The sequence below is a fragment of the Anopheles coustani genome, chromosome 2, assembly GCF_943734705.1.
Source record: "Anopheles coustani chromosome 2, idAnoCousDA_361_x.2, whole genome shotgun sequence".
Lineage (NCBI taxonomy): Eukaryota > Metazoa > Arthropoda > Insecta > Diptera > Culicidae > Anopheles > Anopheles coustani.
Genome location: NC_071289.1, coordinates 66228559 through 66372737, shown reverse-complemented (window position 1 = coordinate 66372737; position 144179 = coordinate 66228559). Strand labels below are relative to the sequence as shown.

Genomic DNA, 144179 nt, shown 5'->3' with positions numbered 1-144179 from the left:
CTTTTTAAATGAAGCTATCATCGAAGAGTGATGAAGATTGTTGAAAGTGATTCAATTTTCGTGGAGCTTCAAATTAGTTTGAAATGGTTTTCGTTATTTCTCATCGCAAGGCAGTTGTTTTTACATTCAAAACATCAAACACCATTTACATGTTCGTTCTGATTTATATATTATTTATATTTTATTATTGAATGGTGTTCGTATTCCTCTACTTTCAGGTCATAAGTGTCATATCATTCTCTTTACAAATAAGGCAATTTTTACAACGCATTACATCTGTCGCATTGGCGAACAGCGAGAGGATATCGATAAATTTGCCGTGGAACAATGTTCAGCACTTTGGAAAGATAATGGTACACGAAAAAGCAACATTACATTACGCATATTATTTCCTGCCTTATCGATTTCGTTGCGAAAAATTGCAATCCGCAGACCAACTCATCCCACAAAAAAGGGCCCAGCTCGTGGTCACTTCCAGGACGAACGAAAATCGCACCGAGTCGGGCCCCGCGGACCCCATTTCGTCGTAATCAATTTTCTTTCCCGCGCCCGGGCACTGCGGAAACATTTTTCAACCTTCCGAAACACTCCACAGGAAACGGGTGGGGAGGGCGGGAAAAAACGGCATAATTGTTACGATCATACGGCACACAATGTTGCGACCGGGGCGCAAACCACCAGGCCAGCCGGGAGGCCGCGTCAGCCTCCACCGCAGAAAATCAATAACTCAAAAGTGAAATAAGAAGGTCCGGCCTACGAAACCCCGGTGGCTACGCAATGGATGATAAATTTCATCACCCAATCCCGGGTCATACCGCCACCCGCCCACCCACCAACCCAGCCCAGGTCACCATCCTGTCCGGCACGGTCGGCCAAACCTCGGCTGGCAGGGGCTTGGTTCTTTCTTGAGCGCCCCGGAGAACCGCAACGAACCTTCCCGGCGTTTTTGCCGATTCGGTTGGCTCGTAAAATTTTATTACATTATTAATGGCACTTTATCGTCGTTTTGCATTGACCGAACGGTGTGGCGGGGAAGCGGGGCACGGCACGGGTGGCGTGTAATGAAATTTCGATCCAATCACACAAAAACCACGAAATTACATCTGCATTCTACAGCGGGCGAAATGCGAGTGTGGCAAGAAAAGGCAGAACTCAACCACATCCAAAATTATTATTATTATTACTATTTTTCAACCTTCGCCCAACGCCCGACGGAGGGCAGAAGGGTGCGGAAAATCGAATGACCCTAACGAGCCGGCGGCACATTCTCGAGGCGGGCCATTCTTCTTGTCGCGTATGTGCAGAGATGACTGCACTTGTGTGTTGCACTTTGCAAAAAAGGTACTACCCTTCTTAGTGAGGTGGGGTCTTGGGGTAGGTTCAAAGGGTCGGATCGAGAAAACTGTCGCGAATGTGGGCGAGGGACGGGCGAGCGCGCGTGCAATATGAGCGATTGCGAAAGATTCGACGCCTGAGTTCGAAACATAATAATTTTCGCGCGCCCCATTCGAGCGTGTCCATGCATGCTTATTTGTGCTGCTGGCTGCCCGAGGTCACTCCCTTCTTCATCGGACTTGGCCAGAAAGTTTCCCTTTTCCCATCCAATCGGTTCCTTCGGTTAGGTGGCAAAACCGTACCGACACGTAGCCGTGTTTCCCCCTTCACCTAGAAAGACCCCCCCCCCCTCCTTCTCCCCCTTTCCGACCGAGCCGTATATTGTAGACCCTACACCCGGGATCCCCGGCCCGATCCGGTAGACAATTTTCAAGCCACCGGCACGAGCCGCAGGCTGGACGAATTTAAATTACAGACTTAGTGCAGATTTATGCTACAATGTCAATGAATAATTATTATGCAATACATGCAAAGCGCACGAACCGGTCTTATGTTCTGCCAGCACGAACCGATAGAGTATGGGCGACGGGGGGCAAAGGAACGGAAAGAAACGAAAAAACACTTTAAAGGAAATAGAGCCCGCCCGAGAGGTCCGTGAAGTGAGTGAGTCGAGTAGAACGGTTGAAAGTTTCTCTAAAGGCCCCTTGCGTCGACCGAAGGTCCTCCAATCGCTAACCGGAAATGGCATGTGAATTTGCAATTTAACCTTGAAGCATGCCTGGCATCGGTTCGTTGGGAGTAATGTTACTAACCAGTGTGAGAAGGATACTGTACCACAAGTGTTGAAGGTGTGATAGCTTTACTGAACCAGACCTTTTGCTATCAAAGTTTTTTGAGGCCAATTTTGCTTATAAGTTCTTCATGATTGAACATAAACTAAAATCGTCTACAACCGATATGAAATACCCTTTGTTTTAAATAGTAATTTTTCATTTAAATTACTCAGCGTACAGTATTTACTTCATTCTGTTCTGATGTTGAATCACTTCTACCGTTGAAGCATTTTTGATCTGATGTTGCTAACAATTCTGAACCCAGCATTACTTTGATTTTTAAATCTAGGGAAAATAAATTCATCCTTCAGTTTTTATGATATACTAATACGTATTGCTTAGTAAATTATCACTTCAAACTAACGTCAGTTACTAAATAATTTTTACCTTAGTTTGTGCTTACCTATATTTATTAATTTTGTACTCTAATTGAGTCCTGTTGGTTTATGTTCGTTCGCTGGTTCATAACGCTGTTCTCTACTGACGTACTCTAAAACAAATTAACCTTTTTATTTCATTTACTTACTCTCATTATTGCACTATCAATGTGACTTATGAATGCCAATGCCTTAATCCAGTAATTATGTTCTTTTCCCACTCTTTTAAATAAACCTACGTTAAACCAAATCTCACGAAAAAAAAAACCAAGTGCCCCCCGTCGTGGTGTTAAGAATTCTCCGCATTTTGTTTTTAATTCCATCGAGTTTCAATTAAATTATGAAATCCAATCACGCAGCACGCATATAATTAAAGCGATTTCCCTGCAACAGTTTGAGAAAATCGTAATTATCGTTATATATAACGTGTTTTTTGTTCGTTGCTTGCTGCTCCGGTACGCTCCGTTTACAGAACGGAATCCGCACCGTTGCATTTCCGGCTGCTGTTGCATGTTTTGAGTACGCATACATGCGTATTGGGTACCTCCTTCCATTTCCACTCGTAGCAGGTTGGTAGGAACTGAGGTGTAGTAAAAAATACACGAGGCAAGAACGCAACGGCAGCAGCGTTCTGTGGTTCACTAATGTGCCGCACTATTTGCGTACGGCTTCTTGACGTTAGATTGCTCGAAGCGATACATACATTAATGAAAAAAAAAAACTAACGGCGGAAGGTGAACCATGAAGGATTTTTTCGATCATGTATATTTTAGTTTTTCCCTTTGTTTCCTTCCGTTGTGTGCCAGCCCGCCCGGTTCCAACCATAATGCCCTTCGTGGCAAATGGCGTCAATATTAACGACCTTTTCTGTTGGTGCCGTTTAGCCCTAGCGGATCATTCCATAGGAGAAGTTTTTATTTTATTTTTAATCCGCATGGATTACGGTACCATTCCCATTTCATCAATCGGTGGCGTCGAGTGTCCTATCGGCATGTACCATTTTTAATATCATACCCCACGCAGCCCTCTCGATCACCGATGATGATCCTGTCGAGAGCCTAAATACTTTCGGACGCTAAAATAAAACCAAAATTAAATCATGCAACTGCAACGGCCAATCAAAATGGCCACCCCATCAACACCCCCTCGTTTTCTTCCGGCCCATCCTTGAGTTCCCCGTGTTCAGAACCACAATCACTCTACAACCTCCCCTCCCCGTACCCGGTACCGGTGGTGATCAATTTTCGTTTTACAAATATGCAAATGTGAAACACACCGGGAGTTCAATGGACGGGTGGAGCGGGCGCGCAATTTCAATGCCGTACCGCAAATCACTACTAAAATCCGTCTAGCGCAAACGTGCCATCAGCAAACCGTTGGAGCAATTGAAAAGGGCGGCTTTTCCGCTCACCGGGGCCGTCAAGTGGCCGCACCGGCTCTGATTCACCCGGCTTCCCGACGAGTGTACCGTGTATAGGACAGGCTTGTAATTACAGGGCTTTTGTAGCGGCCGAAGGTGAAGCGAGGTGCAAAATTTCCATTTCCCAGCGCACTTGCGCTAGTACAACCCCATGCCAGACCAACGTGTGTGTGTGCGTTTGTACGTGTTGCACAGTGGCGTTTTTATTTTCCACTAAAACAACACACCGCATAAAAGCTCCAACCCGGTGGACAATTCATTCTACACGAAGGGCCGACCGGGGATGGATGGAAATAACGAAATAAAAGGAAAAACCACAAACACGACTGTTTTTCAGGCGAACGCCCATCTTTTTTTTTACTCTCCCCAAAGACTCATCCCGAATGGGTTGGGAGGGGGATGTTTCGCGGAAAAGCGTGAATGCATTTTAATGGCAATTTGTTTTCTCTTGGATGGTTCGTTTTTTTACAACGTTGCAGCTCATGCAGCAAGGGGGGGAAGGGACAACGATGGAGGGCGCCGCGGGCTCAACGGAAAATTGATGATATGCGTAATTGAACGACCTGCGTCCGTCCGTCTGTCGATGATGGACTGAAATGGACCACCGCACCCCGGGTGACAGACGGACTAACTGACCTGACTGGTGCAGCTTCGGATGCCTTTTGGATGGAGAGCGGCAACGGGGGAGTGATAGGGGGGTCCCAGTGGTGAGTTCTCCCCGGGGGCATTTACAATGCAGTGCCATAAATCCCACTTCACCGAAGCATGCAATGCCGTCGCCATGGGGATGCATATTGCGTTTTGGCACTGCACAATTTCTATCCATCATAAAATTGGCTCATTAATGGTAAAACAGATTTTAATTATAAAAAGTTTGATTCAGAAAGCAGGATGAAACCATTTTAAAGTACAATAAAGCATCGATGGAGTTAATGTTTGTTTTAAACCTATTCTGTCAACATCAGGGTTTGTAACTATTGTAACTTACTAATTGACATATCCTGTAATCAATGTAATCATTCCAAAAACATACACAAAACTGAAATTATCTACTTGAGCTATTTTCCCAGCTTAGAAGCGAAGAAAAACTAGCATTTCTAGCAACATATAATCGAATAGTAATAAGCAATAGATATTTCAATTGAAGTTACTGATGAGTTGACGCGTTTTATCGATAATCTTTGAGTGTTATTTGACCCTTTTTATTAGCGAAAAATACACAACAGTTCTTAAAACTTTAGCTTTTTATACTCTAGCAGAGTTTTTACCGATCACTCTTTATCTTCAATCAGACAGAATAACATTTGTGTTGGATACCAACCATAGGCTGAGCCCGGCTTCGTCAACAAATGACACTTTGCCAGCGAAATAAACCGGAGCTAGCGCAAAAGTTAATGTCAAATATCCATGTTTCCTAAGATTACATTACCTACTCAAGACTTAACAGACGTAGTACAAACATAACTAATGTACATTTTCGGGAAACCTGCACTACAAAATGAGTGAGTCTGCAAAACAAAATGAATTGAAGCGTATGAGTAAAAAACAAAACATACTAATACATACTATAAACTAATTTCGAACTAAGGCTGGTGTCAGTTTTATGTTGTACGAAATTTTATCGGATATTAGATCTTTCAATGTTTCTGTAATTTTTCGAATTATAAGAAAATTTAATGAATTTTCTGAATTTTTCTAGTTGAAAGGCACGATTCCGATTCGCCTATAAAAACCTGATGCTGTACAGCACTGACGCCAGCCTAATTTCTGACGTCGTAAATCCAGGTCAACGAAAACCAGCCTGTAAATAAGTTTGTTATTTTGATGAATGTTTCAAAAAGTGTTTTAACATATCACAACGCAACTTGGAAATTATTTTAGTTATGACATAGTGTGCACAAGTTATAGCAGGAGCCACTAAGCACACTGGTGAACTAATTGTATTAATTATTTTATTTTTGAGCAGCACAATTTATCAAACATATCCCGGAGTGGTTTTTATTCACAGTTTCATACTGTCCAACCTTCCTCTTAAAGCTCCACGCGTTTTTCCATGTTCGAAGGTGCAACAGTAACGTTCCCTCGTCTGCTTTTGATCCTTCGGACATATTTCCTTTTTGCACGAAACATTCCATCACGGCCTGCACCTTCAATGGCACCCAGTGGGAGCCCAAGACTGGCCACATAACCACAGGAAATCAATTTGTTACTTTCTTCTGCTTACTTTCAGCTGCGTTTGTGCATCCCCCCCCCCCCCCTTCCTCCGCCAAACCATGCCGACTTTGCGAAGCAGCCTAAAGTTTAAGGACACACCGAGATTTTCAAAGTCTAGCATCCTGTGCTAACGACACCCAGCTCAATCACCTCCGGTTGAGATTTGTCCGGAATCTTTTGTTTCTCCTGGGCGTATCTTTTCCGGCGCGACCGAGGACGGCCATCGATGACGATGATGACGGAGTGGAGCTCTCTCTCTCTCTCTCTCTTGCTTCTCAATCGTCCAAAGCGTGTGTCCTAGCTCTTTGCGGCGGCATGTGTTTGCTTGCGCGCATATTCCTCCCCGGTACTGCCCTGTGCATGATAGATGATGGAAAAGTTACCGACCAAAAGTATTCCTCCACTTTTCACCGCAAAAGGAAAGGGGTGTTTTTTTGTGTCCCAAGTGTATGTTTCGGGTGGCTAAAGTGGAAAGAAAAAGGGCTTTTCCAACTGGAACCCATCCATCCTCACGTCATGGGCTGGAAAGGGCTTGAAACGAAGCAAAAAAAAAACACAGCGTAAACCTCAACATACCGACTTCACACTCGCATCGCACCCGAATGCAAATGAAATGGAAAAACGAAATATTCTAAAGTTTTTCTCAGATAACTTTTCCCCCAAAGCGTACATTGCTTTGAGAAATGCGAAGGATGTGAATGAAGAGAAGCCAGATGGAGATCTCCGGAAGCGGAAGTGGGTCTTCCTTCGACCGGACTTGCACTCCGTTGTGGTTTTGTTTTTCTCGCCCACCCAACCGGGGGGCGAAATTCTTAAGGGTTCTGGCCCGATTGTTCCTTTCCTCGGCGTGTGGGGGAAAAACTTCGCCATCCATTCCTCCGGTGACCATCGATGACAAATCATCCGCAAAGCGAACGCTCGCACTAACGACTCCAACCGGCAAACACTCCACTTTTGCACACAACTGCAGCTGCACCATGGTCGGACGGAGCAAAAGTGAAGCCATTTGGTGTGCAAATATTTTCCGGACAGGTAGTTGCTCGCATACCGGGCATGAAAATTGCACAAACCGGGATCAGATTGGGGAACGGACGATGCTGGCGCGGGCGCAAAGTTAGTTGGTTTGCATTTTTATTATTCCTTTGAAAATGTTTCCCTACCCACTCCCCGCTTTTCCGAGCCATCAACCAACGTTGGCCGTTTCCAATCGTTGCAATGTTTCGGTTTGTATTCTGTTGCACCTGATTCAACCAGGTTTTCCAGCAACCCATGATGATGATGATGCTGGCGCTGAAACTAAATGTTGTTGCTGGGAAGTAAAAACTATTCTCGGCACCCTCGGTTCCCTATTTGGATGTACTTTCTATTTGTTAAAAGTTTGATCACACACTAAATATTTACTCCCCGAGAAAGGCGAGTTTTTCACGAGCTGAGCTTTTCGGGCAACATTTTTTTACTTTTTTTGCTTCGGTATGATCTCTGCTAAACACTTTCCGTTCAAACAATAAGCACACAGGGGGAGTGTGGAGTGAAAATAATTGAAAATTGAAGCCAACTTTCCCGTTGCTAGCTGCGGTATGTGAACAAAAGCACTGAGGGGCCTGTTTGCGTATCCAATGCAATCCTGTTGTGCAGGACGAACGAAATGGAGTTGCATGAATTTGTCTGAAATGTTGGTCTGAAATGGTAGCACATATAAAAGTTTATGCTGTTTTGTTTGGGCGTTCAAGTAAACTTACACATCCGGGTTTCATTTCAAACTCGAACGGATAGTTTATTGTTTGAATTCGGTTGATTTAGTTTTTTGTTTTAAGCGTTGCAATATTTTTTACATTATTGCAAATTTGGTTCAAACTGTAAGAATACAAACAACCTAAAATAATAGAATAAATTGTATCGAGTGTTCTGATTGTTATTTTAAGAAATAAATTTGTCTTTCGAGTCGAGGGTTCAAAATAACATGAAAACATAGCAGACAAAACGTTATTCAAATGTAATTTACTGCTTCCCAAATCAGTACAGGTAAGAGTTCAACTGAAATTTAACAAATGATATAACCTACAAAAATGCTTTGAATGTAATCAATTTCGCCAGAAAAACACTTTGCTTGCATCCCCATTCCCTTTCAATGCTTTACCAAATCAAATTGCACTTGCACCGGTTGCATGCTGCAGGTATCCGAGCCGGTTCGTTTCGTTTGCTGCAAATTGATTAACCTAAAAAGCAGTCCCAAATCGAATCGATTCGAATTCATCACGGCCCAGATCGCCGAGCGTTTCAATCATCCCTGTTTTATTTTTGTGCCACTCTCATCCTTTCAAATGAAAAGTCCTCCCACTCCTAAGTTCTCTCCCGGTTGATAGGGGGGAGCTGTGGGGGGGGGGGGGGGGTTCGTATCGCTGGCAAACTGCCCCGCAACCTCCCTGACGATGGGTTCGTTTGGGCTAATCCTTTCGTTCATGGTATCGCCGCCTCGCTTAATAGTTATGCTAATTTAATTTATACTGTATAATTGCATTTCGTTGTCCACACGTTCGTCCAGTGTCGAAGGTGGAGGCTCCCGTGTATATCTCAACGCAACAGGACGATCTGGTGGCAAGTGGAACAGGAAAGCGCAGCGCAATAACGTAAAAAATAAACACGGAAAAACAGTACACCCATATGCTAATTCAAATCAACACTATAGGGGTTTAATTTTCACGCACCTCAAACAATCCCCATCGTCGTCGTCGTCGTCGTCGTTGATGATGATGATGACTTGGACATCGGTGCCGGCCCGCACCGTGTACGGCACGCATTTATGTGGCGTTATGTAGCGCCACAGTCACGGGGCAGGCCAAAGGGGACACCGACGGATCGCGTTTCCTTCGAACAATGGCCAACGAACACCCAACAGCAGCAGCAGCAGCAGCATGTCAATCTAATAAATTCTATTAAAACTGCACTTTCCATTTGCTCGCCCGGCAAAAGCGCAACTCCCTTGCCCCAGGTTTGGGGAGGGGCGAAGAGGGTCCAGCATTTTCCCTCCCTTCACCGGGGCGAGGCGAGTTCCCTTTCATGGGGCCCGGTGATGAAAATTGATGCATCATGCAGTGGATTCGGAATGGTGAATTTAAATTTATTAACGTATCACGGGGGAGGTGTGCGCACGTGTGTTACCTCTGGCATTTGGTACGTTTTACAACTTCCCAACCGGCCGGAGAGAGAGAGAGAGAGAGGGGTGAGGAAGGACGGGTTCGAACCCACACACAATGGACACTTCTGTTGACCATTTCGTCGTTCGGATTGGAGCTTGTCACTGTGTTCTCTTTTTTTTGTTCCTTTTTCTGGAACATGGAAAGAGTGAACCATCACACTGGACACGGGAATGGGGTCAACATAAACGATTGCTAAATGGAGTATGTTTCAAGGGGAGGTAATTAGAAGCTAGTGGCCATTCCAAAAAAACATGGCCGCAATACATTCGAGCGAGAGAATTGATGATGGAAGAGCTAACGATCGTGGAGTATTTTTCCTATATTAGATCAAACTCAATACGCTCGCTGATTCCGGTGGGGCTACATAATGGGTCGGCGATGCGTGTGGCCAGTGTCAAGTTTATTGAAATGGAACCTTTTTGCGCTCGTGCTGGGGGAAGCTACGAAAAAATAAAATAAACCCAAATTCAATACTTCACACGCACCAGAGCAGGAGCGTTACCGGGCGGGCGCAACCGGGTGGATGAATTGTATTTCATGCCGATAGCGATCAGGAAAGGGGAACCCGAAAGGTACGACGATGGCAAAGGTGTGCGATTATGCTTTTCTATTCAAAACATTTCACGGCACACACGCACCACACAAACGGCATAAAACATGAAGCGGTGCAGCACGGTTTCGCGTCCAACGTTTGATGCGAGTCCGCGTTCGGGCGAGAGGGATTATGAAGAGGCGGACAAAATTATCCATCTTCAACCTTGCCGGGGCAGGTTGGGTTTTGTTTTTCGTTTTTTGGTTAATGTTTTGTTATGGGTCGACCAGGTAAAGTTACAATAAAATATGCAAATTGTTTCGTTCCGTCCAGATTGGATGCTATACGGCCATTTGTTTGGTGCTCCTTTCATTATGCGCCGTAACCGCTGATGGATGTTTCTTCGGTTTCGTTTTTCATAATATGTTTCTTTTTCGAAGATGGCTTTGTAAATTCTTTTCATGGACGCACACGTTCGGTAATGCGAATTTGTACATTTTGTATAATGTTACTTGTTAACTAAATTACCTTTTCTCGCACTCCTGCAATTATCTATTGATCACTAATTTGATTTTATTAATCAAACAAACTGAATTATGTTTAACAATATGATGATGATGAGTCCCACCGCTTACCCCTACATAGGTTTGAGAGGGACGAAAGTATCTTGCGATATTGAATATAAATCATCAAACGAGAGGGGGCATTGGGGCATTACTCTCCAGAACAATCGCATCCATCTCTGCTCCATTCATACAACGGTCGCCATCAATTGCACAAAGAGGTACATCTTAGATTTCCCAACTAGCAAAAGGGGACCACTTTCCGGAGTAGGGCAGGTATTTTCGCACAGTTTTGGTTAACACCGCCAGCTATCAATGGTTGATAGTGTGGTGAAACCCACCAGTACTACTTAAGGGACCTGATCTTGTTCCTTGCGTACAACGGTCCCGAGCAATCACCTCGAAAGGCAAATCGCCGAGTCCCCCAAGGTTAACGAGGCACCACCTTCCGGAGTGTAAAAGGGTATTTCTGCTCTGTTTGTAGTTCACACCGCCAATTACCATTGGTTGATAATGTGGTGCCACTATCAAGAACAGAAAGGGACCCAACTACAGCGAGATGTGTAGATACTACTAGTTCTTTTCGTACAGCCATGTCCACCAATTGTCCTCATTCACGCGCGCGTGTCTCAAAACTATGTAGACTCATTCATTCTATTAAGTTAAATTAAATAATAAAAATAAAAAGTCCCTGTTCATTTTTTTACTCATCATCACCATAGTCAAAGACCGTGTTGACAAATGCAATACTACGGGGCTCAAAAACTACAACATTTACTAAATACATTACAAGCACAGTGTCAGACCACCTGCTTCACGTATACGGCGCATAGGCGTTTGAACTCCCTTAGATTTCGCGCTTGTTTAATCTCTCTCGGCATCCTGTTGTACCATTGTACTCCTTTAAAAAACAACGAATTTCGGGCGTTTCCAGACAGATAGCTGGGAAGTCTCGGCTCACCGGCACTACGAGTGTTATACCGATGCACGTCAGACCCAACCACTATCCTTTCCCCCAAATACGTTGGTACCAGGCCTTTCAAAATTTTGTACACAAAGACTGCAGTTTGGAACACTATCCGCTGCTTGACCGACATCCACTGTAAGACGTCGAGCATAACAACCGAAGGAGTATACCAGCCGCAACACAAAATCATTCGCATGACTCTGTTTTGCAACCTCTGCAGTCTCTGTAACTGTGTTTGATTGCCGAGAAATAAAATTGATGCACAGAAATCAAAGTGCGGTGCTATTAACGATTTGTAGAGCTGAACTTTTCCGAAAAAATTCAGATTGTTGCCCAATCTACTAATCACACCACACTTTTTTGCCACTTTTGAGGTGACATTGTCAATATGAGGCCCAAAAGACAGTTTTTCGTCTAATATAACTCCCAGATATTTTATCTGGGAGACTCTGTCGATTGGTTCCTGATTGATGACAATAGCTGATTGGTCAGTAATTTGTCTCGAAGACAATACCATGAATTTGGTCTTCTTGATGTTTAAGGCCAATTTCTTGTATTTTAACCAACCATCTAAGGCATCTAAATCGACATTCAAAAGCTCCTTGGTCTGTTTTAAATCTTTCCGCGAGACAAACAAGACTGTATCGTCCGCAAAAAGATTGATTTCACATGACTGTAAAACCTTTTTCATGTCGTTTATATACATAATAAACAACACTGGACCAAGAACACTTCCTTGTGGAACCCCAAGGGTGTTTTCGACAGGGTTTGAACAACAGTTCATGAAAATTGTTCGTTGCGTTCTTCCACTGAGATAAGATGCGAACCATTCGAACTCAACTCCATCGATACCGAACCTTTTGATTGTTTCCAATAACAAAGGTCGCGATATCGTTTCAAACGCCCGTTTCAAATCCAAGAACACTGCAACAATCGGTTGTTTTCGCTCCATTAACTCCTTCCACTTAGCTAATAAAAGGTTCAGCGCAGATTCACAAGAATGTCCTTCTCTATAGCCCGACTGTTCCTCCACCAGCAAGTTATTCCTGTCAAGATACTGGACAAGTTGTTGTTTGACAACAAGTTCCAACACCTTTTCAAGTATATGAAGCATGTTAATCGGACGAAACTCCTCCGCATTGGTGGCTCCTGACACTTTAGGAATTGGCACTACTAGAGACTCCCTCCACGAGTCAGGGAAAATTCCCTCCTCCAATGATTGGTTGATCAGTGAAAGAAGGACCCCCCCAACTACATGGAAACAGTCACGCAGTACCTGAGCATTCACTTTGCTAATTCCAGCCTTGTTCTCTAAGCTAAAACAAATCGATTTGAGCTTTTCAATCGATATTGGTTCGAACTTGAATTGTTGTCTTGGGTTACTATTTGGTCTCAATGCCAAAGGTTCAGCCACGGAAGGAATACTTTGATGAATAGAGTTGACACTATCAACAAAAAAAGTGTTAAATCTTTCAGCAATTGTGTTTTCCTCAAAAATGGCGCATCCTTCAAATGTTACACTTAAACCAGGCTTATCCTCTGGCTTCAGCATAGACTTGAGGATTTTCCACAGTTCCCTGCTATTACCTTGGTGGTCCCTAATCTGGTTGCTAAAAAACTGTTGCCTTGTTTCTTTCAGACGCTGTGTATATTCATTCCTCAAAGCGGTGTATTCCCACCACTGTTGAGAAATGTTTGTCCTTAAGAACTTGGCATAGGCACAGTCCCTTCTGCTCTTAAGCCTTGCTAGATCTGTGTTATACCACTTGTTTGAATCCCTACAGGCAATAGTTCGGTCCACTGTGAAGGCTTTCATGGCATTTTCCAGAGTATCCCACAATATTTTAGCCGTTTCGTTAAAACCAGAAATTGTACTCTGCAAACCCTCTCTAACGAAATTGCAAAGAGATGGTTTGGAGTATCCGGTCAAACAAGAAATACGTTTTTGGACTATGTTGGAATGCTCATTACGAAGGCTCAACCCTAGAGTCTCGTGGTCAGTTATCTTGAGAGCCGACACCGTAGCAACTGACAAAGACTCGAAATTGCAATATACATGATCAATCAGGGTTCTACTCAGCCTCGTGATGCGAGTCGGCTGGTTAACCAGTTGTTTCAAGTTGACTGCTTCCATTGCTCTTTTTAAGGGAACCGACTTTTCAGTGTTCAACCAATCGATATTAAAGTCACCAACCACAATATTACGTTTATTGAAATCGATGAATCTGTCCAGCCACCCCTCCAAAACACCCACGAACCCAGAGTCACTAGAACTAGGTGAATGATAAACAACTCCATAGTTCGCCGCTGTCACACCGCGAGCAACCGCAATACCCAAAAACCAGTTGCCCTCTTTCATTTCATTTAATAAAACTTTGAAAACAACCGAATCTCTGGCATATATTGCAACTCCTCCAGTATGTCGCGAGTTAGACAAACAAGATTCGACACGGTATCCTGGTATGTGAAACTGATCAAAAGCTTCCACTTCCGTGATATGTGTCTCGGCAACTAGAACCATCAATGGTTTAACTTTTTCTACTGTCGTACGCAACATTGCATAGTTGGTTGGCAGCCCAGCAATATTAATATACAATATTTCATACTGCCGAACAATATCCCAACCGTCTTGCTATTGCGTAGACTTCTTTTTTTTGTTCAACTCCTTCTGGAACATTGGACACACACTACTATTTGCAGCATGGTTCGTGTCGAAGTTGTTGGTGCTCACATTATTAGCCCGTTCGCAGTTGACACACTTAAAAACAACAGACTTACAAGTTGCTGTTTTATGTTTGTCACCGCATTTTGAACAGGCCAACTCATTTTTACAGTCATTGGTTATATGTCCAAACTTTGCACACTTGAAGCAACGCAAAATCCTGACCGCTCGATGTATACGGCACGAATCGAATCCAACCTTAACCAGGTTCCGTCCCTCAAGACACCGAGCTGAGTCCTCATCAATGAAATCAATATGACATCGTGCTGCCAAAATCAGAATTAATGGATACTCAAACTTTGAGCTTCAAACCGAAACCCAATTTACCGTGTTCACTTACCAAACGTTCGCAACCCAATTTCAAATGTTAAAAACTCTATAATGTCTCTGCAAGTTAGTGTTAAACATTTCATATCATGCAAAAGACAAAGTAGCTCAAAAATGGTTGACATATTAAAGGAGCGTTATTGCCAAAGTGCAGGACAATGTTAAAACTGTTAATACGAAAATTTTAACTAAATAAATGTGCAATAAATTAACCGGCGGACAATTTTCGTTCAAACTAAAATTGAATTTAAATAATCCAGAAATTCCTAATGATTTTCACAACGCATGTATTGTCCTGTTTAGGAATTGAAATCACATTTAGTTCCTCAAAGATATCAATTTAAATTCAGAAATGTTGTATTTGAAGCGAATTGAATTGAAGCGATTTGAAAACTCCTCACCTAACTTCTTCGAGTGTGCAAGCGCATATTCTATTAATTTCGGATTGTTGCTGTTTGGAAAACATTCAATTGAAATGCTTCATCGGACTGCTTCCGGAATTCCGACTCCAACCGGGAAGGCTAATTTCCCCCCCTCGTACCACTTTGTAACGCTCCAAAGCTCAACCTGAGGGTCATACTTGCCGGTGCTTTGCCGTCAAACAATAATGGCCAACTCGACTCTTGATGCTCCGGTTTCCCGTTTGCTTTTCAGCGCGGGTGGCAAACTTTTCCAGCAGCAGCAGCAGCAGCAAGAGCATCATACATAAACAACGCCGCAACAAAACAGCCAAACTTTCATCCGACCACGTTCCATCCCGTCGGTGGACCATTGGTTCGCTTTAGGTTTTTCGGCGACGGGGACCGGGGAGCAGGGCGTGGTGGACAATATTCTCGATCCTCCAGCGGGTACGATGGTAATAAAAGCAACAATTTAACACTAAATTATTGTGCCGTTTTTCGGCGAAACTTTTACGCCACGCTATTTTGGAAACCATTGCGTTCCCTCGACCCCTTCGACGAACAGGACATTCCTCCCAGTGCCCCACCGTTTCTATATGTCTTTGTATGTGTGTTTGTGTTGTGGAGTGGCATACACGAACTCTCGTCCTCGTTCTAGGTTCGGTTCATGCACATTCTAGTTTCCCAGAGTTCCTAGTAACATCCCGCCGCCTTCGATGACATTTTTCTCACTCCTCGTGCACTTCAACCGTTCATTCACACGGGGGGAAAGTGTCGGTAGCGAGGGGTAGGCGTGGGAGAGTGAGTTTGTTTTAATTACTATTTTTCCTTCCCGGTGCCCGGTGACTCGCTCATGTCACTCTTGGAGCGGAAGTTTTTCTCCAGCGTGCCATCTCTCGTCGAGTTTCGGGCGAGCCCTCGCTACTTTTCCGGATCATTTCCTTTATTATGGTGTCTTGTTTTCGGAGGCCGTTTCCCTATTTTTAAGGATGTGCCGTTCTGGGACCACTGTCACTTTAACCTCCGTCCTTTGGTTGGACACAGTTTGGTCCGTTTGGCCGCTGAAATTGAATCCCGGTCGCACCCGTGGGCACGTTGGTTCTGGAAATTCCAGAAAAGATTAGACGACACTTTAAGATACATTGCAGTAAAAGTTTGGACAAATTTTATCAACATCAACAGCCTCTTTAGCTGGCACGTGTATGTTTTCGAATCAAATGGTCACCATTCCATGATATCCCTGCCACGATGGATCCTCTCTTTCACTTTCCCGTATCGGTTGATGTCTGCCGATCAGGATCACATATTGATAAAACATTTCGGCGACATGACCGGGGCACGGAAAAAGTTCTCCGAGACACTTTTTCACACTGTTGGTCAAGTTTTCGGGCGAAAGTTGTACACATTAGGATACTTTTCGCTCCATCAATATAGAAACGAGGACCTTCCTCCAAGACACACACACACACTCTCAGTTCACCACTTTGGGAGCGTGAGGTGATTACACCAACCCCGGTGTTGACATCGTTCGTTCGTGTCGTCCCCATGGCCGATGATGCTGATAATGATGATGATCATGATGGTGATGATAGTCCTCCGGCGGGAATCGCTCGTTTTTCCACCCCCAGAGCGTTGATGATTTTAGTGGACTGGGTCGGATATCCCCCGGTCTCGTGTTGAGTTGTGGGTGTGCTCGATAATTTCGATTGGAAAAGTTTGCGGATAATTTTCCTTAATTGTAATTATCCATGTTGTCACTTTTTCGCGCAGAATTCGATTCGTCCTGGTTAGTGGATATACTTTTTGTTGCAAGTTCAAGGCATTCATGTGCTAGATTGGTATTTAGCTTGAGAATGACATTAAACAGCTTCAAAGCATTTTGATACATTTTCTAAAAAATTGAGTTATAAAAAAGCTACTAATTGTCTTTGCCCTGAAAAAACGGGTAAAGTAAACTGTATAATCTTTTTTAGTTGTGATTACCTTTGCTTAATTTATAAAGTTTATTGAAAAAGAACCTCAAATGTAAGTGATTGTTAACATTTACATTTTGTCTGATTTTCTTGTCATTCTTGATCAATACACTTTAAACAAAATTCTTAAATGATTGTAAGAAAAAAACAATTTCATCTCGTCGCCGACATAAAACGTGGCGTCTGAGAAAAGATTGTCCTGGAATTGTCTACCCTGAAGATGGGTTCAAGATAAAAACCCGCGACCCAAATGTGGCTGCAGCACAATGAACTTCATTTAATTCATCAGTGCAACATTTGTAAAAAACACGCTGTGGCCTAACACGAAGCTCGTAGCGAAATAGAAATGCACTTAAACTAAGAACCTGTGCTGCGGTGATTTCGGCGTGAGTTTTCGTTAAATTTTCGTTTCGATTTGTCTTTTCCTCCAGCCATTTGTGGGAAGCAAAAATCGAAGAAGAGCCAAAAAAATCCAATCAGTGTCCAAACATTTCGCCCCACGTGCCCGAAAAGGCTTCTTCGGTCGGTGCACTTTCCAAACAGCATCACACTTTTCGATATTTGTTGGAAAATGTGAAAAATGTTTAAATGGTGACTCGTCTACCCACGAAAATTGGAATTCCTCCCACACTCGCCGCCCCTCGGCGATCAAAGACACCGAAATCACACAAGCGAACACTAATTAGTCTTCTAGGGCCTTGTTAAAGGTACCCTTTAATTTTCACACTGCTTCACAAACCGGTGCAGCTCCCTTTGCGCTTGGTCCTTTCAGTCTGGTGGTGACGGTATCCTTTTGAATTTTGTCTTTCATTCGTACGTTTAGCATTCTACCCTCTTCCAAATAATGGGAACATTCGTTAACAAAATTAAAGGGCGGGTGGGATATCAAACGATAGGCAAGACGATGGTCTGAAATTAAGCAGACTAATGACACGGCTCCATAAATGTTTATTGGATGCTACTTGTGTGGCTGTAAGAAGCTGAGCGCTGATTTTTGCTCCCTCCAAAGATCGCTAGACTGGGCGGTTTGGGTTGCAAATTAGTTTTCCGTCGAATCTCTGACCTGCTGATACGATTATCAGTTAAATTAGAATATATTGGATGAATGAAATTTTTAGGTGAAAATTTCCAAACTTTTCTGTTGACATTTGGTGCATTTGAAGCTCGATCTTGAACGATCTAAACTAATTCATCTGTTGGTATGATTTGTTTTTGGCAGGTAAGAATGATCATTTCAAAAGGCAAAATATTGCCTCCAACATCATGATCATTCCAAAATGATGAAAGGATCATTGCCTTTTCCAAGTTTAACTTACAATTTTCTTTCGTTCTACCACATTTCGTTTTGTTTCTTTTCGTCCTTAACCTACTTAAATGTAAATATTCCATGTTAGCAGATTCACGAGCTTATTAAAAAATATGTTTTTATTCATCGAAAATAAAATTATTCATCGAGCCCGATCGAAGTTTTGCCGTGGCGCTGGCAACTCCGCGATCATTTGTCATTTTCTATTGGTGTCGCAACCCCCTCCCTCATTTCCCACCCGAAACGGTAATGCCGAACCGAGCGTAACGGTCGAGTCCATCCACGCAGCAAGCGATGGTACACGGCGTACTCGATCGTTTTTTCACCTACCGGATGCCATCCTTCACCTTACCATCTTCATCATCATCATCATCATCATCACCACCACTGGGTTGGTGGCGGTCGACGAACTTACCTCCCAAAGTGATTGTGCGTTTTTGTTTTTTGTACTGATGTTGCGATTTTCACGCACCTCGTTTACAAACAAACCATGCATTCGTGCGTGAGGTCGTTGAAACGAATTAAATGGAAACAGGAAAAAAACAACACATAGTAACTGGTCAAAAATGTGATGATTTAATTGTAGATAAATTCAACCGAAGCCTGTCATAGATTTATGATTGCTGAGACTTTTCGTGTTCCGTGATAAACCTCCCCGGACGATGGAGTCGTGTGCTATGGCCTGGCGGCGGGAAGGTGATGGGGAGGGGAGGGAGGACGCACAAAGCCACACAAATCATCGGTCACGAGTCGAGCAGAAAGTAGTAGGGCTCGCGTGGCGACGGCTCCCAAAACGGTGCGTAATGTATGCTGCGTATTCGGTGGAGGCCGCGCGGCCGGAAAATACCGTGCGGCTAATCTGTGGAACCAACGGCGAAGTAGAACTGCTGGACGGCCGCCGAGGCGCTGCGTTAGGGAAGATTTATTTGCAGAAATGTAAGATTTCAACGCTTTATTGCATATCTAAGCAGCCACCCGGATGGCCGGATTCGAAGGCGATGAGTTCGGGAGGATCATCGGAGGTGGCGTGGCGCATTTCATTACCCGGACGGAACACGTCAGTCCGGACAGCGGAACTCATTTTATGGCAGTTCAATTCTCTATGCGGAATGGGAAACATAACGTTGGAAGCTAATGCTGAAATTGTGATTGGCTTTTGCTCCATGCTGAAGAAATTTTTAAAAATAATTTAGAATTAAAACTCCACCAAGGTCAGAGCTATTTCAATGTTAAAAAATCCAGTCTTAGTATTTGGGAAAATGAAACAATATATTTTTATTTAAAAAAATAATAAGTGATATTGAAAATATCAAAGCATACTAGACTCATTAATGCCTTAAAATATTCATCGAAATATTTTTTTTTATAAATTTAATTACAACCTGTTGAAATTGTCCATATGTTCATTTTCGCAACATGCCATCCTTATTTTTGCACTTTCCCTGCCCGCGAAAAACATCTCTTTCGGATCCATCTGCTTTCAATTAATTTTAATGAGACCCCCAAATTGGGACGAACAAGTTCTACTTAACGAACGTTCTAAATAAGTGCATCCACCGGGTGAAAGATTCTTTTCAGCGCAAACCGGAACGTGCCACAGCATAGATTTGTTCACCCACGTTTGGACCATCAGTTTAGCTCACAGGTCCCTTCCATTCGTACGCTGACCCCTACGCCCACCAACTTCGGCTCACTGGAGGTCGACACATTCGGACGATAAGTCTGCTCCACTCACCAACAGCGACGACCAGCGCGATTCAAGGGCGCATCAATTAATTAAAATAAACACACGCGGTCAACATCGTACACACGGAGAAGCATGCGAAGCATAAGGTGCCCTGAAGAGATCGACTTCCATGCGCCATTTGGATTCGCTTTAACATCTTACCCAGGCTCGAAAATCACTCCACTGCCTTTGTGTTTTTAATCTTTCTTAATAATAATCGTCGAGGTAGATCACCATGAGAAGATCGTTCGTGGGTGTGCGATCGAAATTAGTGAACGAACGTTTATGCATGTGGTGCTTATGCTTTAAAATTTTCATCCAACAACGACCTAAACGGGGATGAGTTTCAACGCATCATCCGGCCATTGTCTGAAGGTAGCAGGAGCATGTTTTTGGCAGCAAATTTAAAGCACACGGTATGGATTAGCCGTGGATGATATGTTATGGGAAAAGTAAACGAATTTCGTTCTTATTCTATGCTGCCTCGGATAAGGGTTTGAAAATGCCTTTCCATGAAATCTTCAACTACTGTGTCTAGCACTAATAACAGTTTCCGTGGTGTAGTGGTTATCACATCCGCCTAACACGCGGAAGGCCCCCGGTTCGAAACCGGGCGGAAACAAACTTTTTTTTTCATAAAGCAATGACAACAAAATTTACTTCCATAAAAAAAGATCAAACCGGTTTTGTTATGCTACCCGAGAACCACTTAATCGCATATCGTCCCACCAAAACCATCGACAAGTAAACCGATCTTGATCGCGACAAAAGTTAATGGTTTCCCATAGATAAGCCATAAATCAATTAAGTGATTGGGATATTTTCCTTTCGTCCTACAAAGTGATGCCTTTGTGATACCATTTCTTTTTATCTGGCTTTCACTTTGTTTGCATTAATCATTCACATTCAATTTCCTCTTCCCATGCCACGGTTCCATTTCATCAAATGATACAACTGATAATGGTATTCGGACGAATCGAAGCCTTATCATTCTCTTGATTCGTCCATCGAACAATACACATTACACCGATCGACTGACCTGGCGTTTTTTTTCCCAATTGTAACTGGAGCGTGGAAATTCTGCAGGGACGATCCCAAACCCAAGAGTTGTTGTTTTCCCAACCAGACATGATTTTCCAGCCCAGCAATTATCGGAACTTGCGTGCCGCTTATTGTTTTCCCCAATAATGTAGCGCCTTTGTTTTGATCAACTCGATCAACAATCAGTCAGAATCGATAATTAAAATACACCCTACAACCAATACCCGGCCCGGCGGACTGACAATGATATTTCGAGGGATGGAAAATAAATCGAAACCATAAGAACTATGGACTTACGCGCTTTTGTTCTCAATCAATTGTTCACCTCGGGGAAGGACGAATGCCGTTCAAGCATCCTGAATTATGTGTTGGTTTTGCCAATGTTTCCTATCATTCGAATGATGTTTCTTTTCTTTTCTGGAGAACTAACTTTGTCGGTTTCAATGTGTTTTCAGAAGGACCAAACATTGCAATGCAAACACTGCTTGAGTAAATTTGCTTTTTACTGCTTGAGAAAACCTGCACCAGAAATGCGTTTTTTCTAAAACAGATAGGTGAAGATTAGTATTTTGTGAATTTATTTGATAGTTACTAAACAACGAACAAAACATTAAAACTTATTAAAACAAGTAAATATTTCGGTTTCAAATTCAACAAACATTTCTTTCAAATGTCTATCCCATTTCTTGTGATATTTCCCTTACAATATACTCTTGACCCAAATTGGACTATTTTTTGCAAATAAACTGCACTTTCAATTTCATTTTTATTATTATCATTATTCGCTTAACAGAAACAAACAAAATTCATCAAACTGTACATAAATTGAAAAGTAAATGGACATATTGACTTTCATCTTTGTAATGTACAAACTAATCAAACATTGCTGCTCAGTTACTGCTCCTCACGGGTTCTTCCACATGGGTATGTGTGTCCCCAGCCTAAACTCACCTAACCTTGTTTCGAAACTGTAACTGATTTTTTGTTTTGTTTTCCTTTTGTCTCTTCTACCATGCGCGCGCACCATATGCTCGCATCTAACCATAGGTTCATGCTTATTTATGTTCCGTTTTTGGACAATTGCTTTGTAACAGCTTCTTAATACTATGCACTACCAATAAAGACCACCCTCGGCCGCTCGTCCGTTCGTCCCTGGATAAATGTATGTATGTGTGTACGTGTGTGTGTGTAGTTTTTTTTATCTCCACCTTTTGTTTCGGTTTGTTTGTTACTGATGTGAGCCACATACAGTGTTTTGTCGTTAATTTTACATTCTCTCAGAGGGCATTTCGTTTCGTTCGCCAAACAACTGTTTCCATTGCTTAAAAATTCCTTTCGTTTTGTTATATATTTACACTTAATGGGCATAACCTAGCACATCGAAGGAGAACGTAGAGTGCACCAAAAACTCATACAGGATAATGATGGTAGTATTCGTTTCAATCATTGTCATCTTCTCTCTACTATCGGATTAATCACTTTGCTCCCGATAATAATAGTTGGTTCGAGAGGAAAGCATCAGAGTAACCCAAGAAGAAATGTGTTTGAAATTGTCTTCATACGCGAATGTGCCCACTTACTCGGATGCCATCAATTATTGATGGAAACCGAGTCCTCCTTTGTGGCTTAATTTTAACTTATTACATTGCTCTTTCTACATACTGGTAAGTTTCTTTATTTTTTCTTTCTCCATTTTCTTCTTGAGTTTGATTATTTTCCTCCATTTCATGTTTCTAATTTGTGTTTCTGTGTGTTTGGGATTGTTTTTTCTTCTATTCCACCGAACATTGGTGCATACGCTTGCTTTGTTTTCCTGCATATACATTCAACTTTTTTGTGTTTTTTTACAGAATATTCACAGTATTTCCACGTCCATATTCCTTCTCATTGTTGATTAAGTTATTTTGTTGCTGTTTAGTTTTTCTTTTGCAGTTTGTGTACTGTGGGCCCCCGGTTGCGGTTTATGTGGTTGTGTCAAACAGTTCGTTTACTTAATTTGATTTGATGCCGGCCATACCGCCGGTTTCGTTTGTTGAAAATGTTTTCGCTATTCATTAATCGCTCGTATCGGATTGCATTGCATCCGGTATGCTTAAACGCACTGCACGGCTCGGAGTACCAACGAAACTCCCCATCGTTCAAATCCCCCTGTCAAAACTTAGATGATCTACAAATTTGAAGCAGTTCAAATAAAAATGTAAATGTTTAGTAGATGTAGCACCTTCCGCTTTCGTTTACGGATCTTACTCCGCATTTTTTTTGTTTCGTTTTGTTTTTAGTTCTACCGTAAACCTGGTTTTTTCATTTTTACAATTAGCTCCATTAATAAGTGTGATGGTTTTTACCTGCCTGACTGCATTAAAAAGCTTCCCCGAAATCGTTCAACTTGTAACAATGAGACTATATCGCCAATTAGGAGTTTACTTCTGCCATTGGTTAATGCTTCTGCTCGTGCCCGTTTTGGCCATTTTCGTTCAATGTTTTGCCTCCTTCTAACGAGACATTTGCTGATCCCGACTAGCTAAAAACCGTTCTGTTAGTATTGAAACCTCATCGACGATGTTTTTCCCTCACCTGAACAGTATGTGCGTTAGTTTAAGCTTTGTTAATTGTTTCACTTTCATTGCGACCCTCGCTTGTGGCTTGTGATGTGTAGTTTTTCTCTTGTTCCAGCATCTTTAATCTTTCTTGCTCTTAGTTTTGTAAATTTCATGTTCTTTCATGTGTATGTGTGTTTATGCGGGTGTTTTTTTTACTTTTTTTGGTATTTGTCATAAGGTTTGCTCCTTTGCGATCCACTTTTGTTTGTTTGTTTCCCATTTATATTCACCTTCAAAATAATTGCACACTTTAGCAATTGATGCTGCTGCTTTTACGTTCTGGATGTGTTAATGTTTCTAATTTTTTCGCACCTTTTCACCTTTCCTCCACATTGACGCCAGCTGGACAAAATTTATAGCACCCAGTTATCAAACAGTTCTCTAAAAAACGAACCCACCCACCCAATGTGCCCAATGTGACACATCCTCGGACCCGCCTGGTGATCCTTGCAAAAACACAGAAAACAAACAACATCCGAGCAAAAGGGTAACAACAGTTCGATTCTAATGCTCAGAATTTTAGCTACAAAATGTACAAATGTTTATTCTATGCCCACACTCTTGTCACTCTAGCGGTGACCCGGTTCCCTACCGCACTTCTGTTGAGAGGAGGCTTTCGAACGGCACGGTTCTATTTGGCTGATTAATATGCTTCTCTCCATCGTTAATCGAAGGCGTTCCATCTCTTGACCACCGACGACAGTTCATGCCAAGCGCAGAGCTCGTCTCGTCAACTTATGTTCGTAGGCCCTTCTAACTAACAGACGAATGCACAATGTTGCTTTGATTTTTATGTTTGCTCATGTTATCTCTTGTGTTGTAAATATTCACTCTAGGTTCTCATTTTAATTTTGGTTTTCCATTTCATTACTCATGTTCAGCTTCCTTTTATGCGTTTTTGTTTTTTTGGTAATTTATGTGTTCACTTCGGTGTTTAAGTTTCGACCTAGTTTGCGATTCTCAGTTTGCCTTTTCAGAATGCTTTATTTATGGATATTGTTAAATGCTGCAACAGGGTCAGTTGTACCCATCATCCATCTTGCGTTGATTCCTATAATAGATTAGTCCCTTTCATTTAAATACGTTTTTCTTTCGAAAACGCTACATCTTAAACAATCACATCACTACATGCTTGAATAATCACGATGATAATAATGGTTATATAATAATAATAATAATAATAATAATAATAATAATGATAATTATAATAATAATAGTAATATTATTATTAATTACTATACGCCAAGTGTGTTTGCTGCTGTACTTTTCATTTCTTATGATTTCTTAACGGTTTTTCAATCTACTATTAATTCTTTTGTTTTCCTTGCTTTGTATTCTGTATTGTAAATATATAAATAGACATTCAGTGATTTGTGTTGCTTTACTTCGATTAAATTGTTCGTGATTTTGTTTTAAAAGTTTTGCTTTAATGTTGGCTATGCATTGTCATCTGGTCATTGCTTCATTTGAATGTACTCCTCAAGATGAAAGAAAATAAAGGCTACGGGAAGTTGCTCCCATAGCCTTCCTTAGATGGCCCGTTCACCCGTGGGCGGTGGTGTGAGGGACACTAATGTTAAGATTCCAATACATGTTAGCCAGCAAATTTAATGTACCGTTTCACTCATTCGCTCAATTGTCATTTTTACTACTGCACGCACACAAGTCACGAGTTAACATTTTGTATACTTTATAACTTACACACTAAGGTAGAGTTTCCTATTGTTTACCCCTTAAAAATGAACGAAAGGTTTCACTACACATTGAAAGCGATGGTTACGAATATGTTATGCGGTCTCAACTGTTTTAGGTTAGCTTGCTTCATTTCGTTTTGCTTTGCGTTTGTTAATGTTAGTAGTTTCTATGATAGCCCTGCGTAAAGAAGTGGAGCATGCTTATATTAGTATGAAAGTACGGAAATTTCAGCAAATTAAAAACCAAACACCTTAAAGGAACGTCTGAACAATAAGGTCTAAGAAAAAAATCCGTCGAATGATATCTGGCTCCTAATATTGTCAGTAGTAGAACCCATTATTGCCGCTAAGAAGATGGTTTTACTGTTTCATAAAAAATCTACCATTGCACGAAAACGTTTATGTCAGTGTGTGAAAGTTGAAGGCTTTGTATGTTTTTAGTTCTTGTTAAAATATTGATTTCTCCAGACAGTACAACCTCAGAACAACAAATGAAAAAGTACACAACATTCGTTTCCTAAATTGTACAAAATGCATCCATTATCATCAATTGGTATTTGTTTGGCAGTTTTCCTTACTTTTGCTTAATAAGATTGGATGAAAATTGTCCCAGATGTCCTGTGTGTTTTCTTTGTGATGTTTTTGATACTTCTATTGAGCTTAGAGGAAAATATCTAAAGTACAGGAAGTCTGTGGTTTTTGCAGCCCAAGTCATTCGGTTACACAAAAATTACCAAAATAGCAAAGCAAAACAGCACCTTCTCGTGAAGAAATCGTTAAAACCCATTCCAACAACTAACTCAGACCTGCGTACGTATTGCATGTAATTACACGTTTGTCTCAAAGTTGGTCAATAAAAACTATAATAAACAAATAGACTATTTCACAGCCTGTTTAGATACCTGAATATTGTATTCATTTGTTTTTTCCCTTCATTTATCGCTCCTTTCCGTTGTCTTCCTTTCCAGGCGAGAGTGGACTACGGACTTTTGTTCTGTGTGTCGGATTTCCTACGCTATATTATATTTTGCCACCGTAGCAAATCTTTCATATGCTAAAATAACCATTCAATCTTCCTGCTCTACCGTCTCCCAAACGAATTACTGCACCAAAGCGCGAATCGATTGTTGTCAACTTGTTTGATTAGTTGATGGTAGTTTTGTTACCATTCTATTTGTTTATTTTTTTTCTTTTTTTATGTTCGTTATTGTGGATTGAGCCCTCGTTTCTTTATAAGCTCAATTAAAAAACAACAAACCTCGCACATGCCGTTTAGATAAGGGATGTTGAACTAAGATTTTAAAATACCACAAAGAAGAGAATGGGTATGAACGTGTACAAAAACAAAAACCCTTTAGTTTTCCATGAGATCATTCAATGTTTGTTTGTGCATATGAGAATCAGTTTAATGACTGGTAAAACTGGAGCCTTAATACCTTATTAGAAACGTTCGTTAGGAGCTTTTTTTAATGGAAACAATTATTGGATTATTTTAAAACTTTCAAATTGATCCCGTAAAACAGCAAACCACTACGCAGGATATGTCTGTAACGCTAGCACGGTTACTTATACGGTTTGCTTCCTGACCCAACGCCCAACAAGGTGTATTTGAGGGAAAGTATTGTAATGGCAGATTTCGAACAAACAGTACTACGTTTGGCAGCGGTGCACATACAAGTCTCGATTCGATGTATCGATTACTGGAGCCTACAACGTAACCCCACGGTTGTCTAATGTAGCGGTAAGTTTTATGTTCAGTCTTTCACCCCTTGAAACAACCGATTCTGGCTTCACGTATGCTCAAGCGCGCCGGGAGAAGGAAAAAATGCCTTCGTTGTAGGTTTTGGTTTTTCGCAGCTTTTGTTGCAAAGGGTTTTGTAAAATTTCAAGCAGTTTGGATCAGTGTGGTTTACGTTTCCGGCTTCAACTGTCGCCCTTCGCAGTGGTGCAAGATTCGCCACGATCTAGCATTAATGTTAGCCAAGAAAATAACTACTACTAACACCGACACTAACACGATTGTATTTCAAATGGTAGATGCTATGGTATTACGATTCGTATAGGATACAGTTACGCCTAGTTGTGTATTTTGTTTTTAAAATTTAGGATTACTTTTACGCTGCCCTTGAAGCGGGTGGCAAGTGCTACCGAACGGCAGCACCCCAAAAAAACAAAACCAATGTGTTCACATTCGTCCTCTAAACGATGCTCGTCCAAAACCGAAAACCCGATCCCTTTCCCCTCTAACGTGGTTCCTTTCCTCGGCCCAATAAAGCACACTCTTCCCAGTACAGGGAAACCACAATCAAATAGGACTCGGAATCGACAAAGGGTAAACGGGAACCAACCTCCTTGAGCTCTGCACGCTTTCTGTGCGTATTGCCGTGCGATTTGGTGATTATTAGTTTGCGTTTGCATGAATGACGGTTTAACGGTTCACAACCGGTCAAAATACGATCCTAACGACTGGGTATCGATAACAAGTGCCAAGTCCTAAACAAACGGGCACAGGCAATTACGCTGGCATCTACATAATCACTCATTGTCCTTTCGCGGAACTTCAGGCTTAATCTTGTTCCCGTTACGTACGCTCTCCCTTTGTTAAAATTTTAAATCCTTTGCATTTGCTTTCGACATGTGATGCTCTGACATTCTGCACGGAGACTGCAAGAACAGTTTCACTACCAAACTTACTGTCCCTTTCTGTAACTAGGAGATTGTTCAGATTAATGATTGTTACATGATTGCCAGAAAGCAAATTTAGTTTGCTTCACCTTTAGTGTATCGTCTCTACCGCTCGAATGATGCATTCGGTGAGAAAACCCATGCTTTTTAAAATACATTCCGTTTTGCGAATATAATTTTAGCATGTTCTTTCCACTCGACGCACACTTTAGTTAGATTTTGCGACTGTACTTATGGTTGTATGGATTGCTGTAGTTTTCATTGGTTTACGATCGGTCCTCTACTTTGATGTTGCTTTATCTTTCTAATAAAAATAAACCAGGGAGGAAAATGTTTAATCACTTTGTTGCCGTTGTTTCTGTTTTGCTTGTTTCTGGTTAGTCTTCGGTGAGCGTTTCGCAAAATAGGTTCGTTTGATTTATCACTGCGACGGTACGGTAGACAACTATTAGTGAACTGTTATGTAGTAGTAGTTGAGTCAGTTTGTTTTCCACTATCCCTCCTTCTTAGGACGCTAAATCTATTGACAGAAATGTTTGCTTTTTTTTCCCGGCCGACAGTCGAACGATAACTTCATCGAACACGAAAATTAAACCCTTTTTTTTATCCCGTTTTGTTTCACTTTGTCGTTTTGTTTGCTTTAAAGTATGGTTTTTCGTTTCGTTAGTTTTGACGTTGTTAAAAATGAACCTAAACTATTTTGCTTTTGTTTCCTTTAACCACAAAGTGTTTTTTGCTATTTTTCTGCAATATTAATTTTTTCCTGAGATTTGTAATTTGTTTCATTTTGTGTTTTTTGTTTTTTGTTACAGTAAAACCGTTTCATTTCAGTTTGCGTTAAATTGTTTGAACCTTTCTGTAGATGCTCTTGGTTGGTTTTTGTGTTTTGTGTGTTGCATTCGTGCTTGGTTGTTTGGCTTCTCTCTAGTTTCCGTCGTGCCGCCATAAACGTTACCATTTAGTCCGGCGGTTTTACGTTTTTCTTTAGCCACTGACGAATGCCCCCAAATTCACTGGTTTCTACCCATCCGTTTAATCCTTTAATTGATGATCAGAGTTGTGTGAGTCTGTTTCCGTATTAGTATTTTTTCCTTAGTTTAGGTTCGTTGCTTGTACAACAAGCTTTGTTACGGTTTCGTTTCGTATGAAAGTTGTACAAAAATAGTTAAAAAGCGTGCATTTGAGTAGGTCTATTTTGTTTGGCCTGATTCGCCCCAACGGATCCCTGATATTGCATTAGGATGTGAAATCAAGTTTTCCCAACGAAGCAAATTCAACGAGAGAAGAAGAAGAAAATCAAGCACAACTACACTAAATACCAGCCCGGGGGAGAATAAACCTAAACCAACAATCTTCCTCACAACATGCACTTCGTTGCAGCCTATACTTTAGACAATTAGTACTCAAGAGGAGAACAATTTAAGTTACACCAGTGAACTGTTCAATATTTTCCTGATTTCCGTTTCCTTAGCTAGCAAGATTGTAAGAAATACACTTGTAATATTTCACTCGCTTGTGTCTTCCACATCAACCCCGCATAATGCTTACGTTAGTCACTACACATTGGTAATCGTAATAATCACAATCATTTAATGAGATATCAGCTAGGCTAGAATGTACACACATAGTTGCATGTGATGATTATAATTGCAGTTTGTGTATCCTACAAAACAAATTGAAAAATAAAGACCATTTGCAAAACAACTTCTGTACGATGAACCAGAAAGTACAAAATCTAAGCATTTGTATTTTACATCCAACTCCAAGTCGTGTGATTGTGATAGAGGGGAGAGATAATGTTGTGAACGAGAGAAAATCAAAGTTCCAAATAGTGGGAATATTCCAGCAAAGCTCTGATTTAACGAAAATAAGAAATAATGAAGAGCTCATAGCGCCAGCACTAAAAGAGACTTTGGTAAGTTGGGATTATTCAAAGATGTGTAATTTTCCATGGGCAATAGTATTTTGAATATGGTAGACTAACAATGTTCTCTTCTTAATTAATAACCAAAATGGGGTTCCCAAAGTAATATGTTATGGTTTTTACATTTCGAATTGTGTTAATTTTAAATATTCGTCGTATTCGTCTGGGGTGAATGGCGCGAAAGGGTAACATTAATAGAACATTTCACCTACATCTCTTGTATGAGCGTACGTGAGGGATTCGTCGGGTGTACTTGTTTGCGTGTGGGTTTGTATGATTCGTTTCCATTTTGTTGCTTCCTTTTGCTTAGAAATATCCTTACGGAAGGGTGCATCTAAGACATTTGAGGGGTATGAGCTAGGGGTAGTTTGGTTGTTCCGTTTTATTTGTTTCTACTCTTTAATTTTAAACCACCAATATACTCTCTTTTGCGGTTTGTTTCCACAATCCCTTCTTCTCTCTCTTTCTCTCTCTTTTTTATCGTTCACTCATCTCATTACACTACCTTAGAACGCTATTTACTAAACTTTACACAATATTTTATTCCCCGCCCGGCTATTCCTCCCGCTTTTCTTTGCGCTTTCCACAGTGTATGCTTACAGTATGCTTGCCAGGTTTTCCTTAATCCATTACTTAAATCACATATTCAGCTTATTTTCTTTATTTTCATATCTACAATGTTTCGTCCTCGACCGCCTTACCTTTTCGAGCTGCTAGCTCGAAAGTTTTTCAATGTGAAGGTTTGTTTGTGTGTATGTGTGAGTGTGTGTCTTAGAGTGTCTGTACGCATGTATTGATTTTAAAGATTGTAATTCCTTTTAAATTAAATTAGTAGACATATCGAGTAATTCAACAAAAGTGTGTATTTTTAATAGATTCTTATTGTTGAAACTGATCATGAAACTCGCGTTTAAAAACTGCCCTGTGATAATGCTTTTCGGAAGGTGTACTAAAAGGAAGGAAACAAGCAAGAAAGCAAACAAAATAGAAGTAACTAAATTTGAAAAGTAAAACTCAAAACAATCGTCTGGCCAGTGTTTAATTTTTTCAACTGAAAGGGTTTTGATTCGAAGATCAAAATAAAACGAACCGCAAAATGCGTTAACACAATAAAAAAAATTTAACAAATAGGGCTTCAAATTCTAGTTCTCTTAGTTTTGTATCCATTTTTACTTCGCTTGGGAAAGAAACAATCTAGTTATGCTAAATCATACCAGTTTGCGGTTCATTTCCGTACTCACTTTTGAAGCGAGTTCTTTAAATTGTGTGTTTTTCCTTTAAAAGATATCAAAAGTAAATGACCGATTTTGAGCCAAAGTATGGGTGACGGATGGAAAAATATTTCAACTTGAAATAGATCCAGCATCTGTATATATCCGGATTAAAAAAAAGAAATTACACACACACACACAAGGATCAAGAAGCACTATGTTCGATAAGATGAACGATGTGGAAAACCAAATCCAATGGAGGGACCGTGAAAAAACGAAGCCCACACTCTCTTTCCCTCCCGGGGGGCCATCTGGCAGATTGGCTCAATGGAAAGTGAAATAGACGAAGGTAAACGGTCGCGTTTGGCGAATGAAAGGCTGAAAACCAGACGGAAATCGAGTGAAAACCATTGTACAGTTACAAATTTCCCCCCTCCCGAAAAGGGAACGGATAGAGATCTGGTTCTCTTCGGTGGAGAAAGACGCCCCGTGAACCGGGATCGGAATAATAAACCGTTCCGGGTAGAGCTACGAATTTTCAATATCCTGCCATTTTCGGGGGGAAAACAGGAATCGTGCATATCCTTAACATAGCTTTTCGGAAGGCTGAATTTCGATTATGTCGAGCAGAACCAGCACAAAACCCCACCCACCGCCAATGCCAATGGGAAGGAAAATCCTCAAAACGATTCCGTCCCCGAGCAAGGGATACCGGAATTCACAACCATCGATGGCCGGGTTCAGATATCCCAATGTAGGTAAGGAGGCAGATAACGCAAAAAGAAACGAGAAAAACGAATGATGTACCAGAAATCTTCAGACCATGCTCTCTCCATTTCCGTGCATCCCACGCAGGTTGGGCGCGTGATGGAAATTTAATAAAAACACCTCGTTTACCAGCACTTCTGCACGGAGAGGGAACTCATTCTTCTCGACCCATCACTACCGACCGTCGTGGTCGGATGTTGTACATTAGATTAATCAAATTTCTTTACCCTTCATTACGAGGTGGTAAAGGACGGGAGCGGGAACTCGTGCTGGGAAAATATTTCCAGACGTTCCAGTGCCGTCCGTCAACCTTTTTAGCAAATCGGGCCGAAAACACCGGACGAGCAGTCCGACACAAAATTTATTGTAAGCATGCCAACGAGCGCCAGCCGGGGTCTCTCCTGGTGGACTCCCTAGCCGGGTTGAAAGTAAACCAAAAGTAATGAAGTTCATTCCGTGCCCCGATTCTGGTAGATTGAAAACGAGAAGTTTTAAGAAACGTACCGTAGCAAATGTACAAAGACCAAAATAAATACAATTTTAGAAGCCGAGTCCAACCAAATTCCATCTGGACGGGAAGAAAATTATTTACAGGATCTGCGTTTTCTTGCAACTTTTATTATAATTCTACCATTTTCGTATGATCAAGGAATGAACAACAACGAGTACGTGAGAAATTGAAATTGGAACCCTCAAAAGAACTCCATCGTTAGACAATACTTCCACCTTCTAAATCGTTCCATAGGAAAAAAAAACTCTTGTGAAAAACTGCACGTCCAATTAAATAAAATCCATATCCTGCCCTTTATCTGAAAAAAATCAGCGAAACGAAAAACCCATCGCAGAGGAAAAACCAAAATTCCAAAACGAACCAAACAATCAACCTGAACTGAACCGAATTAGATTTGTATATCACTACACATAGCGAACATTCCCGCTTTTGTTTCCCGCTTTAGTTTCTCTCCTTTTACCTTCCTTCTTTTCTGGACTCTCCTGTCTCGCTCTCTGTATTTGTATTTTCTTTCTTGATGTCTTATGTATTCCTTTAAGCTCTAAGTCGCTTTTGTATTTTTTTTTTAACTTGTGTTGTGTTTTTATTTTAACTTGTTTCATTACTTACTAGTTTCTTACTCCTGTTCCACTGCATCTAACTTCCTTTGCTGGTTTCGTTTTTCCTTCTTCAATTTTCTGGTTGCTTTTTACTGTTTTTTTATTTTCTTTTCACCCCACCTACTATCGAGTGCTGACTGTTTCCCTCGCTATATCTATCTATCTTTAGTTATATTCTTACCGTACTTTATTTTATCCATACACAAACTCATACAGTCAGTACCGCGTGCACGCACTTTTCGCAATCACTCTCACTCTGTTTTGTTTTCTTCTCTCGCTCGTTCACTCTGTCGCACACTTTCCTTTTCCTTATGAGTAAATGTATATATATATATTTATATAGATTTGATTCACACACACGCTCCTTCACTTGATAAAGCACTTAATTTTCTTAATGTTTCTCCAACGTTTTCCTTTCAATTTCCATTGCCATTTTGGCTCTCGCCTTTCGCTTTTGTTTCTAGTTCCCGAAAACACCCTATCCTGTCGCTCTTTCTTTTTGTTGTTTTGTCGTTTCGTCCCCATTTGCTTCTTATGATTTCGGCAAACATGAACTACGACATTTGTTTTCCCATCCCCCATTTCTGTTGAGGATTGCGGGGATTTGGAGACGATTTGTGTCTATTGGTTTGACAAAAAAAGGGAGTGGTGATGGTAGTGGGAGGTTGGTTTCGCTCACCGTTTCTTGCACCGTAATTAGACGCGGAACTCGATGTAGTGCGGGTCGGTCAGGAAGATACTGTTGTCGCTGGTGATGAACTCCAGGTGCGAGCCGCTGGACGAGGACGCCGTCTCCATCGCCTCGAAGCCGAGCCCTTCCATGGCGGGCGTACTGAGCATGCCGTCCAGGATGGGCAGGCTGTCGTCCGTTTTGCTGTTGTAGTCCATGTTGCAGTCCAGCACGACCGACCCGGAAGCGAACCCGTCCACCGGCGACGGCTGACAGTTGGCGAACACCGAAGCTGGCGATCCGACCAGGCACTGCTGTTGCATCAGGTGCTGCTCGACCTGCTGCTGTTGCTGCTGGTGATGTTGCTGATGGCCCTGGGGGAGCTGTCGGAGGCTGCTGGCGTGCAGGGGCTGCTGGTTGGTCGAGTACTGGAACGGCTGCAGGAGCTGGTGGCATTGCTGGCCGTTGGTGATTTCGTTAAAGCTCGCCAGTGTACCATGCTGTTGCTGCTGCTGCTGGTGGTGCTGACTGTGTTGCTGCACCTGCATCTGTTGCTGCTGCTGTTGCTGTTGGGCTGATTGCTGCTGCTGCTGTTGCTGACTCTGGTCGGTTAGCGTAAAGTGCCCATTGTATGACGTCATCTCGTCAAAGCAGGACGTTGCAGCACCGGCTCCGTTGGACACCCCAGTCGAAACACCCAGATCCAGTGATTCATCTATTCGGTTAATACCGGACACCGCGTCAAGGCAGCTATCCCCATCGAGGATGCCCCCGAATCGGTCACTCTGGCAGTCGTCGTCATCGTAGTACTTTTCCGACTTCACGCAATCTCCATCGGTGTCCGAGTAGCAGATGGACTGCTGAGGGGACAGTTGATGCTGCTGCTGGCACTCGAACAGCTTGTCCTCGGAGGTGAGTTGGTGGTGCTGCTGCTGCTGGAGGTTATTGTTGTTGATCTGAAGACTGTTGTTGTTATTGTTGTTGTGATTGCTTTGAGGGTGATGGGTCTGGTGTTGCGGGAGCGGACTGTTGCAGGTCGCGGACACATGCCCGAGCCGAATGCCGTCATTCGGGCTGCTGGTGGAGGTGGTGTTGTTGCTATTGTTACTGGCGGCCGAGCCGTCGGTCAGCCCGCCGGCACCGTTCGCGAACAGGAACGCCTTTCCGTCGTGGTCGAAGTCCTTGCTGTCGTCCACCTCGAACATGTGCAGCTCGGTGAAGATGGGCGTACCGTCGGAGAAGGCCCCGAACGGGGGTTCGGGTGAGATCAGCGAGTTTTCGTCGTACAGCGTGGCACTCTCGGGCGAGTTGGGCAGCAGCTTCGGGGTGGCCAGCGAGTAGCAGTCCGGCTGAGCGGCCAGCGTCGTCACCGTGGCGGCCGTTGCGACCGCCGCCATCGTCGGCTGGCCAACCTCGTGGATGATGACCTGCTTCTTGGACTTCAGGTTCGTCGTGCCGGTGTAGCTGCCTCCCTTGGAGACCTTCCCGCTGGCGGTTCGGTTGCGCTTGGTGGACGCTCCGCCCGTCGCCGACTTACCGGTCGGGGTGGCCGCCGCCAGGGGCGACTGCGAGGACAGGGACGATGCGGACGACGAGGACGATGAGGATGAGGATCCGCAGCTATCCCGCGACGAGGCCGACTCGGGCGACCCGGTGCAGGCGGAGGAGGACGACGCGGGCGAAGGCGAACCCGATCCGGCTGCGACGGTCTTGTGAGACGTTCCCTTTACCTGCTTCTTCTTTGGACGGTACTTGTAGTTCGGATACTCGCGCGTGTGTAGCTGACGCAAGCGTTCCGCCTCGTCGATGAACGGCTGCCGTTCGGCCGCGCTCAGCATCTTCCAGCGCTGACCAAGGTTCTTGGAGATGACCGCGTTGTGCATGTCGGGCGTCACCTCGCAGATCTTGCGCCGCTCGATCTGGCTCCACACCATGAACGGGTTCATCGGCCGCTTGATGTGTCCGGGACTGTGTTTTTTCGTCTGCGAAAAGGCGAGAAATTGTGACGAAAAAAAATTTCGTAAGTACACGATATAAATATTTAAATATCTATTAAAAACTAAATATGATTATTCAGTGAACAATAAAAATTAAACTGGATTATTAAAACCGTTAACAAGGAATATTATTAAATGTAGTGACGATTCAGGATAGAAAGCTCAATTAAATGATCCTTTTTCTAATAACTCAACTGTTTGTCTTGCTCAAAACAATCGTTTTTAAACATATAACCGGTGAACCTTTTGATTTAAAATGAATCTGAACTCCACCTGCACAAATGATCCCTTTTCTACCTAGACAAGTTCGGACACATTTTCCACCACGCACTTCGCGGAAATGAAAAACTCTTTCAACTGTCAACTCTTAACCGGGACAGCGGTACCATAAAACAAAAACTGCGAAAAGCAGTAGACGAAGGATACTCCCCCTTTCCCACAGCTTCAATTTGCCGAAACGTTGCCGTCCTCAAGTATTGCGCGGATGTTATTTCCCGACGAATGGGACCGCGCCGACGAAATAAAATCGTTTGATGTCTCACCATGCACGCTTCCTCGGTGTGAGTTTTCCCATTTTGCGAGAGGGAAGGAGTTGTGATTTTGTGATCCTCTTATTGTGTCGTTAGTCCTCACAGCGCAAGTGTCCTCTGTGGGGGCTTAATTTCGGGTAGGAAAAATAAATAAATCCCCAGCCGTGCCCGGGAGGTTCATTTTTAATTCAACCATAAGCTTTCGCACAGGCTGCACAACTTTTATCATCTGCGTCACGGCACGGAGCAGCTCACTTTATAATTTACTCAACTACACGTGCGCGCTACGGCCGGTCGGAGGGAAGCTGTTAGCCTAATGAAATTATATGCACAACCAACCGGGCAGGACCACGCTTGATTGACATTTATAGCCGCGCCACAGCATCATCCAGCTAAGCGGAAAAACGACTAAAAACACACACACACACACACGAAGTAAAATAGCCAACGGCTAACTTTTTACTGGCACCATCCTACCACGAGGGCAATCTTTAAACTGCCAACCCCTTTTTTCCCGCTTGTTTTTACTGCTCCCACTTTTCGCCGTTCGCCGGGAAAAACAGCGAGCGGGAAAGTCAGCAACGACGGCTCGGCTGACCGTTATCCTTGCGGTTGTTCTATTTTTTGTCGCGCCCGAAACCTATGTGCCGCCATCATGCGTGTAATTTTATTATGTTCAACATGAAGCCGTTTCGCCCTCCGGCCGGTTTCGGCGCCGGACGAATATTAACCCGTTGTGTTTTGCCGAAGTATTTCTTTAGCGGTTTTTGTAGCTTGGGATGTTGTGAAAACCTCAAAACGCCAATCCAGGACACACTCTGGTCCGGGGGTTTGTCCGGTTGGTCGGTTGAAACAACAACCACAGGATGAAAATTCAACGGCAGCTACGACAGTTATAAATTATACTTTATAATAGCGCGGAACTCTTTTTTAACTTGATCTCTCGTTTATTCTAGCGATCCCGAAAAATGGCTTCCCTCGAAACTGCCCTCTGCGGGTTGATTCGACCGAAGGCAATGGATGCTCGGGCCTGGTTCGTGTCGACAGTTTTAAGCACTGTCGCAAAAATGGAGGAAGTTTTACATCCTTTACATCTTTCATCAACCACATGGCATGGAGGAAAAATCACAATCGAGGGTGTAAACACGTCCAGGTCCTTTGGGAAATATTTTTTCTAAGTAGACACCAGCCCTAGACGGAAGGAAATCAATAACGGTCATCCGTCATGTTTCCGTACGAAAATTGAAATGTCGCTGCTTGCAGGAAGCCACACACTTCTCGTCTCAATTTCTATTGACATCTGTAGAATCTGCCCACCCTCCCCGTCACTAATGTATTCCGCACGCTTGTGCCGGTCTGCGGAGGAGAAAAATCGTCGCTTATGAAAAGGTTACGGGCGAAACGTATTATCGCCTTCCATTTCCGCCTATCGGAGGGTGGCCGGTGGTAGAAGAACCGTTCTACGCGAGTCGCGCCAACCACGGTGCACATTAGTGTCACCGTCACTCCACGCCACCCGTTCACTTTCTCTCCCTCTCCTTCCCCCGGAGCCGTGTCCACCCCAGCCGACGTGTGGTGCACTTATAAAAATGCATAAATCGTCAACCGTAATCGCGGCACGCTAAGCATCCGCGGCCGCGAAATCGACATCGCGAATGCGTAAGTGTGTGCGCGTTCGCGGCTCGCTAGGAAACTAGGAAGTTGTGCACCCGCCCGGCGGCCCGGGTTTGCCAGCCCCAGAACCGCCGTGCGAATCGATCTGTATGCCTGACTCGATCGGCGTTGAAAAATAAAATAAAATTAAAAGCCAGTTGGGGTAAGCAAGGGGGTGGGGGGGGGGGGGGGGTGAGACGGCTAGCCCGACCGAAGAACGTGGTACGTGAGTGTCCTTCGAATGCCCGTATAAGTCGAGACTTGTTTTATATCCCATCCAACCCCGTTGGTTGAGAAGACGGCAGCTTCAAGCTTCAGATGACCGGCGAGACTTAGTACACAGGCCGGTCCCTTCGGTCCGTTCGCTCGAAGCCTAACCGCATGGATCGAGTCAAGCTCCCTTTTTGGGACATTGCCACTTACCTGACCTAGGCCTTGTGGTTATACTGATTCGAACAACAGTGCGCTGAACGATTCTCGATACAGCCCAGAATGAAGCGTTTCGGCTTGTTTTGAATTTTATTTCTCTCAGAGAAAAGATCTAGAAATATTTCAAACTTAAACCTTAAAACTATGGCATTTGTTACAAATATGTTATCAGTATTTGTACTTTGCAAACATAACTTGGAATATCAAAAAATTTAACTGTTAAATGAGCTACTCTAAGAAAATAAATAAATCCACTATTAAATATTTCTACTTCTTTCTTAGATATCGTTTGGAAAGAGAACTAAGTATTAATGACTAAGTAAAAACTCTATAAAACGATTTTCATATGCTTCAGGATGGCCAGTTTGCTTTCACAGACTTATCATATTTTTCGCTAATAGATAAGCTAGCCTTTTAATCGATAAGAAGCATTTTTTCGGAAGTTTAGTTGAAAGAAAACCCTGCACTCCGGAAAATCAATAGTAGCTTAAAAAGTTTTTAAATCAATTTCCTTCTACCCGCACCGGAGAAGAACCCTCTACTTCCGGAGAAATGTTTTTTTCCCCTCTTCTTTCTTCAATACATGCCCTTTTTATTCTAGCTAAATTTTATTCATTATTCAAACCGCTCCGTTGATTTAGAAATAATTGGATCCTTTTTGTGTGCCACTTTTTGAGACGCGGCTACTTTTTCCTACTTTTTTAAATTCATTAACATCCTCCGCGGAAAACTTCCTTCACGTATTGTGTTCCCAGCGTGGAGAGCGAGAGTAATGTTGGCGTTTTTTTTTTGTTCTTTGCTTTGCTTTTGGAATTTATACGAGAAGGAATCTTCCACATCCTTTTGGGGAGTTTGGTGGAAACTTTGGTTCTTTTGTAGGGTTTTTTTTCCTTTTATGGTTTTTAAGTCCGACATACGCGAAGGGAAACGCGGTTTCGGAGGGATCCAAACATGGGGGTAAAACTGACCACTAATCAATTAAAAAATTTCGTCCTTTTTGCCCTTACTGTCCGGTCCTTCCCCATCGCTGCCTACCGCTCTCGACCCAAGCCCTCGCGAAGAAGGAAAACCAATTGCGGAACCACTCCACGAGAGGCGGAAACGAGCTAAACGAAGTTTTCTGACACTTGTTTCGATTTTATTTCTTCCGTGATTCTTTTTTTTTCCCAATGATTATCGGGAGTCCCTTTTTTCCTCGGTCCCTTTTTCCCGGGTAGTCCCGCTTTCGGAAAGTAATTGAAAACTTTGTACCGACCTGTTTGCTTTGTTAATTGACTGGTCTCGGTGACATTTTTTTTTTTTGTGCTCGCGTCGCCTCTTTTTTACCAAGCATTCTCGCTCGATCCACCCACTCGTATAAGTGTAATAAAATGATTTTCCAAAGTCCAACATTGCGCCAGAGTGGGGTCCCTTCACCACTCGAAAAACGTCCGTTTAATTGATTGCCAAAGCCAAACAACAGTGCGCCAGTCGTAAAACAGTTTCCTCCAGTCCGGAATCACTTGTGGCAGGGCCCGAAAAAAACATCCAAAAAGAAAAACCCCTCAACAACCGAAAGCCAATCGGTAGAAAAAATCAAACCAATCCTCAAGAAAGAGAAAAAAAAACAAACGTACTGAGAAAACCCAATCCAACTTATAAGGGGGCTACATTACAAAGTAAAATTTCCGTAAAACGATTTTCCTCGTTCTGGAGGCGTTTTGTAGGTTTTTTTTTGTTGTTGTTGTTGATTTTATGGTCTCTCCTCCGGTCCGGTCGGTTTGTGTCTTGCGTTCGCAGACGCAAGTGTCAAGCAGAACAGAACAAACAGCCTCAGCCGTCCGCCGCTAAAGGTCATAAAATGGCCAACAAGTGCGTTAATACCGCTCCCTGGCCCTACATGCACACACACTGCTGTGGCATATATATATTCATGAACCATTTTTTTCCGTATTCGAATGTGGCCCCTGCCGTCTGACCCGTCCGTTCCGTGAGGGTTTCCACGATCGAACGGTTTTGGGGTTTTTCAGCGACAAAAAGCCCTTCGCTTCTTCGCGACCCGTGGAAAACCCAACCAAGAAACGCTCTCCTCCAGATGGGCCTTCTTTGGCCCTTCGCGTTGGTAGCATACAGTCTTTTATGTTTTGTGCTTCGTTCGTTTCGTGCCTCCTACCCTTTCCCGTTTGTGGTAGCGAAGGGCAATAAATAATAAAGATTATGCACTGATTATGATTTCCACATGGGCAAATATTGATGGAACCCGCTGGCAGCGGGTCTGAGATGTGTCTAGTGAGTGGAGAAGAAGAATCCCGGGTACCTCGTAATCAACCAGTGGAAATGGGCGTACTGTTACAAGGGAAGGCACATAAAACCAGACCATTTGGGGGGGTGCACAAGCAGTCAAAAACGGTTGAAACAAGACAATTTGTTACCGGGAGGATAATCTCATCGGGTTCGCTGGAAGCCGATGGTCGTAAACTTGGAAAAAGAGTTATTATTGAAGACGATCCCCGTAGGGTTGGGTGGCTTTACGTGGGTTTCATTAAGCTTTTTCGGTGGCGGCCGTGGATATCAATTTAATAACTTCATTATTCGAAGGGCGATCGCATACACGGTGCGGCTACAAAAATAATCCACGGAAAAACGGAACAACCATTCCTCTTAACTAGGTTCCATATTCATAAACTTTTATTTACTTTAGCAAACGAATTGATAGATCGCATTTTTCATCTTAAATCCTGATTTTAAACCTCACTTGATCACGAGAAAATGATCGTATGCATCCCATATCCCAAGCCTTACGTTCAAGTTGGTGCATTTTCTTCGGAATTTTACTGCATCTTTCAATTTACGAAACTTGTTATCTACCCGTATTATTTTCTTACAGCCACTCCTCCACAACCACCAACGGGCAAAAACTTGTCCCACCGGTCGATCCCTTCTTGTCCCGCGATCAACTCTTGTAGGGCAATCACCAGCATATTCCCTTCGCCGCACCATGATGATGTTGATTATTGTTATTAAATAGAAAATAATTGCAAATAATTATATAATGACCGCTAGTTACTCCGTTGTCCCCGCAGCCTGCATTTCTTGCCTCTTACGTCTCTCTTAGTGTCTGATAAAGGCATCTGAAAAACTGCGAATCACAAGTTTTGTTATGAATCTCTCCAGCCCTAACTTGCCAATCTCCCGTAACTTCAACTCGTACTTTTGTTCTTAAATCCATCAAGCATCAAGAATACCGTTTGTGGAGTTTTGTCGGTTGGTTGGCCGGTGGACCGACCCCCGCAAACCAATCGATCACCCTCAAAGTAAGTAAAATTTGCTGTTTTTCCCTTCGCGGAATGAGTCTTTTCTCGCTGACCCGAAGAAACTTTTCGTCGCATATTCCAACGGCACACGAACGAAGGGCACGATAAGAATCACGGATTTGGTCCAGAAAAAAGAAAACTTTTTTCCCGCGTTAGGGTTGGGGATGGGTTGAAAGTTTTTTCACCCATTTTCCCGGACCACGGACGGTCATCACAATCGATCATCGTTAGGCGCAATTAGAGGCGACCTGAAAAGTGGTGTGTTTGATAATGGGTCAGTTCCGCTACCTTTCTCGACATTTTGTAGGATGTTTATAATTTTATTTCCTTCTTCACACATAGTTTCGGTAGCTGTGGTTTTTTTTTCTTAAGGAAGTTACTATCATCAAAAAGCAAAGTCACGGTCGATGCCACCTTTAATAAATATGAAACAAGTTTGTTCAAACATCCCTAAGGCAAAAGAACTAGGTATTTTACTTGTTGGAAATAATGTTGCAGCCATAACCCTTTCCAATTTACCGACGCCGAGATGGGTCCGCGCACCAAGTGATTACATTTTTCCGACTGACAAATTAAATAAGAACGAATTAAACATCTTCCATTTCACGGTTCCCTTGAAGCATCGTGGCCCCTAATGTCTTCAAGGAACATCCTCGTGCGCGGCCCCGGCTCGAACTTCGGTCTGACAACCGAAAGCCGAAATTAATTAATTTACGACCCAAGCAGCGAAATCAATCAAACTTAAAGGAACTGTGTAGCGACCGTAGTGTCGTCGGCCGTGTGTTTGTGTGATTTTATCTCGAGAGAAAACTATACCGTTGGAGTGATAAAAATCCAGGAAAAGTCCATCCTCGGTCTGGTGACAGAGCCGTTGAAGAGGACGACTCGTTTGTTGAGAGTCCGGAAAATAGCGGTGGCGTTGCGGACAGGTTGATGAAACGTAGCGTTGATTGTATCGCTTCTAAAATTATCATCGGTTCGCGGGCGCATTTGGTGCACCCCGAAACGGTTCCATTTACTTGGTGGAAATAAATGGAAAATTACCCAACCGGCCGCCATTACGGATGGGTAGCGATTTTTAGTTTCTTTCGTCATGCGGCCCCTCGGACGGGCTTAAGCTTCCCTGTTGGACGTCACTGTTGGAAAACGGGAACACGTGAAGACCATTAAAAAATCATGAAGGCTTGAATGAAAAACGGTTTGCCCAAGATGAATGTTTGGACAATTTTCCTGGACGATACAATAAAAAAAAAACGAACCACCCCAAACGGATGTGGCGTTTTACTTGCGAAGGAATGAAAATCACATAATTTGACATTTATCATAATAAAAGACGAAGAATGCTTCAATGGTGCTGGTATGTGCCATTTTGTTGTGAGTTTTTTTTTGCTCCATCTGCTGAACTGGAGGGTGTCTTGTTCGCAAGCCCCGAAACGCTAGGGTTAAAAGTAGTGGCTTGTTTTTTCACTTGGCTGACCTCATTCTCCCTTTTACGACTTTAAGTTGTCATCGGTCGGGAGTTATGTTTTTTTCCGTTCGTTTCATGTTCTTTTGCCTAATTCTTCAACATTGATTCACCGATGAGGAAAGATGGAAAACGCCCAGCATCAACCGGAGAGCACAATCTGGGCCTTTCCCGTTTTTTTTCTTCTGTTTGTCCACGGTGTCCCGCTTACTACCGCATGTGGATTAGCGTCTTAATGATGTGATTATGGTCGTAAAACATGTGGTAAAATTTACGACCGTAACATTCAGAACCCAAAGCAGCACGCACTCGCACAGGACAGGGCGCGGGCAGGGGATGGGGTATCGGGGGCCGAAAAAATGAACGCAACGAAAAACGAAATCCAACCATCGATGCAGCTCGTGGCCGGTAGCCCGGCGATGTTTGGAGTTGAAAAATGGTGGCGACATTGGTGGAGAAGACACCGTTGATCCGCGTTCGTCGTTCGAGAAGTGGTTCGAATTTCCATTTGGCTTCTCCGGTGGGGTTGTTAATTATATCGAAAAATATGACGCATGCCGCCCGCTGGTCCGCTAGCTTGGAAAATTCGACCAGGGAGCCCGGAGATAATTTTTTTCCTATTCGTGGCAATTAGAACAGTTGGAGCAAAGGTAAAGAGCAGCTCGTAAAAACAGTATCCCGCAGCACGCCGGCGTGGCAAGGTTGTGGCCGCACCGACTTTAGATCATTGTGGGGTGACTTTAGAATCCTGGCGTCGTTTCAAACAATCGAGATCCTAATTGAAATTTATTACGGCCTTCGGTTAATTTGAAGCTGTGTCGACTGAGTTCAGAAATAGAGAGAACACGTGCCCTATGATGGCTTTTTAATGATCAACAGTGAGTTCATTTCGGAGACTTATGTGAGCGTGTGTGTCTTGCGCTTGATCATATATTTTCTCGATCGAAAAAACTAACAACCATTTATAAAAAAAGAGCACTACGAGGAACGCATTTTTCTAGCAAACACTTTTCATGCGATCCCATTCGATAAGACAATATTGGAGAAAATTAGTTTACCACCATTTTATTGCCGTCTTTCAACATATCACAACGTGGCACCCGACAACAAAAAAGGATACCCTCGCTTCCGTCGTCAAAGGAAACACATCCACTGGGCTTGCATTACACCACCGTTCGAGCAACGCGACCATAAATCTATTTCCCATTCGCGCCAGTCAACATCGGCGGCCTATTAATAATGCTCCTAATTGTCCATTAAGGGCGCCTCGCCGTTTGTGCTCCGGCTCCTGAAGTCTGAAAGAAACCGAAGGAAGCGCACGCAGGAAGACAGGCGTGATGATCATAACGCAAGTCAACCGTCCCCCGACACCCCCCCAAAGGACTTCCGATGGAGATGATAATACCGGAAGTAAGAAGGGAAGAGCTACAAAATAAAAAAAGAAACTCGGTCCAACTAAGGGACTGCTTGCCACAAAGGGGAGCAAGGATAGCACACATTGTAGGCATTTTATTTCCACCACCAGCTAGAGAGCCTTACTGGCCTTACAGGTTTGCTCAGCGTATTCCCGGTGACCGTGGAAAACCCGGTCGTGATTGGCATAATTAGTGTGAAACATGCGAGGGCATAAATTCGACTTTTACGATCATACGTCAAAAAGGGTTCCGTTGTTCGATATAAATAGAACCCCGGGCGCTTGCGTTGACTTTTGTGCTTGTACGGCGCGACCCAGTACGGATGAAAAACAACTGGGAAGATTGCACATTGTTTAACGTATTTGGTAGTGAAAAATCTTATATTACTGATGATTACGCTGAAGTCAATTGAAAAGAGCAGATAATCACCTAAGAACCGTACGATGGTAAAACATGTGCGGCTTGTCTGAGGTACTTTGAACGAATTGAAGAAATCAGCTGGGCGAAACATAATATGAACCAATTTTCTTCTCCACTATCGAACAACAATGGCTACAATGGCTTCCCATGTTTTGACTAAATTTGTATGATCGTCAGAATGCCCTTCCGACGGTTCTGAAGTCACGCAACTTTTATGCTAAATTAAAAATTCACCTAAACCATGACGTTTGTGTTCTTCATTGTTCGCTTGTTTTCTAACATCGGGTCAAGTGAGAGACACGCAAGAATGTAGAATCCGGATTTTATAGCTGTCTCTGGAAAAGAACAGAGAAGTCTGCAGGTAAGGAATTGGCCATTTTCAAATTATTTATTCGCTTTGGTGGAGATTCAAGTACATCATACATCATAGTTTAAAAAAATGGGCACCACAAACGCACAGTTTCGGAAACTGAAATTAATTGAAACAGAAAAAAAGGTCCCAGCACAATGTTTCACAAAAGCCAGCTAAGGGTGTTTGCTTCTATCTCGGCTCAATGTAGCGCAGATTCACCTTGGATGCATTTTATCGGAACAAATACTTCAAGTCACCGAAAAGAAAAAAAAAGCTTAAGAAAAGGAAACAATCATTCGCCTCCACTTCATGGTTTGCTGCCCGCTGTGGGAAAATCGGGCTTCGTACCATTTTTTTTGTGTACGGGACGGAGAGTCATTTTTAACGCTCCACTGGCGGCCAAAAATGGGTAGAGACCGCTGGCCCGCAAAGTAGTAAGTTTATGGGAGAGCGAGGAAAATTATCCTCACCGTGGAATTTAGTTTATTAAAAACTTATCCGTAGAAAAACGGTGTTCAAATGCGCCAAGAAGGGGAGCTTGATCAAGGGATCAAGGGAGGACGCAAGTTAGTAGGCAAGATGTTGCAAATTCATCTACCGATGATCACGAGGAGACCGAGAGGTGGGTTTTGAGAAGCGGCAGGAGATGAATGGTTTGTGCGCCAGATGACACCGTCAAAGTGGCCCCCATCGGTAGCTGGAACTAAACGGCGGCGTTTTACAAAACCATAAGCGACCACACAGCCGCCACACCGCGATCGTCCTTCAAAGGTGCATTAGCGACGAGACCTCAGCCGAGCGTTCCCGTTCCCGCCGCCCGCCAAGCACCAGATGCTGTATCGTTCACATCGGAAAACGGTAGCGCCACTAATGTTTTATGCTGCTACCGTATTGTGGCGTTTTTTTTCTCTTCCTTTTCTGCATTTTATTTCTTTTCATCGACATTCAAAAGGCGATGCCGTTCAACGAGGGCGCTTTTATTTTGTCACCATAAGGAATGCACCGATCGTTATCGCGCGATGCATTAGTGCCATGAGTTGACATTTGAAGCTTGAAGAGGGAAGGAAAGGGGGAAACGAGGAAAAACAACTCCATTGCCAAAGGGGGGCTGCACTGTATCCTTGACATGACAAGTGCAACTTCATCGATCGCCGGGGTCAATTTGTTTGAGCGTCAAATCCCGATTCCGACCGACGACGCTTTGGCACGCCGGGCCCCTCGACGGGAGCAAGCGCGCGTCGCTCTTAATTAGTGACCGCAGCACAAAACCGCACCAACACCCGGGAGGGGAGGGAGGGAGGAAAAGCAGCAGCAACAGCAGCAGCAATCACGTCCGCATGCATGCGGGGCACGCGCTAATGATCGACGGGTTGCAAATGCACCATTCGATGATCGATGCACTGCGAAATTAATTAAATGCAGGTAGCGCCAAAGCGGGGTGCGCGGGGACACGGGGTGGGGGGGCGCAAAGACGCTCTTTTGTACCGAAAACCCTTTTCGCTGCCAATAGCATCTGAATGCTGGCCAAGACGATGGCGACGGTGACGATGGTGCGGGGGGCCGTTTTATGATTGATGGTGCCCTATTCAGGCAGCGGTGTGCAGTTCGAAAGACTGGCCACCACTTGCCACCTGGTGGTGCCGGCAGCATTGTTATGTAAAGTAGCCTTCCATTAGAGATCGCCAGTGAGACTTTAACGGTTGACACCATCTTCTAACGCTGAAGAAACATGTAGTTTTTCGAAGCCAACGTGTTAAAACACATGCATTTAATGAGTTTAAGAAAAAACCAAAGATATATAAAATTTTTGTGGTTAAAGAAGCTGATTACGGTTGAAGGTAAATAAAAAACAAGACAAATGAACTATGTTAAAAACGATTGATCAATTTAAGTAAAACTTCGGAAGTTACGTTTGTGGTTGTGGAATAACCAAAATTTGTGTCTTTCTTATCTCGCGTTCTTTATAGTTTGTTACAGAAAATCCCATTTTCCACTATCCGCGCCTATTTATCTCTTTCTTCTCTTTAACAGTTCTTCTTTTATCTTTGACAGGTGCTGTTAGAGGAAGTCCGGACTCGCAGTTCCGGAATGTCTCTAACAAGCTATATTTCAATGAAAGAAGCTTTGACACCTCTCACGATTTATATCATCCCAAATTAAACCAACGCAGAGGCTAAGTATATATCATGGGATTACCTTAGCGAACTGATTGTTAACATTTTGAACTGTTTACATTTAGCTTAGTTAGAAAAGTATTGCTTTAAAGAATAATTTAAATTTAAATTTTGAAATGGTTTCAGCTTTAATTTCAAAACTGTAAATGTGATAAGCGTTGTAAAGAGTAAATTATACCCAACTCGAGCGCTTCAGTTTTGCCCTAATGTTTCGTTTCCAAACCCTAGAACAACATCTACGCCAGGCCTGCACATCACTTGACGAGGCGCGAGAAGGTTCAAACGTGGAGCTGGTGTACCCCGTGGCTCGGTGCGGCCTCCGGGTGCGGTGTCGATGGGCCGATTGGCACCCTCAAGTGGCGCACTGGAAACGGTTCAAGTGTCTCTCGCTCTCTCTCTCTCTCTCTCTCTCTCTCCACCCCTGCATGTGAATGTGCGTGCCATAAACACATGATTTCCAAAGAGGTTTCCCCACAGACTCCGTGTCATGGCCCTCTCGGTACGAGGCTGGAGAAGTCTCCGAGTCCGTGCCGTGCCGTTGGGGACGACCACTAGAGGACCTGGAACACCCTTAGCAACCGGTTGGCGGCGTGTCGCGTTCGGTTTCGTCCGCGCGAAAGTTTGAAGTGTATCTCCGGCGCGGGGCCGTGCGTTGGCGTACAAGCAAACAACACTCGTGAACCGCAGAGGCTGGCGCGGAACAACGGATCTGATTGATGGCAGAAGTGGCTGTGGCTTATGTAAGAAACTTAAACCACGGACCGGTTGGAAAGGGGTCCCGTGAGCCGCGTGTGTGTGTGTGTGTGTGTGTGCCGCATGATGCTCGCTTTCCTTTCCTCCCAACGATACCGTCCCATGTTCGACGCAATCCAAACACTAGGCAGGATTATAATTGCAGTCGTTCAACATGGCGCGATGATGACTCTCCTTTAGATGGTCCGGACCAGGCGACGTTCGACATCATGGCGATCGAAGCGTGGAGCTAGCGGGAAAGATAATAATTAGCTCAATGTCAATTGCAGCAGCCGAAGCATCAGCATCAACTTCACGAGTCTGATTCCTCGCCGCGGGGCACGATAACCGATTGCTACCTTTTGCCTTCCTTTGCGGCTAAGCGAGGGAAGAAAACAGAAACGCACAAACCGAAGAAGACGCCACCGTCGGACCGGGTTGATCCCATCGATCTGGCGATCTGGATGAACGACCGCCGGGCCGAGGACCGTGTTTAGTCAAGTGGTTCAGGATTTTAATTATTGGTCCGCTCGGAACAAGCTCTCCACCCGCCCGAGACCGACGGCGGGCATCATCACCACCACCACCACCACCACCACCATCATCATCATCAGCAGCGGTTGGAAGATGTGGCTGCAGTCGATTCCTTGACGTCCATCAGCGAGTAAAGTCAAAGGAGAACCCGCAGGAGGCCGCGATGTCGTGGAGATGTTCGAGCCGATTATGGGCGGACACGGATGGAAGGCGAAACATGGGGGGAGGAAAAAATGGGAACGAATCGAATGGATATAAATTACACCACCGCGACGACTGGCGCGGGGTACTCTTGCCAATGTGAAGGGGGCGATAGAATGGGGGTCGTTGTTGGCTCTCCCGGACACAGCTTGCGCCCGGCGACAGGACATCGAACATCGGCTCGGAAATGACTTTTGTGTAATCCTTATAATTTCGAGCAGGTTGCGTCCGAAAGCACGAGGTGGAAAAAGAAGACGGCGACGCCTGATGCGACCGGCAGATCGGGCAATGGATCAATAATCTTCCGATAAACCGTCCGACTCGCTCGCGCACGTCTCAGGTGTAGGCCGAACCGTGCGGGAACCCGTCTCGAATTCGCACGAATCGATGCCGTCCTCCCTTCTCCCTTCTGGCCGAGTGCCGAGGCTTTGGCGGCAGGCGGGCGATAAAACTCATTAAACCTCTTTCAACGGTCGATTAGTTTCTTGATGAGGTTGTTACACGGCTACCATCCGGGTGGACAGGCCCGGAGAGGTCCTCGAAATGGAACTGCACCGCTCCGAATGGACGGTTGTGTTAATTGTTTTTAACGGACGATTGCACAGGGACGCAAACGGGGTCACGGGAATGGCGACGGTCGGTTCGGGGTGGATCCACATCTGAAGCCCCCGGTTTGGCTTTGGAAACGCATTCGGAGAATTGTCGCCCGCGGGAAACCATTCCCACTGAAGGCTTTATTCAAGCTGCTTTATTGATTTTTAGAAGACCATCCCGTTATGTTGCATTTCTAGCGATTTACTTTAACTAATGCATTCGTTTTCCGAACCGATTGGGTTATCTTTAGGCTAATTTACGAATTTCCGGTCCTACGTATCCGATAAGCACATTTATGCTTTGTTTTACAACCGAACCGATTTCGATAATACCCACCGGTTCCGAACGGTTTCACCATTTGAAGAAAGAGAAGAACACCCCATCATCAGCATAAATAAGCCTCACGGCACCTCCTAAGAAGCCTATAATCATGAGCCTCCTTATCGTACCGGCCTAACCCGGTTTTTTTCCCCCGTAGAAGGATCGCGCTACGATGGCTATCTGCTTTAGTCAGGGTTATTTAACCACAACAAACCCCCCCTGTCGTTCGTAGCGAAAACACCAAACAAGACAAACAAGCTCCTCAATTCAAATCCAGCTGAAACGGCCATTGGAGTGCTTGCCACGGTACGTGGGTTCTTCTTTTCTTTTCTTTTCCGGATAGCAAGGAAACGGTCCACTCCCATCGGCAGGATGTCAGGAAATTCCTTTCCCGGCGTATCTAATCGGTCCCTGTTTTTTTTTTCTATCGCAAGGGAAGGCGCGCTCGTTTTGTTTCGGAATCGGGTGGGAAAAATCCATTTGGTAAAGCGCAGGCCGCCAAGAAAATAGGCATATCGAACCGCCATGTTTTGGCCATGGTCATGTCCCGGCAAGTTCGTTAGGTGGGAGAGATAACAGGTGGGAAGCGCCGCACAACAATCGATGCTAATTGACATTAAATGCTTCCAGAAGATTATTGTGTATCGCGTGGTTTTCTTTTACCGATTGTTAAACATAAACTGATCGTAGGAAAACTGGGCGTTTCGTGATAAGCAAAGTTGCGTACGAGTTCAGTTCAGATAAATTAAGCAGATTTGAGTGGTTGTGTTTCTTCATTATTACAATAAATGTTCTCACACAAACCATTAGATTTGTCCCCTTGAAGAATGCAACACTAAGGAAGTTTAATCATTTTCCGACTGCCTTTTTCGCAGGACGCACTAAGTTTTTCATCAAAAAATAACTCAAACACCTTGCGAAGGGAAAACAGAAAAGGAAACGGGTTAAAAAAACCACGCCACACAAAAAAACCATCGGACGCCCGTCACCCGGCGGCATATGGCTTATTTCTCGCCGGTTTTTAATTTCCAATTAAAAACTCAAGTTGAAAGTTTTTGACACTGGTTAGGCATCTCTTCGGTGTTTTTTTTCTTCCTACTCCACCTCCAATTCTCAATCGTTGCCATCCCTTGCTTCACAGTTCCGTTTTCGGTTTGACCCTTTTCAAACAAGCCATTAGATGGCGAGCTTCTAGCCTTTCTAGTTCCGTACCAGAAGTAGGAGTACTTGTCTCAGAGGTGGGACGCTGTGGTATTGAGGTTTGATGCGGCGCTAAATGGTGTCAAAATTAATGCGGTCTTACGAATGTCACTTAGATGATGGAGAAGGCAAAAAAAAACAGGACAGTTGTATCTGTTTCCTAGATCTGTCAGTTTATTTATTTGTCAGCTTCACTTCACGAGAAGCCACAGAAAAAAGGTTTGGTGTAGTTTTTGGGAATTAAAAAATGTATTCCTTCTAGTCCGATTAAGATTTCGTTCTTTGAAAGGCAGTTTTTTAATTTATATGCTAATTCAAAAAGCTTAGAAATACGTAACCAAGGTTTTTTGATGGTGGTCAAACGAATAAAATCAATTCGATTTAAATGTGATGTTTAAAATGAACTCTCCGAAGGAATAAAATCGATCAAAACTGCCGAACCTTCGACTCGTAACAGCTCAATCGTACGGTTCTCCACTCCTAACCGCCCCTTTGCCGCGTTTAAAGTTTATTTTACGAACGGCGCGGAAGACCCGCCCAAGGTTAGAGGTGACTAATGGAAACGCGGAAAAAATAATGCAGTAGCCGCGTAGATGGTGGCCCCGGTGGAAAACCGCTTTCACAGCACACCCCACACTTCGCCATGGGGCAAGAGTATCTGGCCGCTTTAAAGCGGTGCTACTCAATCACGTCCATTGTGCTCAAAGCAAAATAGAGTGCCGAGTTGGAGTTGTTGTAGTTGGAGCTCCACGAAGTTTCGTAGATTTTTTTTCATTCCTATTTATTCCTCCCCCCCACTTGGATTGAAAATCACTCCAACACGCGGGTCGCGGGGTTGTACAAAAGGGTTCCCCGGGAGTGGTGAAGGGCAACACTAAGCCCCGATGCAGTGACCTCCTGAACCTTTCCCGAATGCACTGGGCCCAGAAGGCTTGGCGAGTGTGGTTTTTCACTGCTTCCCCAACCGAACGACCGACCGAGCAGACAATGACAGGGATTGAGTGAGCCTTGGGCGTCATCGTTCAATATCGGTAGCGCAACAGCCCTTCGGCGGGGCCGGTGGAGGGGGTGGTGGGGCTTGTGCTTGTGAACGCGAGTGGATTGTGATAGTAGCAAGTACTGGAAAATAATTCACTCCGAAACCCCCGGACCGCACCGAGCGGCAGGAGGGACTAATTCGAGTATAACCGAGTTTACGAGGAGAAAAGGGATGTTTTCAATCAACTTTCAAATCAAATTCAATATTCAACGCCGGTCGTTGCAGCAACACGCTGCCGTCACGACTGGACCCGGTTAGTTTACGCCTCGAGACGAGAGACTCGAGAGGGAAAATGAAGCCAAAGAAGGTTGAGAAGTCGAACCGCACCGAGTCTCCGGATCGGTCAGAGCGAACTGTTTTCGATAAATAGATTTGGTGCATAAACCATAAAGTGCGATGCAAACAGAAGCGTTGGGTAAAGGGCCAACCGCTAGATGATAGAGGATGCAAAAAAAGGAAAAAGTCAATTGTGCAGCTTCGCTAACGAATTTCGAAGGCTTCGAGCTCGGTTATGAAAAGAAAACGGGTTTTCGATGGACAAAATATTTTCTCCTCAATTGAATACTCTACAATATTTTCCTTTGGAAATATTCCACTTACAATAAATAGAACTTTTCATCATACTCACTCCACTGGAGTCTAACATAACTGGATTTAAAAGATCATCAAGAAGTTTAACCGAGCATACCTAAAACGAAATAGAGAGAAAAAGAAAAAATCTTATTAGCCACCATGTTCCATCATCTGAAACGAGATTACAAGTAATTCGTGCTCGGAGTAGTACGAGAAAACTGGTTCCGTTCCTTCCATTCCGACGAACCCGTCCGAACCGATTCGAGGGCCAACATTTTACAACGCTTTTCGCACTGCAGCCACGACCTCTGTTGTTTTTGGTGTTTTGCTGACAGTTTTACTGCCGAAAAATTTGCCCAAACATCACATCCTCATCAGCCCCGACGGTCTAAGGCCAACGTCCCTCTCTCCCGGGAGAAAGATAAATTTCTTCATTTATCCAATTAATTCCTCGACCGTGAACATCATTCCGCTCCAAATGCACGCTCTGTCGCAGTGGCAACGCTGGTGCAGCACCATTTCCCGCCCATATTGGGTGGGGTCAGATAAGATGCTGCTGGATGTCGTCAAAAAATTGAACAAAAAAAAACTTTTAAACACACACACACAGGCACACGCCAATTCACAAACATCCCGAAAACCATCAGAGAGATCCAATTTCACAAAAGGATATCTATCTACCAGCAGCATCGGGGCTGTTACGTTTGTGTACCAACATTCCAGCAGTGAGAAACCGGAAGGTCCGGAACCAGCAACCAACGGCAAAACATGGCTGCATTAACACACGGACCCGAAGAACAAGTCCCAAAACAATGCAGTGCGCATCCGGCGACGAGCGCTGAATCTAATGGCGCACCATCATCGGACAGGGCAAGTGGGGTGAAGAAGGGCCATACCGAGACGGTGCATGGGGGAAGCGCCGGGAGCGCAGGAGGCGCTCGGCGAAGCGATAGTGACAGCAAACAAATAATGCGCTTCCTGTTCATGAAAGCGATAGCAGAAACCAGAACCGGAGGAAAACTTTCCCCGGTGTATGTGTGTGTGTGTCTGTCTCAAGGTGCAGGAAGGGCACACCCGAAATGCACTTCAGATCTGCGAGAGGCAGCCGACAAAATGAGCACGCCGAGGAACTCGGATGGGGAAAAAAAGATGTATAAAATTAAACCGAACCATGCCGGGTGGATGTGGTAACGATTTTGGGGTGGGGAAAACTGTAAGTGAAGAAAAGAGGAAAAGCGACCAGAGAGACTCAAAGTTCAAACTAGAAGGAAGTCCGGTTAGATGGTGAACACGACCCGGGGGTGGGGGAAGTTGCGAAGGAGGAGGTAAATGGTAGCAGAGTTTCCAAAAATGCAACGTCCGACGATCGCGGGAAAGGAACGTGGCGCACGGATGGCGATGGAAAACCCGGGGCCGGACGGAACGGCGCCCCTATCGGGAAAAGAACATTTCAGATACACACATGCCAAAAAAAAAAAAAAAAAACAACACGGGCATCAACTCGGACCCACTCAGACGCAGACCGTTACCACCAGACAGCCAAACCCGGCTGAAGGATGTGAAACCATCTCCCCCCGGGGCCCAATCTTCCTGCTTGTTGTTCACTTTTAATTACCGGAAGTCGACCGAGAAGACAAAAGAGCAAACTCATGTCGGACATGCAAAAGGCGAACAAAGTACGAACAGAATCAAGCTTCACCGTTTTTCCTCCGCCCCGCGGCCATCGTCCATCGGAACCTGCTGAAGGCAGAAGTTATCCACGACCCCGAGGTGGCCGAGCTGAGGTCACACCAGAAGGGTCCACACCACCGCACGCCCCGTCCTTCCGAAGGAGACTCCCGAACAGCCGGAACAAACGTACTCCTCCGCATCGTTAGACTTTCGTCGAGTGTCGTAGTCTGTTGTCTTCTTCAGCACATTTTTTCCTTCCTTCTTTCTTATGTTTTGTGTGGTGGGTTTGGTTGATTGATAAACATAGACCTCGGACCTCTGCCCGGTTCAAACATAAAATCAAAAAGGACATGGAAGTGAAGTGGAGGGAAAGGCGCGAAGACGAAAAATCCACACGGTGTGCAGTGGACCGGATCGGTCGGCGCTCTTGTGAGGAGCAAAAGTTAACGAATCTTAAATGCGTTCGGTCACGCGTTAAGACCTCCAGCCGATGCATTGGCAGAATGGTCCGAGGCGTGGCTCGGAACACGATTTAACGCACTGTAAACAGAGTTTACGTCTTGATAGGGACGTTGGTCGAGGGAAGTTTTTTTTTCGGGTGAGACATAACAAGTCGTCAATTAGGTTTCACGTAGCAAAAGTCAATTTATATTTGAACTCGGACTTTTTTGCTTCAGGAGAAGTGGTACATTCTAGCCAAGGATCTCATTCATAACTTCTATTTCTCATGCTAAATTCTCTTAAGCCACTTTCAGCTTCAGCTTTAGCATTTTTATATCTCAATTATCATGCTGCAGTATGCTTTTTTTAGAAGGTTTAACATTGCCCCCATTGCAGTCAGTTCCAGTGGAACCAAAAAATCGTGACTGATTTGCTTTCCTCTTACGTAGCCTGTTGGTGAACGGATTGCTCAAAATCACGGTCAAAATGAAGGCCCAAACCAAAAGGTCCTACGGTGGCGCAGGGCCTTCAAATTGGCAATCCAAAAACGACGCTACGCCGGACCCCTTCGAAAACGTCCGATGGCTGATGGTTTCAACCGAAGCGAAGGGCTCAAAAGGGCAAACATAAAAGTGCATTTTTCAATCATAATCCATCAACCTGGTCGCGAGTGCACGGACGGAGGAAGGAGGGAAAAGGAAAACAAGACGGCTTCAATCATGCCCTGTACAAAGCGAAGCTCATCTGTCGAGACTTCGGACCCGGTTCAGGCTTGAGTTTTTCGATAAAAGCGCAGCAAAATGAAACGAGCCAATCGCGCTCGGCTCTCGCTCGCTCGAACCATCGGACAGGCTCCCGGTTGGCCGATAAAAATGGCCAGCAAGGCGGAGGTGAAGGCGCGACCCAGTAATCATAATTTTATGTCCGAGCTCCACTCCGCTTTCGTTGGCTTATCTCCCGAAGCGAGGGCGCTCCCGGAGCAGACCGGTCCATCATCGAAGTGGTCCATCGGACACTTTTCCGCCTTCCCTGGACAATTTGGCAAGGGCCTATGGTCGAAGGGCCCTGGACGTGTGCTGTGATGTCCTGCAGTGGGGAAAAAAATCCTCCCGCTTTACCCACATCCCAACTTCCCCGCGCCCTGTGAGAGCTCCGAACTTAAAGCTGAAAATCTATATTTCATTCGCTTTAATACGAAAACAAATTAAAGGTCGTGCCATAAATTTAAAATCAGTTTTTCGTTTAAATTGTTTTTTTTTTTATGTTTCACTCCACGGCTCGAGCCTGCGTTTTAGAAGGAGCTCACGTCTCGAGGATTGGACCTCCCGGAGTTCCGGGAGTTAACGACGGGTGAACCTATTTCTTGCCGGGATTGGTCCCATTTCGCCTGGCTCGATGGAGAATGAAGTCGTTCTTGCCACTCACCGGTTAATTTGAGACACGGACTATATAGGCTTCTCCTTCACGAAGCTTTTGGAGTTTAAATACCTATACAATAAATACAAGTCGTTGACGATCTCTCTCTCTCTCTCTTTCTCTTTTTTGTCCTGTAGTTTTGACTATTAACATACGGGCTTTAAATTGAGTCATCTCTCAATAAATGCACCCTCACCTAATTGCAACTACCGTTCCACTGATGAAAGGCGGCCCGTTTTGGAGGGTAATTTCCAAACCCATCTTGATTACCCAATGTCACACTTAATTTCCCTCGCATGGCAAAACTTTTGCCACCGTTGAGTTTCCGCTCCCCGTTTTTTTCGGAGAACCGACATTCCTCCCGTCTACGCTTTCGATATAGCAGAGAAGATCAGTGGAACGCATCATTTTGGAGTTGTTTCCCTTGGAAGCTTAGGAAAACATACGAATTCTCCCCTCACCCCCACCGCCACTCTACCCACCTCCAGCCCACACGCGCGCGGACATAAATTTTGTGAGTTCGGGGTTTGTTGATGGAACGAGCAGAAAAAATAAATAACAAAAAAGATTAATTACTTCATCACCGGGTGGTTTTTTTTGTTTTTTGGGGGGATTTGGCCACATACCTGCCACCGAAACAAGTGAAACAGAACCCTCGTGGGCGTATGAAAATGAGCTTAAGCGCTCATCTAATTACGAACTCCCCGTTCAGCGGGCCCGGGTGGAGCGGGAATCGACCAACAGGAAGTTCACTAAAACAGCATAAAGGCAAGCCTTCATCAACCGATCAGCGAAGCGTACTTTAGAAGAGTTTTGTTCGGGCGCTCCGCATGGGAAGGTTTCCGACGGCCAGCATGCCAAAGATATGAATGAAGATTTACAAAGCGCTGTAAAACAGATTCGAAAAGGTAAGCGGGAGCAAACTTTGGCTGGCAACATCTGTGACTAATACCCGGCAAGCCGAAGTTAGGTGCGCGAATAATTTTATCCCTTCGCCCGGGTTTGGGGTAATTCATTTTCGAGCCATTCGCATTCTTCGCATGCAACGCACACTGAACGGGTTTTCCATGCTGTGTTTGGACGGAAAGTCATCAAGAAACGAAGATTCAATGGGCGCAAATCGATTGAAAATATCTCAATTACATCGAACAAACAATTTACCTTCTTGCTGGAGCATCGTTCATGCCGCAATTGTTCCATAGCGTAGGCAAAACCGACTTAACAAAACACAACATACACGCAACATTGTTCGACCATCAATGAAAAAGAGGTAGAGATGGAAAAAAACATTCTTCTGCTTTACAAAAAAAGCAATTCCATGTGTACCGTGAGTTTTAACCCTTTCCGGATTCGCTTTGAAAGAAATGTAACTTCACGCACACTTCTCCGGCCGTAAGTGTAATGATGATGATGATGATTATTATTATTAATATTATTATTTTAAATAACTTCCCCAGAAGAGAAGCTGGCTGGCGGAAAGACAATCGGCAATCTCGAAAAAATCATATACCGGCCTCGTACGTACTCACACACAAACACACACACATACATGGACGATGTGGCAACACGAACATAGGAACAACAAAAGCGAAGCCTACTAAGGCAAAGACACAGAAAACAAAAAGGAAAAATTTACATAATTTTTGTCTGGCCCGCGCCATGGTCGTCAGTTTTCCACGCCGACCATGAGTTTCCGAACCCGAGAGTGCGAACGCATGGGTGCGCTTTTCACGAGCAGTCAACGTGCTGACGCAAAAACCAAACGCTTTTCAGCTACGAAAATCGGGTTTGAGTCTGGCGCTCTCGGGCGTACCAGGGAGGCTGAGCCAGTGGACTAAGTTGTCGACCTGTCGCGGCCAGACCAGAAGTGGAAGCCCCTGTCAACGGCCGCTTTTATGACAGCTTTTAACGGGGACCGATTCCGTACGCATTTGGCAAGGGAGACATTGAAAGAGAAAAGCATTACTGGACTAAAGCGATCCGGAGTTTAAAGTCGAGTGCTTCATCCGATTCTCATTAGTGAGGAGATATGGGGGCCTACGGAAGAACATGATGGATAATTTGTTGTCAATGATGGAGGACTTGATACAATACACGCAACACTCTACCGACGCCTCTTCGCCTCTTGTCTGTGAAATGAAATCGTAAAACAGACGCAGGAAATCAACGGAATCAATGATATTAAAACATTTACTACCTCCGACCGGCGAGTACAATCAATTCGAACATTTCACGTACGGTTATGGGCCCTCAAGGGTCTCTACCAGCCATTGGATCTGCGCAAGTTCTACCCAAAAGTCGGCGAGGAAAACTCCAACCGATGTGTTTGCACGACATCGCACCATATTGCAGGTGAATACACATGCATGATACTTTTTTACCGGTAGTTTTCCGTTCTCGTTCTCGTTCTCCGGCGGTGGCACACAACAGCGCTGATGGCGTCCTTACACTCCGGAGCGCATAATTAGAAAACTTCCATTAGACACGTTGGATGATGCTCCGTTTTACGAGCGCTCCCGAACGACGCCCTACACGTCCTCCCCTCTAGTGGTGGTCTGACATAAAATTTTATTACTGAGCATTTAAATCTATCCACCTCACCAGCGCGGGAGACATACCTCGTCACTACCAGGGTATCACACACACGGTGGTACGCCTGCTATCTGCCTTGGTCCCACACGACCCTGAGCTAGGGGACGGTTTCGGGGTGCTAGTGATAAACCGCCAACACTGCCTCGCATGGTGCTTCCCCGGGTTGGCGCGGAGGACAGCGTGGATGTTGGGATTCCATTTCGATTTTCCCTCCCTTCAAACGTGGCCTCGGAAGGTGTTCGCGACTAGAGCAGGCCCGCGTTCCCAGCCAGTTGGACGCCGGAGTATCGGCTGACAGAACGCCGGCGTGTTTAGTATTTCGCAGGAATTTTATAATTCTCGTCAGGTCCGTCAGGTTCACCCGTCGTGACCTCGCTCTGCGGAAGCCGTACGCCCTTGTCAGCATCCGTGGGCTTCGAGCTTTATTACAATTCACTCCGAAGGCAGCGGATTTTCAGCCGGGACATTAAATTCGGCAACATCCCGCGATCCTGCTGGGCAAGAGGGAGAGAGAGAGTGAGGTAGTCCTTTCGTCTGCCTCGCCGCATGAGATGGGTCGGTTATCTCGGTTGGACTCACGCACCTAACGCCGGTGGTCAGTTCGAGAGGGAGCCCCATAAAACACGCTGCTCCCTTCAAACACTTCTGGAGCCATTTCCGAGATCCGAGGATCTACGAGGTTTACACCATAAATCCTAAGTGGGACGAACTGCTTCCCTGGTACTTCTCCAGCTCCGACGGCAGCATTTCTCTATCTCATCTCCCGGCACCAGGTCTCAGTTTACTATCTGTCCCGCTGTCGGCCACCGACGCCATGAAAATGACGCGAACTACGTTTGGCGTAGCAGCGGCAGCTAATTTACCTCGTGCTCCGCGCCCGGGCGACGAACCGGCCGGGAAATTATCTTCCGGATTGAAAAATTAGCCACCTCGGCCGCGCAGGTTTCGTGATTCCAGCATAAACGATAATGGCGCGACGAGCAGCGGCACTTTAGCCCGACACCCCGGTCGTCTCGGAGGTCACAGAATGTAGGGTAGGTCCAAGTGTCTTGGATCTCTCTCTCTCTCTCCCTATAAGTGTCTTGGGATCTTGGATACGCACGCCGAAGTGAGATAGAATTTAATGTATCTTTTTATTAAGTTTTCCACCGCTTTTTGTGTGTAGCCTCCATTTTTCTACTCCCTCCGACAGCTGACCTACAATGAGCGACGCGTTTGCGCGTAGTTTACGATTACGGTACCAGCTATTAGTGGCCAGCGTTGGTACGTACGGCTTCGCAAGACACCGGTCGACTTGACTCCGCGTGCGTCAAACGGTAATGCAATCAAAACTAATCGCCCAAAAGTGTGGAGACATTTGTCCCGCGCAAGGAAATTATGTATACCGATTATGATTTACCAGAGTGAACTAAACAGTACTTGCATCCAGCAAGCAAGGTAGTTTGCCTCCAAATTGTTGTGATTTGCTTGCTCGAGCATAACTTTGGGGTGTCACCGTTTCTTGTGTTTAAGAAACTAAATTTTTCGCATATATTACCTAAAGGTATTGAAATAAATACTTGAAATTGTAGAGAAGTAAGCACTTGAAATTCTAAACAAAATCCCACCAGAAAAGAAAATAAAATTCCTAGGAAAATTTAAATACTCTTCAAATCTAGATCGTTCGACTATCGATCTATATCATTCCCAAAGTAGTTAATAAAAGCATTCGATTGCTAATATTTTTTAGTACTTCATCATTTAACTTTTAAATTCTCTCCCTTCTTTTCTAAAATTCGATTGATAAACCAGATGTTGGAGCTATGAAGCATTTCAAATCCTAGCGATGGTTTATTATTTTATTATATTATTTCTCCTGCCTTAGGCAAGGTACGACTAAATTCAAAGATGCTCAAAATGGAAAAACAGGAAAATGCAGTACGATAACAAATACCGTAAACATATTTAAAAACAGCTTTCCTTTTGTAATGCACACCCTGGGGTAAAAAGGGTGAAAATAACAAATAAAAAAGTGCGGAAAACTCTCTCCCACCTTGTCACTTAGCGTTTGTGCTTCATTAAGAACAACCATTTTCCACCGCCAAGAGTATAACTGCTTCGGAATGGAACGACGAAGAAAGCCGGGCCAAAGGTGAAACTCGCTGACGCTGAAATGTCTCTATCAAAAGGCCGTCATTCCACCGGGGTGAAAAACTCGTCGCAAAACCATCGCGCGGAAATTGAAGGTAGCAGGTTTACTGAAACGGTACATGTGTTCGCTCCGATCGGGCGAGTGTTTGGCGTTGGTGCACAAAATGGCGCTCAATTTGTCTCAGGCACACAATCGTCGGCATCCCCATGTTGCCCTGGCACTCCATTTCCAGCACACGCACACACACACACACACACAGGCACATCAACATCTAGGAGCCATTTGTTTAATTTCAACTGTTTCTGCTCGGAAAAACACCCCATCCTAGGTGGAGGGGTGGAGATCGGGAGCGCCAGTGGGTGGTAATCATGGGCCGAAAAGGCTTTTATGAATCCCAACACCTTTCTGTGCCTGAAGTACACGAGAAACAACTCCCCCTCACAGCCTTTCCCCCTAGGCCTCCCTTCCTCCTGATGCCACATTGACAATTTCGCAATTTTCATCCATTTTCCCATTCCCCCACCGCACAGGAGCTGTCTTCTGCTGTGCGCGCGTGAGTGCGTGCGTGCTCTTCCCCCTCCCCCCTCTCTCCCCTTTCATCTTTGCCAGCCCTTGTGCGTTCCTTCGTCAAGCGTCATTACGTGTTGTTTTGCGTCGACAAATTTCCCGACCAAGCTTACCCTCGCACCGCCACCATTTCAGCGTACGGTTTTCCCGGCAAACGGGTGGAGAATCGTGCGTGCCCGTGAGTGCGGCAACGCAGCGAGGGGTTTTTCCGCGGTAATACCTACCCTTAAATCATTTTCTCGCGATCTTGCAAAACCACCACCGCGTATACTCGAATGTGTGTACGGCCGCGCGAGGGTGGGAAATGGGAAAAAGTTTCCACAGCGCAACCCCTAACCACCACCACCATCACCTCCCGGCAGCACCGACACAGCTTTAATTGGAAAACCATAATCACTGAACCGTGCCATGCCGCGCCGGTGTGGTTTGATTTTTCCATCTCGCACCGGGAAGCAGCCGGGAAAACCCCGGGCAACCCGGTCAGGACAAACCGCGCACCGGTACCGGGGCTCCCGAGCGAATCAACAGGAGTGCGATGTGTGTCGCTTTTCCCAATTATCTCACCTCGAAGAATGGCAGCCAGGCGCGGGGATGCGGTGGGGTGCGCAGGTTAGACGACTAAACGACTGTGTATGGCGGTATTTTTAACTTTAATTTCATTTCATTTCCTGTTCACTTTTTGTACCTTACCCCTCCCCATCCCACCGCGCACCGGAAACGCTTAGAAAAGGCTGACGAAATCCGTCTTTCCATTCATCGCCATGGTTTGCGACCGTTTTCTTTTTTTTCTTTACAACTTTCTCGCTCGCACCATTGTCCTTAGCCTTTCAACGGTTCGGTTCTCGTTTTGTCAGACTTTTCAATTTAAATGCTAATCGGATCGACAAAAAAAAAATACAAAAATAATATTTTTCTATCCGCCAAATTGGTGGGAAAGGGAGCTTTGTTCGCCAATTTGTACGACATCCTTCAAAAGATGTTCATTCCCAAAACGGGCAAAAGCAAATTGATATAAAAAGTAAACCCTCCACATGTTGGATAAAAAAAAAATGACAACTCTGAGCTGTGATTACTTTCACCACATCCAATCGGCAGCAGTTTTTTCGTGGGGTTTCCAGATTTAAAAAAACCCTCACATGTGGCTAAGAAAGCTGTAACACGAATTAGATCGTACGGAAGTAATTGATTTACAATATTTTCAACCGTGTACGAACAAGACAGTGGTGTGGAGAAAACAATAGTCTAAAATAATCTATGCACAATTGTTTTCAGCCTTCGCAAGCTTGTTGCAACGCTTGGAGAAGCTTCGGGTTTTCCTTCCCCAAGTGAAGTTTACAGGTGGGAAAAAATCGATCCAAAGCGGGCTGTGGAAAGCAAGGGATGGTGTATGGTGGGGTGGGAAAAATGCGCCCGTTATATTAATTCTTCTTTCCCCGGTAGGGAACATGCTTCTGCGTGAAATATGACATCGTGCGAAGGAAATGGAACGATGTTCAAAGGATGTGTTACGAGGTTTCGTTGTTCCCTTTTTCTTTTCGTTCAGTTTCGTCCGTCATTTCGTCCTGGCAGTGAAACAGGTGTGTTCGCATACGTGTGTGTTTGAGGCGGACGGAAGTTTCATTAAAATTAATTATATTTTCCTATCGCAGCGCCCCGTTCCGTGCGTCGGTTCGCGAGCGGTACGGCCGAAACGGAGCGAAATCATAATAATAAAAATGCGACAGGACGACTGGTACACATTCGAAAGAGTGGCCAAACCGGGTAGCATTCAAGACAAAAGTAAAAAGGAAGGAAAAATGCACACAAGGAGCCACGGTATGAGATTGACACACGGTGGAGGGCGCGCGCAAAAAAAAACCCACCGCGACACGCACGAAACCCAAACCCCACCTACACACACACACACATACTTTACCGAACAGGGTCGCATGAATAATATAAAAACGCGTGAACGCAAATGTTGGGCACGATCTGGAAAGGGCTGGCCACCACTCACCACCACCCACCACCCCCGCACGTGTGTGCATTAAGTAGCATAAAGTATAAAATTTTATGCTCCAGAACGAAGTGTTACCTACCGTGCCATTTCCGCGTGCGTGCGGAATGTGTGAGTAAGTGTGTGTGTGTGTGTATGTGCATGTCAGGCAGCTGAAGGGAAGCTTAACTGGTGTTGAAAACCCGACGGCTACCGTTTATTTTTTTATTTTTCCGAGCGGATGATGGACGGTGGATGGCGCGCTCCGCCGCCGATGGTGGATTTCAGATATTGAAAATCCGTACATTAATGCCGCACGTCGCGTACCGTTCCCTTGCGTGCGCACGCGTGTTGACGCGAAGGGACCACCGAGTGTCGTAAACAAAAATAATATTTTATTTAACATTATTAACAACAATGTCTGCCGGAGGGCCCGGGGCGCAATGCACTCCGGTTGAACCAGGTTCGGTCGATATGTGGGGGGAGGAGGGGGACACAAACGGGGCCGCACATTGTGCCACACGTGTCGCCCTACATGGATCACCGAAGGTAGTGGGATACATTTTTGCACTGTTTCAAACAAGTTTGTCACTCAGCGTGCTTGAAATAGCGCTTTTCATCAGGATGTTCTACTTTGTATTGCATATTGAACGAATAAATTGAACACAACATATAGCTTGCTGAGGCAACAACATAAAAAAACTATTTTTTGGCCATACTCTTAAATATTGGCGAAATTATTATGGCTTGGCAATGGCAATTCGTATTCCGGCATAGTCTAAGTTTGTCCTCGGAAATTGTTGCATATGAAAAATTGGACAAACTAGTTTCTGGATTTTAAAAAGCTTTTTTAAAGCAAATATTTATTCAACAACATAAGACAACTATAAAGTATAAAATTGATGTTGATGATGACGGAGTAATCCTCTTTTTACATTTCATGAAGAAGAAAAGTATTTCATTTGCAATGCACTCGCTCACTCAGCTACAAGCAACATCTATTTATGCTTCAGCTCTTTCATCTTTCTTCAGCTTCTCTTCATGTCCATCATCTTCATGAAAAACCCTCTTTTGGGATACAAAAAAAAATCATTCAACCATCGTCGGGCCATTCGCCAGCTTTTAATGCAGCCATTGCTCCCCGAGCCGTCCATACCAACGCGAGACACACCGTGGCTCGTAATGCAAATATGCTGCAGTGCATTATGAATGTACCTTGCCTCGATTCGTCGCACTTCCACCGCCCACCCCGCACCGACAGCAGCGCAAGAGAAGGTAAGGAATTGAAAAGGAAATCATCATTTCCGGCATTCACCTTTCGCTGGCACAGGTTCTAACAGGTAGCTGAGAGTCCTTTTTTCACCCCGGGACCGTCCCGTTCGTTCACCTCTGCTGCGGGCATACCGGCAATTAACCGACGGAGACCCTTCGCCGGAGAAGAACTTATCATGGCCCCGGATCAACCGTTTCCCGGTGGAGAATGGTATCCGTCCGAAAAATGATGTGCTGTAGCAAGAAGGCCGGTGGAAATAAAAAAAAAACCGACACAAAACAGCAGTGCAGCAGCATAATTTCCCGCCCACCCAAAAATGACTCAAACGGGGCGCCGGGTAGTTACTATTATTCAACAGCCGAAAAACGTTTCCATAGCTGCTTCGACGACGGGGGGTGGTTGGTTCATCCCCGCACGGTACGGTGATCATTATTATCATTATAATAACTAATTAAATTTTATTTCGCTGGCTGACGCGAGGGTAGCGCGCCGGCTTTGGTCGGTGTCTGTGTCTGGTCTGGTCGTCGTTCCAATCAAAGCCGTGGAACTCATTAACGTAAATCCCATTTCTTACAGACCGTTGAGCCGCACTTGAGGGCTGGTTGGAGTCGCGTTTTTCGGCGGTTCGCCGTTTGCTGTAATGAACCGGGTTCGGGTCGGCCACTTTGCAAATGATACCTTCATGAAGGGCACGTCATGGAGGGTGGGGAATCTGGAACACATTTTACATTTTCACTACACCACATTTGTTTAACGTAAATTTAGATTTCGACGTTTAATGAGCGTGCTACCCTTTTTTTTCATTGCGCCGCAAGAATGCCATTTTGAAGCTTTTCCAAAGTCGGCACATGAATTAATGAACGCTTCTCAAGCGGTGGTTGCTTTCCGTTTGATGAAACTTTCCTTACATCGAAAACCTGCGCTGGTGGAAATGTATAAAGTTTTCAATTATCAGAGTAAAATCAAATCAGCTAATCACCGTCCCAAAATTCAACCACGCAAAATCAAATCCAACCAAACTAGCATGTTGGCGCCGGGCGTTGATAAATGATGCTCATAAATCGTAACAGATTGGAAAATTTTCCTAGTCGAAAAAAATAACAAATGAAAACCTAGTATCATTACCTCCAACGGGCAGGATTTTCCCTGGCACCGGGATGGCTCTCCACTAATTTCAAATCCGTGCATTTCCGACATCCTGCGCGTGTGCGTGATAATACAAAATCCATCATTTGCATTACCACCCACAATGGCGAGGCTAAACACCGCCTCCACCCAGGGAATCATTTGTTGTCGTGGAATGAATATGTTCTACCTAAAAGGTGGGATGGTGGGAAATAGGGTGGGGGAGGGGGAGATTTCGGTCAACCCAAAATCAATGTTGTCTCCCGCACGATAATTGAAATTTTCCACTAAATTATTCATAATGTGCTCGCGAGCACATGTGTGCGCTGGGTCGCGATGGTGCGTTTGATGCGCGAGCATAATTATGATTCCGGTATATCTGGCCAGCTGCAGCCGTCCGCAGTCCGGTGCTCGTAAATCAATAGTGCTTGTGCTAGGTTTCAGCACCCCTCCCAGGGTCCGAGTTCCGGCTTGTTTCGGTCAACATTTCACGACGGTTTTGTGTGCGTGCGTGTGTGTGGGCTGTTTGTGATGCCCCTTCCTTTTCGAATGTCGAACCGGGTTCGCTTTCCGGCCTCGGGTCGACCTAATCCACGCGCAAACAATATCGCTGCTAAGCGCCACACCGGACCACCGTCGTCGGCACGGCAAATTGCCAACCCCGACGGGATTCGTTTTTCCGTCCTCCACAGCACGACACCAGCTGGGTTGGAAAATGGACACCGAGACACGAAGGGCCGAACGGAGGAGGAAAATTTGAATTCGATGAAATATTTGCATAATACATAAAATAATTCAACGTCGCACATCATTTCGAGTGTAGAGCCACCAGAGGCACCTACAAACACCCGTATATACACAAACACACACACACACACACTCAACAAAGGACGATGTGGTCCGGCCTGTTGAAATAAAGCCCGAACGGTCCCAGGTGTGTTTTAAAAGCATAATCACCATTGCACCAAGGCCGGCTCCACCTCACCCGGCCACAGAACAGTTCCTTCGCCCGATGGAAATTGATTTCATTGAGCATAATTTGTTGGCTTTGGGGAGTCCGGTAATTGCGTGCGTCTGCGAAGCGCATGACGTACAAATCCACCCCCTCTAGGTGTGTGAGAGAGAGTGAGAGCGAACAAGATACCGAAAACACTACTCGAATGATCGTTCTGCAGATTGGTCACTTTTATCTCGCCATATTACTCACTCGCTCGTGCTCATGCTTGCGGAAATGATCACCCGGTTTTGGGGGTGGGGCAGCAAATTTCCATCAAATTTCCGTCCGTATGTTTGCCGTGTTTTCCGACACAGCTTACAACTTGAAGAAAAACGAACACGCTGGCTAAATTGAATGATTTATCTTGCAGCTGACAACTGGCGAGACGAAGGAAAGCGATTGAGGAAAAGGAACGGCGAAAAGAAATCCTGACGAAGAACTGTAGGCACCATGCTGCACCCACAACCATTCCCGTCCGATCAACCGTAAAGCTCTGGCCGGGCCTTTTCCCCCAAAACCGACCAAGTAATCGAAATCATCCTCCAATGGGTTCCGTTTCATCTGTCAATCAAAGGAAGAAAAACCCCCGGGTACAATGAGGGGGGGAAAGTGCGGTACGGAGTGGGGGTGGCTGGAAAGATGGAAATCACTACTACGAGCCTCCGTACAATGTTTGGTCGCATGTGTTGCGCTGCCCTTGGTTTTCCTATTCTGTATCGTCCAATGAAGTGCGAAAAAAATCACATCATTTTCCTCCCGATCCTTCGACACACAGACACACGTTGAACTTCTTCAGGCAAAAAAGCCGGACGACGAGTACAAAAACCCCCGAAACAGAAGAAAGGTACCCGGAGGGGGTGAAGCTAAGCAAAAGTGATTGCAATGGCCCTAGGAAAATGGCAAGAGAAAAGAAAAACCACACCGAAAGCCCTTATCGTCGGAGAGCAAAACAACAAGCGGTGGAAGAGCGTGGAAAACCGCTTATCTTCAAGACCGACAATGCCCGGAACCACCGGGCATCCGCACGGAGCAACAGGAGGATCTCCCTTTCCGGAGGGGATGGGGGGGGGGGGGGGGAGATCTAAAAGCCCAAAAGCGGCCGGAGAAAAGAATGAAACCGAAACTAGGAAAAATACATAAGAAAAAAAAACTGACAGCTTCTGCCTTTCACAGGCGGCTTACATAATTTATGTTGCGTAGCTTCCATTTCGAGTGATAAGACTGCGGATATTGCAAATGCCCCCCCCCCCCCTCCCTCCCCCCCCCCCCCCCTTCTCCTCTTCCGAAGAGGCCCTTGTCCAGCACACCTTTTACCCTGCCCACTTTAAGCCAGAGGAAAAAAAGAAACACGAGCGAGAAAGCGAAAAGAAAAGGCCATCCCCCCCTCGAAAACCCCCCAAAAGAAACGCTATTGCGATCTGCAGACACGTCAAACACTGAGGGCGCACTGAGTAGGGAACAGCTTTACATATGTCTCGTTTTTTTTTTGCGTTCTCTTTATTTGCTCCTTTCTTTTCACTCGTATGCTTCGGCACAACAACGGGGAGTATTATTCTTATCCACCAAGATTTTTCCCTAAGACAAGGGCAGGAGGGGGGCAACGGGGCTTGATTTGAAGGCTCGGAACCAAATGTCCTGCGAAAATTTCATACTTGAGCCGGGCGGAGGGTGGGGAAAGTAGAACATCGACAAAGGCACACATTCCATCCGTGCCATTTGTTTGGAGGCATTTTGCCGGCCCTTCGCCTACGCCTAGGCCCGGATTGAGAGGGAAAATTATCTTGCCACGAAAGGAACGGAACGGTTTTGGATTGGTCGCCCGGTCGTTCGGGTCGAACGCAGCTGCTTCCGTTCCGTGTCATTGCAAGGTCCGGCCCAAAACCACCCCGGAATGGAGGTGGCGCACCATCTGACCAATATCACCCGCTCGGTTGAACACTATCGAAAGAAATGACGGGGAAAAACTACGCTCACACGCACATCATCAATGGCATTGTGAGAGGCAAAAAAGAAAAGGCCAAGAATACTAGAAAAACACAACACACCGAACAACCGAAGCGACGTCTATCAGAATCGGTAGGCATTTGAAACGGGAATAGAACGGGGCGTGCACCGGAGACCGGATCTAAACGGGTGAGATGGTGGTACAGGGGGCTAGGTCGGGACAATAAGTATTGCCGTCTGTGCTCGGGGCCACTTGTGCGATTGGGCGAAAAAACAAAAAGTGACGCAGTTGGCAAAAACCAACCGCACACAGGATCAAAGGTAACGTGAACTTCGAATCCGGCCGGTATGTAATAAGGATCACACGAGAAAAAGCCTCTGTCACTTAGAATCGGTCGAATCGGTGCGCTGTAAGTGTTCCGGTGTGCGCCTCGAGATGAAGATGAAAGAAGCTCAGAGGTTCAAAAGAGGAAAGGCAAGAGAAAAAAAAAGAACCGAACCATTCAATTCCCACTAGGTATGTTATTGTAATGGCGGAATGTCCCGCATCGAGGGAACGATCGAACTAACAAGTCTCACCGGCACCGACGAAAAACTGTCCACCAGCAACAACTCACAACCGGTTCGTCCTTTCGTCCACGTGTCGCTCCACCCGCGAGCCGGCCATAAACGGAACGGAAAGGACATTGTTGCGTGCATTTGCGAATTACTCGAAGGATTCGATTGGGAAGGAGACACTGACGTGAGGCCACCAGTGAAACTCCTGGACGAAGAACTCGGGAACACGGTGCGGTGGTGTCACCATATGGCGTGTGCGATTGCGGTGATTTATGGCCGGCCGCACACAGATAGAACTCGCAGCTGCCACTCGTGTCGGGCGACATTCGGAACACGCCCGTCGTCGATGGAAGATTTACCGACCACGGTGCCTCGTTACGGCCGTTACCTTGGTTTTGGGTAGTTTTGTTTTCCGTTCTTCTACATCCTGCTACCGTGTTTCCTTTTTTTCGAACGTCGAACGCGCAGCCATTATCGGTGGACACATGGAAGCGTAATGGTTACATATTAAATTGGTAATTCTTTGATTGGAAGGACGGTCAGTGATAGACGCTACACGTTTTTAGAATCTTTTCATTCGAAAACGTCAAAGACTATAGCTATTTTATTGCAGTTCTTGCCTAAGTACATGGCATGTACTGATTCCGATTCAGATTCATTAATCCCAAAGATCAATGTTAAAAGACCAGGATACTAAGGGTCAAAAAATGGATAGCGACGCCAAGTTTTGTTCGCACGATCCACGCCAACGAAAGAATCATGAAGATTCGTGAAAGATCCATCAATGATTCATCAACGTTTGAAGATTAGAATTCCAAAAGATTCATGTAATCAATCTGAATGAATCTTAGGTAAAAGATTAAAGTGAATGTGTCTCTCCTAAAGATTCATAAAGCATATCACTAATGGCATTATGAATTCTTTAACTGGAAGTTCTAGTCAACGAGTGTTATTTAACGCTATTTCTAACGTACTCTCGAAAGAGTTGCAACCACAAACCATTATTCGAATGGTAATTTATTTTAGTTTATTTTGAAGAGAGAACCATCAAGTCTCCAAGAAATAAACGATTTCATTAAACAATTTCTATTTCACTCATTGCTTACAATGTTTCGAAAGTAAATTTTGCATGCCGATAACAAGCAGTATCTTTGAATAATAATTTTAGACCCGTAGAAAACAATCTCGGCATGTTGATACGTTAGTGCATCTTGATAAATAATTTTATTGAAACATGCTAAAAGCGCCCGCAGCCGTTATGGTAATGTTTCATTAGTTTAACTGCACCATCGCACAGTGTTATCGTAAATCGGTCGCGTGCTGGCCTTTAAAATGCCGAATAAAAATGCTGCTGCCGCCCCCGTCGTTCGGCGGCGTGGTGCGGTGGAAATGGTTTAGGACCGCAATTTTAAAGCCCACAACCACACGCCAAGATCACGACCGACTCGGCGACGGAACGGTTTTCCCTAGGGACGAGCGCGAGCTCCCACCTGTCGATGTGTTCCATTTTCCAACGGGCCACCGGTTGATGTGTTGCTGGAAATCGACCCTCATCGGAATGAGCAGCAGGTTTCGCTTCGATTTGTGGATGTGGCCATGGGTCGAACCCTCCCGGAGCATACTCTTACATGTTCGTGAGCAATTTCCACCACTGAAATTTTGATAGTACCCACCGCTTTTTCTCACCCTCTCTCATCCTCGCCCATCCATTTGCCCGTTACGATGAAAGTACATCCGGGTGTTTTATGTTCGTGTGTGTGTGTGGGTAATTTTTCCATGTCCAGGTAGTGGACGCGACCGCTCGCTAGTGACATAAAAGCCCGGGAAATACGACTCTAATCAACTATTGGTCGGTGGCACCGACGTGACTCCTTCCGTGAATGGGCAACCGTGTAACCGAAAGGCTTTTAAGGTTCAGGTCATTCCACCGTACCGGAGTACAAGGGTGTGTTTAAGTTTTAGTTTTCCTGAGTGTTTACTGGGTCTTTTTTGTTGCTCCAGTTGGAAAGAACCCGGCCGGACTTGTTTAGCGGCTGGCCGAGGTGGCTTTCCCGGATGGGCAGGAGTTCTGCGACGGTGTGGAGTGGTAATAAAAAAGCATAAACGTAGTAAACAGCTTATAAACGCTGCCTACCGACGACACCGGCGACGATGATGACGATGGCAGGGTCGTCGTTGATGGCAGATTTCGAGCCCCATTCCGTGTGGGCACAAGCCCTATGTGCGAGCCTACTAATTTCCCGCCGGTCGTTGGAAGCGGCCACCGGGACATAGCGCCAGATGTCGCGTGGTCTACGAGGGAATCCATTCCACCAGGTGTGTGTGTGAGCATGAACGCGCAATTTTACGACTCCGGAACACGTGATTCCGCAGCTCGTTTGTTTATGAAACATGCTCCACGATGCCGACAAATGCTGCATGTCCTCCCACCCCCCGCGCCAGTCACGCTGACCGCAATGGTCGGCGTGTGGAGGACCGCTTCCTAGACGAAGCGTGTGCAAACAATGTATCGCTAGAAAGCGCGCTCCCAGAATGTAACCTTTCACCGGCTCAGAATGTCCTTTCCCGTTCCCCGCCAGAGTGATAGTGTCACACCTGTGCGGAACGATCCTGTCCGGTGGAGGAAGTACACCACCTGCCCTTTCGAACACATCATGTTGTGTGCGAATCACCGTCACCGTTAGACGTTGAGACGCCGGTGGTCGTGTCGGGTCGTGAAACTGCGTACAACTTACTCGATTGTACTTCCCAAACGTCCCGAGAAGTAGTCGGTTTTGAACACCTCGGCACAATCTCTCTCCCCGTGGCCGGAAAACCCGTCGTACGAAACAACGACGGTCCGTGTACTTACAAGGTGTACATGATTAAACACCCCTGGAACTGGCACCGTCGCTCCGGTGTGGCGTGGATCCTAGGAGGAACCTACCAAAGGCGACTTGTTGGACTATTATTTGAAGCTGTCTTCACACTGTTTTTTTTTATTTTTGTCGCCTCAGGAAAAAGGGTCCATGTTTCCGTCTTCGTAATCAACGATTTCGGTAGAATAGTACACGGTGCAGTTTACCTCGCGGTGACATGTTTGTGACTTAACCCCCTCGTGTTTCGTTTGCTTTCTGGCTGCAATCCATCATGTCCGCTTGGAGTGGGGAAACATTACCTGGAGTAAAGAAAAACGGGGAAAAAACGGGAAAACATTAGTAACTTGTCTCTGGGGGAAAAGGAAAAGTGAATCTACGGATATCAAGGGTAAAGAACCACCACTCCTCGTCGCGCAGCTTGGAAACCTCCCAAAAAGGTCAACCAGTTTGGGAAAAAAATGGCCGACAAAGTTTCTACGATTTCGCCCGTTACTCCACGCGGTGTGCACTCCTTAGCGCCAACCCCCGCGTTGCAAGGTTCTGTACCCGCGTGCAATGAAAGTATTTGGAACTGAGTTTGATTTTTTTTTCTCGAGGCAACAGCGATTAAAAGCGCGCCGCCTTTGGGTCCGTTCGGTTTTCGGTTTCACATGTGCGGAGTGAGGAGGCATCGCCGAACCAAAGCACACCTTTTTACGGCTTGGAGAGATCATAGCACACACGTCGTGGCCTGATGGCGCGAGCGAGCATAGGCAAAATTGCAATGGTAAAACAATTAACTACTCGCTCGAAATGCCGAGAAATCGCCGGGCGGACCGAGATAAAGCAGCACCGGTCGGAGAGGTGGTAAGAGAAGGTTTGGTTTCTAGTTTTCTAGGGGTCGCCTAAGGCCGCGGATCGACGACGCACGGCTGGGTGGTGGGTGGAACTCGGTGAAGCACCGTTTGCAACGAAAAATTCGAATCATCGTCGAATGAAAACGTGGTTTCTCGTATAGAAGGCACCGACAGCAGAGGATTGTGCCATCGGTTCTGGTCGGTCGGGCTGGCGTTTTGACCACTCCTGCGAATCACTTATGGATTCCGCAGATTCCCTCGCTCGCTCAACTGGCCGGTTCAATTTTGTTGAATGTTTCTGTTGGCGATCATGCCGCACGCGCTTGTGATTAAATCGCAGATTACGAAACGGTTGGGGAATTTAGGTTTTGAAGTACGGTATTTACAGCGCAGCATATCGCAAATATCTCTACGCTTGCAAGTTAAAAAGTTCAACTGTGGACTTTTTCCTCCACTTTATCACTCAAGGAAAAAACCTACACACAGCGGCAAACTGTCCGAGTTATGGATAGTAAATAAAATGTAGCTTAAATCAGAGCCCGAAGAGAAAAACTTCTACCTTCTGGCGAGGGGAGTCCACTTATCCACTCATGCTCCCCCCCGTATCTCTCGGCCCATTTTATGACATATTTTAATGCCTCAGCACGGCAGGACATATTTATGTTTCGCCAAGTTCCGCCTGTGTGTGTTTCGCATTCGGCGCCAAAACATTTGCTCGCCATTTTTTCCCCCGCAGGGATATGTTTATGTTTGGCTGCCCGGGGTTGATGTTGTTTTTCCTCGGATTTATATCACAAGTCTGGCAGCGAGCGGTGCGGACGAAGAGTGGATTGGATGAAAAACTTTGCTCCAAAATATTGTCATTCGGAAGAAAGAAGGTCCAAATCGACGCGGGGAGAAAATGGCGATAAATATCCGCGACATAAAGCCGCGCCGCCGTGGAGGGGATATATTTTGGGGCAGCCTCGAGAGCGTTGTAAGGAAATGCTTAACGACTTGTCATCGGCACGCTGATTGCCGTTTAATACGGGACACTTCCCTTCCCGAGGGGGGGTAGGAAACAACAGGTTCCAAACGGGGGCCACAGCTTCTGCATTCCACTGCTCGGGTATGCAAAAATTCTTCCGATGCACACGTGTTTCACAACGGCGAGTTGGAGGTAGAGAACCATACTTGGGTAGGGGAATTTAAAAAAAAAACATCATACACATGGAAACATCCCCCTCTCCCCGCCAGGGCTCCTTATTCGGGATGCCACACTCGGTCACATTGCCGCACGCATCAATCCCCGTGAGTGCGTCTCGAACCCCGTACCCATATCGGTTTCGCGCGGGGCTTATCGGCCACGGTCGCCTTATCTCGCGCTCGTACGTGACCGACGGGCGTGCTTCGGCCTGCGTGTGTAAGCTTGAAGCCCGGTTGAAAAATGTGCACGCGTGCAAATCGGTCACGACGCGTCAATCGAAGGGAGCGAACGTTGGAGGTCGAACGCAGCCGGTTGAACATATTTCGAGGTTTGGTTAATTCGTCGTTAAATACGAATCACTGGCAAATTCCGTCCGTAAGCATGAAGATTCGGGGAAGATAAGCGCTTTCCACAAACCCGTCGGAGGAATTTCTCGGATAGAAAAATGGCCGATTAAGCTAACGAACCCCTTTACTTCTGACCACAAATAAACACGAAATGAACGCACACTCCCCGGCACGCCGAAAAACATTCGTTTCACTTCTGTTTAATATTCTCGCAATGCTGTTACCGAAAATGCCTTCGATCAGTTAAGGGTTTCGCAGATTGAAAGGAATGCCGCCCGAAGGACGGTCGTCCAACTCGGAACTGGACCCGGAGCCTATTCCAAAAATAAAGCCCAACAAACGGGGAACCCCAAAACACGGGCTGAAGAGAAGGAAAACTGGCTGGAAGAATCAAACAGTATCAAACCGAACACCATTTGCAAAATCAACGCACGAAATTCTCAGCCCATCAGTCCTAATAAACTCGAAGAGCCCATTTCATCTGACACCTTCCGCCCGAAAAAGCCGGTACTTCCGGAGCCGCCCGTCGACCTCCCCGCACCCGAGGGCCAAGGACGACCGACCACCGGCAGACACGCACCCTCCTGCACGAAGGAGAACGCTGACGTGGTTTAGTCTGTGTGATTTGGGTTTTTTTCTCCTTCTTGTTGTTCCGCTCTGCCACCCCGAAACCCGAAAAAGGGTTATGCGTAATCAAAAATTCAGTTCATCGGCCCTGGCAAGATTTGGCCACCGTCTGGGAGGGAAGGAGAGAGATGATGGGGTCGATGGGGTGCTACGTTTTCCGACGCTTATTTATCGGCTTAAAAGCAAGTGTTAAATCTACAGCAACCAAAACCAACCGAGACCTGCCGTGGAGGTTCCGGAGTTCAACCCATGCTCGCTCTGACGGAGGTGAGACTCTCGGCAGGGTTCGGAACTTCCGATTCGGTCCGGTCGGTGGGCTGGCAGTTTGAGAACATATAGATTTATTGTTTTATATAGTTTTATGGGAAATCTATAAATCAAACGCACACTCGCCAAAAACCCCTTTTCTGGTGCGCGCGCGCGCGGGTTGTTGTTGGCGGTCGGGCTTAGATTGGGCACGTTCCTTTGCGATCCGGGTTTTTCACCCTGCCCGGGCGGATCCTTCCCGATGCAAGAGCGGTGAGAGTGCGAACGTAAAACACGTTTCAAAAGTGGTAAACTTTTCGATTACCAGACGCCGTGCAGTGAATGAACAACCGACGTTCGGTTTTGGGTAAACTATTTCATTTTATCGTAGGAAACGGACCAAAAACTGCTTAATTTGAGAACTTGTAGGCCGAGTAGCAAGTCCTAAATTGGTAGTGCTCCATAATTTAGGCATCCGAAAGGACCCACTTCGGACAACTAGCCCACTGAAACATCACTTAACCCTTCCGGTGTCTTCCGAAAAAGCATCCGATTTCAGCCCCGGCGACTTCGGGATGAATTACTCCCACCCCACCCTCTTTCCTCGGGGGCTAATTAATTTAAACACCTTCTCGAACGCCGTCAGTATCGGAGCGAGTACGGTAGGAAATCAATTGAAAGTTGATTAAAATCTTACGGAATTTACAACCCACTTCGGCGGGTCGAGTTGAATGTTGCCCCCGGAAAAGCACTCCGCACGGTGCCATTTTGATTGATTGACAATCGTAAAATAGAATTTTCACCAGTGTGCCCCTCCCCGGGGGTGTGTGTGTGTTTGAGGAGGGGGAGCTGGGCCTCCCTCGACACCTTCGACGTACGAGGTTGGCCCTCCCCAACTCCGAAACCGCCCGGAAGCCCTAGAACGGTGGGAAAAGCGACCGAAAACGCGCCGGAACGATGGAATATGGTAAAAGTTTATTGATTTATGGTTCGAAAAATAATAGTCCCGCAACCCGTCTTCGTTATCGTCCGTCGTCGTTGGTGGCGTTGGGTTGAGTTATGTACCTTCCTCCCCCCAGCATTCCGGTTCCCCCCGGGAGGAAGGGTTTTTGCGTGTGGTTTCGGGTTTCGGTGGCTTTTTTGCCAAAGAGGAGGGGGGAAGAGGCCAAAAGGTTGAGCACATTTTACCGGGCACTTCTCCACGAACCATGGGTGGCATCGTGGTGGGTTTTTAAAATACGAAACAACACGGGAAAAACTCCACAACAAAAGGGATCCTTTCCCAACCCCTGCCTCCCCCCCTAGGGACCCGAGATTAAGGCGCATCTGCGAGTAAACAACCGGTTCAAGATGGTTATTGAAAGGGTCGAACAAGAACACACAGTTAGAACAACGCACCGAACCGATCGGGTTGGACAAGATCGTTACGATCCTACAGAAGCTAGACAATATAATTATACAATTGAAAAGTGCTTCCGGTGTTGATGTCAACCGGTACCCGTGACCGATGATTTACGGCATCGACCGTACCCCTTCCTTTGCATTATGTTGCAGTCCCGCTTGCTTTCCTTATCTTCTACGTTTCTGCCCAGTGTTTCGTGTCACAATATGAACTTTAAAAATGATGCATTGCTTCCCCATTTTGAGGTCGAATAATAATGTGAAACGCGCTGCAAAGAGGCTCGTGTGACGAACCTTTTGCTGTGGCTAGAGAAAAGAAGCATAGATACATAAACGGCACGGCGAATGACGCTATGCGCAACGAAACGTGTCCTGTTCCGTTGCGTAAAACATCCAGAACCGGGCATCGTTGGCTATCGGCAAGCCGAGATCTTAACTTTCTCATCTAATTGATAGTAAAGCAGATTTATAGCTTCCCTCTCCGAGCAAACACTGGGCGATTTTATGCGTTGCCCTTTACGTCGTTGGTGAAGAGATCTTTCCAGTCGGTTTGTCTTGACGTCTTGGAGGGCTCTCAGAGGGCTCTTTTCGGAGTGTTTGATGACGATGTTAAATAAAGTAAATTCAAAACAAAACTCCAAAAGCAGTATCGTCTGACGCTTTGAAACATTGAAGGGCTAAAATGACTCTCTTCCGGAACGTTTGTGAAACATTCAAACAAAACATCTATATCAAAACCTTCGCGTAATCAACTACGGAAGCAGTTCACCGGCGTTTGATACGAACAGCCAGTTAGCAAATCGTTAATCGCGCAATTGCAACCGACTGACTGGTTCGGTTCTAGTTCTGGTTTTCGAACCTTGCGTGAGTCAAGTCAACTGGATGACCCTCGCGAGGCTCGAGGCTCGAAACCTCCCGAGCTGAACTTGGCGCGTCGTATCATGCGTATCATTGGACCGATTACTTACGCACGTGTGTAAGATCTTGGCCTGGTTTTGTGGTTTCGCATGTGGTCCTTGCTTTGACTCAACTCAACTCAACTGCACTGAACTGCACAAGAAATTGCACCACCCTGCACCAGCCGACGTAATTGCTGGCCATTTTCCACGACGATGATTATTGCGGTATCCTTTAATCGTTGCTCGCGTAACGCTTACCTCGGTACTCATTTTCGAAATAACAAAAAAAAAACTATCTTTACTTGACTTTAGTCGTACCGAACTGAGTTAAATAGAAAGTAGAGGAGGAATCCTTAATAGAAATTGCGTCAAAAAAGGGGGTGTTGCTTTCGTTTCTTTCTATTTGACTTTTCATTCTTATAAATTCGTCCGAACTTTGTCTTCGAACGAACAAATCGGTTGCGTCTCCTTCCTCACTGCGCGCGCTCGCCCTCCCCGGTTGCGGGCGAATATGGTTAAGTTGTAAATCGCTTCGGATTTATAATTAGTCACTCCGGTTGTAAAGGGCGTGTAGCGTGTTAATAAGTCGGCTGTTAAAAATTCCTCCTCATTTTTCCCCCCCCCACAACTACTTCGACCAAGTACCGCGCCGGAGGGCTGGGAAATGGCAAATGGCCAGAGAAAAGTCACGCATAAACCGATTGAAGGTCAGCTGGAGCACGGCGGACCGGGGGGAGGGGGAGAGGGGGAGCTGGTAAAAAGGCATTAAAAAAGAACGCCTCCTCTCCGCCACTTCCAGCGCCCGGCGAAGGCGAAGAAAATGGACCATCGTCAAGGTGGGACCGCCCAGGTTGCTCGCTTCCGCCATCCGATGGAGGCCGCCTCTCTCTCTTCGCCCCAGAAGCTACCGAAGCATGCCGCTGCTTTTTAACAAGATTTCCGATCTGGCGCACGAAACGCACGGAGAAAGGTGGCCCGTAAACGGGTACCACACACAGGCAGAGGTCTTAAAAAATACACACATTTACGACACTGCGCGCTGGAACCGCCCAGCGATGCTGATGAGCTTTTATTCCCGAAGCAGAGGCTCCCGGGTTCGGGGGCACTAAAAATGCGATGCGTAACCCAATCTGCCCGGTGGAGAGTCTGGAACTGGCGGAAAATGCGAAGAAGAGCAGCGAAGCAGGATGGGATCGTCCGCGAAGCTCGTGCGCCCGTCATTTCCGCGTGCAGATCGGTGATGATCATAACTAATTATGCTCGTTTGGGCTTTTTTCTCGGAGGGTTTTGTTTTTCGAGCGTTTTCGGGACGGGAAAAAAGCGGGCCATCCCATCAAATGGGACGCGTGTAGGCAATGGAATAAAGTAAATCCCACCGCCCATAAACTCTTCTTCCGCAGCGAGGCATCTGATTGAAGCCTCCTTACGGGGACGTTGAGGTTCGGTAGCGGCGCTGCCGGATTGACCGTTTAACACTCGAAGGGAAAACCCCCGAACCGAAAGCGCCATCACTAATGAGCACCGGTAGGAAATGGCTTTATTGAAACATGGCCATGTTCCGCTGGCTTCGTCGTTGCGTACGGTCGGGGAAGATTTTGATCAAAGTGTAACTGGAAAACAATTGCAACAACACGACGTTTTTAATAATTTAAAAAAAGATAGCAAGAATGTTGAGAATTGATATAAAACTTTCAATAGAATGCTTTTTTTCGTTTCGAAAATAAACCACCACGATGAAAATAATTATAGTTTATGTCAAATTTCCTTTTTCACCCCCCCAAACGAAGACATTAAATGATAAATGACCAACAAACCGAACGGAAAGGAATATCCTTCAGTCGCAGTTTTTCCGACGACGATAGTGGAAAACGACGACGGCTTTACAAAACGACCCGCTGAAGCCGTTGTGCTCCATCATAATTATCGTAATGTTAGCTCCTTTGCGGAACGGAACAATCACGTGGGGAAACTTACCAAACAAAAAGTCGATCAAAGAAGCGAAAAATCAATGACAAACCTGGTGCAAAAGGCCACCGATCGCGGACCGTTTGTCCCCCCTCCCGGCGGGGTCTTGAGCTGTTGATTGACCCGCGTGCTTTTTCCAAGGAACGGCTCCGTTTCAACTTCTTCGAACCATTGCCGTTTGAACTTTCTCGAGGGGTTAGAAAGCCACAAAGTCTGCGGCAGAAGAACACCCGCCGGCAAGTGTGCTAATGACAAAGCGGTGTAACGGGCGTGTTAACATACTGTCCCGCTGTTGCACAGTGGGATGATTCGAACATTTTCGAAAACATCAACTTTGGGAAACATTAAAACATTGAAGATAGCGAAGGATTTTTGATAAAATTGCCATCGAACCAGTCTAGCACACTGTTCCGCTATCGAACCGAGCATGTCGTGATAGTAGTGAATTAGTGTCCCTTTCGCATAAATTCGATTTCGTGCGCCGGCGTATGTCGCTATGTTCTGCACGCCAAAGAAAAATGAGTACCGCACGAAGGCGATGCCCTGAAGCGTTCTAGCAAACTACTAGCTACTAATTATATCACTGGAAAATTGTCTCTAATTACACCCCACCCTCGGGTGGGTGGTTCGGATTCGATTGAAGTCGCGGTCCGGGTCATGGGAATCTCCAGACCCACGAGGGACTCCCGACCATCCTACACGCCCGGTGTGGTGTTAATGATTATTTCACTCGACCAACACCACCATCAACCGGGACAACCGAGGAAGACATCCAGTACCGCTCTCCCGAAAGGAAAGTCAGGCCTTTGGGAATCCTTCACCAACAAAACTGTTTCGTACTCAGGTACAAGATAAGACCACGAATGCGGTGCGATGGAAAACGGATCGGTTCGCTGGCAAACTGGCTTTTTCAGCGTGTACGCTCCTTTTGGATACGCAGCAAGGGAGCGGAGAGAAGGAAGTGAGCAATAAATTTATGACCAGATAGCACATAATTTATCTTTAACAACTTATCGACAAACATTCGCTGTGCGTGCTGTCAGGCAAGAAGGCGGACACGGCGCACACTACACGGGCGCATCCGTCTGACGTCTTAACAAAATGGACCTCCAATCGGTTGCGGCAGGCCAATAAGTGTAAGAGCAATTGCTACACGGCACACACACACGGTACGCAACCCCGGTACGGACACACACGGCCCCCTCCTCCCATCGGACGCGCTGTTGCCTCGGTCATGTTAACGCGATCCGGCGATTAAGCTTAAAACACACATTAAATATTCGCATGCAATACTTATGTCTTAATAGGTTCGGTTTATGTGCATGAAGAAGCAACACACTTCGAGCGCGGGCCGTCTCTTACCCCCTTTTCCTTGCCACCCCCGGCCTACGCCGAGTCGTCGTCGTGACTTTCGAACGCATAAACCTCTACGCACTTCGTGTGAGGAAACGCCGGCGAGTCGCATCGTCGATGTGAGCAATCGATCGGTTATGGTACCGGGCGTACAGTTTCCCGGCACAGTTATACGTGGTTTATTAGTGGCAAGTGTGCCACAGAGAATTTTGTGAGAATTTATGTTGCATGTTGCTTGTGTTGTACTTCGTAACATAAATAATTTGCAAGAAGCAGCAAACAACACTTGTTCCTAAACAAAATATTTAACAATATACTCTCTTTAAATTCATTCAAATTCAGAGCACAAAATGCAAGCTATTTGAAATATCCACTTTAACAATCATTGGCTGTTCTCGCGTACATCACTGTCCGTACGAGAAGCGACCGGACCGGAGCCAAACATCGTCGATAGTGCGGCAACAAACTTTCGTTTTCCTCCGTACCGGAGCACGCGGACCATATGATTCAATCGTTAACCCCCTCGGTGCGCCGATCTGGGCTGAGCTGGGCGAAGGAGGCGGTGGAGAGAGGAGGGGACTGGCCAGGCAAACCGTCTGCACCGAGCCCTCTCGATACCAGGTCGCCCGCGCCAGCCACCGCCTGCTCCCCGAAAAGCTTTGCATCATAAATAATGCACGGTGTGTGTTTCCGTGGGAAATATTAATTGATTATGCTGTCAGTCGGACGTAATGGCTCCGCTTCGATAAGGCCGGTCTTGCTCGCCGTGGAGTTGGTCAGGGACTGACACGTTTTCCGCCCGCTTCCGTTTCCGTACTGGTCCGGATTTGTTGAATGGTTCGCGTGTTTACGAATGCACCAGCGATAGATTTTGGTTCACCGAGAAATGGTTTAGGAAGTGTTAAAATAATATTAAATAAGAACTTAAAAACGCTTGGAAATTATTGATCGAACGAAAAGACTGACTTCAAAACAACAAAATAAAAATCAGCATTCGTGAACCGAGCCGCTAAACCCAATTTAAATACTACGCTCCACCGGCGGGCTTTCGATTTTCCCTCCAATTACTTTCAAATTGTCGTCAACGCCTTTCTTCTGCCCGTTGCGGAGAAAAAAAAAACTGCTGCCCATGTCTAAACGACGCGGTGAAGCAAAGTGTAAGACTTAATTGCATAAAGCCATCATTTAGATGGTAGCCCTACGCGAATACCATCGTCCCTTTGCCGGTCCTTTTCTGCAGCGCTCTCGCGCTTTCGATTGTGAAAATAAAGAAAATTATACTGCCCACAAACCTGGGCAGCTTCGGAGTTTTTCCGGGCTCCGTCGCATTGGAGGTGGAGATATAAATCGGCTTTTAATTAAAATTTATTCCTCCACTCCCCCATCGACCGCGGGGACGGAGTGGTATTGTTTTCTTGCGACCTTGGGCAAGGAAGCATCCTTTCGAGCAACCGTAGTTATTCCGATTGCCAGCCATTATTTTACATTTGGTTTTTCTATTTCCCTTAAAGCCTTTATTAAACTTTTCCCTCGTTGGGAGACGAAAATTTTTCCTCACTTAAAATGCGATCCATGGCCATGCTAGGGAAAACGCTACCATCCTAGGTTCCAATTTCCCTTCAATCATGCGAACCCACGAGCTGCCGATAGCTCCAACACCCAGACTTTGGCGCCAACAGCGAGGGTTTCATTTTTGCTAGATTTATGGTTAAACGAGCTCATAATTGCTTTTCACCCGGGGCAACCCGGGGGGGCGCGCCCCCCGCCTGCGCGGGAGCTAGTCAAAATCGCATACACGGTGGCAGATGTGCGTGTGCCACACGGTCAGAAGGGGGTGTGTGCGTCGCGTGTGGCGTATGTGTGAAATTAGGTGAGTACCCGGATCATCCGCATCGTTCCGGGCAGGATGTGTCCCTTATAGCCCGGAGGGATGCTTCCCCGGTTGCTTTCGGGATGAACCCATTCGTGGACCGGAGCACGCACACTCGACGATGGAGGCGATGAGGAGATTTTTTTCAAGATCAAAGGTTTTTGCTGGGATGGAAACGGAGGAGCAAATTTGTCATTTTCTTTGATCGATTATCCTAGCGGCGGCGGATGGAAAGCTATTTTCTTTTCGGTTGAACAAGGGTGTGACAATGTGCGACAGGTTCCGTCTCGAGCAGACAGCGCCGTGGAAATATATTGGTCAATAAAGAAAATGGAAACACTCAGCGCGGACGTTTCTATACTATTAACAAAAGACTGTAAAACGTTAAACGACGACCGTTAAGGTTATCATGTGAAAATGTTTTGCATTAGAAAATCGTAAATAGAAAATCGATATCGAAAAGTAAAAAAAAAGTAATCACTAACCCATTCGAAACAGCCTTTAAAAGCTTTGACATACATTCCCTATAATTTTCCCACCCATTATGGAAATGCTTGCGGAAATGCAAACGATTGTAGCGTAACTTTGGTCGCACGAGCACCAATTATGTTCGCATGACGACGATCCGAGCGCAGCCGTCACCTTCATAAGCGCCTTCCAATTAAAGTGAACCACAGCGAAACCCCCTTGCCATCCACCCGCCCTTCATCAATGTGCCCGTCTGATGCCGCTTCAGCCCCTTCACAACAATACCAACCATGCCATTGACACTGAAGTCCTTCGATCGATCATTAGCAGCGACCCACGTCGAAAACGAGTCGAAAACGTCCAAAATACGTCTGACTGAAAAATCGAACGTGAGACGATGAGCGGAACGGTTGTGTGTGTTGGCCCTTTGCCGGTCAAGGGAGTTATGACTCTGTATCATTTCGATAGGTGAAGGTGAGTTATACAAAATGTACAATAAATGTTTAATAAATTATTCTGCTAAATATGAAAACAAACCGAAGATGTCGATTGTTCCATCCGGATTAACAAACGCATGTTTAATTATTAAGAAGCAACAAACATATCGGGAGAAGACATTAAAGCAGACAATGTTAAGATCTGGCGGCCCAACGGCCTTTTTTCCAAACCACTCCCGAGTGGAAACTTTCACCCCCAGGCGCGCAAACCTTTTCCCACACACTCATAAATCATGATCCCGGGCCGTCCGACGTCCCATAAAGAAATTTCCCTCCTCCCAGTGGCTTGACAAACCTCAAACGTCGATTTCATAACGACAGCATAGGAAGACCCGATGGGTCCCCAATAGTGGCCGCCCCCTTCTCACCCCCAAACACTGACCACATATCGCCCAACAGTGCGCGCCAGTGACCAACTAGCCAAACGCACAAAACATAACCTCAAACTGAAGCACAGCAGCAAAGGACCGGAGGGCTGACGACAGGGAAAAGGTGGGGAAAGGATGGGACAAAACACAGGGTAAAAAAACATTGAGGCCTGAAACCTGAACGAATCCGAAACGAATATTCAACTGATTTCATTATTCCGGGCACGTTTTCGGTATCTCCACAAGACTGGCCGAAAATTAACTCGATACGCAACGAACCGAGACCCGAAAACTCGACGCCCCAAAACGAGAGTTCGAAGTTCGGACAAAACAACCCCGCCAGGCCAACCGATGGGAATGGATGGGTCCGTGCCTTGCATGTGTGTATGTGAGAGTGTTCCCTTTTTTTGCGTTGATTGCGGAACTAGTCCCCAGGCTTGACCGCAAAACAGCTGATTACTATTGCAGACATGTTTCTATTATCAAACTTCACATAAATATGCACGTCTCCTAATGCGAGACGGTGCGTGGTGGCAGGCCGCGGGGTCTGGACAAACGCAACGAAATGCCATTTCCGCCCAGAAGGTGTTCATCTGCCAGCGTACGATTTCGATCGGACACAAAACAAAAAATCGGCGTACCAAACGCATCGCCGCTTGATTTTGCCAACTCCAGGGAACTCCGGAGAGTTTGGCGAGAATGTGAGTGTAATTCAAAAGCAACAAGGTCCATCGGGAAGTACCGGAAACAGTGCAATCACATCCGGTGTCCTTACCAGGCAGCGTCATACTTAACCAGGACACGATTCGGACCCGGGTTTGTTTACGCTTCGGTGACTCTACCAAACAAACGGTAGCCACAACATATCAGGAGACCTAGAGGAGCAGAGGATTGGCCTCCGACTCGCTAACCGGAAGAGCAAAGAGGGAGAAAAAAAAGGTTAAACTGTATCAACATTAAAGCACATAATGAACCCATTGAAACACACAAGCCGCACACGCACATACACCGAAGATTTGGGTTCGCACGTGACGAGGGATACCAAGTAGTAGGACGCTCAACCACGGGGCGCAACAGGAATGCCGTAGCGATCGGAGGGCAATGCGTGTTATCGGAATGAATCCGGTCCCGAGGGGCCAAATGCAAAAGTGAACATCGAACGGATTATGAATCTCAATTGAAGGAGTTAGAATACCCCCACGACATCCCTTTGCGGAGTAAAGTTTTACAGGTGACGTAAGTTCGAACTGAGACGTGTTAGTAATATAGAGACACACAAATTAGTCGTTGTCAAATTGTAGGAAACGTGCAGTTATGAAAAGATAATATCTAACACTTCTTTTAAATCGTTCTTGTATTTAAATGGAAACCACAGCTCGCATGGATTGATTTGTTATTATTCTTCGCGTCAACAACAGCTCAACTGAGCGTAAAGTAAAATAGTCAACGGAGCCAACCTTAACCCCGTCGAAGGCCGCGAACTCGGTCATGAACTCACGAAATCGTACACAAACAAGCCACCTCCGTTAGGTTGGTCGACCTAGTGGACTGTGTTAGTACCGGCACCGAAAAAACAGAACAAGGTGCAGCTTTTAATTTCGGCCCACGATCCGTTCCGATGAGAATACCGGTTTGGAGTTTGATGCTTGTATGTAAACCCAACCATCATCGTCACCATCATGACCATCATCGTCGTCGACCGCGTCGATGCTGTTATGGATATTTCACTTTCGGGAACCAATTTGAAACCTATCACGTTACATCGCCCGGTCCGTCCGAGGGGAGCCTTCAAACGAGTCGAGGATGTCATTTTACGGGACGTCAGCTTGTATTAGCCGCGTCGAAGTACTTGCCGAGCGGGAGCCCGCGTCAACGGTCCCTCGCCTCATCAGCTGTGAAACTTGCACCGGTTCCAGCGCGTTGTGGCAGGAAGTCTGCTGCTGCCAGCTACCATCATCCAAAATCCAAGGCTATCCACGAGAGGGACGGCCTGAAAATAGGCACCGCGTTGGAAGGGGGCGAGAGGGGGGGAACCGGTTCTCGCCGGGGATCCATCGGTTTCGAATGATAGAGATCGAAACTGGACACCATCGAGCCAGCGATCATCGATAGCGTACCGAAACATGACGGCGCGAAACCCGGGTGCCGACCGGAGGCGCCACGTTCTCCTTTTCCTTCTCTCGCTCTCTCTCTCTCTCTCTTTTTCGCTTCTCTTCTTGCGTATTTTAATGCGTACCTCAATCGACGGCGTTGAAGGAAACATAAATAGCTGGTTATGTTTTTCTTTACCTCCTCTAAACGATGATTACTACGGTAGTACGGTGTTTCGGTACTAGTTTACACCTCCACTTACACACTCAATGTATTGCACTCGCGTTCCGTAGTTGAGACGAACCGATCAATAATATTTCAAGTCATGTTTTCCTGGCTTTTTTTCCTTTTCTCATGCCTTTTTTATTATTGCAGAGCTCATCTAGTGGAAAACCAGAAACATACGTTCGACCAGTGGCGCTAGAAGGCCGGGCGAGAAAAACCAGAACATTGCCATTACTATCGCCCACTTTCCCTCCCCAACGAACGCCACAGGACCTTGCTCCACGCTTCAGCCCTCGAGGGGGAGGGTTGAATTGAAAAATTAAGCAGCGCAGTTGAAGTTTAAAAATAAATTTATCATTTTAATTTAGATAAATGACCCGCGCGAAGTGAGCCACGGTACAGCAAACTGCAGGCAGCAAGGGGTTGAGAGAGCATGCTAGACTCTCCCGTGCCGTTATGCAATGCTTCCCCCGTTGCAAGAAGGGTTCGGCTTTTTCCCCATGATCAATATTTTTTTCCTCTCCACAGGACAAAAGAGTGGAGAATATGACACACACAAAAAGAAACAACCATCCGTACGACGTAAAACACATCGGTTAATAAAACGCGTGCCCTATCATGGCGGGAACGCGAAAGTAATGTATCAAAAAAAAGGGTGGCACACATCATCTGTTTACAAGATGTTCAACATAAATGTGAATCGGATTGAATTAGGAATGCCCTAAATTTGTAAACCGAGCGAAGGAGGAAAAAAAGGGAAAACTTTTGTGGATGGGTTGGTTGGAGCAGCATTTGTCAGCTCCCTTCAAGAAGCTCCAGCACTAGGTTGGAAACGGCTTTAATTTAACCTCGGTTTATCAAACCGTCCGCATCGCAACCCCTTAAGAAAACCCTTCCTCCACCCCCTGCCAGACAGACGTGCCAATGTAAGGCAGAAGATGGATGTAATACCCGCAAACGGCAGCGTGGTCTGCAGCTTCTTCAGCTCCTTCTCCAGCTTCGAATCCCACCGGTATGGTCGTAAATATTTCCAACCCAAAAAACCGAGTGTCTGTCAAAGGCCTCGGCGTAAGGGTTTTACCCCCTCTCCTCTTTTGCTGCTTCTTATTTGGCCTCGGTTAGAGTTTCCAATTTTTGGTTATTTTTTTTTCGTTCCTCCGAGCGGATATTCCTTTACCACCAGCAGCAGCATTTGGTCGGTTATAGTGAAAGGAAAACAGTGTATACTACAGGAACGAATCGGCAGCATCGCATCGGCCCGTCCGCTCCGATAGCCGTTTCCGCGAGGGAATAATGATGCGTATCATATTAAAAATTATGCGTTCCCAGCCTTTTTTAACACGCATCGATAAAAAAAAACACACACTCACACCCAAAACCAGGCGGATGAAATGGATTAACCAAAAAAAAACTTTCAACCTTACCCGTCGTTCGACGAGTGGTGAAGTTCCGAACGCACGTGTGTAGTTATCGAAACCATCTTCGATCCGTCCCGTAAGCAAAGAGGTGGTAAACGCGTCGAATCCAACATTGTCGGCGGTGGGAAGGGTATCCGCACATATTGGTTACAATCGATCTCTCTGGAGGGAGGTAGAGAGAGAGAGAGAGAGGGATACTTCCCTTGGCGAAACAAGGCGACACACCAAATAGAAGGGAGAAAAATGGGCCAAACTGAGTTTAAACAAGGAGAAAAACTCACCAAACCAAACCGGCCGAAAACCCGGCCAAAACGTATGTATTGCACACTGCAAGCGAGAGGAGTGGTGGGGGGGGTGGTGGGAAATGGGAGCCCAAGAGCGCGCAAGAAGATAAATAAACAGTGCTCTAATAAGTAAAACAAACATAAACAGCGCACCGATGCGGCCTCAGGAGGCGGTATGCAAGCATATTACCGCCCGGTTGATGATAGCGCTTAGGAGCAGCATAGACATTCCCGCATGGATATGGCATGTTTGGCAATGGTTAGTGATGGTACTTTTTTTGGGTTTTTGTTGGGACCAGCAGCATAAAACCGATGAAGGTGTAATGAGAATTGGATGCGTTACCGTACTGAAGTATACAAACGTGTTACTAAACAAGGAATAAAATTTGCTCATTCCCTTAACAAGAAACACTACAATCAATGAAACTTTATTTATAAATTTTCAAACGAAAGGAGTTAACAGGAAAACACAATGTAAAATTTTCGCAAAACTTGAAAATTTCAATCAATAATTAATAGCAATAATGAATTAAAATAAAATTAAGGTGGAACATATGAATTTGCTCAAGAGAAATGGTGTGGTGACACCAAAAAGAACCTGACTTTGAAATCGGGAGTTCGTAAAGAAAATGTAACAGAACGAAACAAATAAATGTAAAAGTAATAGAAACAAAACACTAACGCAACAACTCAATGTAACTTCCAGCGGATGCCTCATTAGACAGGTTCCGATGATGCGATTAGAAATTAACAAAAATTTGCCAAACATCATCCGCCCACTCGTGCCGCCAGTGCTTGATGTCCTTGACAGCGAAACAGCGGAAAGGCGGCCACGCTTCGATTCGGGTGCGCCACGAAAAGACCAACTCAAGTGGAACTCCGCCGGTGGCGCTGGAAAGTAGGCTGACGATCGACATCAGGCGTCGATTTCGCGCGACCGGGAGGAGTGTGGGTGGCGCACCGAAGAAACCACACACACACACACATACGGGTGACAGACGACGACACCACGGCAGCCTCGTGGCGCCCAAGCATAAACCACCACCTTGAAAGTTTTCTCGAGTGCCAAAGTGGCGAGTCCTCGTCGGCGGTCGTTGACGGAAACAAACACAGCCCCACATACACACACACACACATGGTGGTGGGCGGGCTGCGCTGCTGGTCTCGGAAGGATATCATGGGATGTCTTGTGCACGCGCCCGGGGATCGGAGCAGGATCGGTTTTGGCGAAGCGATACTGCTCATTATTTAATTGAGTGGATATTGAGTAGCATCTTCGAGCACTCGACTCCGCTCGAGCTTTTCGTTGGAGCGACTTCTTGCCCGAGCTCGACTCTTGAGCGGAAAACGGTTTTCCCGATATTCTTCTTACCGGATTCCACTAACGGGCGGTGGAATGAACTCGCTTTTCACCATTCAATTGCGAACGGTAAAGGACCTTTTGCACGAGAAGAAAAAGCCAAAACAAACCGGAGCCGTTTCCATAAGCATCGCCAAAGCGTTGCACCCGAAGCGTTTCGAGGCAAAAGACAACATGTATTATTTCCCGTTTGAAGCTTCCACGGGACGCCGCAAAGCGGAAAGTGGAAAACAACTTTCCGCTTTGCCGGTCTCCGTATCGTTAGCGTCGCTTTTGGGTGCCTTCCAACAATAGGAAAATTTCATTATTATTACCACAGATAAGGATAATCTGCTCGGAGGTTTTTGCTCCACCGCCACCGGTTTCTGGCCTCGTTCTCGGTAGCGGCAAAAGAAGGCCCTTAAGAAGGTTCACCGACGTTCACAGGCATCTCCGGGCGGCGGAAAAAGGGAGGCCCGGGCCGCTGGAGGGAAAGTGGAACACCAGTCCGAACAAATGAAACAATTGCCAAAATGTATCCACCAAACAAAAAGCCGATACACACAGGAACTTCGAGCACGAGTGGCCAGATCGGAGGGTTTAGATGCGGTGCAGCAGCAGGCCGGGAGTCGGATGAGTCAGTCGGACACGGATGGCACGCAGAGAAGGAGCGGCTGGAGGAAGGAAAATGAAGAATGAAGAAAACGAAACCCTCAAGGACTTCGTCGTGCAAATGTCGTCCCGGATCGTTTGGCTGCCGGAGACCGGCTTCCGCCAGCCACCGCGCTTTCCAACCAAACCCCAGCCAAGTATTAACCGCTCGAGTCATCGGCTTTGCCGGTTTTTCCATCGAGGCGCGACGCAAACGCCCCGAAAACGACCGGGAAAAATGGTCTCCTCGGTAGGATTACAGATAATTAGAGGGAAAGAAATCTTAATTATGTCGTATTTTAGCCACCATCTCTCCCTCCCCCATTCCCCATCCCTGCCCCATACAAAAGATGGTCTCCCGGTCGATTTTGGCACCGCCTGAGCACTAACTTTTGGGGGATTTGTTTTCGTTTTTCCTAGGCGAGCGTTTTGGAGCGAAGCGAAGTTGGTTTTTTTCACCACCCTGGCAAGCCATTCCAAAATGAAACAAAACACGGATGGCAAAAGGGCAGGAAGCTCCTTTTTTTTCCCCCCGGGCATGGCTTTCGATGGGTTCATACCGATTCTATTTTTCCACGTTTTCCAAGGTTGGTCGTGACATTAACGGGAAGCGGTGCGATGGCGAGAAGAAGAATTGTTCAATTTTAGAGTAATATCGGTAAGGCACGACCTTCGGTTCGAGACACGGAAGAAAGATCAATGCGAATTTCCACCCGCTTTTTTCTCTGTTGCCTCCTCCCATGCCGGAAGTTCCTCGCCTAGTGCTATGATCTTATTTTACATTCCGGTTGCGTCAGGCGCCATAATAAGAAAATCACCAAACGAATCGTGTAGAGCACGCCGAACGGAGGAAATCGTTCCGGTAACACGCTAGACTGTAGAAGGAAAACGCTCACCACTGGATATGGGTTTGTTTTTCGTTTTTTTTTTTTTTGGGTAGTTTGGAAAAAGGAACACAACTCGACGCCCCGTAGCGTCCGGAGAAGCGGCACACCCGCATGGCGGATGATGCGGTCCGGCTGGGGAACAATCATCAGGATCTCATCCTTCCCGGACGCGGACTGAAACGAAAGTCAGCACAATGTCCCTGTGTGCGCCGGGAAAGCTATTTTGAAAAGCTTCATTAATTTTTACGACACCATGCACGGAACTGTTCCGCAGAAATAAGGAAACCGGTTCCGGCGCACCACAAGCATGTCCGTTTCTATCTCTCAGGGCATAGCCATAACCACACCATTGACCTCATCATCACCACCACTACTACCACCAGTAACAGCAGTGTTCACGACGCTACCGATTGCTTCCCCGAAAAGCTAACGTTCCAGTATATCGCGTAAATAAAGAGGGATGTCCGACGAGGGGCACACGCTCGAACAGCATCCTCCAAGACAATCAATGAGTCGACTACCAGCTACGGCAGTATTCTTTCCGGCGGCTGGGAAGAGGCCAATCTAAGTATAATTAAAATAAACTTCCAATCATAAATTCCCATGAGCCTTCAGCTCGCGATCCAAGACACTTTTGGGAATATCTGGTGGGAGGGGCGACAACGAAACTCAAGTACTCCAGCAGTATTTGTTCTGCTAAACAAATGGAGCTTGTTAAGCGACCCTTTGTTTGTTTTAAGAAACATTTTAAACTGGTTTTATTTAAAACAGCTCGAGAAGTAAAGGCAACTCCACCCGAAATATTCGGTTCAAACCGACCCGGTGTTTCGCTGGTGGCGTTTTGCGTACCATTATAACCCATTAATAGCCCATATTTACCCATTATTTCAACCCCGTTGAGATGTTTGTTTCGCTAGCCAAAGAACCGGGCATGAAGTCAGCAGCGGTAGCGAAAAGCTCGAAGGCACTTGAACCATCATTAGCGGCCAAATGTTACAAGTTCATCGCAGGGCCAGTGAAGACATGCCCGTCTTCGGCTAAACCGTCGCCGCAATGTTAGTTCCTCCTAGCAACCGGTCTCGGGCGGTTAGCCATTTCCGCGAAACGGAAAGCTTGACCGAAAGCCCCTAAAACTACACCCAAGAGAGGCAGCTTCCCAGAGAAGGGGCCCTCTGACGGGGCACATTTCCGATGATATAATTACCGATACGTTCGGGAGAGCAGAAGACCAGGTGGCCGGGGCGGAAAGGTGGAGACCCGACCCCGACGTCGGCGCTCAAGGTCGCAGGCGAAACGGAGCCTCATTAAACCACCATCGAGACAACGGAGCAGAGCAGAGAACGAACCCTAACCCGTTCGGAGTGCCTTTGGAGTTTCGGACCCCGGGTCCCGGGGTCGGTCATTTGCCGAAATTATCGGCCAAATCGGCCTCACCGTTTCCTACCCATTCCGGCTCTTCCGGCGGACCCTTTCACGTGGACCACCTCATAAAAAAAAAAACAAACGTCAGACGAAAAGGGAAACACCGAATAATACTTCAAGCAACGAAACCCTCGATGTGTGGAACGAAATGCAGGAGAAAAAAAGAAACCGGTACTCCTCGCGCGCGCGAGACGGAATGGGTCGAGTCCGGACGGCCACTTTACAAATTGTTACTATCCTTGATCATCGCCCCCAAAACAGCTATTCCGGCTTCGATTTCGTTTTCGTTCGATTCCTCCCCGCAAGAGCCCCGACGACCAAAGGCCTCAAAAGAGAAGGAAAGACCGAAAGAATTCAGCCTCCTTCGGACGGATGATGTCAGCGCAGGTCCGTTCGGAGACGGGATGCACACACATGAGATGTCGGGATGCTCCAGCGAGATGAAAGTAAAATTTATGAACAGCTGGTAGCCGAAGCCAGGCCGGTGAAATCATGCGCGGCCGCTTTCCGAGCATTCGCTTCCTTTATTTGTTTGTTGCGGTCTTGTGCTCCGTTTCCATTTTTCCCCTTCCCAGCTGACTCCATCCGTGACGGTAGCGGTCTTTTTAATTACATCATCCGCCCCTCCAACCCCTTCGGGAAAGGTGTCCCCGGGTCGGGGATAAAAGGAATCAGCTGAAGTATGCATTTCATATGGAACGACGTACGGTCGGAATAGCTCGCAAAAGATGATCCGCTCACAACAGCGTACCGGGTTCTTCGTTCGTTGCTTTACAATATTAATATCCTTTCCAACGATCAGTACCATCCTGCACCGGTTGGTATCCTTTTGAAGCTCGGAGCTTCACTCACCTTCGCATCGTTGCATCGAGCGTTGAGAAATCTCCCTGCAAGGGGAAAAATGTCGGAACATAATTGAAAGAAACGTCCACGCGAGCATGTGTTTCTCCGTGCTGAGGTCCTCGCAAGCTGCAGGACCGATTCTATCCATCCGAGGCCAGCGTAATGCAATATTAATCAGCGTCTTACTCGTTTATCTTTTCCACCAGCTGAACGTGCATTTTTTTTTCGTCTCGTGCCTTGCCTCGTATGCGGCAAACCGTTCGGTGCACTCCCTGCACTTGCATCGAGTCGGAAAGTAGGTACAGCAAAAACCAAGCACCGAGAGTGTGTGACATAGCTGCACATATATGCACTTCACTCGCGTTCGGTTCGCGATGTCGATGCGCGTCGTTGTGCAGGAGGGCTTTCCACGTCTCTTGGCGCCCTGGCCGGTTTGTTTTTTCTCCAACGCTTTCCACCCTCCCCCACATGCCGGCGACAATTTATCTCCACCACATTAGCGCTGGTAGATGATGTTTTGCTTTTTCCATCGCAATCCGCCAGCGGGAGAAGAACGGTGGTGCTCGAGTTTCCAGCGACCATGGTGACTTTGTGCTATCGAAACGAAACCTACACGAGATGGGAAACAATCGCCGACGGTGTGTGAGTGTGTGCCCTTCGATCGGGAGTTGTCTTGTTGTGTGCACTAATCACACCACACAAAACAGAAAAAAAACTCAAGTAGAGAAAAACCGATGTCGTGAACAAGTAAATAAAGGAAAAAGCAAGAACGCTGAACAACCAAAGGACGAGTTATTGCGACGAGGTGACAACAAGGCGAGGAACGGTTACAATTAATGCTACTTGTCGTGTTTGCACCACGAGGAGTCATTTTTTAGAGTCCACCACATACAGCCCCGGTTGCTGCGTGGAGTCTTTTAATTATCAATTTAGTTTTGTCATCGAATGCCTTGCCTCGCGCGGAACTCGTGTGAAGCGGACACGACTCAAGAGGTAGAGTTCACCAATCGGTAGTCGTGTCACATCGGGATGGGGCCCTTTTTCCGACCAGCTTCTGTGAGTTATTATTTTGCAAAGAATTTGAAGGTCTTGTCACAAACCCACCGTCTTTAGTCCGCGTGTCTACCATGGATGGAACAGGGACATGTCGACATGTTTCGGTCGGGTTTTCCATTCCTCCAAACGCACTCTCGCCCGCTCGTGGGACATTTGGGTGAGATTTTAACGCTCGCAAGCTGGAATTTCAAGGCGCTCCAAGTGCTCCAGATTCGCCTAGCCGTCGAGTGACACTACGTGGGGTTCTACTCTTCCAATGCAAGTACTTGCCCTGAGTAGGGTATTTTAAAAATAACCTTCCAACGTTGGAGGCCACACCCTCACCATCCCAGCGGGTGGGGAGGAGAAAGCCGAAGCGAGTGGTCAACGAGTGGCATCACTGGCCCGTCACTAGAATTCGTGCGCTCGACTAGCGCTATAATTAGACTGTTAATTTATTTATTCTGCATGCCCAGGTGGTGGCCACGGGTCAGCCGGGTGGCCACGGGTTGCGTAACGTTCACGGTTTGTGCACCTTCGGAATGAAGGAAACGTTATTTATTACCCGTGGAAAGGTGGTCGCCGAGCGACGTGGCGAGTCTGGAGTCCCGCGTTGGTCAGCGTCGGGAGGTGGCAACTCGTTCTTGGGCCCGCTCCTGTGTCCCGAAACCTAGATCGTAGATCGTGTCAAATGCGTTACGTAATTTTAGCACCACCCCCGGCGACGATCGGCGACGATCGATGAGCGTACGGTCCGGTGGAAACCGTTTCGAATCCGGTCGTGAAAAAGCACCGGCTTTCTCAAGAGTTTCACCCTTTCCCTGCCGATGCTCCAGGAGACTGGCCTGTCACTGAAGCGCTCATGAAAACGCGGAACCAAACCGAAGCAGCACCCTTTCCCATCCCGATCTTACAGCATCTCGAGTGGTTGCGGTGTGGAAAAGTTGGCCGAATTGGAGCGCTGGATTGCGGAAGATCATTTTTCATCTCGCACATCGTAAAGTGGGGGGGAAACATAAGAGGAGCGAAAAAAACTACGGCCCCTTGCTGCGAGTTAGCCCCACCCCCCACCCGGGGTCGATGTGTTTGATAGGTCTCGGACTAGAAAAACTACCACTCGATCATACTCGATCGTTTTCCGAACCGTTTGGAGTACACTCCCGGCGCGTCCATCACTCCCAGCGCGGGTGAGCGATATTTTCGTGGCCAACCTCCCGCATTCTCGAAACAAGACACTCGAGAAGTGCGATTCTTCGAGAGCAGATTTTCTCACCCTCCTTCACGCGAGGCCACGCGGAACGTTTCCACCAGTGTGCGAGAAGGGCCGTGTGATCGATTGGGCCACGATCACCCCGATCCAGTGCCGTACCGTATCAAATACGCAGCAGAGAAGGGGCTGAGGGTGGGAGGCCGGCTTCGACCCGTGCGGTACTAACGTTTGTCAACAAGTCATCCAAGAGGCGACGGCAAACACCGACCGACCGACGCCGCCGCCAGTTGGAAACCCCGAAAGGGGGAACGCGTTTCCATCTGTTTTCTGTTGTTTTGAAGTGTTAATAAAAACTTTTTACAAACGTTTACCCAAAACTCAAGCACCCGTTTGCGGGTGGCGTGAAAATGGAACGCAACGGTATGGGCCGCCGGTTGCACGGTTTTGAGGATGGTTTATTTTCCGATTTTCCCACCCAAAGATGGATTGATCATTAAGCCATCAGACGCGTTCGAGGTGGGGGTTTTCGTTACACTTGTCGCCTCCATTGGCGAGCGTGGTGGAGCAACATTACAATTTGCAAACACAAATTGCTTACAGTAAGGCATCAAAAAAAAACCTTCGGGTCCATCTTTTACTAGAAACTAATTTAATATACCATTTTACGACTCCATCCAACAAACACTTAACCGTAGGCACTTTAATCTCTTATCGTGACGCTCGCATAAAATATCCTTTCAAAGCCAAATAAAAGAACTTCAACCGTGTCGGCAGCCCAATAATGTTATTGATTTATAGTCCCTTTTTAAAACAGCTTTCCCTTACCATTTCCACCTCCCAAGGTAGGAAGACGGGAAGGGGGCGAGATAGTACGGATAATTGGGCCGTTCTATTCTTATCGACTGTCCTACCTTCGTCAACGCGCATAATTAGAATGGATTCCGGAGGTATACACGTGTATCGTGGTGGTTCTTCGGCCCAAAAACAACAACAATGCCACCCCTGGAGCCTGGGATCGGTCGGGATAAAAGAGCGGGTACCGTACCTGGAACGATAAGTAAGCAAATAAACACACTTGATTAGGACATGCCGGAGGAAAGTGGCAACCCTTTTTCGGTGGCCAATAAATTGTGCTTACTAATGCGAGGCAAAAGTTAAACATAGAACGGGAAGAGAAAGATACAAGTGCGTCACTTCTTATAAAGATGTCATTGGTACTGAAAGCTGTTTAGTAAATTGCAAATGATAAAACTTTTGAGTTTGAATTAATACAACCAACGTTCCAGCTTAATCACAATTCATTTAAAATAATAATGAACAGTTTTAAATGGAACACTGAGTATTAAATAAAGGACACAAAAAGTGGTTTACGTGAAATGAATTTTAAAGAAAATGAGTGTTTTGCCAACTGCCCTTTTTCGCATTAAATGTTGATGCAACTCAAGGTGGATGGGCGGACTGGATGCCTAAAGTCAACGTTTCTTCCGACGCAGTGTCCAAAGGAGATGAAACCGAGAATAGTAAAGCAAAAGGTGGCGGCATGGATCGGTTCGTTTTCTTTCTCTCTCAAACACCATCCCGTGCAGACGGTAAAGATTTTTCATTCCCAAAAAAAACTCTACACACGCGATGGTTGTAAGGGTGTGTAGTAAAGGCTGCGCTCGGGAAAAAACCGTAGGGTGCGGAAAGTGCGAGCATTAATGATAATAATCATACGAGGCCGGTTGTCTGCATCATCCTCCTGCAAGGGCATACACTTTCTGGCCCCAGAAAACACTGTGGTCCCGCGAGCCGATCCCTCCGAAACCGAGACCGAGTGCGGCAACCGGGGGAGAAGGCGCACGATGAAAGGGCTCCAAAATGCTAACATGATTGTAGCACCAGAAAAGTGTACGCCGGCCGGCCGCACATGTGTAGCGGTTTGAGCGGAACATATGTTTTTATTCTTCTCTCGCAGCCTTTTTTTTTCTTTTACAGTTTTCCCAACACCGTTATTAGCAGCAGCAGCAGCATCACCGAAGCCGGCAACGTGCAGCATAACGTAAGAGCGTAGCATAAAGGCGGACTAAAAGCGGTGCCCGAATGGGGTGAAGAGAATGTTTAAAAAGTGATACATGGCTGCTGTGGCGAGCGAGGGAGGATTTGGTTTAGAGCCCCCGGGGCAGGCGGGGGCGCGCAATATGACAACCTAAATGGAAAAGATACACCACTCTGGCCGGTGTCGGTGGAAAGTGAACGCAGAAACGGAGGAGATTAATTTTAAATAAACAACGCTACCACACTAAGCCTCGCCGTCTGGCCCGATAGGGATGGTTCAAATGTATTTATTCTAGTTCCCCCCCCACCCCAACCCAAGCTGTTCCCTGGGCGGTTGATCCATCATAAAGCAGTTAAGGGCTGAAGGGATAAAACAGTGGATTTTGTGTACACGTTACAGATGAAAGGAATTCCGCATAAATAATGTCGCTTGTGGGTTTTTGGTATTAATAATTGTACAAAGTTTTATTCTAGCAATTTGAATCAATCCAAAACATGGTATTGATATTGGTATTCAAATGAAGTAAAATCATGTCAGTTTTAATGGGATTGAATTAAAACCTAACAAATTTGTGGCAAATCAAGAAAGCATAGTGAAATTAGTACAACTAAGTTTTTGTCCCATAAATAAATGAAAATGCAACATAACAATTATAGTAATATTTTATATCAATTCTTTGGGAAGCTATATTTTGGTTTGACCTTTAAAAACCGTTGGTTTAACCAATTTTATAATCGAATTTCATTAAAAAAGATTAAACTAAAAACTTGTGCCAAAAACGGTTGGCAATCAAAGTGTTAATCAGTTATCGATTGCAGTTTGCAACTTGATCACAACATTGCTTTAAATGTATGCAAAACAAACCATAAAACTGGAAACAAACGTTAAATGACGCAAAAATAGCAAATGAACTCGCTGATGCCCTTGCAAACCTTCGTCGTCTTTCATCCGAGACCCCCGCCTTGCTTAAGGCAATCGGAAACGGTAGCAACAAACGAGAGCAACAATCAACAATGGGGTCCGTCCTTTTGCGTCGTTCACACAACCGTCGTCACAGCCCCGGCAACAGCCCCCTCCTGGTCAGAGACAACGAGCCGACGTCACCGATGCTGCTGTTTATGCATTCATGTGCGGCCCTGATTGCACGTTCGCTCTAATTAGTGTCACTGTTAACAAATTTATGGGATTTTATTTTTATTGCATCGTGCATCCAGGCGGCGAAACAGTAGCGCAGTTGCATTCGCTAGGTTCTTCTCCCATCAGGAGGTATCGTCATCATCGTTCGTCCCAAAACGGACGGGCCGCTTCCGCCAAGGGCCAAGGGAAGGTGCGTGATACGAGTTTATCTTTCAAGAAGTGGAAAGGACTTCGGAGCTGCAGAACGCCGTCCATTGGTGGAGCTGCAGTTTCGTCCGTATCGTCATCGTGTTGGTGGTTTTATGCTGCTGCAAGCAACTTATGGCTTCCTCATCCTCCAATCGACGGCCAATCTCGATTGGAGGCTTCTCCAAAGGGAAACCTTCCCACTTCCACATGTCGTGCATGCAATAGGCCGTCCGTGATGTTATCCATGGATCGGCGCTTTGGCTTATCTTCTACCTGCGGAGTTATAAGAATGACTACGACGAAACATACGATCACAATCCAACATGCACACAGACTAGGACTAGGACATCCATATCAAGGCTCCCATTTTGTTACCACTTACGCCGGAAGGCATCATTTAGTTCGCCCTTAAAAGATGTCCACTTTTGCTTCGACCTCAGCTCTTAGTCCCACGTTCCTTCCCGCAGGGTTGCAGCGGACTAGAGGTAGGTGGTTTTGGGCTGCGTATGAGATTTATTACAACGACAGCGGCCGATCAATTGTTTTGATAAATAAGCCACACACGAGATTACGCTGTGTCTTTGCGGTTTGGTGCACTCCAAGCACATACCCGCGGCTTTTTCAGTATTCCTGGAGCATGCGAAAAGTACAGCATCCGCATATAAAGTCTTCCTTGGTGTACGCAATGTTTCGGTTCTCGGGAGGATATTTTTACACCATCACCTGGAAACGCAACGCATCACCTTGGGTGCGGGAAGTCCTGCAAAGTAAGTATCTGCCAGAGAGAAAGGGAAGGGAATAGTGACCTCATTTTCCACCGGTTTCCCGCCCGTTCGTCCGCAGGGCAATAAATATAAACGCACCGAAATAAGCTTACGTGCATCGGTGTAGCATAACCAGCGTAATATATCTTCACTCGATCGCCACACGGTAGAGGCAGGTCGTTGAAACAAGTGGCAGCATCCGAGCAACCGAGGGTCCTCCTTCCTCGCCGCTTGCTTACCTCCCCCCCCCCCCCCCCCCCTGCGACCCAGCTTGGACCTCGCCAAGTCTACCGAAAGTCGGTCTGCCAGTAACCGGAGGGTTTGGTGCCATTTGTGTGGCATGAATCAAAGCTTACCGCCCTTCAAGTACGACGCTGTACGTGTATGTGTGTGTGTGTGTCCCGGAGCCTGTGCTAATCTCCACTCTTCGCTGTGTCCCTCGGTTCTTGAAATAAGCTTTCCGAACCGTTGCGCCAGGGGAGGGGGGAGGACTGCAGAGGATCGAATCGCGGTAGCAAGATTTATGGTTTTCGGAAAACAAATCTCCGCCAATGCGTGATAGCCCGCTTGCTGCTTCCGGGCATTTCCCGCGAAGTTCCTCGGTTCATCCCCCCCCCCCCCCCCTCCTCACCATTTAACCAGTTGGAAGCTTTGGCCGGCCCATCGGTGGTTCGGTGTCCCGCTTCGATTCGGGAATGTGCGTCCGGGAAGTCAGGTGAACTAGCCACCTCACATGACAAACCGATTCTGCCACTCTCTGCTGTCAAAGCGAGCGTGCAGAGAAATCAAGGAAACCTGTTGGTGGGCGCGGTAGAATGTTTGGTGCCGGGATTTTCCACCCACCGGCACCGCAGTGCCGACGCCAAGGCAATAAATGATTAATCACTCACCGGGCAGGACGATCCACCCCTCTAATGATGGCAGCATCCCAGGAGGCACAAGGCTCTCGAAAGGCAAAGCAAACGACGTTTGCAAACGGACTAGCCGGATCCGTTCCAAGTGCGAAACGTGCGGGAGAGGACTGGAACGGAACCCTTAGGACCGACTTCCGGAAGCGAAAGCGACAACGGCGCATTTTTCGTCATCTTGAAAGTCATTACGATAAGCCTATTATCACGGCAACGATTGCGTTGTCATTGTATCCGAGCGAGGGAAGCGCCAGCGGAGGAGCAAGGAAGGGCAAGGAAAGCATAAAGAAGCCATCCCGAATTGCGTAGAGGAAAAATTCCAACCGAACAAAATGATAAACGACAGGTCGCGCTCGTCCGGAAAGGATCCTTTTTCTTTCGGAGCGCGCGGACTGATTTCTTAATTTTCACTTTTGATAATCATTTGTCCTCCCGTCGGTACACTTGTCTTCGCCCCCGAGTGGGCAGTAAATCCTAGCGGGAACGATTTATCAAAGCCCAACTGTGTGCCGCCGGGGCAAAACGGAACGACAATCAACGCATCCCGAAAGGCCCGCCATTCTCCGGGTTTTAATGACCATTATTATCCCAACCTGTTTGACAGGTTTGTCGTCGACGTCCCAATAGGATAATGTAATCTCGGTCGCAGGCGTACCTTTGCGAGGCTCTCCGGAAAGGTTCGGTCCAGGGCGCACACAAAACCCAGCTCCCGAGGGACCCCGGCAATAGCCCCTCTGCCCTTATCGAGGTAAAACCGGAAGCTAGATTAATTCAGCTCCCGCCGGCCGGCCGTGAAATGAATTTACCATCAATCAATGGAACTGTTATTGTTGCCCTAAGGAACTTCAAAGCCGGGCACCCGAGAAGAGGAAGATGCTGCAGAGAGGCAGATATTTATTTAAAGTTAAGCAGTTCCACCTCGGAGAGGCAAACCAGTGTAAGACTTCCCCATATCTCCCCAAAAGTCGTTGAGCGAAAGGAAAGAATAACAAAACGCAAAGTCAAAACACGTCCAACAAACGATGATAAGATCACAATAAAAGAAGAAAAACGACCCAACGATACGATTGTTGCAGGAAAACTCATCGCCCGGGAAAAAGGCAAACCGGAAAGTGGCCCTCCCAAGGAACGGCCCCGAAATGGCGAAGAAAAAATATCGTCAATCACTCATCTATCAATTTCTACCGGGCACAAATGCCCAATCACCTACCAGGCGTCTCCACACACACACACACGCACACACACACACACAGACACATATTCATGGATAGCTAAAGAAAAAAAAAGAAAAAAAGAAATCCCCTTTCCAACCCTAAGCAAACCGCTCGATCCGAAATGGGAGAAAAATCGCAGCCTAAAGAAAAATCTAGTATCATTAATAATCCAGCGCTTCGGGGACATTTTCCCTCTCCAAAAACGAGGCGAGCAGGGAAGGTAACTTCCCCGCTGGCGGGTCAGTGAAAAAGGACACCCGCTACCCTCAATCAGGATGGCAATAAGGTCGATCCCTCGCCTTTGTGCCATCGAACAATCGTCAATTGCCACAAGCCCCGGTGAATGGAGTCGACGAAGAAAAGAAAACAGGATTCTTAACCTTCCCCAGGAGTCAAGTCGGTGGGAAAAGCCATGAAAAGTCAGGCGAAGAAAACCGCCGCTCGAACACTTTTCTTAATCGGTTCCAAAGGAGAACGAAAAGAAAGAACAAGTGGAGAAGGAAAAAAGGGAGCAAGAAACGAATAATGGAGTAACCAGTATTGGATCCTCCTACGATGGTGGGTGTATGGTCCAAACTTACGCGAAACAAATTAGATCCAGCGCACGCACAATACTGGTGGCGCCTTCCAAAAACCAGCGCCCAAAGAAAATGGCTAAACGCGAACGAGCCACTAAGCCGGCTCGGGAAAGCGAGGGCAGTGGAAAACGCAAGAGAGGCAGAAAAGTTAAACCAACCAACGCACTTCTGATGCCTAGCTTTCCTTGCACGGTGGAAACTCATTGCTACATCGGCCCAGAAGTGTGGTACTTCGCTCTCCACCTGCTACACACGGCCTCGGTGGCGGTATTACAAGTATTTATCGTTATGGTTATTATTGCTATCATCATTATTTATTTAGGGAATCTCTTCCGGCTACCGTTCGGACAATCACCAAATGGCCTCTCCGGGGAGGTTGGGAAAGTCTGGCCGGAATTCGGAAGAAGATTGCTCGCCTGGGGGGGAGTTTTTTTTTGGGGATCCAAATTATGCATCCTTTGCCCTCCGGCTGTGATACATTTATCAAAGGCGACCGAACGTCCTATCGAGCTCTGCTGCGTACGATCAGCTGCGAAGCTGAGGCAACCTTCGAAAAACACGCCAGCCGTACACTAAAGCACTCGCAGTCGCCGCTCTACGGTGAGTCAGTCAGTGTCTGCGTCATGTCCCCGAAATCGTACAACGACTCGTGGCGTCGAAGTTGACTGCGCCAACGCCGATCTACCGGTGGTGGTGACGGCCATCCATCGCAGCACGCACATGGGGTGAGATATCTCGCTGTAGAGCGGCACCGCGAGCAACCATTCGCATAAGCCAACGAACCTGCCTGTTTCCCTCCCGCCGCCGAGGTGCCACCGTCAGGAGCAGGCGGTGGGTTCATTGAAACCGTTCAATGCAATCCAGCTGCGCGGCACGATGCAGCAACAAGCCTGCCTCTGACCGCTGGAAACAGACCTGATCCGGAACAAGTAATACTTGATATTCTCCGTCGAAAAAATCCTGCTCCGGGGTTATTATTTTGATCGCGTCGGAGGTACTTCCATCAGATGCCTCTATCAAACGCATCATCATACCAACAACACTAAAAGGACATCGCAAGTGGTATAATTTAGTTCCACCTCGAGCGCGCCAAACCGAGAACACAGAGCGAACGCTACAGCGGTTCAGTTTCTGTCGCCTCCCAAAGACGACCTCCTCCCGATTCCAAATGTTATTGACATCGCAAGATCGCCCAGACACCTTTCCGGTGAGTTTCGTCGCGCCGGACAGTGCCACATACCTCAAACGAACTGCACTTCCAAACCCCACCATCGAGCTCGGGTCCAAGTCTCGACTCGTTTCACTCAGATCTCGTGACCTTGGGGTGCGTTTCAGTGGAAAGGAACCCGCGGTTGGGGAGCTCTCCGTCTGGTGCGAGGAGCTATTCTTGGGAGGCCTCGTCTGCTAATTTCGAGATTGGGTCGAGACGGACGCACAAAAAACAAAGATCTGGGGTTGGAATTTGTTTCCCGCTGCAGACCGACCACCGAGACCCGGTTGGACTTATCGGTCCAACAACTGCTACCCCCATCGGGCTTCAAACGTGCGATGAAACAGATTAAATATCAAAGTAAGCGTCCACCGCGTGCGATCCATCACCGCCAACCACCATTCGTGCCACCGAATGGTCCATTAACCATGCGTTATGATGGACATCGCGCGCCCAACGCCATCCGCAAGCCTTGCGCCATGAGCGCGCTTTTACGATATCGCCAACAGCTTCAGCAGCCCCGTGGGGTAGGGGTTTGCAAATGCGAACCCAAAAGTGTGTATGTGTGTGTGTTTTTGATGGTTTGATTTTACATCTTTTTGAAGACTTTTTCCTTCTCCTCCTCCTCGCCCCTTCTTCCACCCGTTGTTCGGACGTCTTAACCTCGGATGTCGGCCGGTGTCCCCGACGCCATTAGGCTTTTGTGCTTGCGCCTGTTTCTCATCGCCCAAATTTTTTTCGAGCGCGAGTCTCCAGCCAGTTCGGCCTTGACTTTTTCTGCTGACGCCGCTACCGTCGGCTAATGGGAGCAGACTGGGTTAGACGCACCGACACCGACTGTTGAGGACGGAAAAATTCGCCGTACGCACCACTCTCGGCGCGATGGATCACCACAGGAAGAAAAAAAAAACCGCCCGAGCCACCACCATCTCCACGTGTCGGCAAACTTTGCTTAGAGAGTGGACTTAAGCGACACAATTCAACAACAAAAACCACCGACTCTGACTCCAATTGCCATAAACTCAGCGACACATGCGTACCTAATCGGGCTCAGTCATTGACCATCTCCGCCAAGCGGCCAGACGGTCGGGTATTTATTTCCCTGCATCCCACCTCACACCCTTTTTGAGCCCTCTTCCGTGGCGCGATTTCCCATGGTCCAAAACCCATGATTACACTTTGGAGTTTTGGGTGGTTTTTCTTTTTTTGTTCCATTCGGTCAAATGCCTTAGCGATCACAATTCGGATGACTTAGCGATGAAAATCGGTGCGGAACTGCGCCCAGTTCGGCGGCATTGCTCCGAGACGGGAAATGGAACGCTGTGGAATGCGTGCGCCCGCTGGATGGGGGCCGCGAACCGATTAGGCTAGTCTTTCCGATCGAAATTCCTCCAAAGGCGGAGACGAGGGTCCATACTTAATCCATTTTGGAGGCTTGCGTAAGGCCCACGGATCGATTCGTCGACTAATCAATTCCTTGGCACATCGAACCCATGCTACTCAAGGCGATAGTTTTCTGATTCTGGGTGCGTAAACATGCTCGGAAATTGTTAAGCTTAGACTTTGGTTTATTGTCACACGACTAATTTTCGTACAGTTGGGTTACAGTACATTTAAAAAAATACAATATGAGTTTACATTACATCCCAAAATCCGTCAACATAATTTTGGTAAATTTATTCTTTTACAGCAAGACCCTTCGAGTGTCATGTGTACATTTCGTTCTCTCCCACACTTGAGTTCCACTCGTTACGGATGACTCTTTTCGGGCTTCGATGAAGGGACGAGCTATAACAATAAATAATGCTTTATGACTATGACCCAAGAAGCTCCCAACACTGATCCACCCTCGAAAATTGTCCTCTGCCTTCGATCGATTGAACTTTCCGTTCCAGTTTGCTCACTCTCGGTTGCAACATTTTTCTGATCCATTTTCATCCAAAAGCCTACACCATCGCTTATCATCTATCCGGATCGGATCTCACTTTATCGGGAAGAAAATGCGTGTACAAAAAAAAGGGAGCAGACTGCAACGAACGGAACGGATAATAACCAGAAGCCATCTTCGGCGTGCGCTTGCTTCGGCGAAAATGGAAAAACGAAACCCCCGTTTTCGGAGAAAAGCGAATAAGAAAACACTCAATCGAACGATAACGACAACCGAGCCGACCCACCTCGATGGTGGCTTCTGGCCGTCCCTTCCCCCACCCACCGAGCTCAGGGTAATGATGATTTAGAAAGAGGCCATCGAGAGTAATTTGATTGGCCTCCCCGGCGGGAAGGCAATTTTTCTTTCCCCCGCTCCACCTCGAGAGAGTTTCAAAGGGTCGAAGGTTTCGGAAAATTGTGGAAAGCGGAGAGACGTGTATCCCTTTTTGAGTGATTGAAATATGAATGACACCCGGTGGCGAAACGGAAAAACGGAGCGAACCTTAAGGGTTCAGTAGCTGCTCGAAGGTCGATCGGAAATGGAAGCTCAGCGTGCGAGTGACCTTCCACCCGGGGTTGGATCGGGTCAAAGAACGTACGCGTGTACGCGTGTGTTTAAGGGAGTTCGCCAAAACTTCCGAACGAACGACCTTCCACCCGGCGAACCGGGGGGGTACAGGAAAACGAGGAAGTGATCGGGTTCGAGCGTGTTGAATACACACGCACACGGGAAGTATCCTGTCTTGAGCAGATAAGCAAAGCGCCTACGCTAACAAAGCGTTGGAGTGTGATGCATTCAGGAAGCCTTTATTTTTCATCGTCCTCGAGCCTACATGTTGCAACGCATCGGCAACCTTGCCACAGAACCGCATTCTGTGTTTGTTAGACACCCCCCCCCCCCCTTCTTCCCATCACCAAGTGCCTTAAAAAAAAGTGGGTAGCAAATTAAAAAATTAACATTAAACATACCATCCACCCGATTGCAGCTGATTAGTTGTTGTATAAACAACGAAATAATTGTTCGTTTTCTCGCGGTACCGTACCCATCGCTGGATTTGGTCTTGCTCGCATGGCATTGCAGACCGCCACCGCACCGACGCCACCGTCATTTTCCGCCACCCCGCGAAGTTCAGGGTGCCATCAATAAGGCCATTCGTATGCAACGCCGCGTAATGCTGAGGCAATCGGGCCGGAGCGCGTGTGCGCAACCTTCCAACGTGCGCAGCTATCGGGGGCGGTTCAGTGGACCATGGCGCGGACCGAAACCGTTGCACACACCACCAGGGAAGGGGAGGGGAAGTGGGAGGAGGGAAGGAAGCACACACTATCGGAACGTAAGCCACAGCAACGACGGCTCGGCCGACACCAAGGCCTCCCCGCCGAACGCTTCGCCATTCGCGTTGAGACATTCTTAGGCGACCCAGGCTGTGTGTGGAGTTGGCTGTTGGAGCTCTCGCGGAGCGGTGGAAGATAACGTATGCACGCGGCCATCCCCTCGACACGTGCTTATGTGAGGTATCAGCGTCGGAGCGTCGGGTATCCAAAGTCTGTTTACATCGTCGACGTACGGTCCAACGATAGGAGGTCTATCGCTATCAGGACCACAGCCCGTGTCCCTAGCGCACGTCGTACGGAAAACAATCCCCATTTCGGTGCGGAGATAAAAGGCTCCATGTTGCCTATATTTAGATGCCATGCACTTCCCAGATCTTGGAACTTGGAACTAGGAGCAGGAATTCCACGACGCTAGTCTACGTCGGGGTGCTTGATGATCGTTGTGAAATTACTCCCGCCAAGGACATCCTAGACTATTGACGTCACGAACCAGCATATCCAAGCCTACTGGTCCGGACCTTGAGCGGCGCTTTCCCACGCGGCGCTCTCGCATCAGGAACCTCCAGAAATCAGTCGCCTCGATCCATCAGAGGCATCGCGGACGCACCGGACTATGCCGATTGCAATGCGTGCCTCTACGTCCGAGTGCAGTCCGAATCCGCACCGAATACCTACTCTCGATCGATCAAACTTAAGTACAACTCCAGGCGCGTGCATGCCGCAGCGTGCGCAACAGCTGCCGTCTGTTCGGTATGCGGCAACGGCAGAGCGGCTGGATTCCAGCGCGCTATTTTCGCAAGCACAACATCCTACACAGCCACAACATGCCGGGTTTTGATATTGAAATCAGCATGCGGAAGCGATTTGCGGGGTTCTGCAATTCCTCGCCAACTCGGTTGCCAATGAGTGCTTCTCCTCCAATGCATAGCGCATACCAACGCGCGGGGTCGAGAACTGAACACCGCCACCGGGGAACGTGTTACGAAACTCTGTACTTCTCGACTGGAGGTACGTTTGCTACAAGAACTTGGTACTAATTCCAGACACTGTTTGTTTGTGACAAAAGTATTTCATCGCTTGAGGCTTCGAAGGGTTTTCCAATCGCTCGAGCGGAACTCATCGAATACATCCCGAGGTATTGCGTCCGAAGGACACCCGGTAAAGTATTTATGCTCTTTCGGGGACCCACGCAAGGGATCATCAATTCCCGGTTGTGGTTAAACGAGTTCCATGAACACACACACACACACCCATATATGGGAAAAAAATTCCCAATCAACACGAAATGTAGCCAGTTGGAACAACACGACCTTTTTCTCACGGCGAGGCGGCATGTTTTCCGCCCGCGGCGACAATGAAGGGCAAAGGTACTTCATTTCGGAAAAGTTTTTCAGGGAAAGGAAAATTTCTTCCTCACTGGCCAAAAAAACACACACATAAAACAGCAGGGGAGTGGGGAAATGCTACATTCCTTCCCATTTCCACACATTGAGGGCATTTCCATTGAGGGTGTGGGAGGGCAGTAAAACACACTTGCCAGAGCCTGAGGCGCATAAATATCCGTTCCAAGCCACATCCGTACGGCTACCTTCGAAACCCCCTAGCCGGGAAGCCCGGGAAAACCCACGGATCGAAGTTCGCGCGCTTGGGGAAACTAGAAAAAAACCACGGCGTGAGGATGAATTTATGATTCCTTGGAGATCCTTAGCGCCCCCTAAATGTCCCTATTCATAACCAGTTCTGCTCGTTTGGACCAATTTCACCGTCAAATACATACGGATGAAAAAAGAAAAAGTTTTTCCCGCCCGGAAAAAACACCAACCCCTTCACCGGGGAACCAGGAAGCAACGCCGGTTTGCGGTGAAAATGGAGCCAGCGTTCGGGGACACATGTGTTCCTCGTCCTACGAATCCTTCCAGCTCCGGGTTTTCCCCGGCTTTTTCCTTTTTTTTGCGTTTTGTCGCAATTCGTGTTTTTTGAAACACAATATAAATAAATAACGAGTTACGGTCAACTTACGCCGGATCGAATCTTACGCCTCACGAAGGCGAATCAGGGTAAAGATAAAGCAAAGAATTGGAGGGCGGAGGGAGATCTTTGTCCGCGTCCGTGTCGCTGTCGTTTGCCATTCGCCGGGACGGCCCGGAGAGAAAAGCTATAAAACTTTCGCCCCTTTTACTCGGAAAGTCCCCAAAGCATCAAAGATCGGATTAGGCAAACATACAAATACTTTTCCACCTTCCACCGGAAAATTCGCTCTTCAAAGTGTGTGTTTGTGTGCGTGTGTATGCGGCTGCCTGACGCATCGTCTATCCAAATGAGTGAAATACGATCGATTGGAGCGACGCGTCCACACACACCCACACGCACCCTTACACTTCCGCTGTCTCGGTGGAAACTTTTGTGCCATCAATATTCTTTCTCAAACCGGCGGACGACAACACGTGGGGCTGATTAACACGCCCGAAAACCGGCCAGAGGACAACCCGGTGGAGGGGTGGGAAGGGGCTGCTATCGGAAAACTTTCACCCTGGGAAAGAGTTAAATCCGAGGTCCCGGTTTTTCCGAGTAGCGCTCGCAGGAAAAAAAACACCGAGAAGCCCAAATCGAAACACGAATATTGTCACGCGTAATGATGACAAAACTTGTCAAACTTCCGAAGCCTTTTTCTGGGCCAACCCTTTCCCCCCAACCCTTTCCCCCCGTTCCGTCAAGCGTCAACGCCAAGGCCGGCTTCGGAAGTTCACGGGGAAAAGTTTGCGTTTTCCCGAGGAAAGAAAACCGAAGGGACGAACCTCCGAGATCCGGATCCGGTGGTGCTCCCTTATCGGATTTTACACTTTCGCAGCACTTCTTTCTTCCTCCCCTTCCCACCGTCCGGCACTTCTGGTCGACCTTTTTCGGGCGCGTGTGGCGTAGGGTTTTCGGGCTTTCCTAAGCCATCTCGAGGGGCGCACCGAAATCTTCACCCGAGACACGGTTGCCCCCGGTGCGTTGGTAAAGCTTCGGAAAAAGCAAAATGAAAATAAAAACACGACAACCCTTAAGAAATCTCCGAAGGGCCAGGGCTAAATCGAAAAACTTTTACGGCTTTAAAGCAGCACAAATCGTTAAATTACCTTTTTTTCTTCCATCCCGGGTTGGGGAGGTTTTAGCGTGGTGCTAGTTTTCACTTCGTGCCCTTTTTCATCTTTCCAGTTCGGCACGGGGCAAGCTTTACTTCCGAGCCAGAAGGAAGGTGAATCTGCCGAAGTGAACAGTGGTGGTCCCCATCAAGAAATGCCATCAAAATACGAGAATTTAACTGAAGCGCCTCCACCAGGAAAAAAGCTAACTTTTTACGACTTTTCCGGCAAACGCGCGGTTCGACTTCCGACCTCCCCTTTTCTTCACCTTGAAGGGCCTTCACAGACCAGCGCGTGTTTAGGAATAAGATTCACGAGGTCACCAGACGGTCGAGCATCGTCGGATGAACAATGAACCCGCTCGCTCGCGATGACTTTGACCACTTCGAGGGTTCGGATAGTTCTCGCCACCCGTTCCGTCATCCGGTGCTGCTGCTGCAGCAGAAGCTCGCAAACAGGGCCAGCATGAGATCATGCTCGTCCGCCTTAACGAAACACACACACCAGCGTGCACAGATTTTCTGCTACCGCTAGAAGTGCTGTCGTTAATTTTTCCTTCCAGTTTTTTCGTTCCCTCTTCAGCTGCGCCATTCAATTCTTCGACTTCGCCCGAAACAGTGGGCTCCCGAATTGTGGCTTTCATTAATTCTGCTCGGTTATTAGCATAATTACTCATCATCAAATTTAAGAACAATTTTTCTTCCTCCACCCCGTTGCCTTCCATCCACCACCAGCTCCCGTAGAATCCAACTGGGAGGGCAATCATGGCCCTTGGCCAATCGTTTTAGGGGGTAAGATTTACCTTGCCGGTTTCAATTTTTCTCCTTTTCGTTGGTGTGTACATTGAAACAAATTGTGCGTTTGGAGGAAATTTCGGATTGTATGTGTGTGTGTTTCTCTCCCTTGCATACCATTGCCCCATACGCCCTTCCTCCCACACATTATGCACGGTAATTGTACACAATCGACTATTTTTCGTGGGCCCCTCTCCCTTCCCTCTTTTCCCGGCCACCCGATGGAAAACAAAAGCCAAGCTGATGGTAATCACTTCATTTGCATAAACCCTATTCAAAAAACAAAAGTTCGGGTCACTCGGAACCGTTTCGCTCGTGGCGCGACGTCATTTCCTCCTCCGGCTCGAGTTTCGGTGAGAGCACTTTTCCTATTGTGGCACGTTCTGCCAGTTCTCGGTTCCGGAAAAAAAACCAAGGGAGTCGAAAGGCGTCGATCCACAATCATCGATACCCGCCCTCATTAGTGCGCAGACCGGAGATTTTTACTACCCAAACTCTGATTAACTGGTTACTGGGGGTTTTCCTTCGCCGTAGTTTGCGTTTCCAATCAATTTCATATTCATAATCCCATTGGGAAAAAATCTTCTATTTTTCTCGACAAAAACATTTAAAAAAAAAACGCAACAGGAGGAGACACACATGTGTGTGCTGCTGCTACCCGTTCGGGGGGGATGGGTGGATAAATATAAACCACTTTAATGCGCTGTTTTGATTGCATCGCAAAATCGCGCACGGAACAACAACCACTCAATTTTGGGGTGTTTCTGTTTTCATGTTCATATAGCGTGCTTCAGTTTTTGGCGTTTGTCAGAACATTCCTACCAGCACACACAGCCGTCCGAAAAACAGCTACAGCATCATAACGTCACGCAGTACCATGCCGCACGCCATTCGCGCGAGTCTGTGTGCACTCTATCATCGGATGGTCGTTGACATCTGGGCCCATGCCACGGTCCATTCGGTTTCATCATAATTTACTTCGTGAAAATATTGTTGTTTTCTTTCCCGCCGTCACCCGCCGGGGGAGGGGGTGGGGGCACACGAGTACGCGTATGTGTGTCTTTCGCCCTGAAAGCTGCTCCCAAAATTCCACCCCTCTTATCGCCACGGTTCGAAGCGATCCCAAAACCGAAGTCCATCGTGTCCATTCCGGCCCGGACCCGGAGTCGGTTCCATGCTCGATGGCATTTTTTTCCAACCCCCCTCCCTCTGGTGGGTGGGAGGGCAATGTCACCAACGTTGGGTGGCACGCTACCGGTTGGTTCTGATCACGAAGAGCACGCGCGTTGTACATTGCGAGGATGGGCCACGGGAAGGTTACTAACCGATACTATCAGGTGAGTCTCATTAGACTCCCCGAAAGGTGGCATTGACCTTCGGAAATGGTCCCCAAAACTAGGGACACCGTTTGCCAAGGCGTGTGTCTTCTTGGGAAATTCGTAAAAACCCAAGCAAGTGGGTGTTAAAAATTTACTTTAACAAGCACGCATCGGACCAAAATTGCTGATAGGCTTAAAGCCGGAGAAATGATAAATCCCGAACTATCTCTCTCGGCAATAGCGACCACATCTGCTGCCCAGAAATCGTTCACTCAAAGCCACAAAACGGTCCCGCTAACCCAAGCTAAGCTTATCTTATCCCCGGGCCTGCATATAACCTCTCAAAACGAGTCAAAACAAAACTCCGCCCGAAAGACTTCAACCACAGCGAACGGGTCGGAACACCCGTCGCGTTTGGCGGAATCGGTGATAAGACGTCGTCGATCAGCTGGCCGGTCGAACACACACGCGGAACCGTGTCTCATGGGCTGATGACCTCATGCAGTGAGACGAGCGGAGACTGTTCACCGGCGGTGAATTAACTACATTTCATGATGGGCTTGGTTTTTGTTATTTTTCTTCTTTCGACAACCTTCATTATCACCCCTAATGCGGGTGGTTCGGGTTCACGGGACCTGTGATGGGAACCTGATGAATCTTCAGCACAAAGCACGTGGGATCAGTTTTCATCCAAAAAAAGATCCTCCGGGAAGGATCCGGGAAGGATTGCTTGGCTCCATATCCGATTTCACATCCAAGTCTGGGGAAAAAAGGTTTATCCAGCCTTTGCCAGAATGTTTCTCCAAGAGGTGCGCAGTTTTGCATCACCACCTAAACATGAACCATCAAACTTCGGCCCAGCACTTTACCCTGCCGGTTGGGCTGTTTTGTAACCGGATCGCCTCTTGTTCACGCAGTAATGCGCGCACCAAAAGGCGTGGTGAGGCAAACTAAACCTAGCGAAAAATATTTGAAAAAAAAAACACATCGGAAAAATTAAACGCCGTGCTTCCTCTCTCAGTCTCGGGTGCATATCTTTCTGGGCCACGCGTAATCGCCGGCCCAAACTGGCCCCAAAAGCAGACGCGCTTTCAGAGAAGAAGACGGACAAAACGGCCAGCCACTGAAAAAGCCTGCTTCTGTCAAGGGCAAATGTGGCGGCTTGATGTAGATTTTCTCTTTTCGGTTTTACGGATGACCTTTTCCGCCAGCACTGGGTTTTACTGTCGACCAGCGAGGAAAGCATACTCAGTGTTTCTACTCAAAAGAATGTTTTATGAATAAACTTTGTAACGCACTTGATGTGGCTGTAAAGTTTGAAAAGTTTTTCACTCACAAATGTTGGTTTTCTCTTGTTGATGTTTTTAATTTCTTGAGTATTTGTTTCTTCTTGAGGATAAACAAAAACCTTTACTGTTCCTTCTGTTGGTTCATTTAGATTTTTGTTTTTCGATAAAATAAAATTAACAGGCACAAGATGAAATCGTAGCAGAATTTATAACAGGCTATTTGAAAAAAAAAACCCAATTCCACGATTGATTCGCTTGCAACTCCGCTCGATCCATCGATCAAACCGAGCCGGAACGACATCCGGGGATATTAATCCCTGATAACGGCCCCGGTTTGTTCTCGTCCGTAAATAAGCAGATAATCACCAGGAGCAGGAGGCAAACGGATCCTTCGGCCCGACTATTCTCCGCTTGCTTCCTCCCCCCTTTCCTCTTGGTTTTTTTTTTACATCGACCACTTCGCGTGCGTCCGTTCACCGAGAACTTTTCAAACTGCACTTTGGGGCCGCGGCGAGGGAAACGTGGAGGGGGGGATGGACGAAGCTGCATCACGAACCGAACACCACTGCACTGCAGGCTCGAGAGCTCGCCCCAAAAGGATGGGCAAACCACCGCAGCGAGATCGGCCACCGAAGATACCAGAGCCTGGCAGCAAAAGCACACAAAAAAACCTCCGCTGGGTGATGGTGAAAAAGAAATAAAGCTGCCAGCCGAAGGCCAGCCGGTCTGGGCCGGGATTGGAGCCAGCGGAGGGGAGCGCATGGGGTGGGATGCGGAGCATAGTGGGTGGATCGGCCGCACGATGGCGACCGGCGCGGGTAAATGACCGGTTGCTAGATGTTGCGGCGCGCCGTCAGGTCAGAAATTCAATGTCAAAACTTCGTACGCCGCGAGCTTTGCGCGGACCCGCGAGCGGTCGGAATTTTCGTTCGTTCCGTTTTTCCACTCGCCAGCCACTTCTTCTTCTTCTTCTTCTTCTTTTCGTCTGCCTTTTGCCCATCTTCGCCATTCGCCTTCTTGTACCGAGCTTACCCGCAGCGAGGGGCATCGGTGCATCTATCTGTTGCACCGCACCGTCCGTCCAGCCGTGGCCTCGGGGCAAAACTGTGTGCGTGTGTGTAAACGTGTATGTACGTTTTATAGATTTCTCTGCGCTTGCACTTTTTGCTACCTTTTACCTAGGCCTTCCCCAGGCCCCGATCGGAGGCCGTTTTCCAGTTTCCCCGTCCTGTAGTGGCTTGCATAATGTTCTCGACTCTTCTCGCTTTCTTCCAGCGAGCCCCGGTCGCTTGTACGGCGGGTTTGTTTGTGCCGTGCCGCGTCCACTGTAACAATGTTTATTCTCGCCGTTTACCTCCCCTCTCCCCCACCATCTCCACCTGAACACTTGTCCGGGCAGGGGTGGCGGGGAGGCGGGCAGGAAAAAAAAAAGAAACACCACTCGACGCAGCAGTGGCGAACGGTCACAAGAGTTTCTTGACTTAACTAGCACTTCCGCTTGCCATCCAAGAAAGATTAACGGCGGCAGCACCGGGATGGGAATGGGGTGCGGCGGGATGGCATCGAAAAGTGCATCGAGCCGACCATGCCACCCTCAACGTGCCTCGGCCAGCGAGCATCAGGATCAGGGCCTAGCGAAGAACGGACGAACGAAAGAACGATGGCTCGAACGTGGAAGCGTAAGCAACGCTTGCTGAAGTGAACGTCCATCAGCGGTCGTCGTCCGCTCCGAAAGGGAGTTTATGTTGTTGCGCGGTCGATGGTTGACGCTGGAGGTGAGGAGCGAGCGGCAAACACGAGCCGGTGGGATTAGCTTCGGGTGCGGGCGTAATTTAGACAAGCATCTTTTCGCCTAGTCAATATTTATGCAAGGGCAAGCTCAATCAGTTTTCACAGCCATTTCTTCGGGGCCAAGCAAAGTGTGTTTGTGATGGAGGGAGGAAAATTATGCTTATGCTGGAGCAAGCTCAAATATTGAACCGTTTTATCCTCTTCATAAAACATCGGTTGACAGACAGGCAAAATTATTAAAGCAGCACCACACCACTTCTAATACATGCAATATAAGCTAAAATTATGGTTAGTTGGAGGAAATACAACGCTACAATTAGTTTTAAGCATTAGGCTAAGAACAATTTAAAGTTTTTGGTACTACAAGTACAATACCGCCTTGGCCGTCCAAATATTTATAAAAATTATTAGATAAATTATCAAATTAGAAAAAAAACAGTAAAGTAAAAAATGTTAAGAATAAAATTTGATAAAATTGTGGAAATGAACAAATCAGTTACTCAAATATAATTTCTGGAATCATACAAAACATGAGATTGGATAAAAGCTGGCAGCAAATCTAAAATTAACTTGGCAAAGAAAGTTCACACAAATTTTGCTGGGCAAACACAATTGAATACTTTTCGCTGCCCCAAAGTAAGTAATCAATGTGCAAAACCAGAAAAGAAAAAAAACCAACCGGAAATGCCGGCCAAATAGAAACATTTACTTGAAAAGAAAAGGACCAGCTATCGACGTTACCATTTGTGCTTGTACTTTTTTTTCTTATGTTTTTAAAAACGTGAAAAAGGACGAGAAGCGCTGTCAACCTCTCGGCCAACTTTCCAGTTCAGCTGAGCCTCGCACAGATCGGATGGTTAGCCGTGGCCCCCTCTTGCCCTTCGCATAATTTGCCCCGGGTCTAACGTGGCCATGCCGATAAGCACATCTTAATTTCCATAATCGTTGGTCCGCTTTGCCGCATGCCATTTCGAGGCGTAAAGCGAGAGTTGTGCTGAAGGGAAGGAAAAAAAACCATCCAAACCGCCCCCCGCTGATAGGAAACGGTGGGAGGAACTAGAATTTTCAAGCAGGAAGTCCCCATTTTTATGCTGCCCTTTTGAATCGGTTTTCTTGTGAGCTATCAAAAGATTTTTTTGTTTTTTGGTCCGTCCCGCATTTTCAAGCCGGAGAAAGTGACCAAATTTTACTGCTCGTTCCGGGAATTGTTCACAAGAACGCAGTTAGTGTATCGTTTTTTTTTTCTTTCTTTCTTCAAGCTACATCCCAGGGTCCCGTGCCTATTTATTCAATTTTCCTTCAGCGCGATCAGGACGGGTGGGCGGAAATCTTATTTGCATTCGGTTAATTTTAAGTCGTAACGTTTTCATTTTGCATTTTTCGCCCGCCGGTGTCGGAGACGAACGGTTCTGTTCTGTTTTCGCGTACTAATTCTGTCGCATGATGGGCGTCCCTAGCCACACGAAGGAAAGCAACTTCTAATTTCTTACGCAAAGTGACCGTTGGACCGGTTTTTTGTTTTTTGTTCTTCCTCAAAGGAGGGTTTTTTTCAACAATCGTTAAGAGAATAAACATTCTTCGCGAAGTCGCTCCTTCCGTTAGGCTGTTAAGGCTGCGGTCACTTGGTTCGCTTAACCCCGCGTGACCCAATTATTCGTAGAAGTTCCTTCCAGGAACTATTTCCCCCCCGCGATGGCCGGGTGACGAAAGGCCCGGCTTAACGTACAAAGCCCGCGCTGCTAACCTTTCCTACCCCGCGCTAAGCTGACGGACAACGGAGCAAGAGAAAGAGTAATTTAATTTGTGATGACATTAGTGAGATCTTTATCGGGTTGTATCTTTTAAGCCTGTTTTTTGTTGTTGTTTTTTTTTATTTGCCTCTTCTCTTCGGCCACGCCAAGCTAGTCTGCGATTATGGCCGGATGAGGATTCGGTGTCCAGGCGAGAGCTGAACATCGCCGAACATCCACGGTCACCTCTCAAGCCCGTAGTTTGCGCGAATGAAGAAAAGATTACGACGATGATGAAATCATACACCACGATTTTTGATGAATGATAGGGCCCGCTCCGGCCGGGATCGGGTTACCCTCGGCGAGGTGGGGGATTTTCCGGACACAGGCCGCACCCCGAGAATCCATCATCTCGCGTGAAGTTCTCCCCCCTCCCACATCGTCACCACGTTGCAAAGCCTGCACCGATGCGCCCTGCTAGGGAGTGAAAGGCAAGTCCCCAGAGCAGGCCACAACTCGGGCCGATGCGCTTCTGAAGGTCTTCCGAGGATGCATTGCAATGAACCGCGGCAGTCGTGCTGCACCGAGTGCTGGTGGAACTGTTTTCCGAGGCGAACTGGCGGAGGTTTATAATTTAAAAAATTACCTTCATCCATATTCATCCTTTCTGAATCAGAAGGGGTGAAAAAAAACAAACACACACACAGAGGCTGGCGAAACAAAATGCATCACGGGCCACGGAGTTGGTTGGCAATCTGCAAAACATTCAGCACACGAGTAGAACACGGCGCAAATTCGGGACAACGTAATTGGTTGTAGTGTTCACTAAATATTTCATACGGTACAAAGCTGCGGACTTTTGGGGCGAGGTCCTATGTATTCTTTTTTATTTTCAAAACTTCTCTAAAGCAGCGGGAAGCGCTTTAGCGACTCAGAGCAAAGCGCAACGCATGTACTGGTGCAGTGTTTGTTTGTTTTCTGACTTTCTTTCCCGTTTTTGCACAAATTGTGTTTGAAGAGCATTTTATTCCGTTTGTAGCAAAAGCACCATGCCAGGATGCTTGACTAGAAGGACATGGACATTTGCCACCGTCACTCAGTCGGTTCGCGTTTCGCCATTTCGGTGGGAGATTACCCGGGAAGTGAGTATGAAATTTAATTAAATATTTACTCATCTTATGTTGGTATGTTTCTTTAGGTTTTTTGCCTTTCGAGGCAAATGCAGATACATGTTCATGGAACAAACTTTGATAAAACTATCTATCCTTTTTTTAAATCGGGCAGCTTTTAGTAATGAGTTACGAGACAATGTATACGCCAACATTTTGTTAACATGACAATTGTTCGGTAAAATAATTAAACTACAGAAATGTAACGCATTGAGCTGTAAAATATAAATTTGAAGCACTAAAATAATATTTTAAATGGCATATTACAACATTGTTACAACTTACAAGCAGACGAAATAAGTGACCAATAAAAGAGCATATGATTTACCTGGAACGAAAAGAAAACAAAACGAAAAACATAAGTGTCTGATTTGAAACAAAAATAAATTAAATGGATGTCAAAAATGTGTAAATGATAAAGTTTAATCAAAACCAACTTAAGATGAATCATAAGAATTAAACTTTGTAGTTAAACTTTGCGTCCATTGTGTCGAAGGAATTAAAAGTCAACAACCACAAATCGGTCAGTGTTCAAGATCGCCTTTGGTGCAGCCCAAGGAAACCGTCTGCCCCGTCCGGTTGATTCGTTTCCAAAGTTTATGCCCTCTGCCATTCCAGAACATCCGGAGTTTCGTTAGCTTTTCAGTTTTCTATGTTTTTCGTTTACTTATTTAACGTTCGACGCGATTCCGGCACCTTTTGCTAAGCATCCCAAATGCCATTCCCCTCCGCGTACTCCCAGAAGTTTGATGGTGATGGCTTATGTTGATGATAATGGTTGCCTCCTTCGGTCCATTCCATTCCTACCACCACGATTCGTTCTTCATCTTCGTCGACCCCCTTCCCGCACGGTGGCTGTTCGGTTTAACTTTAACGGAATCCTTTTCGCCTACCCGCTGCCCTCCCTCCCCTGCCAGCAGGATAATTCCGGTGAGTGTGTTTATTTTTATTTATAATTCATTTAAGCTTCCCCCCTTTTGCGCCCCATTCGCGCTTCATCGATAATGCAATAATGATAAAAGCTTGACGAGCAAACGAGGCGTTTCGTTTCATGTTTCGTCCTCGGTGCCGGTCCGTCCGGCAAGGGATATAATCCCTCCTCAAGGGATTCGCTGCGAAAGAGACGTTCGCACAAGAGCGTTAGGAGTGCGTTAGCGCAAAAAACCACCGAAAACAAAATGCTCCACCTCACACACGCGACAGATAAAAAGGCACACGATTGTGTGTATGGGTATGTCAGTTTCCGTTTGCTTCGCGGCAAAGGGCAGAAAATAAAATTGAATGATTTTTGCTTTATTGCGCATGGAGTGGCGGAAATTAAATTACCCCCGAATACAAACGCGAGGTGATGAATGCCTCGGTGCTGTAGAGGAAAATTGTTCGGAAAACCACTAACCGAACCGATCCAAAGTACACGCCGAAGCATTAACTTTTATCATTCAGTATAAAAAGACCGTCGTTGGCTTCGTTTTAGGAAGCGAAACGCACAAAACCGAAACCCCGAACAAACACATGCCGGTATGATCTGCGAAAAACTTCGCTGCGACCGATTTGAGGGATCACGGCGCGTTCGACGACCCCGGACGCAACGGAAACGGCGTCCGGCGGCGCGTGCGGCGTAAAACGACCGAAGTGAATTTTTATTCATGAGATTCACGAACCGGGAGATAATAAATGATCTCGAGTGGTTGCGAGCTTGCGGGCGGGTCTAAGCTTGCCCGCGCGTCGGTAAGAAGTCGCACCACCGCTTTTCCGGCCCACCACCGGGACTACGGCCCGAAAAAGGGCGAGCCAACGGAAGCAAATCTCGGAACTCCTGGCGAAAGTTTTCCCTCCGGACCATTCCTTTTCATTTCCGGGTGGAAGAGAGAGAAAGAGAGAGCAGCAAAATGGCTAAGGTCTTGCATATTTGCAATTATTTACCCAACGTCGGCTTTCCCGGCCGAAAGTTGTTTCTTTTCTTGCGCCAAGTTTATGAATCAATTACCGAAATGGTTTCAAGAGCTTATCTGTACTTGTTGATGGTAGTTGGCAGGTTGCGGATTTTCGGTATCACTAGTTGGGAACAATACATGTTCGCTTTCAAAATACCCACCCACCTCCCCGTGAGCAATTTTTCAAACGCTCAAACAATCACCAAAAACATTCATTGAATAAGCTTCAATCCAATTGAAAAGTTTTGAATTTTCCTGCCACTGCCACAGGAAAACACACCTCGCCATCTGAAAACATGGACGAACCGACCCGATGAATGCCGATCCAGTTAAACAAAAGCACTTCTTAACATCAATGTTGATAAACACCCGACGGGAAAACTTTGTCTTGCGCCAAACTGCACGCGTACGCCGTGTGGATCGCCTTCTACCCACTTCCGGGCGGCACAGTCGAGTTTTCACAACCTCCCTCGCAGTGACATCCTTTTTTCCGAGCCACACTTACTTACTTTGCTCCATCATCGGCGGAGCCACAACAACAAACGGCAGCGATACGAAAAGGAAACCCGTATTTGTTCTGCCGTAAGGATAACCGTACATTTCCATTTCGCTTTCGCAGTCTTTTCGGTGCGTACACTTTCCCGCATTCCGCTCCTCCCCGCCCAAACCTTGCCCACGAGCCCCGGGAAGAATAACATTCAGATTTTCATATATTCACTCAAAAACGACGACGGTGTTTTCTTTCCCCCAACACGAAACGTAACGAAAAACCATCACAACCGAAAAACGTTCACGGGAAAGCGCGCCGCGAGGAAGTGAAAACTGACAAGGACCCTACGCTATTATCCACGCTCGTACCACGATGCATGCGCGCTGTCATACCGGAAGCAGCGGAAGGATTGAATGTTTTTCCTGAACCCCTCCACCGTCCAATGCCTTGGAGCTTGGAATGGCTTTTCTGGCCCCGAAAGCTGCTGGCCTAGGACGTTGGAAAAGGTCCGCCTCTCCGTAGGCAAATCGAATACACGGCGCAGCGGCAACACATAAATGGATGGCGAGAGTTCATACCAAACTTATAACAGGAACGGAAAACTTCTAGCCCCGGGGGTTGGAAACTAGACATCCCCTTCATCCGTGCCGGGTGCGGGAAAGATAAACAGAAGATCGACCGAATGTTAGAACAAATATTTGCCCTTCCGTGCGATTGGAATATCACTCCCGATGCAAGTGAACCTTCGCTGCAAGGGAAAGCAGCGAAAGGGGCTCTTGGACGAGAGGGAGGAAAAGAATTTCGGGTAAGTAGTCTATGTTCCGTGGAACGAATGTATGTTGTTCGTATGGAACAGTTTTCCAGGATGGAACACATTTTTTTTCTCCAAAAAAATTGTAGGTCACGCTGAATGGAAACAAAAGAAAACCACTGAACATAAAAATGAACGGAGTTGGTAAATCAAATACACGGTGAAAGTTGAGTTTACACACTTGCTATGAAAATAAGAAGAGACTATCGTGTTGCAGACGAGTTTACACAATTCCAAACCGTATTTGAAGTATTGTTTTATCGTTTATTGCACTAATTGTTAGGGATATTACTTGAAACAAATATTTTGATTTAAGACTTTCGAATAAATAACATTGGTTTGTACACTCATAGAGTAAAGGGATATTTAACTAGCACAACTTAAAAGCTGTTTCCCTATTTTTACATTTACTTCCAGATAACATTGGAACCTTTACACTTATCCCATCCCTTTGAAATGCTTTCCGGTACGACCACAAAACTAAGAAAGGATTCTCACTTGTGCCTACCGCATGTCAACCACACATTTTCCACCGCCAAATTCGTCGAGAGGAAAACCGGAAACCCACACTGATCCGCATACAGCCACTTTCCAATCGAGCCCGGGGATCGAAGGATTGTGATGCCTTTGGGGGAGGCTTTCCACGACGGTGTAACCGACTGTATGTATGAATATCTCTGCATGTGGATACTATCTGTTGACGGCACTTTCCGCCATCATTGTTTGGTATTGATTTTTCCGGCCAAAACGCGCTCGCATTTTTCCATCCCATCTTCGGCCGACGAAGGTTTTCCGTGTGTCAGTTTTGTTCGACCGTCAGTCAGACCTTTGTCGCCCGCACGCGGTTAAGAAAGTTTCAAGCCCCCTTTTCTCTTCTCCGCGGGGTTGCGGGACCTTTGTGCGTATGAGTGTGTGTGTGAGGGAGGGAAAGCGACGTTGGACAAGGATGGAGGTCGGCGGGATCGATCCGTGCCGTTTCCAGTTCGGTTGTTTGTTCCCCGAAGTCCATTCCGTCTTCCCTTCCGGAAAACGGTACCTCGAGGGAAAATCATCGCATAGCCCTGCCCCGTGTGACATGCTCGAGACGCTGCGGCAGCAAAATATCATGTCAATGATGTCAACAATCGTGGCCACAGAGCACCCCCGCCCTGCCCCGCCCCGGACGCCTGCTGCCTACGCAAAAACCTAATTTCGTCCTCGCATCGCTTCGTTATCTTTGGCGATATCGAAAAGGGGTCGCTTCCGGTTTCTGCCCGTTGTCGGCTCGATGCAGAACGGTTTCCGCCCCGCGCTCGGTGAATGAGGCGGGAAGCGGGAAGGAATTTAACGGCAAATAACAAAACTTTCATCCTTTCACCGGCTTGTCGGAGCGGGAAAATGCAGGGCACGAGACGGGACGGAAAAGGGGGGGAAACGATTGATGCAAAAGAAGGGCACACAAACACAACCCGAACGCCTACGAGCACATCGAGGAGCGTGGGACTTCCTCGGGACGCACTTCTGGAAACGCAGGAAACGCGGGAACTTTATGCCACATTTTTATTTCCATTTCCAGCGACTGATTTTCCTCACGACCCAGCGTTTTCCCACCTTCTCAGGGTTTGGGGGGGGGAAAAAGTGTCCTGCTGATAGTGCAGTGCTGTATTCCTACACAGAACCTCGTTAATCGATGGGAAAATCGGAAAATATGAAAAACTTTTCCCTACCCCTCCACAACCCTCTAACCGCCTCCCCTTCTATCGAAGTGCCGGTTACCTTACCGAGCGACTGTTTTATTTTCTTCATTATCTTTTATGGCTCCCGGTTACGTGTTAGTATGTCCTTAGTTTGTTCGTTCTTTCCAGTTCATTCTCGAAGTTGTTTGTGTGTGTGTGTGTGTGTTTGTGTATGTGTGTGTGTGTGTGATTGTTTCCGCGTTTTATGTTTTCAATTTTATTCGGCTCGATCATTTTTCCTGCTTATGCCAGAAATGTAGAAACAGAGGAGGAACATCCAAGCACAATATACCCCCACCCACCTCCCCTCCCTTGGTCACCGGTTCGGTGAAAGTTTTCCGTTCCAGGCGGGAAAACCCCCGGGATGGCATCCGTTCCGGAGCAGACCGGGGCATGATTGAATGATCCATGGCATGCAAAAGAAGCCACAGGACGGAGGCGCCGTGTCCCGGTTCCAAAAAGAAAACAGCGGGGCAAACACACACACACACGCACACACACAGAGGAAAGCATCGGGGGAAAAAAGGTTCCACACCACGGTCGGATTAAGGGAAAATATTGAGCAGAAGCAAAAGTTTTCGGTGTAATTTGTAAACTTTCTTTCTGGTTTGGTTTTCTTCTCCCAATTTCTACCATCGGCTCAAGGTTTTGGCTTTGGAAATCATCCTCCCCCCTGTGTATGAGAGGAGACTTTTCCCGAAGGTGCAACCGAACTGTACGGTAACAAATCGAGAAACCAAAAAGAAAAAAAAACTAAACGAACACAAAAGAAACAGGAGAGTTCAAAAATCCCGGTTCTCCAAAGCTTCGAGCGGGGGAACAAATTATGAAAGTGTTTCGATTTTATTTTCCCGGTTAATGGAAAAATTCCTGCGTCACGTCCTCACCCTTCCCGGGAGGCGGAAAAATCCGGGGGGGGAAAACTTCGACCATATCTTGATCGTTTGCCGAGCGAGTGAAATCGTCACGTTGTATGTCATCGCAGCGAAGTAACGAGAGTTTATTTCGTTTCCTCTTTACCTCCGCAAGTTTGTGCTCGTTTGTCCGGGAATGTGGTATTTTCCCGAACGTGCCCGTGTGTCTGTCTGGTTGGAGCCTCGCACGGCTCCAGGCCCAGACCGGGCACCCGGTGGGGGAAGGACAAATTTATTACCTCTTGCCCAGCCAAGCCTTCGTGAGCCCTTCATGTCTAGCCGCTATCAGCCATCCGGCGTTCGGCCACTCTTCGCAGTCACCTTGTTGAAGTAAGAAGTCATTCCGGCTCTTTACTGCCTCCTCCTAGCCACTACTCACTGTCTTGCAGTTTCTCCCCCATTTTCTCCTCCCCTCCCGAAACACTATTGATCCAATAAATGGGACAAAATCGTCAAAAACAGATAGCGCCAGGGCACGCGCGGCATCCTCGGGTGCAAAATGACAAATTCGTAGTGTGATAAAACATGGCCGCGCTGTACCCCGACCTCCCCCACCTCCCCCTTTCGGCGCCAACAAACGTGGAATATTTTTATTCCGCATCACCGACCGTTCGAGCGAATCAACAAAATATGAAGGAATAAAGAAAACTTGCTAACAATGCGTTATTTTCCTCCATCACTCTTCGGGAAAAATGGAGCAAGATCGGCTTCACCGACCGAATCCGGCTCCTGCTCGAATGCGAGCAAGGATTTTGGGATGGGTTGTCCCTTGAACCATGCCTCTTCCCCCACCTCCTTCTCCGTCCTGGATTGGGGAAAAACAGAAACCCAACCTGCCGAATATTGTCTGGCCTGTCAGATGTTGTCAAATGTTGCTTCATATTTTTATTGTGATTAAACATACATCATCGAAAGTGAAAGCGAAGGTCTTCCGGACAGACTGACAGCCAGCTGTTTTTCCTTCTACACAAGCCGAGCGAGTGTTATGACATTCTTTTTAGAGGAAAACATACGACTTGAAATAAATAAAAAACGATAAAGTGTTTATTGTTCAACCTCGCCCGGATAACAATGGATGGGAGCAATCTAACGCGCGGGTCTGCGTGCGTTTGCCATCTTGAACTTCATGGAAAAGAGATTTCAATCATTTTTAGCACCTTGCCTCATCCCCCCGGATGGACCGAATAAATCGAAACATACCCGTTTATACGTGGGAAATAACGTACGATTGGAAAGAGGGATGGATACGGAATGTGCTTTCAGGGGGAAAAACAACCAGAACGAAAACAAAACGATTTCGTGTCGACTAAAATTATGAAATGTCCCTTTCTTCGTCAGCTATTTGATTCGAATAACACACTTGTCTAGCCCGTTCCTCCGTACAAATCGGTAGATTTGTCGAAAGTCCTCCGTGTTCCAATCTTCACGACACCGTTCGGCAGCCAACGTTGGGCCCTTTTGGGGCCGGAATTCGTGTTTACGATCGTGGAAATTAAACGCCACGCTATCGGGAATATAATACGAAATTGCATTTTTAATACCTTTTCACGCCTTTTTTTCCTTTCCCTTTTCTTTTCTCACTCGGTCCCCGGATGGAACCGGGTTCGATAAGGGGCAGAAACAAATTTCCAACGATCCATCCCCGCGCAAACGAAGCCAGCACGGGAGTGTGTCCCGAACCCGAAAGCAAAACGGAAAATGGATAAAAGGCAAATCCGTGGCATTAGGTGGCCCGAACGGATTGAGTGCAGAAAAATGAGAACAGGAATTTTGCACCCCACTCTTTTTGTTTTATTTCATTTTCGCCTCCCGCTCTTTCCTGAGGCCTGAATCGAATGGGCGAAGGATTTGAATGTCGGGTGTTCGTGGCGAGGCTCAAGTGAGAGAAAAATCAAACGAAATTAAATTAACCATACATTTTCCTTCCCCACTCTGCATTTCCCGCAAAACGTTCGTGCCGTTGCTTTTCTCCTTGCTGCTACCGCATTTATCTCAAACGATTCGTTTGGAAGCACGAAAATGGGACGTTGAAGAAAACCATGCAAATGAAAGAAAAGAAAAACTGAACAAAAAAATACAACCAAAGCGACGATCTGGTTTGAGGTGGGAAAAGAAGAGGAAAAGTGAGAACCTAAGCTACATACCACACTCCAGTTGCTCGCAAAAGGTCCCGAAAGCGATAAACCCAAATAGGATTTTGCCGTCTCCTGTGCCCCGGTATCCACCGGAGCTACCAATCCGTGATCTAATCCGGCAGGCCGGCAGTCCGGAAAAGCACGAAACGAACCGCAGTTTTTTTCCAACTCTCCCCCCACCATCCCGAACTTCCCGGTCGCGGTACCTTTTTATTTCATTTTTATAGCCAATTTTATTTTACTTTCAAATGAAAATTCGAATTTCTCACTCTCTCACTCCCCGCGGCGTTAAAAAGGGGCGGAATGGGTGCCGGGGTCGTTCCGTTAAAATGTGAACAACTCCACCAGGCACACCAGACAGACCGGGCCATGCGAACAGGACCAAAGCGATTGATAGGGCAGGAGCGCGATTTTCGCGCTTTTTCTCAGCCGTAACACAACCATGGAGTTTTCGCTGCCAACCGGAACAAAAATTTAACTGCAAAGCTAAATCGATGAACCCACACCCGCCGCCGGCACCACGTCGATACATCCATTTGCCAGCGGCTGGTGTGTGTGTGTGGGAGTTCCGAAAACCGTGCCGGAAAACCGTCCCGGCTTCGCGTCCGATCGATGCATGGAAGAGAGCGCGCGTGGTCGTAAAGAGAAATAAAAACACATCGCCAAATCCTGGATTCCGGCAAAAGGGACCTCCTTTTCGGATCGTTACTCATCCCTCCCTTACCGGCACCACCCCGCTCTCGCCCATCGTCATCTGGCCGCAACCTCGTTTTATTAACGCGGGACGTAAGTTCATCGTTAAAAAATAAAAATGGATGAAAATGTTTTATTTCGAGGGTCGGCTGGAACGCCGCGTGAGGACTTATTTCCTTCTGCTCTCCGCAGGCTAAAGGTAACGGAAAGCCAAAAGTAAACCCTTATATACCAGCCAGATTTTCCACCTCCCCCCAGTTTGATTGCCGGTCGAGAATCGCAATCAATCCTGGCCAATGTTTTGCAAGCCACAAGCGTTAGTGAGGAATAACGAAGCAAACCCGGCCTGCCGAAGACATTCGTTCGACGGATCGATCAAAGGCCTGCAAAAAAGGCGACCCAACGGGGAAAAACAGAGTCGAATGGATGTACGTTAAGACGAAAAACAAAACGAACCCAACGGGCAGCCGTTTGAAGTGTTTATCGACTGAAAATTAACCAACCTCCCACCGTTGATTGCTTCAACACCAATTGAGATGTGTTTATCGAGTGTTTTATGTAGCTTTTTTAAATTTGTCATTCACGATTGGAAGAGAGTGAACCAATAATCGTATGAAATGTGATGTCATGACCAAACATTTTCCGGGGAAAAGACGCCCATTCACCTTTCACCGTCAACTTTAAAACTGGCCGAAAACATCAAAGTGCCACCCGGGAAAACGCGAGCGGGTAAACGATGACCGAATGTCGAGTAAAAGAATTTCGCAACTCAGAAGAACCAAGCAAGAAACCAACAATTATACGAACAGCGAGAAAATGTACCGGAAGTATGGGAAAATCGGCACAATCACGCTCACGAAGCGCGCGCATCCCCTCGAGCAGTTTTCCTCGGACAACCCTCGAGAGCCGCGGCCGCGCTCGAGCGATGTCGATGAAGAAGATTAATGATGATTATTCAGATTTGTGCGGAAAACCGTGGCTGCACGGTATTAGTGCGATAAATTGCGTATGCCGATTTTTCATCTACCATTTTGTCGTTTTCTTGCGTTCCTTTTGTACGCCCCTCCCCCGGCGCCGGAAATTGAATGTCGACCGGTCAACCGAAAGACCTAACGGTGCTCGCGTTCGGAATGTTTTCTATTCCTGCTGGGCGGAAATTCCTTGTACAAGTGATGTTCAACCCGCGAACCATGTGGTTTAAAATCCACCAGGCGCCTCCATTTGAAAAACACCAGGCGCACGCATTGAAAATAAGTTACTTCAAACGAAGTTCAAAAGATATTCATTAATATTGAATTTTGAAACGCTAAATTAACTACAAATGTTTTTGAATGAAATTGATATTCCTACATCCAACATCGATCTTCCCGCAAAACTCTCCAAACTATTCCTCATTGGAAGGCACCACAAACCAAAATCAAAGTGTTTGTTAAAAACAATTACGATCCACTTGCGCGCACAATCCTTCACTGTTTTCTTTCAGCAAATATTTTCTCTAACAGATGGAAAAACCGGACGAAGAAACTATTCGCTTTCGGCACAGCTTGGGCAAAGCGGGAAACCCGAAAACAAATATTCCTCAGTGGGGATCGAAATAGTACCCTAGTGGACTGCTGCTTCACCCTCTCTTATTTCCACTTCCACCCATCCGATGCCAATCGCTTTCCATCTTCGACGATACCGAATCATCACAACACGGCACAGCCCACCGCCCTTCCTTCGCCTTCAGTGCACAAAACCCTTCCACCAAAAGGAGGAAAGAAACCCGAAAAAGAAACACACGGTGCGAGGTTCATCGATTTTCATCCACTTCCACGGGCGGTAACCGGGTGGTTTTCCGATTATCCTTCGCCATCCGCAGCGGATCGTCGGAGGTCGTGTACCTTCTTCCCTGCCCACAGATTGCCGGTTTCAGGCGAGATTTTCTTTCCATTTCTATTTCTTTTTTCCTCTCTCTCTCTCTCTTGTTGTTTCCCCGTGATGGCGCCTTCATCGCCCCACCCCCACCCTCATCGTTTATCCTTTTCCGAAGGCATTTCCGTCGGGTGGCAAAACCGGCAGCAACCGGCGCTGCTGCGTGTATGCGTGCGTTGGCTTGCACGGTTTCGTGCCAAAATCTTTTCTCTCCAGTCACGCCGCCCCGTCTGGATGGCGCGTCTCATTCCTTTCGGCGCTCCCTCCTCTCCTCTCCTCCCGCGCGCACACCCGGGACGCCCTTTCATCTGCACACACTTAGCACACTTCCCACGGCGGGACGTGGGACGACACGGTACGACACGACACGCCACGGGGCTCGATGATAAATTATCCGACGGTCAATCATCGTCAGCGCCGGGGATGTTGCATGTTGTTAAATTATTATTATTTTTATTATTCCATGCCAGTGCGCCTTCCGGTGCGCCATCCGTCGGCCATCTTAATCGAATCACGCACCACCGGCATTTTTCGGCGATGCCCACCGCGGTGAGATGGGGATTTTTCTCCCCTGCGTGGGCATGTGTACGTGTGTCTGTGTGTCTGTGTGTGTGTGTGTGCGTATGTGTGCAGCTGAAGTGTACCACGGCCAGACTTGTGAGGGGGGGTTTTTTGGCGGACCGGGCCATGTAGGAGTAGGAGCCAACACACGCATTCAGCCGAAGGCATTGCCACGAAACGCAAAGCACGCAGGATAAAAGATGAAGCTCGGGGAATTATTCAATTAATTACAACCAAATTATAACCGCCAAGTGGTCAGAACGCATTGGAGAGGAGGCAAACGCACACCCCTCGCAACACGGACGCTAAGGCTTGATTGTGCGGGCAGCGAAAATCGCACACTCCTTCTTTTCCGCTTCTTTCCGGCAGCAGATTTACCCACTTATGGAACAACTCCTGAGTCCGCTTCCGAGCGCTGCCTTTGAAGGGTGCAGAAACCGCGCGTAAATGTCCCACCGGGATGGTGGTGTTGGCGGCAGGGGGGGGCGGCAGTTGATTATCATTCACAGCACGCAGCGCCCGTCATCTTCATCAGACGGATTTCAATTTGGAAAAGTGTAATCTAATACGAACGAAGAAAAATCCGACTGACAGGCGCAGGAATCCCGACGAATCCTCGAAGAATGTGGGTTACAAGCGTTTGAAAAAGGATGAACTGAAAGACGGTTAGAAAGTTGGGGCGAAGGAACAAAACGGCAAGACCGCTTTCGCTATTGTGAAAGGATTGAAGAATGGAATTTAAATCTAGAAAATTGTAATCCCGATTTGCTTTTAGATGAAACAAAAGAAATAACTATATGAAAATTAAACGGGTCAAAACAGTGCACCCAACAGCCCAACGATTTTCATCCTTTTAGTATGGTATTCTCCTTTTAAAGTACCATATATTTCTCCAAGAAAACTACCATAAGGCAATGTCCGCTTCGTTTTTTAAATGTAAACGGTCCGACACCTAATCCTCTTAGTCTGGATTACGTCGAATTTATCCTGTCCACCATGTTTTACGTCGTCTGGTGCGGGCCCCACCCTCTTTTGTTTTGCTTTTTATTCTCCATGATTTCATGCCCATCAAGCCAGAAAGTCTTCGTTCGCTTCAGTTCCAAATCACGTTCGAGGTAAACAACTCGCTGGCATCGAAGCGATCAGTTTGGTTTTGCCTAAACATCTCGTATTTAAACGAAAAAAAAAAATGCTTGCACGGTGTTTAGAAGAATAGTTCACCGTTCTTTGAAGGTTGCGGATAACTTTTCCCACGGCTTAATGAAAATTACATTCACCACAAATCCTTTAAATTCGAGGGTGGGCTTAAAGCACTCCAAGCGCCCTAGTTTAAGTTCATTGAAAGAAATCGGTTTTGGAAAAGATTTCATAACGTACTTCAAAAACCCCCGGGCCTCTGCCGAGTCCGAAAAGACAGCGAGACTTTAATTTCTTAATTATGCTTTCTGGGGTACCCGAATAAGGCAAAGCCCAACCACCACCACCCTCACCGTTCCACGCTCGCACGAGTGGAGACTCGATACAATTACCAAATAAAAAGAACAAAGTCCGCTGCCAAACACTTCAGCGAGTTTCCTTTACTCCTTCTCACCCATTCGATAAACTTCGCCAATGATGACGATGATGATGATCGTGCCGGGGATGAAACGGGATGAAAGTTTTCAAATTTCTCCATTTAATTAAATTCCATCATTGAACCACCCACCGACACCCGAAATCCCAGGCTCACATTTCAGGCATCGGGTTAGCGGAGAGAGACCGATTTTGTCGTCGAGAAGGTGGGCCTGATTTGGAAAATGGCTCCGTTCCATAGATCGGTAGCGATGAGACTGTCTTTACAGCGGTGGTTGTGCCTCTACACACGACAAAGCAAAATATGGCTTTAATAAGACGAAACCGCAGGAGGGTGTTGGTGCAAAAACCGCACGAAGCGCAGGTGTCGCTAACAGCGAACGGGATGTGACAAACTTCTCCCAGTCCAGTAGTGCGAAAATTAATTGTCTTCCATAGGCGAGTAAATAGGTTAACCCACCGAGTAGAACCTTCAGCCGAGATAGATCAAGATACAGACGAAACAAAATAAAAACCCAAACACATCGTGCATGCAAAAACATCGCTGCTCGTTCAAATTCCATCAGTTATCTTTTCTAAAAGACAACCACCATTAGGTCACCACCGTTCGTCCGCCAAAGTGGCGGCTGCTGCTGCGGCAAAGTACGCAAAAAACGACGTCCCACTTACCTCGATTCCCACAGCGAAGCTTCCCAAGATTTGCAATAATATCGCCCATTTACGGCCCGCGACCACTCGGGAAATTGATTTAGCGAACGGAAGAGTAAAAAAGAACACTGTCCTAGCACGCAATTGGGTTGATGGCTGGCGGACCAATTCAACGCAGCGCCCTTCCCAAGGCGTGAGAATCTAGAACACACAAAGCCAAGTCCACGGCCTCCCCCCGCGCGTCTTCGTCTTCGCATCCTCCTCCCGGACCGACCCCGGAGACGCGACGATCACCGTCGAGCGATGGACATTAACGTGTAACTAAATTATCGTTGATTTGTTGTGTAAACAATTCCGCACCCGGGGACAGAAGTTCTTGCATTTGCGGTGCGCGATTGCAGAGCGATGCAGCTTGACACACGCACACGAGCACGTCATCCGAGGGGAGGGGGGTGATTTGTTGAGCTACGCAATAGAGAGAGAGAGAGGGAGATCTGACATCAAAACCGGAAGGACACGGAATAGGATCAACAAAGGCGAAGGGCATAGATGTTAGCCGTCGGAGATCGAGGATTTGATAGTTGAAGATCGCAACAGAATGTCGTCCTACGTGTTGGCAAGGGCGAACCCTTGATTGGCAGCGGTCGCTTCCTAAATAAAATAACACCAAACGCACCCGACTAGAACAGGCGAGTCGCGCGCTGTCATTTCCAGACGGTGAGGGTAATTCAAAATAAAATATCATCCGGAACTGAATGTCTAACGAAGCGAAGAAATACTAAACATTCTTGGAAGCACTTATCAGCGCCTGACAAAAGCGTTTTTATTTTTTCTCTCACTCGCTCGCGACGATGATTCAAACTTATTTTCGAACACCATTTCGTACTGCTTAAAATTAGTTTTAAGTATGAAAAATTCCTCTCAATTCCGCCCATATTTTGCTAAAAATAAAATATCCAATTAACACCGGACTGATAACGAGCTAACCTTTGGCGGAAGCATCGTTGTTACCAGTGGAAGCCGTATGCAATACAATGTAGACGCGATAAACCTTAAATAGGTAATCAAGCCAGATGCCTTATTTGGCATTCGCAATACAAAGAGTAGTGCGCGAGAAACAACAAACAGATTTAAATGACAAAAAAACAGTTGAAAGTCGCAATTGTAATGAAATGTTGTTACATGCGCGTTCTTTGTTAAGTTTCAAATCAAGCACGAGGGCACGTGCAAAAAGGGTGTGTTCCCTGCTCGGTGCACGATTGCATTTTCGAGAGCTCAATTTCTTCAACCCCACCACAAACCCCCGTCCCTAGCAAAGGGCTATCCGGAACGGGGTGATTTTCTAATGAACCGCAAGTGAGTGTGCGGACACTGGAAATAGAAACGCATTCTCGAGTGCAACTGCATATCAACTAACTATAGTAAAGAACAAAGTAAGAAAGTAATCGAACGAATGTCAGCTTTCTAGAACACCTTTGAGAAATTCCGGGCGCCAAGCCGCCTAAACCACAGGACACGAAAACGGAACGTCGACGCAACGGTTTCGATTGATCCCGGCGTAACCTCCCCGATGGCACGATTTGTAACGTCTAATGAGAGTGACCCCGTTTCTTTCCCCTGAACAAAGTGATGCAAAACATTACAGGTGCAAATCCGGCGAATCCGTCCACATCCACGACGAGCCTCCAACGACAGGGAAAGGTGAAACTGTGGGAACATTTAATCTGCGCCCTAGAAAAGGTTCACAACTGGCGTAAAACATTCTAACGAATTCTAATCAAATCCGTTGCGTATGCAACCAGGGTAACCTACTCCGGTTCGGTCAAAGGGAACTGAGTCACCCAGATCGGGCACGTGTGTTTGTACGTCAATGAGGTATAGCGAAGGAAAGCCAAAGGTAAGAAGCGAGCTGAAAGAAATCAAAAATACAAAACCCACACCAACTCCACACCTCGGGGAAGTTGTTAGAGTTACATTCGTGTGTCTCCCCAGCGTAAATAACACCGAGGTCTGTGCAAACCAGACAATCGCAGCTCGTGCAGGGTTACATCACACCTTCCAAAGGCCGGCACCTCACCTTCGGGCTCTTGAGCAAGTCCTTCAGTGCACCGGTGAATAACCGGGAAGCAGCAGGCCCGGTGCCTACTGTCGTCATGGCGTGGAACGCCGACTTCAGTTCCTCGCCGAAACCACTTGATGTACTACTAGTTCAGCTACTTTTTATTTTTCTAAGTCCAGTCTGAGCTCCAATGTGTTTGACTTTAGCGTGGCACGTGGGATGTTCTTTCTACTTCCCACCTCGCCAACCCGAGCCTTCGCCATCGTGGGTGAAAGTGGTGAAAAATAAACATAACGTGTTACAGTTCTGGAGTGTCCCGAGTCCAAGTCAAAAGAATTGATCCGGCCGGTGCCGTCACTCGGTAGGAAGTCGTCTAAATGTCTGGTGATATCTGGAGTCCCCCACCCTCACATGAGGGGGCCGTTTGTACCTCGCCAGCCCAAGTGTACTTAGCTCTCGGAGGGTGAACGCAGAAGTGCCATTACGGTAAACAAGCAGCGATAATGATGCCTACTTTCCCACTACACTAGAACTCGTCGGTGTCTTCCACGGTTCCAGCTGGCAAAAACAAAACCCAAGCGACAGAATACGGTAGCTGGTATTTTTAGCTCCTGTCTTCAAGCCCCGAGTGCGGACACGATAGGGTCAGAAATCACCTTCCAGGTGCCCGCACGTCGGGACATCGGTCTCTGTTTAGCCAAGTCCAAACATTCACCAATCCTGTCTAGACGCACCGGAGAGAGAGGGAGAGAGATTTATTGATGGCAACTGAACTAGTTGCACTTGAACGTTACCGGCCGACGGTCCGGCAGTTCGATGAACGAACAGAATTCTTCATGGACGCCTACGCGGTGCAACTCCACGTTAAGTCAAACAAAGATTAAATCACGGCCACTGATACTCGGGGAGGCACTTGAGCACCTGATGGAAGGAAGTGTTTTATGACTATGGCAACCGGAGAGTGAGCCCTCGAAGGTGCGCTGAAGGATGCGTTGCAAGTTTCCGTTGCTCTTCTAGAAGCATCTCGTGGACAACCCGTCCTTTCCGAACCCTAAGACATAGGTTCCCTATTGACACGCATTATAATTCGCAAAAGTGCACGCAATAAGTCTCTCCGCATGGGGAAAAACGAAAACGACCCACCTCTCCGGGCGTAGATTAATCGGCTTTCGATATGCAACCCTTAGTCACCACGTAGCCCGAGAGTCGGTTCCATTTTTCCTACCGCCCCGGCCGCAGCAGAAGTCACGTACGCTGGCGCGGATCACGTTTTTCGTTCAACCTAAACACGCCTCTCGGTGGGGCCGGTTGTTGTGTTGCTATTTGTACCGGATAAAAACGGCGCTGGACGGCAACATTCAGCGATTGTTCTTCGCGTGTGTCCCGTACGCGAACACACACACACACACAAGGGGTGAGCTGAGGCGCTTGTTACCTACGCCAGCCCGTTTATCAAATGTTTACCGGTCGAGCAAGGAAACGAGCCGTTCGAAATCAGTGCGTTTGGCCTTTGGAAAGGCAGTACCGGCGGGAGTCATGATTGACACGGTCTGTGCGTAACCATTTAAAACTGACACGATTTTTACGACTTTGTCGACTATAGCAAAATGTCAACCAAACGAAATTAGGTAAGGTTAAAACTAAAACTCACTAACAGCCTATAGTGTTTAAAATTTAATATCAAGAAAATATCGTTTATCTTACAATCTTGGGCAAAAGGCAACATTCAACTAACATTCCATGTAGTTAGAAAAAAACTCCCCAAACACTCACACTGGTTGAGGCAAATAAACAAGCAAAAACGAATTTCACAACCTGACGATGCCACGCGCGCGTACAAAATCAATCTGATTTTAAGTTTTTCTATGTGGAATAAATATTCATCCGCCACCATATTTTCATCCGACACAACTGCCTTCACTTTGCCCATTAAACCACTCGTCCGTGTGACAGTCGGCCGAAGAACAAACATACAAAAACGAAAATGGTAAAGACAGAACTTTTGTTTTTTGTTTTATTTTTTGCTATTTTTTTGCTGCCACAAGTTCCGCTAAACACATAGATTAAAAACAACACAAACATTATGCTGCCCGAAGGCGCCGAAAGTCAACCAGCGGAAAACTTCTGGCAAGCGCGCGGCAATGCTCCGGTAAGCAAACGATGCGAATAAAGTGGACCAAAAAAAACCCAAGTGCGTCAACGATCAAGTGGTGTTGGGGGGCTTTTTTTTGCTTCGCTCCTCTTTTCTAGTTGAGCCGCTTGGAGTTCTATGATTTTCCTCCTACCCGCGCCCGCGGGAGTGGGACGCGGCAAAATTTTGAAAACAATATTTTTTCGGTGGTTCCTTCTGACAATCCACCAGCGTCGGTGCTGGCCTACGTCTAGCGTTCAGTTTCCATTGGGTACTTACGACAGTTCGTCACCTCGTACCACCGTCCCAACACCGGTTTGGCGCAAAACGCGACGAAATGGCCTCACACCCGGAATATGGCCTAAGGGAAAACGAACGCTCTCTTAGAGGTGGCGCATAATTTTGGCACAAGCTGGCACTCACTCCAGGCCCTGGCGGTAAACGATCGTATTTATCAAGCAATTAACACTTCTTCAACACTTCACCGTGGCGCCGCCCGGCGCAGGAAAATAGGGAAAACAAACCGAGGCGGCGGTGAAGAAGAGAACAACAAGCAAAAACCAAACGGAGGCTCACGAAAATATAAAAACGAACAACTAACGACCGGTCGGGCCCCAAAAGCGGCCATACCGTTTCGACCGTTGCTAAACGATAATGATAAAATAGCGAGCGACGAAGTGCAAAAACACTAACCCCGGCACTCGAAGGAAAATGGAAAGAAAAGTGCGGCGGAGTCGCGACTTTGGGCCTCGCGGAAGAAAACTACCCCTCGGACGACGCGACGGATCGAACGCGCGCCCCCCGGGGGTCATGAACGGGGAGGGTCGGAAAAATTCCATCTGGCCCGTCCGTAGAGTGGCGGGGTTGCCTAGGGCAGGGTGAAAATACATCATCCTTAATTCGGTTTTAATAATTCATACTATCTTCTTGCCATTTTGCTTGCCATTTTCTGCACTCTAGGTTTCTTCTCCTTTTTTTTTTTGTTGTGCATCACACCAAAAATATTATTTCACAATCATTCCATGTTCTTCACTGCCAGCTTTTTACGGCACAAATGGCGCGCGAGCGTACATAAAAATGTTAGACAGAAGGAAAACGCTGTGCCCAAGCGAAGAAGACGGTGTTGACTTAGGCGTCTCGCAAACGATTTTCCACACCGGAATCATTGGAAGCATCGGTGATTATACAAAAACTGCCCACCTCGGCAATGAAAGAGGCAAGAAAAAAGCGAACGGGGCGCTAGAAGTACTTAACGCCGGAAAACAAAATCTTCAGCGCCAGCGAGCCAAAGCAAACGCTCCCACCTAAGCGTACGGCGGCGGGAGAAAAGGAAATGAAGATACCGGGGGTTTGGCGAAATCAGTGCAGCACGTGGCTGCATGCTAATTTCTAGCCGGGCGCCCGAACCCAAGTCGCAGAGGGAAAAAGTTTCCCCCCCATGCTGCTCGTAAAGCCATCCCGTCCCCTCCCGAATAGGACGCGCGTTTTGGGAAAAGATTGAAAAATTAATTGGATTTCAACGGATCTCCGTGCGGCGCGCTTGCACACTTTTCGCACTTTACCCTGACCTACGACGAGTTTCCGTTCGGAAGGGTGCTATTTCTTTGCTAGGTGCTTTAAACCATTGGTTTTCGACCGGTCCCACCATTTGATTAATTTTCCTTTCCTTTCTTTTGCCACCGGGAGCATTGATCAGCCAAAAGTCAAAAACAAAATATAAATCCGGTCACAATGGAAAATATTAAAAACACGAAAAAGGAAAAATCAAATCAAATGAGAAGAAAAGGAGAATGACCCGAACCGAGAAGAAAAAAACACCGCCAAACATTTAACACAAGGAGGAAAACTTTCGAGGCGACACGTTGCGTGTCCTCGCCATCCGAGGTCCGAGGGAAAGCGGATGGGTAAAACTTTCCACCGCCGAAAAACTCCCAACCAGAACCGTGTCTCCAACAAACCGGGAAGGGGTCCGAGAAGGAAAAACTTACCGAAAAGAAGCGGCCCCCGGTTCGGAAAAAAAGGAAAAACACTCGCCACGAGGGACATGACCGACCGCTCAAGCCACCCTTGCCACCGCGCGTCACACGAAGATGATATGGAAATTTATGTTTTAATCTAGACGATATAAATTATGGGCATCGATTCACCGGCGTCCTGCGTCCCCGGGAGCGGGTCAGCTTCTTTTGGCGCTGGGCTGCCCTTCTCCGTGACTCCAAAGAACCACCAAAGCTAGCAACAACAACAACTAAAACCAGCCGAAACGCGGATGGAAAGCAAAAACCCCGAATGACCAAATGGAAATTGAGCGGGGAAAGAAACGTACCGTGGTAATGGGGGAAAAATGCACGGAAATCTGTGACAAAACGATCAACGTTGAAAGGCGCAACCCAACGGGGCTGGAGTGGGCAGAGGTTCTCGGGCTCGGGCGGGATGGGGGGGATGTCCATTTTTCCAACGTGGTGTGGAATTTATGTGCCATCAGTGTTTCGGGCATCTTTGATTTATTTCCGGCCGAATGGAGAATTTTCTTTTCCCTTTCCTGCTGTAGCGGTTTCGTTTGGTCCTGTAACTGGAGCTAGGCCAGCACAGTATGTACCACCATGGTCTGTCTCGCATTTTTCCTCTTTCTCTTGCGTCCGTAAATTTTACTAACAACAAGCTACTGGCGTTGTTTCTGTTCGTGTCGAGGTTTTTCGCTTTAATTAGATTGAAATTCGCTGGACATGCAAGCCAACCGAACTGACCATGCGAGATTTTGTATGTTTTGTTATGCGCTTTAAAAACAAAATAATTTAACCACATTGTGGAAAATCCTACACATGAGACAGTCCCATGGAAATAATTTTGGAACATTGCTTCAATCAACGGTTACGTGTGAACGACCTCATTAAAGAATTCATTGCTCCAGAAATCACCCAAAGGCCATCAGTTGTTTAACAACATCAAACAAACAAGTTGTTTGGGGCCGATAACTTTCACTGTTTTGCTAAACGGAACAAACACTTTACACTACATTAATCAAATAGTCGACAAGCAAAAAAAAAACAACTGTAAACCCTCGACACTAAGAAGTTAAAATAAAAAGACTTTGCCGCTACGTTGCCTTTTCACTTTTCTAAACCCATCGCCCAACCAGCACCAAACTGTCTACGTGAGAATCACGCTGACTGATAAGCCACCCACCGTTCCCCCCGCATATTTTCACACACACACACACGCTCGCCGATCGCCACAAATTAGTTCGCGGTTCTCTTATCACCATCCCACCATCCCAAACCATTTTCCCCCGCGAGCGAACGAACTCGAACCTATTGCCGTCACCCGAGCACGTCACCCATCGCATTTTGCCTTATCGAGAAGTGCTTCTATCTTTCATTTATTTTTTTTTTCTTTTTTTTCACCCAAACCCACCGTGGGTGATTCTGCACGAAAACAGAATCTAAGTGTGACACACGCAAAAAGAGAAAACGAAGTGAACAGAACCACCCCGAAAAAAATGAAGCCACAAAAACAACACGCGCACAGAGGCGATCTCACATACGCGCGCGAATAGATAAAGCACTTTCTGGTGGTTGCGGAGGTGGTGGGGAAAACCGTGCGGTGGGGAGGGGGGACACGATCAACCTGCATGAGATGCAGCTGCACAAGCTGATGCAGATAGTAGGCTAGGATCGGACGTCCCAAACCGTCCGTGGTGTGCGAGAGGTCACTCACCTGCGTTGCATCGGTGTAGGGCGTGCTGGAGTTCTTATCCACCATCTGGGAGCCGAAGACGGGCGGCGTCGCGAACTGCTGCTGCGCCCCCATCGTATCCATCTCGCTGTGCGACAACGGACTGATCACCTGATTGTGTTGCGGGATCATCACTGCGCCCCCAATCACCCGGCACCACCTCACTTCTTCTCCTGCACACTTGCACCGAACCGAGGACACTGGGCCGCGCTTTTCTCCGCCTCGCTCAACTTCCGCCTTGGCCGCGTTTTCCCTGCCTTGCAGCTCCTTCTTCAAACGGGGCGAACCGAAATCTAAACCTTTACGACACTTTCCTTCTTCTTCCAGAACCACTCCAGAAGAGGACGCTCAACTCACAGAGGATTCCCTTTTCGCCTAGCTTTCTTTCCTTAACACGCCGTAAGCACTTTCGCGGATGTACCTTTTTTTCTGTAATCAATGCTCGGAATGATGTTAGCGCATCTTTCGTATTATTTTTCCCCTTTGGGCACTGGCTTTTCTTTTGCTGCTGGTTGGCTTTTTTCCACCCTTCTTAATTGCACACGTTTTATCACTTCTATTTTTTTTTTCTTCTTCTTCTCGATTCTGAGCCACCTTCACACTCCTTGGCGCACACTAAGAACACTGGCCTCCATCGAATGAGTCGTTTTCATTTCTTCGCCCGAAGTTAATCTTCTTTTCATCACTCATTGATAATGCGACGTCACCTGAGCGTTTTTTCGCCGCTTCCGGGAGAATGAAACCAAGTTTTTTTTTCTTCTCTCCTCTTTTTTCTAGCTTCAAAAAATTCGTTGTTGCTAAAATTCAAAGAAAAAACAAACAAAACAAAAATTGATTACGATATTCATCAGCTTTAAATAACACACAAGCAGGAGATTGCGTAGCACAAGTCTGCGATACGATATCACCATTCTTATTTCATTCTTCATTCTTGCTTCCTGGTTTTCATCGTTTAATGCCCGCTAATGTCCGCAGTTCCTCAAACAAAAACTAAAAAAAATCTATCGAAAAATGTATCGATCGAAACCAGAACGCAGCTGAATTTGTTCTTCACTTGGAGTTTTTAACAGATTAACCAACACCACAATCGATCCGCTTCCGCAGATAGCAATGCCCAGCGCCATGCCTAACGTGCACTTCCTGTTACCGGAAGTTAGAAGCGCCGGTCTGTTTGCTGAAACCTCTATCGATAACAAACTTGGCTCCATCAGTGCACGCCACTTCCGCCCGGCTTAACATCAATCTCGTCTGCCTTCGCATCTGGGACCAGAAAGAAGTGCAGTTCTCAAAAATATATATACAACTTCAAAATTCTGGTTGCATTTTGAAATGTTTGTTGCATTCGACTTTTGTCTTATTTCCTGTTTGGGATGAAGTCGAAAAAAAAACACAACATAATCATGGAACCAAAAACAAAAAAAGGGAAAAAATCAAAATTTAGACATAAATTGCAATGCAGTTGTTGCACGTAAACTTCATGTCAAGTAACGTTGATGGTAGGATTCTTGGCAAAAATGTTTGTCACCACGTTTTTCAAAGAAACACCGCGAAAAAAAAAAATCAAAAAAAATTTTTCACTCTTGCTTGTTTCAATAAGTTTCATTTAAAAAATAAATTATTCGTGCGAATTGATCTAAATCCTGCCCAACATTATTGAACGAAAATCTTAGTCACTTTGAACACAGTCCTGGGCATCTTTAGAATTTTTTGTATATCACAATTCGCATTTTGCAAAACACTCAAAAAAAATCCACTTTTATCATTATACAACTTAAATTCACGTTCATCTGACAATCGTGAAGATTTTGGTTCAGTGTAATATTTTCTTCGGCACAAATTCACCAAGTCACCACAGCTTCAACAGGAAGAACCATGTTCTCCCAATCGAACCCATTCACATCGTAGTACACTGTGTGTTTCTTCCTGCGAAACCCGATGGTGTTCGTATCGTTGCAAGACTTGACCATTTTCTTCAATCAATATTCACCTTTAACACAAAAGTTGGCAACGTAACGCACGGAAATACACGAACGATAGAACTGTTTGTTGGACTTGTGTCACACTCGCGTCATTTTGTGATGGCTTCTGCTTGTGCACTGCGTTTGACGAAACGCAATCCGTTTCGTTGCTTCCGCCGTGTCCTTTTCTGCTATGCGTGCGCGAAGGATCCGAAACACCGGGACGGTTTTCCTTTGGCTGCTGCTGGTTGATGCTGCTGCTTCTACTTATAAAACCACTAGACGCAAAGAAAAACAAAAAACAACAGTGTTGTGTGTCCTACAGCCGACGATGCGACAGAGTTTGCGTTGCGAAAAATGGTCTTTGCTCTCTATGCCCGCGTAACAACGGCGCTCTACGATTTTCCGTCCGTTCCGCGGAAGCGTTGTTTTTAGACTGAACGCTCCTCCGATGTTTTCGAGCTGACTGTGTTGTCGGTCCGGTTTCTTCGTGCGCCGCTTCGGGCGTTTCGATGCCGAACGTTCGGCCGCTCGCTCGCTCACCCCCACAACGTGATACGATCATGCCGATGCGTTCACTCGCACACACTCGCGGTTTCACCGTTCCATCTCGCGAACGCGCGTCGCCGCGACGTCCACCCCCGCGCATCGTTCCGCGAATCACCAGCGACGGGCGATCAGCTGTCCCGTGCGACCGAAATGGCATACTTCTGGCTCCGTCGCACACCATCAACAAAACCCCGCCTCGGTGTGTGCGTGACGGCGATGCTGCGCACTAGTGATGTGCATCGTTGAGACTCTCGTAAGGAATCCCTCATATGCCTCTTCGGTGATTCAAGTCACTAATTGAATCACGATTGGGCAGTTTCGTGAATGTTTAAATTTCACCTGATGTAAAATATGGGAAAACAGTTTACTTACAACAACACTAACACGAGCGTGACTTTCAAAGCCATCATCTCGAAATTGGGAATGAATCAAGGGTTCACTCCTGTGGGTCACTAGATAAGACCATTGAGGGGCGAAATTGATTGCTACTATCAGCCGGTATCAGCGCAGTTAAACAAATCTTGCCCGGGTCGGTGACCGATTTGACGCAACAGTATTTGCGTGGTATAGATAGTAGAATCGATGTTATCCATTGATAAAATAAAGGCTTAAAACAGCGATTATAAGGAGTCAGATAAGATGAAAATAAAATTGAAGATTTATTTTAAATCGAATGATTGGAAAATACCATTCCAATATTTTCCATTGCTCTGAGAAGCAAAACATATAAAACAAAAACATAAACTGTTTGCTTTAATTTGTAAAAACAAACAAAAGTTTTCATCGTTCGATTTAAAAAATTAAATATTTGCAGACCGCAATACTTCGCGTTGATTTGCAAAAGGTACGTTGTTAGTGTGCGTAGTAAAAAGCTTACACATACCACCGTGCGCAATATGCACCGCGCAGTGCATAAACATGCCCCGTTTTCCATCCCCACCGCGTCCACAAACGAAACCAAAATGCATCCTGTGATGTAGTATTGGTGTGAGTTCTGTACTTGAACACAGAAGAGAATAATCGATCTCGAAGCGGTCCGTCCGCAAATGTCCCTTTCCACTGCCATGCCTCTCCAGTACACCACCCACAATCTTATGCTGTTGCTGATGCTTCCTTTTCTAACGTGGAAGCAGCATAGACGGTAGCATAATTTCATCCCCTTTTCGTGGTGTGCGTGTGCTGTACTCCGATTGGTAAATAAAAATACAAAACATATGATTTGTTGCTTGGTGTTGGTTTTCCTTTCCATCGTGTGGAGCAAGTGCAGCGGAGGGTTGGGACGGGTGGGATGCTTAGTTTTTCGTTCCCTCCTGCTGTTCCCTCCCTCCCCACCGTTCATCTTCTTCTTGGGTGAGTTTTCGTTTCGACCATTTCGGTGTTTTGTTTTGCTTATTACTCGTAACTGGTTTTCCACTCCTCTTCGCGCAACCATACCGTGCTCCCCGTCCCACCGCCACTGCTAGACCCGTCCTAAACCTGTTTTCAGTTCCGCAGCCCAGCACACTGCCAAGGTGCTGTACGCTCTTCTTTATTATTCATCTCTGTTCATCGTCGTCGGCGCTGTCTTGGATCGTCGTCATCGGTACACCGTTTCGATGATTTATTTTTACTACCACCATATTCGCGAATCCCACTGCCTCAAAAAAAAAAACACCGCGATAATTGTGGGGAGCAGTAAAAGAGAGACGAACACACCCGGGCCACACAACAAAACGGAAAATCATATGTGCCCGCAATTACACTCCCGATTACGGCCAATTAAGACCACTCGAAGTACGTCCGCGGTACGTAAAGTTTGGCGAAGTTTTGCTAGCCCGAAACATCATCGTTCCGGGAATGTGATTAGCGGCGATGGTGCGCGATTACGATTCGATTCACACTACTTAGCCTTACAGGTTGTTTGGTGTGTGGTCCGGACGAGACGGGCAGCGGAGAGGCTGGGTGAGGAGGAGCAACAAATGATCGCAAATTCGCTTTCAGGCAACAGATAAAAATGACCATGAAGCGATTATTTGTATCGGTTTGTTTGCATCTCGCACAAATTGATTCATTTACGCCAGTGATTCTCAACTGATTGCCAAATCCTGTTTATTTAATTCCATTTAAAGAATCCAACGTCCAACACATCAGCATACAACATAATTTGGCTGATTATTTATTAGTTAACAAAATGCATAAGTTGTCAAAATGAGATTAATTTTTGTTAGAGCATGGAAACGAATTTGTTTTAATCCGGAAAATGTAGAACACGTAACCGATGCATGAGAATCGCCGAATTACGTAGATTTACATCTCAAATATCAGCATAGA

The 144179-nt window shown here is 46.6% G+C and overlaps 1 protein-coding gene across 2 annotated transcripts; it reads right to left on the bottom strand.

The window, feature by feature from the left end:
• Positions 1-32949: 32949 nt before the first annotated feature.
• LOC131263029 (putative mediator of RNA polymerase II transcription subunit 26) lies at positions 32950-141735 on the bottom strand. Of its 2 annotated transcripts, none has more exons than XM_058265156.1 (3): positions 141644-141735; positions 139345-140159; positions 32950-35578 (listed from the first exon to the last, which is right to left on the bottom strand). In XM_058265156.1, exons 2-3 carry the CDS (start codon positions 139492-139494, stop codon positions 33623-33625), a joined length of 2106 nt encoding a protein of 701 aa, XP_058121139.1. In that variant the 5' UTR covers positions 139495-140159; positions 141644-141735; the 3' UTR covers positions 32950-33622. The 2 variants fall into 2 exon arrangements, with proteins under 2 accessions (XP_058121139.1, XP_058121138.1); XM_058265155.1 differs by lacking the exon at positions 141644-141735 and adding an exon at positions 141350-141629.
• Between the last annotated feature and the right edge of the window lie 2444 nt (positions 141736-144179).

Bases quoted from the DNA above. Each gene is read 5' to 3' on its own strand.
- LOC131263029 (XM_058265156.1), bottom strand. From the start codon at position 139,494: ATGATCCCGCAACACAATCAGGTGATCAGTCCGTTGTCGCACAGCGAG. The intron at 35,579-139,344 runs GTGAGTGACCTC...GCCTTTTCGCAG, and splicing joins CCTACACCGATGCAACGCAG to ACGAAAAAACACAGTCCCGG.